Below are 128012 nucleotides of genomic sequence, written 5' to 3' on the forward strand. Positions count from 1 at the left end.
GACCGACCCACATGAGGGAGGCAATCTGAACCGAGCCAGCCCATGCCACCTCGTGTTTGGCCCAGGAATGTCCTGTCACTAGTGGTGAGACGGGTCGGGTTGGGTTAGCCCGCACTTTGGTCCACCTCTAGTCCCAGTCCCACATGACAAGCTGGGCTAAAGTATGGTGGCTCCATCTCAATCCGTTAAGTAAAGTGGGCCGTGAGATAAACAGAACTCACTCGATGGTGGGCAGTATTTTTAAGACCCTCCAATTGAGCCGGTTCAGTCGAACTGGCCTAACCTACCCTTTTTGTACGTACAATTCATCATAATACAATTGTATGATGCCAAATTACCCCTTTCATTTCAAGAATATGACATGAAGTATTAAGATTAATTAACGTTTACGTCTTGCTTAATATTGTATGTAGTATAATTAAGCCGTGGTACCACTAAAATAGCCAAACAAACAACACAATTCCTCACGTGGTAGGTCCGTTGTAATTTCCCTTCACTTTGACGGTCCAATTCATCCAAACCACGAAATTTCCAACCCTCCCCAACAAAATTAACAATTAAATCTACTCAAAAACAAAACATTACCCAACAAAATCTCCTCAACAACAAACAATAAATAAAGAAATTTCCCCTTAAAAACATAAGAAATGACATTATGTAAGTACAAAAATACCCTTGTCAAACAACTCAAAAGTCCAAAAACGTAAAACATGACATATGAATGTACGAAAATACCCGTGTCATAAAAGGTCTAAAGTTCTATTCATGAGCACTTAGGTTAATTGGTAGGTGAATCTAACTGAATCAGAGATTTTGGGTTTGAGCTCGGAAATACAGCCTTGTTAAAATTCATGAGAGAGAATTTTACCACCTTGTTCGGCTGAAAATCAGATTAAATCGAATGGTTTTTTTAATAAAAAAAAGTCCAAATCTCCTTAATTAGAATCAAAACAATAAATAAAGAATTTTACCTCAACAGATCTTCACTTATAAGATCGTCTTATCCTAACAATTATATACTAGTATAGTTCCCGTGCTACAGCACGGTATTTTTTAGATTTGTTTTATGAAGAATTTTTCTTATTAAATTAATTGTATAAATTAACTATACTTGGAGTTTAATGTTATAATGTACGGAGTACTAAATATAATCTCAGTAAGAGATAGAAAACGAAAGTTTACTACCATCAAAAGACACTTTATAAGTTATTTTTGTCTGAAACTGTTTTTACTTTAATGTTAAAATAACACTATAATGTTATATCGTTATATGATATGACATGAAATAAAATTAAGTGATGTAAGATCTAATTAAAATGCGTAATTACCTTATAACGAAAAAAGGTAAAAACAGTATACTACGCATTTAAAAAGACAATTTATAAATAATTAACTAATTTTTTTTATTTTTATTTTTTATTTACATAAAAATTTGTTACGTCATAGAAAACCATATTTTGAGTCTAACTGATGAAGGATAATACTATAAAAAGAAGATTTGCGTAACTTTAGAGTATAACTGATGAAGGATAACATTTATGGAAATGATTGTATACTAATAAATTAGGGATAATAATTGTTTTTTTGTAAAAGAGGTAAATATAAATGTAATATTGTTTCCAAATATAGTTTTGAGAGTTATTTTCTTAGGCGGGAAAACTACTAAGAGTTTTTATTCTCTTAGTAGTAGGGGGGATTGAACATTTAAACCTACAAAATACAATTAGTAAACCCACTTGGTCACTTGAATGAAATTTAGTTGCAATACTTTAAAAGTTCCGTTTTACAAACCCCTTGTAAAATCACCTTGCTAAAAAATTTGTATTAACCTACAACTTTAAAAAATGACATTGTGAAATTACGAAAATACCCATGACAATCAACTCCAAAGTTCCAAGTACTAGGCTGCTAAGCTTACTTGAGTAGTATAAATAGTAGTTGGACCGTAAGCAATTATATCATCTAAAACACAAAACTTAAGTGTAATACCTACTCCTTCCTAATCTACTCCTTCACTTCCTTCATTCTTCCTCCTCTTTTTTTTTGGCATAATGGCACCAAATGGTACAACCAATGGTGCAACGAACGGGTCGTACACAAACATTGTCGGTCGTAAGACAACAATGCTGTGCTGATTGTGTGCAACGTCTATGTTGCTGGCTCACAACGGCTCTTTGTAGCTTAGGTAGGAGATAATACCCCCCCGCAAGTTGGAGAGTGGATAGTAGACACACCCAACTTGGAGAGTAGGTCATCGAATGAAGCACGGCCTAGAGCTTTCGTTAGAATGTCTGCCAGTTGAGCCTTAGTATGAATATAGCTAGGAGCGATAACTCCTTTTTGTATTTCATCACGAATGAAGTGACAATCAACTTCGATATGCTTTGTTCGTTCGTGAAAAACTGGATTTCGAGCAATGTGGAGTGCCGACTGGTTATCACATCGAAGAGGAATAGCGTGTTGTTGATGAATACCGAGTGTCTCAAGGAGGCCTTTTAACCATTTTAATTCACACACTGTAAATGCCATAGCTCGATATTCCGATTCCGATGAGGAGAGTGACACGGTAGCTTGTTTCTTGGTTTTCCAAGAAATTGGTGAAGAACCCAAAAAAACGATATATGCCGAAAGAGAGCGACGGCTAGTGGGACACGCTGCATAGTCCGCATCACAATAAGCATTGAGACTTAAATTGCTATCGGAACGAAGAAGTATACCTTGTCCTGGAGAATTCTTTAAGTAGCGAACAACTGTAAGTGCTGCGTTCCAATGGTCGGTAGTGGGAGCATGCATAAACTGAGCTAGAGTGTGGACGGAATAAGTGAGTTCAGGTCGGGTAATAGTTAGATAAACGAGCCGACCCACAATTCGACGGAATGGCTGCGGGTCCTTCAGAACTTCGGCTTTTGATGTAGCGAGTTTATGATTTTGTTCCATAGGAGTCGAGGCTGGTTTGGAACCGAGGAGACCTGTTTCCGTTAAGATGTCAAGTGCGTATTTTCGTTGAGAGATGAAAATACCAGAGTCATTTCTTGCAATTTCGAGTCCAAGGAAGTATTTAAGTACCCCAAGGTTCTTCATGTAAAAGCATTTGCTTAGGTATTCCTTGAATTGAGTAATAAATTGTATGTTGTTCCCGCAAATAACCAAGTCATCAACGTAAACTAGCACATGCACTTCGGTTCCTCCTTTTGATATGGAAAATAGAGAGTGATCGAGAGGGCATTGTTGGAAGCCATAATTGCGAAGGGCGGAAGCGAGTTTGGCATACCAACAACGAGGTGCTTGGCGAAGACCGTATAAAGACTTTCTTAGACGACAAACTTTCCCGTTATTAGAAGGATGAAAACCCGGGGGAGGTCTCATATATACTTCTTCATGGAGATCACCATGAAGAAAGGCGTTGTGGACGTCCATTTGATGGATGACCCAACGTTTTGCTGCGGCGATTGCGAGAAGGGTCCGAACTGTAACCAATTTAATTGTTGGGGCAAATGTTTCATTATAGTCGACCCCTTCGATTTGACGATTGCCCATCACCACCAAGCGGGCTTTGTAACGTTCGACGGATCCATCGGCATTATATTTGATTTTATAGACCCATTTCGAGCCAATGGCTTTCTTGTCGGATGGAAGCGTTTCTAGAGTCCATGTCTTGTTTTTCTCGAGAGCGGCAATTTCTTTTCTCATAGCCTCTTGCCATTCAGGTATCTGTACTGCATCTTTATAAAAAATAGGCTCGTGGTGTTTGGTCACGGCCGATAAGAATGCTTTATGGTTAGGAGAAAATTTGTCACAAGTAAGATAATGAGAAATAGGATAGGTGATACCTGAAGACGGAGATGTGGTGAGGAGTGAATTTATCGAGGGGCGAGGTTTGGAGAGGACAAAGTCTTTGAAATTTGAATTGGGTATTTTGGTGCGATGCCCTCGTCCCATAATCGTAGGATTGGTCGATGGTAAGGGCCCCTGATCAGGAGGGAGAACTGTGTCCTGGTCAGTGGGCGTGTTTGGGGTCTGCTCATGGCGTGACTCTACGGTAGGCTGGTCAGTTGGGGAAGTCGATGGAGGGTCCGGTGGAGGTGCGGAAGAGGCATTAGGTACCGGTGTATGTGAAATGATAACTGGTGACAAGGTGTCTAGAGCGAAGGAAGAAGGGTCATTAGTGTGGTCGTGTATATTTAAGTGTTGATATGGAAACTCACGATTAATCACGATGCCAGAATCCGCGTTCGTCATGATAAACGAGACGGAGAGTAGGAGGCAAAAGAAATAGAGAGAACGATGTATAGGAAAGAAAAAAAAAAATTAGATGAAAAGACCTAGCTGCTTTGATACCATATTAGAAGCTTATAATCAGAAACATTTGGAAGATTAATGTCTGTTATTCAATTCACAAATTGTGTGTAATTACATAAAGGAATAGCTATTTATACACAATAAAGAATAACCTAATTACAGAAACAAATAATTACATAAACACATAAGGAAATAGGATAAATGTGTTGGCTCCAAAGATGGAGTGTGCTGATTGTGTGCAACGTCTATGTTGCTGGCTCACAACGGCTCTTTGTAGCTTAGGTAGGAGATAATAAATGCATAGGTTGATTGAGGAGCATGGCTCAGTCCTTATGCCCGGTGTCCAAGACGCTCTCTCGGCTGCTGTTGTAGAGAAAACCGGCTTCCATGCCGCCTTTGTCTCGGGTTACAGTGTCTCTGCTGCCATGCTTGGACTCCCTGACTTTGGCTTGCTCACGTATAATTACTTATCTAGCCTCTATTTATACATTTATGTTTAGCATTGACGAAACCCATTAAAACATCGGTTTAATTTCCTAAAATTATAGAAATAGATTACCCTAATTACGGTATTAGTTAGTTTACATCGTCTTAAATAATTAACATGTCGACTAAAATGTATTAATTAATTAATAATATAAATAATTGAATAAGATCATTGTAGGATGTACAAATATATAACGGGTATATTTCATATCTATGGAAAAATTTACGAAAATTGTTTAATACAGGACAACGGAAGTTGTAGAAGCTACCCGTAGAATTACAAAGGCTGCTCCAAATGTGTGTGTCATTGTCGATGGAGGTGAGTTTTTCTTATGTACACTTTGACCAAGCTATGCTAAGAACCCCAATTCTTATTTCAGACCAAGGTATCCGTCTTATTAATAAGACGGATACCATATTCTCTCACAAAATACCCATTTAGGGTTAGTGGAGAAGCACATGGGGGGTCCCACCTTTGTCCCCTCTACCCATTTCCTCTCACACAACGACCCGTCTTAAAATCCGACCCGTTTTAAGCAAGACTTACTCTGCTAAGAAAGGAAGGGCAGTTTGCCAACTACATTAATTTGTGTTCTTTTACATGTGTTGTATTCTTAAATTTATCTTTGTTTTATGATAGACACCGGCGGAGGTGGTCCACTTAACGTCCAAAGATTTATACGGGAATTAATCGCAGCGGGTGCTAAAGGAGTCTTCCTTGAGGTACATAAATTTTATGCACATATGACAAAATTTATTTAAAGGGAGGTTGTTTATTGTAAGTAAAAACTATTCAATTATAGAGTATTTAATTGCTTAGATATTTCACAATTTCTAAGTAGTAAAATCTATGAATCTGTAACGAAAATATAATTGGTGAATCTAGATTTAATAGTTAAGAAACAACAAACTTGTGTAATGGTCGTTATATCAAGTTAACTTCTAATTAATTATTATTTTTGAACAGGATCAAGTATGGCCTAAGAAATGTGGTAAGTTATCATTTCATTATTTAAGCACTTTTTCTATGCTTTATTTTTTTTTATTTTTTAGTTCTATAATGTTGATTTTAAATTAATTCGACTTTTGTGTATTTCAGGACATATGCGTGGCAAAGTCGACTGTTGAGGAACACGACTCAAGATAGCAAACGCAAGGGAAGCCATTGGTGACTCGATTTTTCCTTGTGGCAAGAATCGATGCACGTGCTCCCCACGGCCTCGAAGAAGGAATTAGGCGTGCTAACCTTTACAAAGAGGTATTTAAAATTTTAACTTACAGTAATCATATAATTTTATTTGTCTATTTTTTTTAGGTATCTTAAACATTTATTATCAATAATTAACAACCATCAATTTACACAAATGAATTACCAAAATTGATAATGTAATTGAATCATATTTACAGTGGAGTCGATGCTACCTTTGTCAAGCACCAAGCAAACATTGATGAGTTGAAAGAAGTATCTTCAAAAACAAACGGTTTGAGGATTGCAAACATGATTGAGGGAGGAAAGACTCCTTTGCATACTCCAGAGGAGTTTAAAGAATTAGGTTTTCACTTGATTGCTCATTCACTAAGCAGCAGTACGTACGCCACACCGCGCCTTAGTTAACATCATGAAGATCTTGAAAGAAAAGGGAACCACTAGGGATGACTTGGACCAAATGGCTACCTTTTTCGAATTCAACGAGCTTATCGGTTTGAGTCTTGGTATGAGATGGAATCCAAGTTTAAGAGCTTTACCCCTAAAACTACCTGATTATCATATTTGATTAGTTTGTCCTATTTTGGCAAAATCATTAATATTGATGTAAGTTTATATTAGTCATTTATGATTTATATTATGTGTAAGCAATTATTGTTATCCCTGAATAAATGTTTCGTAACCATTTGAGTATGACATGTATGATCATGGGTATTGTTATGTTTTATTGATTAAATCATAACCACATCTCCTTCAATTTCATTTTATTATTGTTGTGTTACAACTGAATCTCATATTAGTTTATAGTTACAATGTTGTTTAAATTTGCTTGAATAAATGGTCTGCTTATCCCAACTAGACTTAAACCTATTTGGATTTTAAAACCTGTAATATTATTAAGATTTATTAGAAATTTATAATTGTTAATAGGAGATATACGAAGTAAGGTAGATTTATAAAGATATCACATTCTCAAGAAGACCTATGCCCCATATATTGGTTCTTAACTAACATGTAACACTACTTGAATTTCATTTTATCAGTTTCATATTCTTGAAACATTAACCCGTAAATATATTTATTTATTGTCTTTATTAGTCAAGTTAGCACTCAATCTCCCAACCTTGTTACCCTGGCATCAACATACAGTAATTATTTTTTTTTCTTCATACTCGTCTAATTTTATGCATGTCTCTCGATCTTACAACTGATATGATCTCTCTGTTCTTAGCATCGTCATCTAACCATAAACACCTATACTTACACTTGTCAATGGTGGTTTAAGTTCAACATTCCAAAAAGATGTTTCATAAAGAGCCTTTCATGCCTCCTATCTTTCACTCATAATTAAGGCACAAAACTCAATTTACATATTACATGATATAATTAATTAAAGTCAATTGTGATATATTAACTCTAGTTTTCAAAAGCAAACAATATCTTATTTACATTGAGGGTTTTGGAAAAAAAAATAAACTAATTAAAGCAAAATATTTGCGTAAAATTGTGTGAACTTTAAAGATTTTGGTTCACAATCCTTAAAACTAATAATTCTCTTAATGCACATTCTTATAAAGTGTTTATTTAAGAGTTTTGGAAGAATATGACCGGAACATAGGCCAAGCCAACTCTTCATATTCAAAATGAATAGAATTGGAAGAATGAAATGCAATCGATTTTGTTTTCTAAGACAAATACTTCAACATTTGTAGCATTTTTGGGGATTATTTTTATTTTGTTCCCTATCCCCTTGTTAGCCCTCCCTTACTCCATCCCACACCCTCTCATAAATCTATGCTAATTTCTTGCAATCTCCCTCTTAAGTTGAATATCTCCATATTTAAATCGTGACACCCCGGTCCAAATTTTGGATCGGGAGTGGTCACTCACGGTAACTCGTCAGACTGTGTACATGGTCCACAAATCAACACAGGTCTTTTTCAGCGCATTTTGGCCTCACTCATGTGCATCTCGGGAACCTTCCCAGGAGGTCACCCGTCCTAACACTACTCTCTGCCAAACACGCTTAATTGTGGAGTTCTTTCGCATGGATAACCAGAAAAGAAATTGCACTTTGTTGATATGAATAGTATTTTCAATCCTTTTAAGCACTAGTCAGATTTTAAACCTATCAATAGACCTCTTTAAAGGGGTACTCCACCCGATAACGTATTCGGTTTAGTGGAGTATTACATAAACTACTATAAGATCATTAACATTACCAAACATTCCAATTGTCTTACACGAATTATTCTATCAATCACACCAACATAACAATCAAAGCAACATTTGCTACTTGAATCATTAAAGTCTCATCAAGAGTCACATATATCAAATAACTAACTATATGAAATATCCGATCCTTATTACTCATTTTGACTCTAGGGAAAATAACAACCACTGTGAATCAAATATATAAAGTGTACAATGTAAATGACATCAGAATATTAGCCAAATCTTATCTATATTAATACAAAAGACAATACTCAATCCTCAGCGCGCCATGTCACTAATGCAGCCTCTTTTTTTTTTTTAGGAAATTCATGTTATGGTGGGACCCGTTAGTGTGCAATGTATTTATTTCTTCAGATTTCCGTCTTTTCAAACATGCGATAAATTCCGTCTTGCAACAAATTCTATGAAAAAATTCTATGAATTAATATTATGAAATAATTTTATACATTCCGTGTAAATAAGATTAATAACATATACGCAGAATGAATTACAAATGGGAGTAAATAAAATTGAATTACATAATTTTTAAAACAAAATTAAATAATAATAAAATTAAATAATTACGAGAAGGAATTACATTTATATACGGGATAGAACATAAAACGCAAATGAATTACATACATAATTTTTTAAAACTACATGCTACAATAATTTTTGTTTAAAAAATAAATCTTGACGGAGTATTTACTTGGAGTATAAAATATTCATGTATTTTGGTTAATATTATTGTACCATGCAGCAACAACATCACAACATAATTTTTTAAAACTACATGGTACAAAAACGTTTGTTTAAAAAATCAATCATGACGGAGTATTTACTTGGGATAAAAACTAAGAACTTAACTATCATCGCCACAGACACCGAAAATGGTAGGCGACAATGATAGGCAACCGAGTTAATTTAGTCTTCAACTAGCATTTAAAGCAAATTTTAATTTATTTTTTTACTCTAAAAAACAAATAAATTTTAATTTAATTTACAAGTCATTATGCACTACTAATGTAGTGTATTATGAAATTTTTCAATTTTTAGAATAACTTGCATATGTTAAACTTGATTATTAGGTTATATTTCTTTTATCCGGATGTAAAGTTTTTTATGTATGCAATTTTTATTTGCAAGAGTAGATTACGTTATTTTCTCATAAACCAGTGCATGTCAACACGTGTTTGTAACAAATTTAAACGTTAATTATGTAGATCGTTGATTTAGTACAACTAGATAAATACAATAGAAATGCAAAAACAAATATACATCCAAAAACATTAATACCGGCCCAAATACATACCCGTGCAATTTTGCACGGGTTTAAAACTAGTTAGTTCATATTTATCCATCTTTATAGATGGAGTCGTTGAGAGAGCTCAACACATTTTTCTACCTTTAACCTAGACTCACACTTATCATAATTCACTAAGCTATTCCATCCTTATTTATGTTACAAGAGTAATTCATTGATTAACAACACTAAGATCCGTGAATTCAGTTAAAACTCTTGTTAAAAATAATTTTTTCAATATAGTTTTGAGTCTATTAATCGCTTATCTATTCAACAAAACAAGAATAAAGTCATTGAGCAATTCAACAACCTCTTCACCCTCACCACTAGACCGACAAATGGGTCTTTCGAGCCTGGTCACGGATCGTCATTTTGGTCAACATGTTCTCGGGTCACTTTTGGATCGGATCACTTTTGATCGGATCACTTCGAATCGGGTCAGTTTGGGCCGGGTCGTTTCATGTCATGATGTTGCATTAATAAAGTCATTTTTAGTCATTGGACCTAGCAAAACGGATCGGGCCATTTCGAGTCAGGTCAGTTCGGGTCTTTTATTGATTTCGGTCGGACGGTCATTTCGGTTTTAGTCCTGTTTCGGGTTTGTTGGTCGGGGTGCTTTGTGTCAAGCGGGTCGATTGTTTCGGGACGGGTCATTTTGAGTCATACGACAATGTGATATTGCAAAAAATGTGAGTTTTGAGACCCTATTGTACCAACCCCCCTAACAACGTCAATGTCGATCTTAACCTCGATCAACAAAAGTATGAGAAATTATTTTTAATTTGGAGAACAAACAAGAAAGGTCGGTTTTGGGAAAGTATATATAAATATCAACCTAAACTAAAAATTTGACAGTTTCTGTTGTGAGAAAGTGTTGATCGATACTTCTTGTTCAGCCTCTACCTGCTGCGTCAATATCCACAGTTCACGATAGTACGATATTGTTTGTTTTGGGATCAGCCTTCACTGACGAATTTACTCTTGACCTCCTTAGCTTCTCAAAAGACCTAACACTATTAGAGTTGGCGTTGACATTTACAAAGATGTTCTTCCATCTTTACATCTCTCTGATATGAGATATGAGTTTGCACCTTAACAGTTTCAAATTGCAATAAAAATATTGTAACTTTGTAAGACTTTATCAAGTTAATATGTATATTAAATTATTAATCGTATTTTACGTAATTACATTTATTTCACGACGATCAAATCAAGGCAAACTAGTATAATCGATTATCATGGTACATAAGAGGTACAACATTATATGTTAATTAATTCTTCCTTTTCAGTTAATAATTTATATTTGTTTTATTTCCCCTCACAAAATAAAATAAGCGTAAACTATTCACTGATGGAGTACTACGTTCAAGTGTTCAAAAAGCATTGTTTAGCCACCACAATTGAAAGAGTTGTGTTGGGTCTTACTACTAATCTTGCGTATGATGATAAGAGGTAGAGCTTATCAGAAACGAAGGATCAATTATGGGGCTATTATTTTATGCTTTGGCTTCACTTTGTACGTAACTTTAGCCATCATATAAATTTGCATACGCCTCTCAAATATATTCACACTTTTTTTTTGATTGAAAAAAAATATATTCACACTTTAGTTGACCAATAAAAAGCTAAAATAAATTATATTAAAATTAAAATAATTAATTGTAGTACAACTCCAGGCTGGTGATAAAGACTATGAATCTGTACACATGAATACAACCATTTTGTGATGTGGCTAAGATCGAATATTCATTTGTCAATAATGCAATAATGCAAGTATTCCGTATATTATTGGTCCCAATTGTTGTGGACTATCTTAAACTTGGTACATAGTAGAAGAAATATAGTAGGATAGAAATACAATATATTATATGCATAATAATTGAGCTTATTATTTTAAAACTTCGATGATGTAAATATCGAAGGTAAATCTAAGTTATTACTGATAATTTTATAAAGATTTTTTTGATAATTACTCTCAGGCATAAACCGCATAACCATCACTTTTGTATTTGTTTCTTACTTGCAATTTTTTTTTAAAAACTGCTACCTTAATTTTTACTTAGGTTAGAAATTGCTTGAAATGTCAATTCTCAAGTGCTTGAGACATGAAGAGCCTAATATACCCTCATTTTATTAAATTACTAAGAGTAGATTCACCAAAATATAGATGATTTAGGGTTAGTGAGCTTGAACGAGGAAGAAAAACAAAGAATTGACTTTTGAAACAATTTATAACCGTGAGTAAAGATTAAGGTATCGATTTTTAAATAAAAGTTCTTTAAGTAGAAATAATTATAAAAGTAATGGTTATACTCGGAGTAGTTATCAAAAACCCTTTTAAAAACGACCTTAAGTTGTTAACATATTTTGAATCTAAAAAAGACAAAATCTAATTAAAACTTACATATATATTACAACTTTATCTGAGAAAACATTGGCAAGTTGAAAACATGATCAATAACGGAGTCATAATAACAATAAGATAAGTTAGTATAGAATTTTACAAAGTCTTATCATAAGCACATCATTATATTTAGACATTAGGTAAACTCTAATATCATCCCCTAATCCCTTATATCCCTACTTGAATTGACAAATACATGAGTATGGTAAGACGTATGAAGTACATGGAGAAACTTTACAAAACCAAATTTCCTAACAATCCTGAATTTTTCATCAAATAAAATTCAAGCATCCAAGATACCTTCTTCAACAATAATTCAACAACCAACATCAAATGATGCTCAAGATTCCAATATATGAACGTAAATTTAAGAACATTTTAGTAACACAAACATGGTAGGACAAGTGGACAACATTATTTATTTATTTGTAATGAATTTTAAATAGGGTTGGACATCAGGTCGGGTTAGTGCGAGTGAGGTTAGGATGGCCATGAGTTGGGCCTGGCCACTCTAGCCCAAGATTGGCCCATGTGGGAGTCGGGCCAAGTCGAGCACCCTTCAAGATAGACAAAATCTCCAATTTTTATAGCTTTTGACAGTCACGACTATAGCGGGATAGGAGACCGAGTTGGACTAGTAAGGGGTCGAGCCTCGGTCACGCCTAAGACAAGACAAGACCGACCCACATGAGGAGAGAGACGGGATGGGCCAAGCCAACCCCACGTTATCTCGTGTTTGGCAGGAACTGTCTACTCGTCACTAGTAGTGAGACGGGTCGGGCTGGGTCAGCCCGCACTTATATCCACTTCTAGTCCCAGATGACAAGCTGGGCTAATATAATGAAGTATGATGGCTCCATCTCCATCCGTTAAGTAGAGCGGGCCGTGAGATGAACAAGACTCACTCAATGGTGGGCAATGTTTTTAAGACCCTCCAATTGAGCCGGTTCGATCGGATTGGCCTAACCTACCCTTATGTTCAACTCTAGTTTAATATACGTGATGATAATAGCATACTAGCATACTTATTGTATACCTTTTTTTTGTACGTACAATTGATCATAATACAATAGTATGATGCCAAATTGCTCCTTTCATTTCAAGAATATGACATGAAGACATGAAGTATTAAGATTAATTAACGTTTAATGTATAAAAAAAAAAAAAAATTAATTAACGTTTACGTCATGCTTAATATTGTATGTAGTACAATTAAGCCGTGGTACCACTAAAATAGCCAAACAAACAACACAATTTCTCACGTGGTGGGTCCGTTGTAATTTCCCTTCACATTGACGCTCCAATTAATCAAAACCACGAAATTTCCAAACCCCTCTAATATTAACAATTAAATCTACTCAAAAACGAAACATTACCCAACAAAATCTTCTCAAAAACAAACAATAACATTAAAGAAATTTCCCCTTAACTAAAAAACGTAAAACATGACATTATGAATGTACAAAAATACCCGTCTCAATCAAGTTTAAAGTTCTACTCTCGAACACTTAGGTCAATTGATAAGTTATTCTAAATTAACTAGAGATTTTGGGTTCAAATTTGAGAATACAATGAGTTAAAACTCATGAGATTGAGGGAGTTTTACCATCTTGGTACTACCGGCTAAAACCCGGATTAAATCGACTCAAAAACAAAACATTACACAACAAAATCACCTAAAAAACAATACATAAATAAAGAAATTTCCCCTTAACTTAAAAACATAAAATGCCATTCTGAAAGTACAAAAATACCCTTATTATACAATTCCAAGTCCAAAATCTCCTTGAAAAATACTAACGGTTCTTTTTCTTGTCGAAATTCTTTATACAACAATTTTGTAAAACGGGTTATAAAATACAAATAATAACATAAGTTAACGAAAAATTAGTTACTTACAAGATCCGTTTTACAAACTCCATGCATATGTAAGGCTGTCTTACACGAAAATCTGTATTAACCTAAATGTAAAATCAGTAAGTGGATTATACATCTGATGTAGTACATCAGATGATATAATTTTTGAGTATTAAGATAAAGTTTTTGAGTTTTATTTTAAAAATTTTGAGTTTATTTACTTAAATTTTATTCTCAAAAAATTACATTATAACTCAAAAAAATTACATATAAGCTCAAAAAAAATTTGATTTTTAACATCATAAAACTAAAATATAATTTATATACTCTATAGTACTCGAAAAAAACACACAAAAACTCAAAAAATCATTAAGTATGATGTGAAGACATCCGATGACAATCCTTTTCTTATGTAAAATACTCCGTATGACATTACGAAAGTACGAAAATATCCTTGACAAGCAACTCCAAAGCTCCAACTTAGGCTGCTAAGCTTACTTGAGTAGTATAAATACTAGTTAGACCCTAAGCTAATATATCATCTAAAACACAAAACTTAAGTATAACACCCTTACTCCTTCCTAACCTACTCCATCCTTCACTTCCTTCTTCCTCTTTTTTCCCATAATGGCACCAAATGGTACAACCAATGGTGCAACAAACGGGTCATACACAAACATTGTCGGTCGAAAGACAACAATGCATAAGTTGATTGAGGAGCATGGGTCAATCCTTATGCCTGGTGTCCAAGACGCTCTCTCGGCTGCTGTTGTTGAGAAAACCGGCTTCCATGCCGCCTTTGTCTCAGGTTACAGTGTCTCTGCTGCCATGCTTGGACTCCCTGACTTTGGCTTGCTCACGTATAATTACTTATCTTGCCTCTATATATACATTTATGTTTAGCATTATAGAAATAGGTGACCCTAATTACGATATTAGTTAATTTACATTGACTTACATAATTAACAAGTCGGCTTAAATGTATTAATATATATAAAGGGTATATTTAATATCCATGAAAGAAATTCACGAGATTGTTTTAAAACAGGACAACCGAAGTTGTAGAAGCTACCCGTAGAATTACAAAGGCTGCTCCAAATTTGTGTGTCATTGTCGATGGAGGTGAGTTTTTCTTATGTACTTAATGAAGGAAGGGCAGTTTGCCAACTACATTCATTTTTCTTTTATATGTGTTATATTCTTAAATTTATATTTGTTTTATGATAGACACCGGCGGAGGTGGTCCACTTAACGTCCAAAGATTTATCCGGGAATTAATCGCAGCTGGTGCTAAAGGAGTCTTCCTCGAGGTACATAAATTTTATGCACATATGACAAAATTTATTTAAAGGGAGGTTGTTTATTGTAAGTAAAAACTATTCAATTATAGCGTATTTAATTGCTTAGATATTTCACAATTTCTAAGTAGTAAAATCTATGAATCTGTAAAGAAAATATAAATGGTGAATCTAGATTTAATAGTTAAGAAACAACAAACTTGTGTAATGGTCGTTATATCAAGTTAACTTCTAATTAATTACTATATTATTTTTCAACAGGATCAAGTATGGCCTAAGAAATGTGGTAAGTTATCATTTCATTATTTAAGCACTTTTTCTATGCTTTTTCTTTTTATTTTTTAGTTCTATGATGTTGATTTTAAATTAATTCGATATTTGTGTATTTCAGGTCATATGCGTGGCAAAGCTGTCGTACCTGCTGAGGAACACGCACTCAAGATAGCAGCGGCAAGGGAAGCCATTGGTGACTCTGATTTTTTCCTTGTGGCAAGAACTGATGCACGTGCTCCCCACGGCCTCGAAGAAGGAATTAGGCGTGCTAACCTTTACAAAGAGGTATTTAAAATTTTAACTTACAGTAATCATATAATTTTATTTGTCTATTTTTTTTAGGTATCTTAAACATTTATTATCAATAATTAACAACCATCAATTTACACAAATGAATTACCAAAATTGATAATGTAATTGAATCATATTTACAGGCTGGAGCTGATGCTACCTTTGTCGAAGCACCAGCAAACATTGATGAGTTGAAAGAAGTATCTTCAAAAACAAACGGTTTGAGGATTGCAAACATGATTGAGGGAGGAAAGACTCCTTTGCATACTCCAGAGGAGTTTAAAGAATTAGGTTTTCACTTGATTGCTCATTCACTAACTGCAGTGTACGCCACAGCTCGCGCCTTAGTTAACATCATGAAGATCTTGAAAGAAAAGGGAACCACTAGGGATGACTTGGACCAAATGGCTACCTTTTCTGAATTCAACGAGCTTATCAGTTTGGAGTCTTGGTATGAGATGGAATCCAAGTTTAAGAGCTTTACCCCTAAAACTACCTGATTATCATATTTGATTAGTTTGTCCTATTTTGGCAAAATCATTAATATTGATGTAAGTTTATATTAGTCATTTATGATTTATATTATGTGTAAGCAATTATTGTTATCCCTGAATAAATGTTTCGTAACCATTTGAGTATGACATGTATGATCATGGGTATTGTTATGTTTTATTGATTAAATCATAACCACATCTCCTTCAATTTCATTTTATTATTGTTGTGTTACAACTGCATCTCATATTAGTTTATAGTTACAATGTTGTTTAAATTTGCTTGAATAAATGGTCTGCTTATCCCAACTAGACTTAAACCTATTTGGATTTTAAAACCTGTAATATTATTAAGATTTATTAGAAATTTATAATTGTTAATAGGAGATATACGAAGTAAGGTAGATTTATAAAGATATCACATTCTCAAGAAGACCTATGCCCCATATATTGGTTCTTAACTAACATGTAACACTACTTGAATTTCATTTTATCAGTTTCATATTCTTGAAACATTAACCCGTAAATATATTTATTTATTGTCTTTATTAGTCAAGTTAGCACTCAATCTCCCAACCTTGTTACCCTGGCATCAACATACAGTAATTATTTGTTTTTCTTCATACTCGTCTAATTTTATGCATGTCTCTCGATCTTACAATTGATATGATCTCTCTGTTCTTAGCATCGTCATCTAACCATAAACACCTATACTTACACTTGTCAATGGTGGTTTAAGTTCAACATTCCAAAAAGATGTTTCATAAAGAGCCTTTCATGCCTCCTATCTTTCACTCATAATTAAGGCACAAAACTCAATTTACATATTACATGATATAATTAATTAAAGTCAATTGTGATATATTAACTCTAGTTTTCAAAAGCAAACAATATCTTATTTACATTGAGGGTTTTGGAAAAAAAAATAAACTAATTAAAGCAAAATATTTGCAGAAAATTGTGTGAACTTTAAAGATTTTGGTTCACAATCCTTAAAACTAATAATTCTCTTAATGCACATTCTTATAAAGTGTTTATTTAAGAGTTTTGGAAGAATATGACCGGAACATAGGCCAAGCCAACTCTTCATATTCAAAATGAATAGAATTGGAAGAATGAAATGCAATCGATTTTGTTTTCTAAGACAAATACTTCAACATTTGTAGCATTTTTGGGGATTATTTTTATTTTGTTCCCTATCCCCTTGTTAGCCCTCCCTTACTCCATCCCACACCCTCTCATAAATCTATGCTAATTTCTTGCAATCTCCCTCTTAAGTTGAATATCTCCATATTTAAATCGTGACACCCCGGTCCAAATTTTGGATCGGGAGTGGTCACTCACGGTAACTCGTCAGACTGTGTACATGGTCCACAAATCAACACAAGTCTTTTTCAGCGCATTTTGGCCTCACTCATGTGCATCTCGGGAACCTTCCCAGGAGGTCACCCGTCCTAACACTACTCTCTGCCAAACACGCTTAATTGTGGAGTTCTTTCGCATGGATAACCAGAAAAGAAATTGCACTTTGTTGATATGAATAGTATTTTCAATCCTTTTAAGCACTAGTGATTTTAAACCTATCAATAGACCTCTTTAAAGGGGTACTCCACCCGATAACGTATTCGGTTTAGTGGAGTATTACATAAACTACTATAAGATCATTAACATTACCAAACATTCCAATTGTCTTACACGAATTATTCTATCAATCACACCAACATAACAATCAAAGCAACATTTGCTACTTGAATCATTAAAGTCTCATCAAGAGTCACATATATCAAATAACTAACTATATGAAATATCCGATCCTTATTACTCATTTTGACTCTAGGGAAAATAACAACCACTGTGAATCAAATATATAAAGTGTACAATGTAAATGACATCAGAATATTAGCCAAATCTTATCTATATTAATACAAAAGACAATACTCAATCCTCAGCGCGCCATGTCACTAATGCAGCCTCTTTTTTTTTTTAGGAAATTCATGTTATGGTGGGACCCGTTAGTGTGCAATGTATTTATTTCTTCAGATTTCCGTCTTTTCAAACATGCGATAAATTCCGTCTTGCAACAAATTCTATGAAAAAATTCTATGAATTAATATTATGAAATAATTTTATACATTCCGTGTAAATAAAATTAATAACATATACGCAGAATGAATTACAAATGGGAGTAAATAAAATTGAATTACATAATTTTTAAAACAAAATTAAATAATAATAAAATTAAATAATTACGAGAAGGAATTACATTTATATACGGGATAGAACATAAAACGCAAATGAATTACATACATAATTTTTTAAAACTACATGCTACAATAATTTTTGTTTAAAAAATAAATCTTGACGGAGTATTTACTTGGAGTATAAAATATTCATGTATTTTGGTTAATATTATTGTACCATGCAGCAACAACATCACAACATAATTTTTTAAAACTACATGGTACAAAAACGTTTGTTTAAAAAATCAATCATGACGGAGTATTTACTTGGGATAAAAAACTCGGCAACTTAACTATCAGCCGCGCACACCGAAAATGGTAGGCGACAATGATAGGCAACCGAGTTAATTTAGTCTTCAACTAGCATTTAAAGCAAATTTTAATTTTTTTTTTTACTCTAAAAAACAAATAAATTTTAATTTAATTTACAAGTCATTATGCACTACTAATGTAGTGTATTATGAAATTTTTCAATTTTTAGAATAACTTGCATATGTTAAACTTGATTATTAGGTTATATTTCTTTTATCCGGATGTAAAGTTTTTTATGTATGCAATTTTTATTTACAAGAGTAGATTACGTTATTTTCTCATAAACCAGTGCATGTCAACACGTGTTTGTAACAAATTTAAACGTTAATTATGTAGATCGTTGATTTAGTACAACTAGATAAATACAATAGAAATGCAAAAACAAATATACATCCAAAAACATTAATACCGGCCCAAATACATACCCGTGCAATTTTGCACGGGTTTAAAACTAGTTAGTTCATATTTATCCATCTTTATAGATGGAGTCGTTGAGAGAGCTCAACACATTTTTCTACCTTTAACCTAGACTCACACTTATCATAATTCACTAAGCTATTCCATCCTTATTTATGTTACAAGAGTAATTCATTGATTAACAACACTAAGATCCGTGAATTCAGTTAAAACTCTTGTTAAAAATAATTTTTTCAATATAGTTTTGAGTCTATTAATCGCTTATCTATTCAACAAAACAAGAATAAAGTCATTGAGCAATTCAACAACCTCTTCACCCTCACCACTAGACCGACAAATGGGTCTTTCGAGCCTGGTCACTTCGGATCAGGTCATTTTCGGGTCAACATGTTCTCGGGTCACTTTTGGATCGGATCACTTTTGATCGGATCACTTCGAATCGGGTCAGTTTGGGCCGGGTCGTTTCATGTTATGATGTTGCATTAATAAAGTCATTTTTAGTCATTGGACCTAGCAAAACGGATCGGGCCATTTAGAGTCAGGTCAGTTCGGGTCTTTTATTGATTTCGGGTCGGGACGGGTCATTTCGGTTTCGAAGTCTGTTTTCGGGTTTTTGTTGGTCTGTTTTTTGTGTCAAGCGGTCGATTGTTTCGGGACGGGTCATTTTGAGTCATACGACAATGTGATATTGCAAAAAATGTGAGTTTTGAGACCCTATTGTACCAACCCCCCTAACAACGTCAATGTCGATCTTAACCTCGATCAACAAAAGTATGAGAAATTATTTTTAATTTGGAGAACAAACAAGAAAGGTCGGTTTTGGGAAAGTATATATAAATATCAACCTAAACTAAAAATTTGACAGTTTCTGTTGTGAGAAAGTGTTGATCGATACTTCTTGTTCAGCCTCTACCTGCTGCGTCAATATCCACAGTTCACGATAGTACGATATTGTTTGTTTTGGGATCAGCCTTCACTGACGAATTTACTCTTGACCTCCTTAGCTTCTCAAAAGACCTAACACTATTAGAGTTGGCGTTGACATTTACAAAGATGTTCTTCCATCTTTACATCTCTCTGATATGAGATATGAGTTTGCACTTAATGAGTTTCAAATTGCAATAAAAATATTGTAACTTTGTAAGACTTTATCAAGTTAATATGTATATTAAATTATTAATCGTATTTTACGTAATTACATTTATTTCACGACGATCAAATCAAGGCAAACTAGTATAATCGATTATCATGGTACATAAGAGGTACAACATTATATGTTAATTAATTCTTCCTTTTCAGTTAATAATTTATATTTGTTTTATTTCCCCTCACAAAATAAAATAAGCGTAAACTATTCACTGATGGAGTACTACGTTCAAGTGTTCAAAAAGCATTGTTTAGCCACCACAATTGAAAGAGTTGTGTTGGGTCTTACTACTAATCTTGCGTATGATGATAAGAGGTAGAGCTTATCAGAAACGAAGGATCAATTATGGGGCTATTATTTTATGCTTTGGCTTCACTTTGTACGTAACTTTAGCCATCATATAAATTTGCATACGCCTCTCAAATATATTCACACTTTTTTTTTGATTGAAAAAAAATATATTCACACTTTAGTTGACCAATAAAAAGCTAAAATAAATTATATTAAAATTAAAATAATTAATTGTAGTACAACTCCAGGCTGGTGATAAAGACTATGAATCTGTACACATGAATACAACCATTTTGTGATGTGGCTAAGATCGAATATTCATTTGTCAATAATGCAATAATGCAAGTATTCCGTATATTATTGGTCCCAATTGTTGTGGACTATCTTAAACTTGGTACATAGTAGAAGAAATATAGTAGGATAGAAATACAATATATTATATGCATAATAATTGAGCTTATTATTTTAAAACTTCGATGATGTAAATATCGAAGGTAAATCTAAGTTATTACTGATAATTTTATAAAGATTTTTTTGATAATTACTCTCAGGCATAAACCGCATAACCATCACTTTTGTATTTGTTTCTTACTTGCAATTTTTTTTTAAAAACTGCTACCTTAATTTTTACTTAGGTTAGAAATTGCTTGAAATGTCAATTCTCAAGTGCTTGAGACATGAAGAGCCTAATATACCCTCATTTTATTAAATTACTAAGAGTAGATTCACCAAAATATAGATGATTTAGGGTTAGTGAGCTTGAACGAGGAAGAAAAACAAAGAATTGACTTTTGAAACAATTTATAACCGTGAGTAAAGATTAAGGTATCAGTTTTTAAATAAAAGTTCTTTAAGTAGAAATAATTATAAAAGTAATGGTTATACCTTGGAGTAGTTATCAAAAAACCCTTTTAAAAACGGCCTTAAGTTGTTAACATATTTTGAATCTAAAAAGACAAAATCGGAATTAAAACTTACATATATATTACAACTTTATCTGAGAAAACATTGGCAAGTTGAAAACATGATCAATAACGGAGTCATAATAACAATAAGATAAGTTAGTATAGAATTTTACAAAGTCTTATCATAAGCACATCATTATATTTAGACATTAGGTAAACTCTAATATCATCCCCTAATCCCTTATATCCCTACTTGAATTGACAAATACATGAGTATGGTAAGACGTATGAAGTACATGGAGAAACTTTACAAAACCAAATTTCCTAACAATCCTGAATTTTTCATCAAATAAAATTCAAGCATCCAAGATACCTTCTTCAACAATAATTCAACAACCAACATCAAATGATGCTCAAGATTCCAATATATGAACGTAAATTTAAGAACATTTTAGTAACACAAACATGGTAGGACAAGTGGACAACATTATTTATTTATTTGTAATGAATTTTAAATAGGGTTGGACATCAGGTCGGGTTAGTGCGAGTGAGGTTAGGATGGCCATGAGTTGGGCCTGGCCACTCTAGCCCAAGATTGGCCCATGTGGGAGTCGGGCCAAGTCGAGCACCCTTCAAGATAGACAAAATCTCCAATTTTTATAGCTTTTGACAGTCACGACTATAGCGGGATAGGAGACCGAGTTGGACTAGTAAGGGGTCGAGCCTGGTCTGCCCTAGCACAGTACAAGACCGACCCACATGAGGGAGACGGGATGGACCGGGCCAACCCATGTTATCTCGTGTTTGGCCCAGAACTGTCCTGTCACTAGTAGTGAGACGGGTCGGGCTGGGTCAGCCCGCACTTATATCCACTTCTAGTCCCAGATGACAAGCTGGGCTAATATAATGAAGTATGATGGCTCCATCTCCATCCGTTAAGTAGAGCGGGCCGTGAGATGAACAAGACTCACTCAATGGTGGGCAATGTTTTTAAGACCCTCCAATTGAGCCGGTTCGATCGGATTGGCCTAACCTACCCTTATGTTCAACTCTAGTTTAATATACGTGATGATAATAGCATACTAGCATACTTATTGTATACCTTTTTTTTGTACGTACAATTGATCATAATACAATAGTATGATGCCAAATTGCTCCTTTCATTTCAAGAATATGACATGAAGACATGAAGTATTAAGATTAATTAACGTTTAATGTACCAAAAAAAAAAAAATTAATTAACGTTTACGTCATGCTTAATATTGTATGTAGTACAATTAAGCCGTGGTACCACTAAAATAGCCAAACAAACAACACAATTTCTCACGTGGTGGGTCCGTTGTAATTTCCCTTCACATTGACGCTCCAATTAATCAAAACCACGAAATTTCCAAACCCCTCTAATATTAACAATTAAATCTACTCAAAAACGAAACATTACCCAACAAAATCTTCTCAAAAACAAACAATAACATTAAAGAAATTTCCCCTTAACTAAAAAACGTAAAACATGACATTATGAATGTACAAAAATACCCGTCTCAATCAAGTTTAAAGTTCTACTCTCGAACACTTAGGTCAATTGATAAGTTATTCTAAATTAACTAGAGATTTTGGGTTCAAATTTGAGAATACAGTCGAGTTAAAACTCATGAGATTGAGGGAGTTTTACCATCTTACCGGTACTACCCGGCTAAAACCCGGATTAAATCGACTCAAAAACAAAACATTACACAACAAAATCACCTAAAAAACAATACATAAATAAAGAAATTTCCCCTTAACTTAAAAACATAAAATGCCATTCTGAAAGTACAAAAATACCCTTATTATACAATTCCAAGTCCAAAATCTCCTTGAAAAATACTAACGGTTCTTTTCTTGTCAGACAGCCTTATACAACAATTTTGTAAAACGGGTTATAAAATACAAATAATAACATAAGTTAACGAAAAATTAGTTACTTACAAGATCCGTTTTACAAACTCCATGCATATGTAAGGCTGTCTTACACGAAAATCTGTATTAACCTAAATGTAAAATCAGTAAGTGGATTATACATCTGATGTAGTACATCAGATGATATAATTTTTGAGTATTAAGATAAAGTTTTTGAGTTTTATTTTAAAAATTTTGAGTTTATTTACTTAAATTTTATTCTCAAAAAATTACATTATAACTCAAAAAAATTACATATAAGCTCAAAAAAAATTTGATTTTTAACATCATAAAACTAAAATATAATTTATATACTCTATAGTACTCGAAAAAAACACACAAAAACTCAAAAAATCATTAAGTATGATGTAGTACATCCGATGTACAATCCTTTTTCTTATGTAAAATACTCCGTATGACATTACGAAAGTACGAAAATATCCTTGACAAGCAACTCCAAAGCTCCAACTTAGGCTGCTAAGCTTACTTGAGTAGTATAAATACTAGTTAGACCCTAAGCTAATATATCATCTAAAACACAAAACTTAAGTATAACACCCTTACTCCTTCCTAACCTACTCCATCCTTCACTTCCTTCTTCCTCTTTTTTCCCATAATGGCACCAAATGGTACAACCAATGGTGCAACAAACGGGTCATACACAAACATTGTCGGTCGAAAGACAACAATGCATAAGTTGATTGAGGAGCATGGGTCAATCCTTATGCCTGGTGTCCAAGACGCTCTCTCGGCTGCTGTTGTTGAGAAAACCGGCTTCCATGCCGCCTTTGTCTCAGGTTACAGTGTCTCTGCTGCCATGCTTGGACTCCCTGACTTTGGCTTGCTCACGTATAATTACTTATCTTGCCTCTATATATACATTTATGTTTAGCATTATAGAAATAGGTGACCCTAATTACGATATTAGTTAATTTACATTGACTTACATAATTAACAAGTCGGCTTAAATGTATTAATATATATAAAGGGTATATTTAATATCCATGAAAGAAATTCACGAGATTGTTTTAAAACAGGACAACCGAAGTTGTAGAAGCTACCCGTAGAATTACAAAGGCTGCTCCAAATTTGTGTGTCATTGTCGATGGAGGTGAGTTTTTCTTATGTACTTAATGAAGGAAGGGCAGTTTGCCAACTACATTCATTTTTCTTTTATATGTGTTATATTCTTAAATTTATATTTGTTTTATGATAGACACCGGCGGAGGTGGTCCACTTAACGTCCAAAGATTTATCCGGGAATTAATCGCAGCTGGTGCTAAAGGAGTCTTCCTCGAGGTACATAAATTTTATGCACATATGACAAAATTTATTTAAAGGGAGGTTGTTTATTGTAAGTAAAAACTATTCAATTATAGCGTATTTAATTGCTTAGATATTTCACAATTTCTAAGTAGTAAAATCTATGAATCTGTAAAGAAAATATAAATGGTGAATCTAGATTTAATAGTTAAGAAACAACAAACTTGTGTAATGGTCGTTATATCAAGTTAACTTCTAATTAATTACTATATTATTTTTCAACAGGATCAAGTATGGCCTAAGAAATGTGGTAAGTTATCATTTCATTATTTAAGCACTTTTTCTATGCTTTTTCTTTTTATTTTTTAGTTCTATGATGTTGATTTTAAATTAATTCGATATTTGTGTATTTCAGGTCATATGCGTGGCAAAGCTGTCGTACCTGCTGAGGAACACGCACTCAAGATAGCAGCGGCAAGGGAAGCCATTGGTGACTCTGATTTTTTCCTTGTGGCAAGAACTGATGCACGTGCTCCCCACGGCCTCGAAGAAGGAATTAGGCGTGCTAACCTTTACAAAGAGGTATTTAAAATTTTAACTTACAGTAATCATATAATTTTATTTGTCTATTTTTTTTAGGTATCTTAAACATTTATTATCAATAATTAACAACCATCAATTTACACAAATGAATTACCAAAATTGATAATGTAATTGAATCATATTTACAGGCTGGAGCTGATGCTACCTTTGTCGAAGCACCAGCAAACATTGATGAGTTGAAAGAAGTATCTTCAAAAACAAACGGTTTGAGGATTGCAAACATGATTGAGGGAGGAAAGACTCCTTTGCATACTCCAGAGGAGTTTAAAGAATTAGGTTTTCACTTGATTGCTCATTCACTAACTGCAGTGTACGCCACAGCTCGCGCCTTAGTTAACATCATGAAGATCTTGAAAGAAAAGGGAACCACTAGGGATGACTTGGACCAAATGGCTACCTTTTCTGAATTCAACGAGCTTATCAGTTTGGAGTCTTGGTATGAGATGGAATCCAAGTTTAAGAGCTTTACCCCTAAAACTACCTGATTATCATATTTGATTAGTTTGTCCTATTTTGGCAAAATCATTAATATTGATGTAAGTTTATATTAGTCATTTATGATTTATATTATGTGTAAGCAATTATTGTTATCCCTGAATAAATGTTTCGTAACCATTTGAGTATGACATGTATGATCATGGGTATTGTTATGTTTTATTGATTAAATCATAACCACATCTCCTTCAATTTCATTTTATTATTGTTGTGTTACAACTGCATCTCATATTAGTTTATAGTTACAATGTTGTTTAAATTTGCTTGAATAAATGGTCTGCTTATCCCAACTAGACTTAAACCTATTTGGATTTTAAAACCTGTAATATTATTAAGATTTATTAGAAATTTATAATTGTTAATAGGAGATATACGAAGTAAGGTAGATTTATAAAGATATCACATTCTCAAGAAGACCTATGCCCCATATATTGGTTCTTAACTAACATGTAACACTACTTGAATTTCATTTTATCAGTTTCATATTCTTGAAACATTAACCCGTAAATATATTTATTTATTGTCTTTATTAGTCAAGTTAGCACTCAATCTCCCAACCTTGTTACCCTGGCATCAACATACAGTAATTATTTGTTTTTCTTCATACTCGTCTAATTTTATGCATGTCTCTCGATCTTACAATTGATATGATCTCTCTGTTCTTAGCATCGTCATCTAACCATAAACACCTATACTTACACTTGTCAATGGTGGTTTAAGTTCAACATTCCAAAAAGATGTTTCATAAAGAGCCTTTCATGCCTCCTATCTTTCACTCATAATTAAGGCACAAAACTCAATTTACATATTACATGATATAATTAATTAAAGTCAATTGTGATATATTAACTCTAGTTTTCAAAAGCAAACAATATCTTATTTACATTGAGGGTTTTGGAAAAAAAAATAAACTAATTAAAGCAAAATATTTGCAGAAAATTGTGTGAACTTTAAAGATTTTGGTTCACAATCCTTAAAACTAATAATTCTCTTAATGCACATTCTTATAAAGTGTTTATTTAAGAGTTTTGGAAGAATATGACCGGAACATAGGCCAAGCCAACTCTTCATATTCAAAATGAATAGAATTGGAAGAATGAAATGCAATCGATTTTGTTTTCTAAGACAAATACTTCAACATTTGTAGCATTTTTGGGGATTATTTTTATTTTGTTCCCTATCCCCTTGTTAGCCCTCCCTTACTCCATCCCACACCCTCTCATAAATCTATGCTAATTTCTTGCAATCTCCCTCTTAAGTTGAATATCTCCATATTTAAATCGTGACACCCCGGTCCAAATTTTGGATCGGGAGTGGTCACTCACGGTAACTCGTCAGACTGTGTACATGGTCCACAAATCAACACAAGTCTTTTTCGGTAGCATTTTGGCCTCACTCATGTGCATCTCTTAACCTTCCCGGAGGTCACCCGTCCTAACACTACCGCCAAACACGCTTAATTGTGGAGTTCTTTCGCATGGATAACCAGAAAAGAAATTGCACTTTGTTGATATGAATAGTATTTTCAATCCTTTTAAGCACTAAGTGATTTTAAACCTATCAATAGACCTCTTTAAAGGGGTACTCCACCCGATAACGTATTCGGTTTAGTGGAGTATTACATAAACTACTATAAGATCATTAACATTACCAAACATTCCAATTGTCTTACACGAATTATTCTATCAATCACACCAACATAACAATCAAAGCAACATTTGCTACTTGAATCATTAAAGTCTCATCAAGAGTCACATATATCAAATAACTAACTATATGAAATATCCGATCCTTATTACTCATTTTGACTCTAGGGAAAATAACAACCACTGTGAATCAAATATATAAAGTGTACAATGTAAATGACATCAGAATATTAGCCAAATCTTATCTATATTAATACAAAAGACAATACTCAATCCTCAGCGCGCCATGTCACTAATGCAGCCTCTTTTTTTTTTTAGGAAATTCATGTTATGGTGGGACCCGTTAGTGTGCAATGTATTTATTTCTTCAGATTTCCGTCTTTTCAAACATGCGATAAATTCCGTCTTGCAACAAATTCTATGAAAAAATTCTATGAATTAATATTATGAAATAATTTTATACATTCCGTGTAAATAAAATTAATAACATATACGCAGAATGAATTACAAATGGGAGTAAATAAAATTGAATTACATAATTTTTAAAACAAAATTAAATAATAATAAAATTAAATAATTACGAGAAGGAATTACATTTATATACGGGATAGAACATAAAACGCAAATGAATTACATACATAATTTTTTAAAACTACATGCTACAATAATTTTTGTTTAAAAAATAAATCTTGACGGAGTATTTACTTGGAGTATAAAATATTCATGTATTTTGGTTAATATTATTGTACCATGCAAAAAGAACAACATCACAACATAATTTTTTAAAACTACATGGTACAAAAACGTTTGTTTAAAAAATCAATCATGACGGAGTATTTACTTGGGATAAAAAACTCGGCAACTTAACTATCACCCAAGCACACCGAAAATGGTAGGCGACAATGATAGGCAACCGAGTTAATTTAGTCTTCAACTAGCATTTAAAGCAAATTTTAATTTTTTTTTACTCTAAAAAACAAATAAATTTTAATTTAATTTACAAGTCATTATGCACTACTAATGTAGTGTATTATGAAATTTTTCAATTTTTAGAATAACTTGCATATGTTAAACTTGATTATTAGGTTATATTTCTTTTATCCGGATGTAAAGTTTTTTATGTATGCAATTTTTATTTGCAAGAGTAGATTACGTTATTTTCTCATAAACCAAAGATTGCATGTCAACACGTGTTTGTAACAAATTTAAACGTTAATTATGTAGATCGTTGATTTAGTACAACTAGATAAATACAATAGAAATGCAAAAACAAATATACATCCAAAAACATTAATACCGGCCCAAATACATACCCGTGCAATTTTGCACGGGTTTAAAACTAGTTAGTTCATATTTATCCATCTTTATAGATGGAGTCGTTGAGAGAGCTCAACACATTTTTCTACCTTTAACCTAGACTCACACTTATCATAATTCACTAAGCTATTCCATCCTTATTTATGTTACAAGAGTAATTCATTGATTAACAACACTAAGATCCGTGAATTCAGTTAAAACTCTTGTTAAAAATAATTTTTTCAATATAGTTTTGAGTCTATTAATCGCTTATCTATTCAACAAAACAAGAATAAAGTCATTGAGCAATTCAACAACCTCTTCACCCTCACCACTAGACCGACAAATGGGTCTTTCGAGCCTGGTCACTTCGGATCAGGTCATTTTCGGGTCAACATGTTCTCGGGTCACTTTTGGATCGGATCACTTTTGATCGGATCACTTCGAATCGGGTCAGTTTGGGCCGGGTCGTTTCATGTTATGATGTTGCATTAATAAAGTCATTTTTAGTCATTGGACCTAGCAAAACGGATCGGGCCATTTAGAGTCAGGTCAGTTCGGGTCTTTTATTGATTTCGGGTCGGGACGGGTCATTTCGGGTTTCGAGTCTGTTTCGGGTTTGTTGGTCGGGTCTGTTTCAGGTCAAGCGGGTCGATTGTTTCGGGACGGGTCATTTTGAGTCATACGACAATGTGATATTGCAAAAAATGTGAGTTTTGAGACCCTATTGTACCAACCCCCCTAACAACGTCAATGTCGATCTTAACCTCGATCAACAAAAGTATGAGAAATTATTTTTAATTTGGAGAACAAACAAGAAAGGTCGGTTTTGGGAAAGTATATATAAATATCAACCTAAACTAAAAATTTGACAGTTTCTGTTGTGAGAAAGTGTTGATCGATACTTCTTGTTCAGCCTCTACCTGCTGCGTCAATATCCACAGTTCACGATAGTACGATATTGTTTGTTTTGGGATCAGCCTTCACTGACGAATTTACTCTTGACCTCCTTAGCTTCTCAAAAGACCTAACACTATTAGAGTTGGCGTTGACATTTACAAAGATGTTCTTCCATCTTTACATCTCTCTGATATGAGATATGAGTTTGCACCTTAACAGTTTCAAATTGCAATAAAAATATTGTAACTTTGTAAGACTTTATCAAGTTAATATGTATATTAAATTATTAATCGTATTTTACGTAATTACATTTATTTCACGACGATCAAATCAAGGCAAACTAGTATAATCGATTATCATGGTACATAAGAGGTACAACATTATATGTTAATTAATTCTTCCTTTTCAGTTAATAATTTATATTTGTTTTATTTCCCCTCACAAAATAAAATAAGCGTAAACTATTCACTGATGGAGTACTACGTTCAAGTGTTCAAAAAGCATTGTTTAGCCACCACAATTGAAAGAGTTGTGTTGGGTCTTACTACTAATCTTGCGTATGATGATAAGAGGTAGAGCTTATCAGAAACGAAGGATCAATTATGGGGCTATTATTTTATGCTTTGGCTTCACTTTGTACGTAACTTTAGCCATCATATAAATTTGCATACGCCTCTCAAATATATTCACACTTTTTTTTTGATTGAAAAAAAATATATTCACACTTTAGTTGACCAATAAAAAGCTAAAATAAATTATACTCCCTCCTATTTCCTATGTTGTTCCCTTTTCTTTTTTTCCTCAAGAATTAAGACAATCAATTTGGACCACACATTACACATGACCCCACATGTAGTTGATTTTTGACCACACAAACTTGTCAAAAAAAGGAAATAGGGAACAACATTGAAATCGATTGGAAAAGGAAATGGGAACATCACAGGAAATAGGAGGGAGTATTAAAATTAAAATAATTAATTGTAGTACAACTCCAGGCTGGTGATAAAGACTATGAATCTGTACACATGAATACAACCATTTTGTGATGTGGCTAAGATCGAATATTCATTTGTCAATAATGCAATAATTCAAGTATTCCGTATATTATTGGTCCCAATTGTTGTGGACTATCTTAAACTTGGTACATAGTAGAAGAAATATAGTAGGATAGAAATACAATATATTATATGCATAATAATTGAGCTTATTATTTTAAAACTTCGATGATGTAAATATCGAAGGTAAATCTAAGTTATTACTGATAATTTTATAAAGATTTTTTTGATAATTACTCTCAGGCATAAACCGCATAACCATCACTTTTGTATTTGTTTCTTACTTGCAATTTTTTTTTTTTAAAAGCGCTACCTTAATTTTTACTTAGGTTAGAAATTGCTTGAAATGTCAATTCTCAAGTGCTTGAGACATGAAGAGCCTAATATACCCTCATTTTATTAAATTACTAAGAGTAGATTCACCAAAATATAGATGATTTAGGGTTAGTGAGCTTGAACGAGGAAGAAAAACAAAGAATTGACTTTTGAAACAATTTATAACCGTGAGTAAAGATTAAGGTATCAGTTTTTAAATAAAAGTTCTTTAAGTAGAAATAATTATAAAAGTAATGGTTATACCTTGGAGTAGTTATCAAAAAACCCTTTTAAAAACGACCTTAAGTTGTTAACATATTTTGAAACTAAAAAGACAAAATCGGAATTAAAACTTACATATATATTACAACTTTATCTGAGAAAACATTGGCAAGTTGAAAACATGATCAATAACGGAGTCATAATAACAATAAGATAAGTTAGTATAGAATTTTACAAAGTCTTATCATAAGCACATCATTATATTTAGACATTAGGTAAACTCTAATATCATCCCCTAATCCCTTATATCCCTACTTGAATTGACAAATACATGAGTATGGTAAGACGTATGAAGTACATGGAGAAACTTTACAAAACCAAATTTCCTAACAATCCTGAATTTTTCATCAAATAAAATTCAAGCATCCAAGATACCTTCTTCAACAATAATTCAACAACCAACATCAAATGATGCTCAAGATTCCAATATATGAACGTAAATTTAAGAACATTTTAGTAACACAAACATGGTAGGACAAGTGGACAACATTATTTATTTATTTGTAATGAATTTTAAATAGGGTTGGACATCAGGTCGGGTTAGTGCGAGTGAGGTTAGGATGGCCATGAGTTGGGCCTGGCCACTCTAGCCCAAGATTGGCCCATGTGGGAGTCGGGCCAAGTCGAGCACCCTTCAAGATAGACAAAATCTCCAATTTTTATAGCTTTTGACAGTCACGACTATAGCGGGATAGGAGACCGAGTTGGACTAGTAAGGGGTCGAGCCTGGTCTGCCCTAGCACAGTACAAGACCGACCCACATGAGGGAGACGGGATGGACCGGGCCAACCCATGTTATCTCGTGTTTGGCCCAGAACTGTCCTGTCACTAGTAGTGAGACGGGTCGGGCTGGGTCAGCCCGCACTTATATCCACTTCTAGTCCCAGATGACAAGCTGGGCTAATATAATGAAGTATGATGGCTCCATCTCCATCCGTTAAGTAGAGCGGGCCGTGAGATGAACAAGACTCACTCAATGGTGGGCAATGTTTTTAAGACCCTCCAATTGAGCCGGTTCGATCGGATTGGCCTAACCTACCCTTATGTTCAACTCTAGTTTAATATACGTGATGATAATAGCATACTAGCATACTTATTGTATACCTTTTTTTTGTACGTACAATTGATCATAATACAATAGTATGATGCCAAATTGCTCCTTTCATTTCAAGAATATGACATGAAGACATGAAGTATTAAGATTAATTAACGTTTAATGTACCAAAAAAAAAAAATTAATTAACGTTTACGTCATGCTTAATATTGTATGTAGTACAATTAAGCCGTGGTAGCACTAAAATAGCCAAACAAACAACACAATTCCTCACGTGGTGGGTCCGTTGTAATTTCCCTTCACATTGACGCTCCAATTAATCCAAACCACGAAATTTTCAAACCCCTCTAATAACATTAACAATTAAATCTACTCAAAAACGAAACATTACCCAACAAAATCTCCTCAAAAACAAACAATAACACTAAAGAAATTTCCCCTTAACTAAAAAACGTAAAACATGACATTATGAATGTACAAAAATACCCGTCTCAATCAAGTTTAAAGTTCTACTCTCGAGCACAATGAGCACTTAGGTCAATTGATAAGTTATTCTAAATTAACTAGAGATTTTGGGTTCAAGTTTGGGAATAAAGCCGTGTTAAAACTCATGAGAGGGAGTTTTACGTCTTACTGGTACTAGTTGTACTACCTGGCTGAAACCCGGATTAAATCGACTCAAAAACAAAACATTACACAACAAAATCACCTCTAAAACAAAATATAAATAAAGATATTTCCTCTTAACTTAAAAACATAAAATGCCATTCTGAAAGTACAAAAATACCCTTGTTAAACAAATCCAAAAGTCTAAAATCTGATTAAAAATCACTTAGGAATTCTTTTCTATAAGACATCCTTACACAATAATTTTGTAAAATGGGCTATAAAATACAAATAATAACATAAGTTAACGAAAAAATAGTTACTAATTAGGGTCTTTTGCCTAACTAGCCATTTACTCCAAATTATTTACCAAAATAACCAATATGACATTATATTTTCCAAAATAACCTTATTAAATGGTTAACCAAATCAAACCACATAATTAACAAAAAAAACCATAAAAAAACCCAACCTTTTTGTAAACCAACCGGTTTCCTAGGGTAAAAAGTGATGGGGCATATTCTGCACCGCTGACCAAGTCAACATATTGAGCAAGGTCAAAGATATCCACAGCAAGTCAACGACTTAGATAGCCTAGCCGATGCGACCCCATCACGGTCACTGGTCTCGGATGACAACTGCCCGGTAGGGACATACCCGCGTACTCACATCCAAGACCCTCGGCGGTGGGTCAACAAGGCCCGCCGGCCGCCATAGGTCCCTCGGTAGGGGGTAGATCGATCTTTCCACCGCTAGCCACTTGGCCACTTGGCACTACGTGACAAAAGGTGAAAGCCTATAAATACTCCTCAACCTTCATTGAGGAAGGGATCCATCAAATACACAACTAAACCTAATACACTATTCATCTGGTAATATCTTCCTTATCTCTCTACAATATACATTCAGCCAAGTAACAACTTATCCTTTAATTTTACTGACTTGAGCGTCGGAGTGAGTACGCTTGGCACAAAGCCAAGCCCTCAGTTCGTTCATTGTTGCAGGAGAGGCCGAGAGGAACGATTAAGACCAAAGGAGAATCCAACTCAAGACATCATTCAACAAGCCACGGGTGGTAACTATACATGCTCGGAATTACACCCCGGAACAATTGGCGCCGTCGTGGGGGAAGACACTAGAAGCTAGTCACATTCATTCCCAAACAACAAAAAAAAAAAAAAAAAAAAAACAACAAAAACCCACCCAAAAAGCTAAGATGTCAAAACAACAAAGAAGACGCGATCGTGACCGACGAAACCGCATTCTACCACGATGATACTTTCAACAATTCTGGAGTCGTGCGGCCCTCCACCGGCGGAGTAATCCAACCGGAGTTCGGGATGCCAATAATGCCGGACACGCGCCGCCGACCAACCAGGTCACCATCATGGGACACGTGGTTGACATAGCAAAAGCGAAAATGGTCCTGGACCTAATTAGTAATACGCCCGCTCACCGCATCACGCCGACAAGAGCGGCGGAAAACGCCCAGGAGACCAGGGCCCAAAACGTGACTCCGAGAAATTTGAACGGAGCACTTTGGGGAGAAGCGACCCGGCCAAGTCGCGGGGAGCCCAAAGTGGGCGTGGTAGACCTAAGTCCTTCCCGCACTCATGGGAGGACAGCGTCCCCGCAACACAAACGAGGCTTACCCCAAAGGAACCAGAGGAGTCCAACTCAGCAGAGTTGGAGAAGAAGTCCGAGTCGAAGAAGAAGTCCTTCCCGCTACGAGGAGAGGAGCCGGATTAGGAATGCGAGGAGCCGATCGCCGCGTGTCGTTCGACACGTGGTCAGACAGCCCCTCAACGCCTACGTCCTAGAAGTCCAGGTGTCAACTAAGCTCAAGTTGCCACCCCTATCATACAAAGGAGACAGTGATCCAGCCGACCACGCTGAGGCTTTCGAGTCTTACATGTCGGTATGGGAGCAGCCCGATGAGGTCTGGTGTCGAGTCTTCCCAACAACTTTGCATGGGATGGCTCAAAGTTGGTACAAAGGGCTTCCCGACGGCTCGGTATACTACTACGCCGACCTAAGAGACGCCTTTCTAGCCCAGTACTCTTGCAACAAGAGAAGGGCCGTGGAGACATCGGACCTCCTAACTATCAAACAGGAGGGGGGCGAGTCTCTACGAAGCTATGTGAAGAGGTTCGACGGAAAGGTCCAGCAGATTCGAGAAATTAATCCCGAATTGGCGGCCTTCGCGCTGATGAAGGGCCTCCCAAGGGGAGACTTAAAAAATGAGCTCATCAAGTGCGGGGGCCTGAGCTTGGATGCCGCCAGGAGGATGGCCGATCAGGCCATCAAGGTAGAAGACTACCACAAGACCTGGGTAGGTCCCAGCGAGGCCGAGCCCTCCGAAAAGAAGAGTCACCGGGAGGACAACCCGGATGAGAGACGCCGTGACAACAACGGGTCACGGGCCGATGAAAGACGCCGAGAGAATAATAGGTCACGGTCGGACAAACTGCCGGGAGACAGGACTCGACAGCGCCGGGTGGAGTTCGGGAACGTACCACCAGAGGCGGTATAGTGATAAAACCCCTCTCGTCGTATCAACCGCCGAGGTATTTGCCCTGAGCAAAAGCGAGGGCCAGAAGTGGGAGAGACCCCCCAAGCCAAAAAGTGACGGTGACACGAATCAGTACTGTGAGTACCACGGCCACACCGGCCACTTAACCAACGACTGCCGGCATCTAAAGAATGCCATTGAAGAGCTGATCCGGAAGGGGAGCCTCGGCAAGTACGTTGCCAAAAGCCAAAAGTCCGACGCGCGATTCGGGTAAGAAATCCGTCTTGAACGGATAGGAGTGATCCATGTTGTCATCGGGGCAACGAGAACGGAGGGTCCGCCCATGGGCACAAACGGCACCTGAACGAGCTATATCAGGCCATCAACTTTGTGCCCAACACAGCGATCCCCGCTTCCAACATCCCCGATATAACCATCGGAAGGAAGGACTACGAAGAAGTCATCGCTCCTCACAGCGACCCACTTGTAGTCAATTTGGACATATCCAACCACTTGGTCAAGAGGTGCACGATTGACACAAAGCGCGTACACGAACATCATGTTCGGGGAGTGCTTCCTCGGCCTCGGCACCGAAAGTCAAGGACTTGAGCCCCTGCACCAACCCACTATACGACTTCTCCGGGGCCGGCCTGGTACCACCGGGGTCGATCGGACTCCGGTGACGTTCGGCGAAAAGAATGCGGCTAAGAATGTCTGGCCGAGTTCGTGGTCATCGACGGCTCGTCCGCCTACAACGTTCTCATAGGCCGAGTCACCCTGAGCGAGGCCGACGCGGTGATGTCCATCCGGGCCCTAACACTGATGTATGTCTCGGACCGGGGGAAGCGCATAAGCTCGTCTCCAAAGACGAGAATGACGAGGTGGTCAACGTCCAGATAGCCGCCAGAGGATGCAACATGCAATCCCTCAAAGTGGCAAAGAAATCAGAGAAAGGGAAAAGTCTATCCTTACAACAGGAGGGCGACCTCATGGATGTAACTAGCGGTGACTAGGACGTTGTGCCTTTGATAGGCCATTGGGGACGCCGGTAATCTCGGGGAACAATCTATGTAGCGGCGGAGGTGTCCAAAACAGCTGTGGGCACCCCGACGCATGTTTTTACCTAAATGAAAACCATCCAAGTCTTCCATCAAAATGTTCATTCTTCCCATAGTCACTAGGAAGCGTGACGCCGACTCACACTTTGTCATACCGACAAGAGCGGCGGTCTTTATCAATAAGCGGATGTCGGTTCACACTTTGTCATACCGACAAGAGAGCGATCTCCATGAAGAAATAGGCGCCGTCGCAGTCACCCCAAGTAGTAGACGCCACGGCAGTCACCCCAAGAGGTTGGACGCCGTCGCAGTCACTCCAAGTGGTAGACGCCACGGCAGTCTCCATGAAGAAATGGGCCAAGAGGTTGGACGCCGTCGCAGTCACTCCAAGTGGTAGACGCCACGGCAGTCTCCATGAAGAAATAGGCGCCGTCGCAGTCACCCCAAGTAGTAGACGCCACGGCAGTCACCCCAAGAGGTTGGACGCCGTCGCAGTCACTCCAAGTGGTAGACGCCACGGCAGTCTCCATGAAGAAGTAGGCGCCGTCGCAGTCACCCCAAGTAGTAGACGCCACGGCAGTCACCCCAAGAGGTTGGACGCCGTCGCAGTCACTCCAAGTGGTAGACGCCACGGCAGTCTCATGAAGAAATAGGCGCCGTCGCAGTCACCCCAAGTGGTAGACGCCACGGCGATCGAATAAGAAGCGAATCTTTGGCTCACACTTTGTCACACCGACAAGAGCGGTAATCACGACCGGCAGATTGATACTCGCAAAGCAATCAAAATGCCTTAGAAGCGTTAACACAATTGAGATACGCGCTCTAGACTGCCTCGGCCAAGCCGAGGCGGAAACAAAAGAGACACTCAATTAATAACGTAAGGAGACAACCCAGACGAGGACAAAGACGCTAAAAGTACAGTTGAGGCTCAAATACTAGCGCAAGAAAAGGAAGTGAGGTAAAAACCTCGGCCAGGCCGGAGGCAGAAGAAACGAGCTCTTATTAAAAATGTTCAACGAATTACAAGAAATTACAAGGACAAACCAAAAAACAAGGCTACAGATACCATCTCCCTATGTCTGTTGTTGCTCGCCATCAGCAGCGGTAGCAGCACCTTCTTCGAGGGGCAACCCAGCAGCTCCCTTAGCAGCCCCAGCCTTAGCCTCGGCAGCCTCAATTGCCCTTGCCCAATCGGCTTCCTCCTTGGCCTTCTCTTGCTCTATAATGCGAGCACCGGCCAGCTCGTTCCACCTCGCCAGCTCCTCGACCAACCTCGCACCTCCCGCCACGAGCCGGGAGGGGGAAACCTTCTGGGATGAAGAGTCAGCAGTGACATTTCGATCACTAGTCTGCGGTCGGGAAAGGGAAACCTTCTGGGATGAAGACCCAATGGCGACGTCATGATCATCACCGCGGGTTTCTCTTCCACTTTCGCTCAATAAGAGCGGCGATCGACGGGTGATCTACAAAATTTAAAGAAAGCATCGTATCAACATACATCGACATGCCGAAGAGCTGTCATCGGCAGCGCGCCGATGAACCGAAGCTAAATCGAGCCACCGGATAGATCGATCGTGCTTAGCCTTCTTGGCCGAAGGGCGCATCTCCTCGTCGCCAGCAGAAGCAACGGCGGCGGTAAAAGGCTGTCTGCCGCTTTCTCTTACGGACAAGGGGAGACCCCTCCTCCTCGTCGGAGTCATCCCCATTAGAGATGTAAACGATCTCCACCGTCTCCTTCGAAGGGGGGGATGGAAGGTGGAGCCGATGTCGACGCCATCACCGCCGAAGGCTTTGTTTTTCGAGTATGGCGCGGCATGTTACTAACAACCTTCGCCTGGGCCTCCACCGCATTCAAGCTTTTCAGCCGCTGGTCCATAAGATCATTCGGCGACGTCCTACGGTCATGGGCCAGAGCCTTGGGGTGCAGGTTAGCAACGGTTTTGTCTTTGTGCAGCCCCATTCTCCGGAGGATATCCTCAGACAAGTCCCGTCCAAAGTGGTCTGCGAAGAAAATAAAAGCAAGAATTAAGTAGAAGAAATAAATCGAAGTTCGAGAAACAGGAACATTAAGAGCGGTGATGGGCCTCACACCGACCCCACTCACCCCGTGCTAGGGCGTAGGTATGAGGCCGACATGGCGAGCGGCTCATCCGAAGAATGATCTGCGTTGGGGGAATCCATTTTTTCGACACCCCACCCTTGTCCGCCTCAAAAAGCCTCATCGCCAGCTTCTCATCCTCTTTAAGAAGGACCTTGCTGGCATCCATCTTGAGCTTCTTCCGGCTGACCCATCTGTCATGCTCCGCCTTAGTCTCACACCGCAAATTCACTTGGTCCGAAAGGAGAGGGCGGCGGATAGTCATCCCGCACCTTAACATACACCCACCGATCTCTCGGTCTTTACAAGAAGTAAGTTTGTCAACGAAACATAACCTTTCTCCGTGTGCACACTGTACCAACCAACGCGCCGCCGATTGACGGCTGGAGATAATGAAGCCGGCGGAATAAATTCACCGTCGGGGCCTCCCCCTTGAAGAGACAAAGCCACACAAAGCCGACTATCGTCCTCATGGCCAACGGATGCAGTTGGGCCACAGCGACGTTCATAGCTTTAATGATGGCCATGATGTACTCATTCAGCGGGAACCGGAGCCCGAACTCCAAGTGTCGCATGTATACGCCGGTATGGCCCGGCGGAGGGCAACAGACGGCCTGACCCTCCTCAGGGATAACAATCTTGTACCCCCTGCCGAAAAAGAAATGGCCCTCGAAAAATTTCTCACCAGAACAACTGGCCAACTTATGGGTCCAAGTTCGGTCAACGCGTACCTTGCAGACGTCACCATGATCCATAACGTACTGCCTCACCTCTTTGGGACGAGCCTCTTCAGCATCATCACCAAAATCGTCTGCGTCATCATCAACATCAGAGTCATCCTCCCATTCCTCCAAAATTCGAGGATCGACTTCAGGAGAAGGAGACCTGGGGCCCCCAGGCCTTATCAGGAGGGCGTCCAACTTCCCCTCCTCATCAAGACGCGACGGGGAACCCCCAGGCGCCGGCTTACTAGGACCGGCATCAGCAGAAGACATGTTTACCAAAAAGACTTACAAAATTAAGAAATGGGAAAGTTTGTTTGTTTACCTTAAAGAAAACACTCGCCGGAGTAACAACTCTGAGAATTAGAAGACAAAGAAAACCCTTGAAAGTTTAGAAGAAGATTTTAGAGAATGAAATTGGTAGCCAATTTCACGGGATAACTGCCCTATTTATAGGGAAAAGCCCATAAAGAAGGACCAATCAGCGAACAGCCCATGAGGCGTCAACCAATCAGCATGCAGACACGTGTCGGGCATGCAATTACGGAATGTCAATCGTTGCAACAGTTAGACGTCAATCAAGGCAACAGTAACCAAGCGTCTTCAACACGCCTATTCATATCTCCTTGCCTATTCACCTTCCTCAACAAATTCTCAAGCATCTGTTCTCCGCCGGCATCATGGTCAACCAAGCTAAGTAGCGCCGGCCGGGGGCAATCAAAAACAACCGGCACACTCAATCCTGGTCTCGGCCAGCGTCACTTTCTTTTCCACATCGGATGCCCTTTACACATCCATGTGGAGGGGGGATATGGTACGACCTAAGAAATACCAGGCCGAGGTAAAAGAAGCCGCTGCAGAAGAAGCCGATGCAGAAATTTTCCGCAAAATACTTACGCAGAATATACGCTCAAACGTACATCGGAGCCCATACCACGGCATAGACTACGCTGGGGGCAAATTGATGGGGCATATTCGCACCACCGACCAAGTCAACATATTGAGCAAGGTCAAAGATATCCACAAGAAGTCAACGACTTAGATAGCCTAGCCGTGCTGACCCATCGGCGGTCACCGGGTCTCGGCATGACAACCGCCGGTAGGGACACATACCCGCGTACTCACATCCAAGACCCCTCGGCGGTGGGTCAACAAGGCCCGCCGGCCTGCCATAGGTCCCTCGGCCGAGGGGTAGATCAGTCTTTCCACCTGCTAGCCACTTGGCCACTTGGCCACTACGTGACAAAAGGTGAAAGCCTATAAATACTCCTCAACCTTCATTGAGGAAGGGATCCATCAAATACACAACTAAACCTAATACACTATTCATCTGGTAATATCTTCCTTATCTCTCTACAATATACATTCAGCCAAGTAACAACTTATCCTTTAAGTTTACTGACTTGAGCGTCGGAGTGAGTACGCTTGGCACAAAGCCAAGCCCTCAGTTCGTTCATTGTTGCAGGAGAGGCCGAGAGGAACGATTAAGACCAAAGGAGAATCCAACTCAAGACATCATTCAACAAGCCACGGGTGGTAACTATACATGCTCTGGAATTACACCCGGAACAAAAAGAATTAAAAAAAGCTTTGAGGCTTCCACTCTAATTTTTGCCGCTATTTTGGTTGATTGGATTCAAGGCCATCACTGTGTCTTCATTTTAATTATCTTCTGCCATTTCAACAAGGTATCCTACTCAACTTATTAATCATATTCGATTCTTTTCGGTACATTTTTCTTATTTACCTACATATAGTATAATCTACAATCACTAATTGTATCGTTTTTTATAATTCTGTTTAATGTTCTTGTTATTATGTTGATTACGTGTTGGTAATGTTAATTACGAAGTAGTCTTTTAGGAAAATATGTTTACATCAAAAGAGCAAGCGTTTAGTAATTTAATGTTTGAAAAGTATTGCTCGTACAATAGGTTTCATTATTGTGTATGTATGTGTATGTAAATATATGATTTTGCAGCACTCTTCATAGAAAAGAATTGATTGTTGATCGACCTAGTTAGCTAACTGAGGACTTTTTTCTATTCTAGTAGCAGGCTATAGCTAGTTGTTATTTACAAGTAGAAAATATCCTTCTTGTTTGGAAAAATTCATCATTTGGCAGAACGATTATGCAGTCTCAGATCATTTTTTTTTTTGGATTTTGAATGCTGGATGAACTATCACCATTTTTATTAAGAGTTGGTTCAAGTTTGTTATTGTTAATTCTCTATTGTGCACTATAGATGTCTATTGTTAATTCTCAAGTTTGGATTTTGGAGTATGGTGCTATGTACTGTACCACAAAAAAAAAATGGGAAAATTGATAGTAAGTCTTGCATAAGACGCGCACTTATGCTTAAGACGGGTCAAATATTAAGATAAATTTTTTGCAATTTCCTAGGCAATAGGTGAGTAGATTTGGTATGAATTTGTCTCGTCTTAAACTTAAGACGGATAGAGACCATCTTAAATAAGAAGTTGTGAAAATTGACGGATGAGCTTTTGAGCCTTCTTATGTATGTCATGTCATTGAGCTTTGAAAATGATTGACAGCTTCCGACAATGATTGACATAGGTCTTGGTTAATTAATTTTGATTTTGGTTTTTGGTTCACTAAACTAAACCGGACCATTGTTAAAAGAAAAAGAATTGTTTGAACCAGCCATAAGTATTTATATTGGTTCATAGCTTTATTTGGCAACTTTGTTAATTGAATAGCCATTCTTGTAAATAAAATTGCTATTTGGTTATTTTGGTAAATAGTTTGGAGCAAATGGCTAGTTTAGCAAAAGACCCTTACTAATTACAAGATCCGTTTTACAAACATCATGCATATGTAAGCTGGTCTTACACGAAAATCTATATTAACCTAAATGTAAAATATGATGCTACGAAAGTACGAAAATACCCTTGACAAGCAATTCCGAAGGTCCAACTTATTAGTGAGTGTTAGGCTGCTAAAGCTTACTTGAGTAGCATAAATACTAGTTAGACCATAAGCTAATATATCATCTTAAACACAAAACTTAAGTATAACACCCTTACTCCTTCCTAACCTACTCCTTCACTTCCTTCTTCCTCTTTTTTCCCATAATGGCACCAAATGGTACAACCAATGGTGCAACAAACGGGTCGTACACAAACATTGTCGGTCGTAAGACAACAATGCATAGGTTGATTGAGGAGCATGGGTCAGTCCTTATGCCTGGTGTCCAAGACGCTCTCTCTGCTGCTGTTGTTGAGAAGACCGGCTTCCATGCCGCTATTGTCTCGGGTTACAGTGTCTCTGCTGCCATGCTTGGACTCCCTGACTTTGGCTTGCTCACGTATAATTACTTATCTTGCCTCTATATATACATTTATGTTTAGCATTGACGAAACTTATTAAAATTTAAAATATCGGTTTTCCTAACATTATAGAAATAATAGGTGACCCTAATTGCGATATTAGTTAGTTTACATGTCTTAGGCCCTGTTTTTTTGGAGTTAAAGTCACTTAATTTCAGTTCACTTCAGATTCTATAAGTTGATTCGATTGATTCAGATCCTATAAGTTGATTCGAGATCCTATAAGTTGATTCGATTCGAGATCCTATAAGTTCGATTCGAGATCCTATAAGTTGAGTTCGATTCAGATCCTATAAGTTCAGATCGATTCGAGATCCTATAAGTTCGATTCTATAAGTTCGATTGATTCGATTCGAGATCCTATAAGTTGATTCAATTCGGATCGATTCGTTTGATTCGAAAAAAAATGCGCCTTACATAATTAACAAGTCGACTAGTCGACTTAAATTGTATTACTATAAACAATAGAATAAGATTGTTTTATAATGTACAAATATATAACGGGTATATTTCATATCTATGGAAAAATTTACGAAAATTGTTTAATACAGGACAACGGAAGTTGTAGAAGCTACCCGTAGAATTACAAAGGCTGCTCCAAATGTGTGTGTCATTGTTGATGGAGGTGACTTTTTCTTATGTACACTTTGACCAAGCTATGCTAAGAAAGGAAGGGCAGTTTGCCAACTACATTAATTTGTGTTCTTTTATACTCCCTTCGCACCACATCAAAGGTAACGTAGGGAAAATTGGAGTATTTAAGAAAAAGTGGAAAAATTAAAGGTAAAGAGGGAAAAAATAGGTGGGGTATGTAATTGTGGGTTTAATTGTGGGTTGGTAGGTGGGTATGTAATGACATTTTGTGTAAATATCAAATGTGGTATAAGGATAACTTGGTAATGTTATGGGCCAAATAAAGAATGTTACCTTTGGTGTGGTACGTTCGTTTATAGTAAGTGTTACCTTTGGTCTGGTACGAAGGAAGTATGTGTTGTATTCTTAAATTTATATTTGTTTTATGATAGACACCGGCGGAGGTGGTCCACTTAACGTCCAAAGATTTATCCGGGAATTAATCGCAGCTGGTGCTAAAGGAGTCTTCCTTGAGGTACATAAATTTTATGCACATATGACAAAATTTATTTAAAGGGAGGTTGTTTATTGTAAGTTAAAACTACTCCCTCCTATTCTAGATAAGTGTCTTATTGTGAATATGGCACAAGAATTAAGAAAGTGAGTTTAGACCACACAAAATGGACAATGGGACAGTTATGTGAATAGACGGAAATGAAATTGAATTTGGACCACACAACATTTACCAAAAATGGACAATGGGACATTATTGTGAATAGACGGAAATGGACAATGGGACTGTTATTTAGAGTAGGAGGGAGTATTCAATTATAGAGTATTTAATTGCTTAGATATTTCACAATTTCTAATTAAGTAGTAAAATCTATGAATCTGTAACGAAAATATAATAGGTGAATCTAGATTTAATAGTTAAGAAACAACAAACTTGTGTAATGGTCGTTATATCAAGTTAACTTCTAATTAATTACTATATTATTTTTCAACAGGATCAAGTATGGCCTAAGAAATGTGGTAAGTTATCATTTCATTATTTAAGCACTTTTTCTATGCTTTTTATTTTTATTTTTTAGTTCTATGATGTTGATTTTAAATTAATTCGACTTTTGTGTATTTCAGGTCATATGCGTGGCAAAGCTGTCGTACCTGCTGAGGAACACGCACTCAAGATAGCAGCGGCAAGGGAAGCCATTGGTGACTCTGATTTTTTCCTTGTGGCAAGAACTGATGCACGTGCTCCCCACGGCCTCGAAGAAGGAATTAGGCGTGCTAACCTTTACAAAGAGGTATTTAAAATTTTAATTTACAGTAATCATATAATTTTATTTGTCTATTTTTTTAGGTATATTAAACATTTAATATCAATAATTAACAACCATCAATTTACACAAATGAATTACCAAAATTGATAATGTAATTGAATCACATTTACAGGCTGGAGCTGATGCTACCTTTGTCGAAGCACCGGCAAACATTGATGAGTTGAAAGAAGTATCTTCAAAAACAAATGGTTTGAGGATTGCAAACATGATTGAGGGAGGAAAGACTCCTTTGCATACTCCAGAGGAGTTTAAAGAATTAGGTTTTCACTTGATTGCTCATTCACTAACTGCAGTGTACGCCACAGCTCGCGCCTTAGTTAACATCATGAAGATCTTGAAAGAAAAGGGAACCACTAGGGATGACTTGGACCAAATGGCTACCTTTTCTGAATTCAACGAGCTTATCAGTTTGGAGCCTTGGTATGAGATGGAATCCAAGTTTAAGAGCTTTACCCCTAAAACTACCTGATTATCATATTCGATTAGTTTGTCCTATTTTGGCAAAATCATTAATATTTATGTAAGTTTATATTAGTCATTTATGATTTATATTATGTGTAAGCAATTATTGTTATCCCTGAATAAATGTTTCGTAACCATTTGAGTATGACATGTATGATCATGGGTATTGTTATGTTTTATTGATTAAATCATAACCACATATTCTTCAATTTCCTTTTATTATTGTTGTGTTACAACTGAATCTCATATTAGTTTATAGTTACAATGTTGTTTAAATTTGCTTGAATAAATAGTCTGCTTATCCCAACTAGACTTAAACCTATTTGGATTATAAAACCTGTAATAAGATTTATTAGAAATTTATAATTGTTAATAGGAGATATACGATCGCGAAGTAAGGTAGATTTACAAAGATATCACATTCTCAAGAAGACCTATGCCCCATATATTGGTTCTTAACTAACATGTAACACTACTTGAATTTCATTTTATCAGTTTCATATTCTTGAAACATTAACCCGTAAATATATTTATTTATGTCTTTATTAGTCAAGTTAGCACTCAATCTCCCAACCTTGTTACCCTGGCATCAACATACAGTAATTATTTGTTTTTCTTCATACTCGTCTAATTTTATGCATGTCTCTCGATCTTACAATTGATCTGATCTCTCTGTTCTTAGCATCGTCATCTAACCATAAACACCTATACTTACACTTGTCAATGGCGGTTTAAGTTCAACATTCCAAAAAGATGTTTCATAAAGAGCCTTTCATGCCTCCTATCTTTCACTCATAATTAAGGCACAAAACTCAATTTACATATTACATGATATAATTAATTAAAGTCAATTGTGATATATTAACTCTAGTTTTCAAAAGCAAACAATATCTTATTTACATTGAGGATTTTGGAAAAAAAATAAACTAATTAAAGCAAAATATTTGCAGAAAATTGTGTGAACTTTAAAAATTTTAGTTCACAATCCTTAAAACTAATAATTCTCTTAATGCACATTCTTATAAAGGGTTTATTTAAGAGTTCTGGAAGAATATGACCGGAACATAGGCCAAGCCAACTCTTCATATTCAAATTTCAAAATGAGTAGAATTGGAAGAAATGCAATCGATTTTGTTTTCTAAGACAAATACAAATACTTCAACATTTGTAGCATTTTTGGGGATTATTTTTATTGGGTCCTGATTTTTGCAGTACATATTTTACTCAACGCAGTACACGGTTGACAATTTTACCCCTCTCATTTCCCCTTCTATTTTCTCTCACTGACCTCTCTCTAATGTTTTCTCAAAATATCAATTCATGCCAAATTGTTCTCAAATTTAAAATCTCAAATCCTATTTCCCCTCCCGTATCAATTCATCTCGAAATTTACGATAGCGTGTATAGGGTAGATGCCGTTCGTCGGCCGCCGACTTGGTCGCCGCCAGTAGTGGTGTGTCGGAAGAGGGGAGATGCGCCGGTGGTGATGACGTCGTCGTGGCAGTGCGTCGATGGTTATGACGTAGGTGTGGTGATGATGCGGCTGTGGTGATGGCAGGTGTTGCCGACGGTTAGTGCCTTAGTGGCCGGCCGTTGATGTACTACATTGATACAATTTTGTTTGTTTCTTGCAGTAGTACCACTCCTGTACTACATTGAGTAATTTTTTTTATTGTTTTTAGTTTGTGATTTACAAGCAGTAATCGTATTATGTGTTTGTACCGCGTCATCTAACAATTAACTACCTATTCGTCATTTGAATAATTGATTATAATTGAATAATTTTAATGTGGTTGAAGATGGAGGCTTTCAACAGTAGATAGAAGGGGAGAGAATTAAGTTTGAATGTTTTTTAAGTGAAGGGCAACAAATGGAAAATTTGGTGCAAAAAGTACTATATTGAGTAAAAAACGTACTACGAAAATAAATTACGTTTTTATTTTGTTCCCTATCCCCTTGTTAGCCCTCCCTTACTCCATCCCACACCCTCTCATAAATCTATGCTAATTTCTTGCAATCCCCCTCTTAAGTTGAATATCTCCATATTTAAATTGTAACACCCCGGTCCAAACTTTGGATCGGGAGTGGTCACTCACGGTAACTCGTCATACTGTGTACATGGCCCACAAATTAACACAGGTCATTTTCAACGCATTTTGGCCTCACTCATGTGCATCCCGGGAACCTTCTCGGAAGGTCACCCGTCCTAACACTACTCTCAGCCAAACACGCTTAATTGTGGAGTTCTTTCGCATGGATAACCAGAAAAGAAATTGCACTTTGTTGATATGAATAGTATTTTCAATCTTTTTAAGCACTAGTCAGATTTTGAACCTATCAATGGACCTCTTTAAAGGGGTACTCCACCCGATAACGTATTCGGTTTAGTGGAGTATTACATAAACTACTACTCCCTCCATTCAACTCCACTTTGCAACATTGCTTTTTGCGCGGGTATTAAGAAACGGATTAAAAAAACTATTAAAAGTACATAGGGAAAGGGAATGGTGGGGTTAAAGATATTAAAAAAATATAAAGGTGAGTTTTATGGTGGATTTGTGTGGGGTATGAATGACATTTTTTGTAAATATAGATTTTCAATAAGGATAGAAAGGTCTTTTACATGTCCAAATAAGGAAACCTGTAAAGTGGAGTTGAATGGACGGAAATAGAATACTTGTAAAGTGGAGTTGAATGGAGGGAGTATAAGATCATTAACATTACCAAACATTCCAATTGTCTTACACGAATTATTCTATCAATCACACCAACATAACAATCAAAGCAACATTTGCTACTTGAATCATTAAAGTCTCATCAAGAGTCACATATATCAAATAACTAACTATATGAAATATCCGATCCTTATTACTCATTTTGACTCTAGGGAAAAAAACAACCACTGTCAATCAAATATATAAAGTGTACAATGTAAATGACATCAGAATATTAGCCAAATTAGTTCCTATTTATCCATCTTTATAGATGGAGTCGTTGAACCAATCGTTGGTTGGCGCAATGGTAGCATGAGACTGCGCTTGGTAGGGAGGTCTGCGGATCGATCCCCCACAACTGCGATTGAGAGGGGTTTAAATACCGTAATCCTTGGACACGCCCCGAAATCCGGATTAGTCGGCCCAATGTAGTTCGGATTATCGGATGGTTTAGACCAAAAATAGATGGAGTCGTTGAGAGATCTCAACACATTTTTCTACCTTTAACCTAGACTCACACTTATCATAATCACAATATTATCATGAATATAAGGATATTGAAGGAAAAAGATCTCAGCATTCTCATGTTATCTCAATATGAAACTAAACTCCAAAATTCACTAAGCTATTCCATCCTTATTTATGTTACAGGAGTAATTCATTGATTAACAACACTAAGATCCGTGAATTCAGTTAAAACTCTTGTTAAAAATAATTTTTTCAATATAGTTTTGAGTCTATTAATCGCTTATCTATTCAACAAAACAAGAATAAAGTCATTGAGCAATAACAACCTCTTCACCCTCACCACTAGACCGACAAATGGGTCTTTCGAGCCTGGTCACTTCGGATCAGGTCATTTTCGGGTCAACATATTCTCGGGTCACTTTTGGATCGGATCACTTTTGATCGGGTCACTTCGAATCGGGTCAGTTTGGGCCGGGTTGTTTCATGTCATGATGTTGCATTAATAAAGTCATTTTGAGTAATTGGACCTAGCAAAACGGGTCGGGTTCGGGTCGGGCCATTTCGAGTCAGGTCAGTTCGGGTCTCTCATTGATTTCGGGTCGGGACAGGTCATTTCGGGTTTTGGGTCTGTTTCGGGTTTGTTAGTCGGGTTTGTTTCGAGTCTAGCGGGTCGATTGTTTCGGGTCGGGTCATTTTTGGGTCAATGAATAATAAAGAAATAGCCATTTCAAATCTTTTCGGTTCAATTAGAGTTATATTTTGTCGGGTCATTTTTGGGTTTGTGGTTCCGATCTGGGTCATGTTTGGGTCGGGTCAAGTATGGGTCAAGAAAGCTCGGGTCATGTTCGGGTCGGGTGGCTTAATTCGGGTTTTCGGATCACATTCAGGTGATGTAGTTCGATCATTTTGGGTCTCGGGTCAGCCTTTTCAGGTCGGGTCAATCGGGTCGGATTGCTTTTGCCAGGTATACGAGCCATTTTGATACAATCGGGTGATATCAGGTCACTCAAGTTGGGTCGCTTCGGAGCTGGTCACTTTCGAGTCGGGTCTCTTTGAGTCTATCGGGTCACTTTCGGGTCATATATTTGAGATTATTTTCGAATCTCAAGTCAACCTATCGAATTGGGTCAGTTTTATCAGATCTACTCAAAACTCAAAATATATCAAACCGTTTTTTCAAGCCACAATTCATTTGTTAGCTCTATGCGCTCTAAAAAATAAAATGCCTCAATTATACAGTGTGTTCCCAAAATACCCCTACACTCCCCACCCTTTCCCCTCACTCTCTCAACGCAAGACATCCTTCCGACGACCAATTTTACCCAATTTTCCAGCTGGTTAGTAATTAGGGTTTTTATTCTTTCAATTTACTCTAATTTACCGTAATTGTCGCGTTTGTGTTTGATTTTATTTTTATTAGTTATAATTTGGTACTCCCTAGTTGTTGTTTGATGTGTTCAAAATTGAATTGCACAAGATTTAATTAGGTTTTTAGGGAATTTTTGATCAATGTTTGATTGTTTTTGTTGTTTAAGTAATTGGTGATTGATTGTAATCGTTGCAATGATACTTGAATTTTTCATTAACTTGGTGCTGAGATTAAAGTATTTAGGAGTTTCGTCTTGCTTAGAACCGTCTTAAGTTTGCAACCTGTGTCCGAGTCGGACACCTGGACTGACATCTCAGTTTAAGCCAAAATATGCGTATTTTTCATTACAATATCCGAGTCGGATACTTGGACATGCACCCTTGTCGTATAGTTTTAAATGAGCCCGAGACTCTGAGTAACATAGATTACAGGTAGCAGAAAAAGGTCGTAAGCTTAAGACAGTCTCAAATGAGATTTCTGTTTCTCTCTTGATAGGTTTTCTACCCTAATGTCTTGCATTCGTATTTTCTGCCCACTCTCAGGATTTTCGTGCTGAAAGATACGGAGTATTTTCTAGCTGGGTTATATGGTTTCTGGTAATCTCTTTATGTCATTTTCCGTTTCCCTTACCCTTCTATTTATAGTCATTTTGTTTATTTGCTGGGTGGATTTGATTATAAGTTTTATGAGTAGGGTTTTTCTCTATGTTAATTTTGCAGGAGATTGATTGGTTGCAATGTTTGAGGGGTTAGTTAGGCAACTGCTCCTGGGTTATTTGGGACGATACATTAAAGATTTTCAGAAGGAGCAGCTTAAAATTACATTTTGGAATGGTATGCTCTTGTAGAATTAGCGATTAACTCTATTAGTTGGTTTATGGTGTCATATACTCCTTTCGTCCTAATCATTTGTTTACTTTTGATAATCATTTGTTTACTTTTGATTAAAATGCCCCTCGCAAAGATTTAAGAACGTCGACAAATGATTGGGACAGAGGGAGTATGTGACTATTAGGTTAATGATTGAGTTGTTATGACGAGTTAATTTTATATTGCAGAGGAAGTCTTGCTGGAGAACGTGGAGCTTATTCTTGAAGCATTCGACTATCTTCAGTTGCCAGTTGCTCTCAAGAGAGGTAAGCATGATCTTGCCTGCTTGTATTGTGTGTTTTACACCTTTTACTACTCTCTGGAGGCATGTTTGTTGTTCCATTTAGGAGCAAGATTTGCTCTTGATGTACACAGCTCATATGATAATGAATTTTGAGTGTATCCTATAAGATAAAAAATGCACTTTCAGGGTTAGCAGGCTCTGGTCATGTGATGATGTCTTCTCCATGTATGAGTGGTTATGAAAATCGTCAAAACAGTGGTTATGAAAATGGTCAAAACTCTTGTGAAATAAAATGAAAATGTTCAAATTGAAATAATGTATTTCAGTGGAGAGGTAACAGTCTCACTGCTTTTATTAAATGTACAGTTCTCAAGACGTGTTGATGATAATGAATTTTGAGTGTATCCTATAAGATAAAAAATGCACTTTCAGGGTTAGCAGGCTCTGGTCATGTGATGATGTCTTCTCCATGTATGAGTGGTTATGAAAATCGTCAAAACAGTGGTTATGAAAATGGTCAAAACTCTTGTGAAATAAAACGAAAATGTTCAAATTGAATAATGTATTTCAGTGGAGAGGTAACAGTCTCACTGCTTTTATTAAATGTTCAATGTTGTACTCAAAAGAAATGTATTTGGAAGCGATTTATTGACTTGACTTAGCCGTAATCCTTCCTCCACTCAATCTTCCCACCCAATGAGCCACCCCTACCCACCAGAGTTAGCTCCATCCCCTGCAATTCTGCAAACCCACCTTTCCCTAACCGAAACAACCTCCCAGGGCTCCCACCCACTCATACCTTGCATGGATTTTTCCTGGGGCGGGGGATGGTTTTGTGGAATTGGGGGGGGGGGGTTCAAGAGGTGGGGCAGATTTCGATGGTTGAGGATGGTTTTGGGCGTCTTGTGGTATGGTTAGGAGGTAGAGGTGGTTGGTGGTGAAGTCAGGGATGGTTGGTAGTGGGGTACGGGTTGTTGGTGGTGGGTTAGGGTCATGGCGGAGTTGGTTTGCTGTTTGTGGTGGTATAGTTTGGTTGGATTAAATGAGGGTGGATGGGGGGGGTTAGGGTGGTGGCGGAGTTGGTTTGCTGTTTGTGGTGGTATAGTTCGGTTGGATTAAATGAGGGTGGATGGTGGGTTAGGGTAGTGAATAGTGATTGATGAGGGGTGGTGAGATAAGGGTTGGTTGGTAGTTGTGATTGTGTAAAAGTTTCTTAAAAAGGAAATGTAAAGAATCACACATACCAAAAAAGGAATACGAAAAGAAAGAGTTGAATGAGGAATTACTCTGTATTGTGAAGAGTTTGGTCCTTATTAATTGTTATCTTCGTTTTATGAAATAAATTTTGGCTATGCAGTCCATTGCTTTTGTAACACTGTTACTACTACTACTACTACTGCTACTACTAGCGTCATGCAGTTTTTACTGTTTTCATTATTGTTTTTGCTTGTTCTGACAGAATACTATTCTGCTTGTATGTTCCTTAGCTTGGGCATCTTTTGATATACCATCTACACTGTTTGACAGGTCATATTGGGAGGCTAAGTATTAGGATTCCTTGGATGAAGCTAGGCTGGGACCCTATCATAATACTTGTAGAAGATGTCTTCTTTTCTGCTGGTCCAAGAGATGATGATGAGGTATCCCTTCGTTTTCTCCACCAAGTTGTTTTCTTCTTTGCACTTTCCAAACCATGTACATTGTGGGTTAGGCTCTAATGTATGGTCCATGTTACCTTTCTTGCGGGAGTCACATATTTGCAATAAATACCTTGCAGTCCTTGCTTACTGTGATTTCATGTCTATATGGAGCTTGTTTTTACCTTTACTATTGTAGTGGAGTGCAGATGCTGTTGAAACAAGAGAACTGGCTGCCAAAAAGGCAAAGCTTGCTGCTGCAGAGTTAGCAAAACTGTCCAGACGTGTTTCTGGTGAGTCATGTTCAGCTATCAGTCTCACTACCACTTGGTCTATGTATCATGTAGTTCGATGTTTATTCACTCTGTCACTTGACATTGTGATCTATGAGCGTAGTAACTTATTAGGACTTTTAGAATAGAGCCATGGTTAAACTGTTCCAAGATAATTAATCAAGTTACAAGAGATGTCTTATTTATGAAAGTAATACATATGTGCAGCAAAAAGACTTCATAGTGGTTAAAAGCATGGTGATTATATCACTGCAACTCTAAATATACTGGTGTCACTGATGATAATTCTAAAGGAAAACCACCAAATTGCTGGATTCAGTACCTCTTGAGGTTTGACTCTAAGCACACACCACATCCCAATTGTTTTGGCGATGGCTGTTTAGCATGTCTGAGACAACACACTTAACAAGTTAACGTGCTCTGATATTTGCTGCTATATGGAATTTTTTATCTAGCTAGAAGAAATTTTCTAGTAAAGGGAAAAACACTTCGGGAAAAAGGAAATAATTGGGGAGGTGAACCATCTTCCATAGCTCCAGACCCACAAGATTATGATTCTAAGCTGATAGTTAACATCTTCTGCCAGGCTTAGGCTTTATCCAAGCAGTAGAACCTTGGATGAACATCCCCTAGCCTGAAACATCATGCTTGATGCAAGTCAATGCTTAAAGGTATTGGACTATTGGTAAAATTAGAGTTAATCAAGAATCAGATTGACAGTTCACTGAACAGGCAAAACATAGAAAATGTTGGCACTCTGTCTGCTTTTCCTTCTCATGCTCTTGCATTGCCACTTTTGATTCCTTCTTGTTCCTATCTTCTTTGTTTGCAGACAACCAAGCGGGACAATCATTGTTATCACATGTGACTGGAAGGGTGATAATTCATATTGTTATTTATAAAGTTGGAATTAAAGGTAGTCCATGAAATGTCCTTGCTTGATGACTGCTAACCCGCAGTAATTTATTATGCACAGATCCTTGATAGCGTCCAAGTGTCCATGAGGAATGTCCATATATTATACTCTGAAACACAGCCTCATCCGGTACCCTTTTTTTCCTTTCATTTATAGTTTACCTGTATATAAGTTTTTTAATTTGAAGGCTGCTTTAAATATTCAAAATATTTATTCCAGTGTAATTATTCGCTTTGGGTTTTCTTCCTTTTTTTTTTCCTTGTAATGACATTATGCAGGACATAACCTGATGTTTTTGGTCTTTGTGCTTCTTTTGTGAATAAAGTCGGGATTTGGCTGTTGCTTTAATCATTTTATGTTTGATTATAAGTGTCTCTGAACTTTGAATCTTTTTTCAGCTCCGCTTCTTCATCTTTATTGATATTTTTAAACATGTTGTGACTATTCCTGTAGGTGATTGTTCTTGTTCAGTTTTATCTGTGAAATTGTGAAATTATGGCTTGAGAATCTGAGATAGTGTTAAATAGAATTTGATGCTTTAGAGACACCATTTTCATTATCAGTCATCCTAAACTGTCTGTATGTGTTTATAACACATGGATAAAGTTGCATGTAGCCAATTTTTTTTTTACCTCGTCCTAGGCAGAACCCTCTTTTGCTTTCTCTCCCCCAAACTCTGTATACATGAAATGAAAATAGGCAGTTGTTTCAAGACTTGGAGTTTGGGCCTTTGGAGGGAAAGTACAGGTATTTTTGGTTTAGGCTTATATTGTAACTTCAACATATTGTATCTTAGAAAGATGTGTTTACTAGGCCCTCTTTTTGGCATATAATTTTATGATCCGGAACTCCGGAAGTATGGTCGAATCTGTCCTGAGGTTTGAGAAAGGATACAAAAGGCTTGTATCGCTAAAGTGATTGTGTCCTGCAAGCGGGTGGTGGCACCTGGTTCTTTGGCCAAATTTCTTAATATCAATATTGTAGCTTCAACATATTGTATCTTAGAGAGATGTGTTTACTAGGCCTTCTTTTTGGCACATACTTTGATGTGCCGGTAGTATGGTCAAATCTGTTCTGGGGTTTGAGGAAGGATACAAGAGGCTTGTATTGCTGAAGTGGTTGTGTCCTGGTTCGTTGGCCAAGTTTCTTAAAACAATGTTGTAGGTTTGTCTTGTAGCAAAGACAGTAGCCTGCTTTTAAATGTGCAGCGCCAGCTGTTTCTCTTGTGAGCACTGAGCAGTATCCTTGGATCTTTTGAGGGTTTAGACTTGTTTGGATTGCTAAAGTGTTAAAGCTGGTTTTGTAATTCTGGTGGCTGCTCTTTTGATGGATTATTGATTTAGGTAAATGTCAATGCTGAAGAAATTCTTATGTACCACAGAATTAGTGGTTCTATAGTTGAGATGGTTGTCTTATGTGTTAGGCAAGCATCAAGTCTAGAACTCCTTTGTTTCTTCGTTGTGAGGCAGCTTTGTCACTGAAGCTATGCATAGGCAAGTGGGCGTGTCCTGGTTCTTTGGCTAAATTTCTTAATAAAAATAATGTAGGGTCGTCTTGAAGCAAATACTGTAGCCTGCTGTTGAAATGTGCAGTGCTAACTGTTTCTCTTGTGAGCAAAATTCTTGTATCTATTGGGCCTTTAGTCTTGTTTGGAATATGTTTGAGGATAGGGTGGCTGTATCACCTTCTTTTGTTGGCCAAGTCGCCAAGAGGCAAAGACAGCTGGTGCTTTGAAGGGATTTTGCACCTTGGTTGTAAGGAGTTTGTGAGAAGTTTCTAACTTTGATAATGGGTGAATATCTTTTCATTTGCAACTCCAACGCTTTTATGTAATGATATTTACTTCTTTTTTTCTATCTTCAAATTTGATGGAAAACCGTTCTGCATGTTGGTTGACTTATGTATATTCCTTTTCCAGAAGTGTCAAAAGACTCCCATACTTTGGGTTTGGTGCATGATTAAAGCAAAATCTCTCTTAAATTATGTCCACGTCTTCTGTTATGATGTGCTCCTTAGTCCTTCCATTGCTTTAGGTTCCTTACTCTCGGTCTGATTGGGTCTGATTAGGTAATCCGGAAACAGTCTATTTGTGCTTTTAACACAGTTGTAAGTCTGAGGGCACCGATTCCTCCTTACCTTTCCATGTTGGTAGCCTTTGTGTCTCGGAGGGAAAGGGTAGTGTTATATGTGGATTTTGCAATGTATATTCTGCCAGTTTGCTTCCTAAAAGAGTATCTTGGGCGATGAATAGTAGCCTAGTAAGTATTGTCCTGAAGTTGGCGTTTGTTTGCCTTGGCAAGTTTCATCCGAAGCTCAGGAAATCTGAAGCCTAGTTATCCTTCTTACTCTATTTTATATATTTGCTTTACAAAGTTGGGCATTCCGTAGTTCTTACAGCTATCATTGAATGAGTCACTATGGGGTCGACTCACATTTGTGTCACCATTAGTATTTTTCCTTATTTTTTTATTAATATATATCTTCGTTCCTCTTTTTTTGCTGTTGATGTTGCTTTGGCCTCTGAGTGAAGTGTCTTGCACTTAGTATTCAATATGGCACAGTTAACAGCCACTTTGATTTCTGGACTTATATATAGACAAATCAATGGCCCTTGGTTTGCATGCAAGGAAAATGCATTTAATGTCTGACTTTTTCCTTGCAAAACAAAGAGAATGAGATAATGCTGAAGGTGAAGCAATCCTTCGGAGAATATTAGTACATCATTGTGTTTCTACAATTTGATTTATTCTCAATTCTATTAGGACATGGTATATCGTTTTGGTTGTTTGCGTATGCGTCACCATCTTTTATGCGTTACTCCCTCTTATTCTTTGGATTCGTATCACTTCCATTTTCAGCCCATTTAGTGGATTCATACCATTACCTTAAAATGCATAAATAAACCTACCAAAACCTTATTCCCTCAGCCTCTCATTTCACCCTTCAACTACCACGCTCCACCATACAAAAAACTACCACAGTGCTCCACCACTCAAACCCCACATCTGGCTCCGACCATTGTTAAGCACTCCCACGATGGAGCTGTTTAAAGGCCGACCACCACCACCTCACAGGTCAGATTGCATATTGGTTAGTAAATTTGGGATTAGAATGTAGGTAGACGCTAGAAATTGCGAATCAACCCAAAATCAATTTTGCAAACATGGTTAAACAGTGATTAATTGCTCACCACTTTTTACCTCAGATGAGATACGCAATCTTCAGGGTACTGCTAAATTGGAAGGATATCAGACTAATCTTATGTAATCAAGAGATGTGTATGGGTTTCACAAGGGGCGAGGGAATCAGATCCATGGCGAGGAGAGTTCCGTAGAGCCGTAGAGGCAGGTCGAGTGATGGGTGAGAATGATTCGGGTGGCTGTGATGTTGAGCGAAGGGATGGTACAAAGGCCCACATTTGAGAGGCATTGCTGATGCAATTTGAGACCCTAATTTGGTGGAGGGGGCCAAAAGGCGCTGTGGTGGTGAGGAATCGACACCGGCGGTCGGCAGAGGGAGTGGTGACTGATGAGGTTGTTATGGGATGGGGCAGGGTGATGGTGGTGGTGGCAGGGCTGTGTTTTGTGGTGATGGAGAAGTGAGGGGTTAGACAAGAAAAGGTAAGGGTAAAAAAGTCAATTATTATGATCTTTTCTTAAAATTTGGCAGAAGTAAATATTGTATGAATTGAAAGAATGGGAGGGAGTAGTATTTATTTATTTACTTTGTCGTGCGCTTTTCATGTTTTTATTTCTATTTTTATATTTGCGATGATATATGCAGTTGGAAGCTATTCTTCTGGTGGGCCATGCAATCTAATTCAAATCTTCCCAACTCTTTCTTTGACACAGATGCTATTTGGGTTAACATTTTCAAGCCTGACAGTACCAAAGCCAGATTCAATCGGGTAACCAGCTAGTCCTTTCATAAATTTTGAATCGTGATGTAGAGTGCATGTCACTTTCAATTGCTAAGTGGGCAGTGTAATTTTTCCGCTTCGTCGTATTGCTTTTTAAGTCATAATTTTACAAAAATTTAGGATCGAACTCGTGAGTGGAAGTATAAAATCATTGCCAAACCCATCCGGCTACTATTGACTTGCCTCTTACATTACCATAAAATTTGTTTTATTATTTGTTTATTGCCAAACCTTTGGTGTCTTTTTGTACATGGGCGTCGCCCCCTTGATGCCTTAATTAGTATTATTGTTAGCTGCACGGTGCTAGTATGAAAGTTCTGTTTTAATCTTTGACTGGATTTTCAAATTGGTGCGTTTTTTTGGTATTTTTATAGCTGAAAGGCTAGACCACAGCATGCTACTCGGCATGATAAAATTAATACCTTGTCCTCAAGAATATACAACTGTCAGTAGTAATTTGGCCTTTGGGAACTTAGAATCACCTTTCTGCCTTAGTTATTTGTGAACCTTGAACAAATGTGGCCTAGTCTTGTATGTGAGCGTGATACTCTCGCTGGGTGCTGTCCCATTCTTCTACTTGTTCTATGTATATAGTTTATATCCAGTTTTCACGAGTGTATTCGTGCACTTCATCACAGAGGGAGTTTTTTTAAAAGGCTTGGTTTTCATATTTTCGTGGGGCTAAGGATTCAACTTTGAAGGACATTCCTACGTGTGATCATTATTATGTAAGAAGGCGGGGGGGGGGCTTCTGTTCAGCTTATTGACAGATTTTTTTACTCTTCTGTATATTACTCCTTAGTCATGCATCTACGTCTCATTTTAAAGTAAATATTAATGCATGGTTCTCTAACTCTTGCGTTTTTCAGATCTTCAATTTCGAAGGGCAAAGGTTGCCAGGTAAACAAATCTGTGGAGATCAAAGGTCTGGGTATATACTGTAACACCTTTCAAGAATCTTCAGACTTGATGGGAACCTTTGCTGATGGAAAGCGTCAATCCTGGCTCGATGCACAAAATGACGTGGATAAATTTGACTATATGGTGGCGCCATTTGATATGTGTCTGCTGGTAGGCAAGCATTGCAAATTTTTGCTGTCATCTTTTATTTACATCTACGTTCTCTTATTTTAGCTCATATGCTTAAATTAAAAAGTCGTTCCCTAAACCGAAATATATATGATTTAGGGATGGGTTTTGTTATGTTGTTTTCCATGCTTGTTTTCTGGAATGCATGTCTAATCTACCCAATGAGTAATTGAGGAGACCCCACGATTTTCAATTTCCCTTCCGGCTGATGCTGTCTTAAGAGGTTAATTTTTAGCAGGACTCAACCATCTATGTTCAACTTGAATATGAAGGTATTATAAACTAGAATAACGATGTTTATGGGCCGTTGGATAGGAACATGGACCATTTGGTGGATGAGTTTGTGAGTGGACTGAGAAAGAGCAACTCCAAGCTCTGCCACATGTAGATGGAGTTAAATTTGGAGACAGAATTTCTTCAGTACTTACAAGATTGATTGATATTTTTTAGAAACTAAGAGCTAAACAACAATAGTTGATGCTAAGTTTTTCATCGGTTGGCAAGTAATAGGACGAAGTTTCATAAGTCTGGTCCATCGTAGTGAATGGACAAGTTTCATCCATCTTTTCTGAGAGGAGACAATTACTAAATTCTATCATAACATGTATTTGGAAGAGATCTTCCTTAGACCACATTTCAGTGCCTATTTGCTTGGATGATGCTACTACCTTAGAAGCTCCTTTTTCTGAAGAAGTTTGTCAGTTTGACAAATACAAGTCCCCGAGGCTGAGGGTTTCGACAATGTCTTTTTCCACCATTGTTGAGAAGTTGTTAAAGGAGAGAGTATGGGCCCTTTTCTCGATTTCCATGAATATGGTGTGTTTGAGAGGAATTTAAATAAGACTTTCTTTAGCTTGATTCCGTAGGTTATGGGCGCCGAGGCTAATTAAAAATTTCAGATCTATAAGTTTACTTTGTAGCACCTACAAATTTTTTGTCCTGGAGTGTCTCTATTCGTCTTGAGTTGGGTTCACCCTAATAATCCTAAAAAAGTTCTCTCGACTAGGAAAGAAGAATGTGAAAGTGTTGGATAAGCGAAACCTGGAAGATGGTTCCTTCAGGCTTCAACTATTTGGTGGTGTATTTGGATTGAAATGAATCATTTTATTTTTGATGATGTTGCCTCTATGTGCCAGGAATTCAAATTCTACCTTTTAAAGGCTTTTGTGTAGTTGGACTCTTGTGCTTCACTCTCAAGAATTTGAATTTTGTTCTTTGTAGTCTTGTAGATAAGATCACTCATGAGAGCTTAAGAGTTTTGCATTTTGCACTCCTTTTGTATCGGGGTGTTTCTTTCTCTTGTGAAGTAGCGGTCTTTCGATGCAGTTCTGGACGCAATTTTCATCTTGGGTTACTGGGAAGCAGCCTCTTTGTGTTTCTAACACAAGGGTAAGGCTGCGTACATCCGATCCCCCCTTACTCGGCAATTTGCGGGAGCCATTGAGGCAATGTTGCTGTTGTTTTTGTATTGGTGTTACCCCTTTGGTGTCTTTTCGTACTTACACTATGGTATTTTTCAACGTGTATAAGGTCTGTTAGATGCCTAGGTAATTGTTTGATGAAACTGTCAGGAATGCGCGATAGATTGTTGAGTGATGATGAGGCGTTGAAAGAGTTTATGGAGCCCTAGTATTGTCTTGTGCGATTCTGCTTATGGAGCTAGAATGTTTACACTGTTGGATTGGTATTTGGGACTCATTTAAAATGGTTTTAATATGCAAGTTCTTGATGGATGTTAGCTGAAGAATAGGTTCCGGCCATGCAGGCTGTCTCATTTCAGTGATCATGACAGTTGCAATGTAACTTGCGATATCAAACGTTGACAAGCCATATCGTCATCCCTATGATTTTTTTTTTCAAAAATGCTACATGGTGTCTAACTGTCTATTAGGATTTGCTAATGCAACCAAATTTCAACAAAATGTCGAAATATCCGATGAGTGAACTCTGCAGAGATGCTAGATGGTGTCTACTAGAAAATGCTATCCCAACCAACTTTTGACACATTTTCTGTTGATAGAAAATTTGCTTCCATGATGGAGGTTTATATATTGTCTTGGTGGAATGGAATGTTTTCTGAACTTTGCTGCTGCGACCTCTCAATGAAAAAAGAAATGTTATTTGTTTTTGGCTGTTGTTTCCAATTCATAGTTTTTTGTTTTTATTTGGAAAGAAAACTCATTTGCTCTTAAGCAGGTCTTGTTTTGTTATTTTTGTTTGCTTCCATGCTATCCGTCTATTGCCTTTTTTGTTTGTGTTTCGTTTTCTACCTTTATTGGAAAGGGTGTCACGTTTCATTTTATTTGCCTTGAAGTAAAAGCTGAAAAATTATTCCTGACACTAACTGAGTTTTGTTGTCCGTCCTAGGTAACAAAAACTGAAAAGGTTGAGCATGATGCTCCAAAGTATTCTGTAACTGCTGAGCTCACAAAACTGGTTGGTTGAGCATTCTATATACAATTTGTTGCTTAGTCTTTTCAGGTCGAGTTGTGCAATGAAATTGTCCTTATTTTATCAGGCCATGACCATTAATCCAGATCAACTGGAGCATGTCTTGAAGTTTTCTGATTATATCACCACCTGCCAGCTGAGGGAAAAGTATGTTCCATATACCTTGAGTATGGTTCTGCTTCTGATTCGGATGGGATGATAATTTTACCAAACTGTGTCATTTACCCCCTTCTTGTACTCTTCAGTTTGCTGATTTTGCTCCCTGTTAAGTGTTATGTGCCTCTGCGTGATTTAAGTATTTTCAGCTTCTGAAAAATTGAAACTGATACTCCAAAGAGTGTTTGATGTTGTTTCTGATCCTTGATGAGGTTTTCTTTGGCATGTGCAGTAATCTTCTTAGTTTTTTGCAACAACTAAACCTTAATGGGTACACTATTTAACTGTAATGTAACTGACTTGCACAGAATAGATAGAACAGATTGAAGTGTACATAACCCCAACTCAATGCTCTTTTGCTTGCTATACCTTACTTGCCTTTAGAAGTGTCTGACACTATACATATGATCAATGACTTCTCTTCAAAACCCAAATATTTTTAGTTTCCACATATTCGGATGAGCCTTGTCTATCTTCCACAAGTTGTTACACTCTTTCACTTATACATTTGCTTAAGATGGGGTTTGACCTTGACAAGACGGATACTAGTATGAAATGAAGGGAAAAAAATGTAGGAAAAAGGTCTCTCTGCCCATGGTAGTAAAATGCTTCTGTTACGGTATGTAACACACAGGCAATGTAACGGAATTTCATGCCACAGTTGCCCTATTTCCCGTTATATTACACCGCATAGAAAAATGCTGATTTTCAAGGCCCAAATCAATATATCAAAATATCGCAGTTCTTTACCCGTATTTGCGCATGTCTTGGTATGTTCTATCCGCTATTTTGTGAGAAAAAATATAGGGATGCTGCGTTTTTGTAATGATGTATTGAATATTTACTAAAATCATAGATATCAACTCAAATTTCATTTTTTTAGGAGGGAAAATCTATTGCCTTTGGTAACCGTTTTTTGAAATTCCGGTTACATTGGGCGCTATCTGTGTTACATCCGCAATATCTGATACTGATATTTTGCGACCTTTGCCAAATCCACGATTAATACTGCAATTCAATAACATGTTTATGCCTATTTTTCTACAAGGTTGAAAAATGATATTAATTGTAGCGATACGACAACTACCCTAATGCCTTGAGAGGCTCCTTCATAGTTCATACAGAAGGCATTGGGGTTTGGATGTACATGCCTTACCTTGTCAAGGCACAGGTTATTTCTGGCAGACGCTTAATTAGCAGTGAATGACAATCAGCCACAATGAATAACATGTGCATCAGTGCATGAAGTTATTGAGCCATTGTAATTGCCCCGCTTATGCTTCATATCCAGAGAATGTTCAATCTATGGCCCCATCAGAGAGGGAAATAGATGTACTGGTAGTGATAATCCAAGTAAAAAAGTGATAATCTACGTTTCGGGAATGACGCAAATTGCCTCTTCATGTACTTTCGGTTGTATCATTTGTATGGTGTGTGATTGGGAGTATTCAAGATTTAAATGGGAAATCAGAAATTGAAACTTGTATTACAACCCCCATATTAATGTGATTGAATTTTATTTCAGTCCTTTCTCTAGTTTGCAAGTGGAAAATCTCCTCATCATTTCCCTATTTGCTACATGATATTTGAAATACCTGCTTTTAATCACTCAAACCCCAGCATCTTTATAAAGGGAATGTGAGAAAGGTTTCATATGATCTAGTGCACACAGTCCATATTTTTACGTTGTTACAAACCAATATACATGAGTTTTATAGTATCAGCGTTTCTCTCTGGATTTCTGTGAACTTTATGGCCATGAGTTTCTAGTGTTTACGTAATTGTAGTTGATTCATATTTGCTCATTAATGTAGGTATGGTCGCTACCGCCCTTGTGGTGGGCCATTATCAAGGAAAGCAAATGGTTGGCAGAAGCTCTGGTGGCGTTATGCTCAAGAATCCATTCTTTATGATGTCCGAAAGACGCTGAAGAAGACTTCATGGAAATACTTTGGGCAACGATTGTATGTCTGCATTGTGATGTGTTTCTATCCTCCTATGCGTAGTCATATCTTGCATTTGGTTTGTTTTTCTCTGCTAGAAGTCTTCCCTTGCGTAAAGTAGGTTAAAGTTGGTAAATTTTTAATTTATAAAACTTAAAGTTGTCGGCCAACCTTTCCACATGTTAATTGGGTAATGTGCTTTCGGGGAAAATTTGATGGTGGGGAGCGATTTCTCCTTCCATTAAAAATCAATTGGCTTCCTCATTTGTTCAATCATTGCCGGCCTGACATTAACGCCAGATCACAGAACTGCTGCTGGCAGGCTCACTGCCACATCTCAGCGGAGCTATTCTCCACCCCTTCCCTTCCCAGCCCAGCAATGTCCTGCCCTATCCTTCTCAGCCAAGCAATGTCCTGCCCTATTCTTCTCAGCCTAGCACAGCCACAGCAGGCTACCTAATATTCATGAACTTGAATCAATGGCATGTTGTAAAATCATAATAGAAGGTATATTTTGGAAAACTATGTTTGCCTAAATTTGAATGGATACAAAGGAATTAGTGGCACATGGATCTGAGTGGATGGAGTGTATGTTTTTCAATGGATTATATCATTATGTTTTGAGTTCATTTGCATATTCTCTGTTTTTGTCTTGGGTTAGTTCATTTCTATTCTGTTGGCAGGGGAAAAAGTAACTTTGCTTTTGTTTCTCTGTCAAAATCAAATTGTCATACTGGAAAAAACACTTTCCATAGTAATGTCAGTAGCTGCTAGTGCCATCTGGCAACTTTTCAAGAGCAGATGTCTGATGCCTACACTTTATCTGACTAGCTGTAGTGTACTGGTCAAGATATCTTTTTTTTTTTTCGAACTGAAAAGTGCAAATGTCTGATCCACTGTGAGAATTGTTTACCCTTCAGTTGCACCCAATTTAATGGGATTCAATCTACATCAGTAGGTTAGGTATGCCCGACTATTTTATCCATGTAACTTCAACTGTCTCTTCATTGTTTTCATGTTATGGTGGTGTGATTTTGAAAGTAAGACATTTGTTTGTGCATAGCCATTCAACTATAGCTTAATGAAATTATTTGTACTGAGCCTACTTTTTGAATCTCAGAGACTGTCGTCGCAAATATGTGAATCTATACAAGGTTAAATTGAATTTCCTCCAAAGTGACCAGGTGATATTATTTCCCATCTTTTTGCGTTGATGCTTCTCTAGCTGTTCTTCATAGTCTTTCTTCTTTCCTGGCTTCGCTGCAGTATTTTTTCTTATTTCAAGAATCCTATGCATTCTTAATGAAAGGCTTTTCGTAGATGGTCAACGTGTAACAATCACAAGCATGATTGTATATACTGGGTTGAGACTTGGCCTCAGAACGGATAATTGTAGCCTGATCTTGGTTATTGTACAATAAATGCTGTTGATATCGTCTCATAATGCTGTCTGACTAATTCCATAACCTTTGTAACTCGATTGTAGTGCGGAGTCAATGCCGATACCTTTGTAACAATCACAAGCATGATTGTATATACTGGGTTGAGACTTGGCCTCAGAACGGATAATTGTAGCCTGATCTTGGTTATTGTACGATAAATGCTGTTGATATCGTCTCATAATGCTGTCTGACTAATTCCATAACCTTTGTAACTCGATTGTAGTGCGGTGTCAATGCCGATATCTACTATTCCTTCCAAAATGGAGTGATTTTCCCACTTCTTTTTTGAGTTTGATTTAGGTGGTAACATTATATGAGAAACCAAGGACAAATGGGGGAATCAATTAAACTATAGCTAACTTAAAGTAAGTATTGTAATCCTACTCCTTAACAAATTACTCACCAACCCACCTACTCACAGGCCACAACTCACAGCTTACCAGAGTCACCACTCCAACTTAACAAACCTACTCTTGTAGTCAGGGAATCTGGGATGGAGTTCGGCTCTAGGCGTTGTGTTGGGAAATCTGAAATGGGAGGAAGCTAAAGCTCGTGATCAACGAAGGAGGAGATTTAGGAAGGCTCATTCTGCAAAAGAGATTTGAGAGATTGTCGCATAGTTTGTGTGAAGGAGAAGGTTGCACTGGGTAAGGACATCACAAAGGTTATGCAGTTGGAGGGAGGTGCAGCTGAGGAGGCGCAACTGGCGGAGACGCAGTTTTTGGGAGATTTACTCGAGGGAGACGCAAATGGAGGTTGTTGTGGAAGAGAGGTGGTAAGTGGGGACTGGGGAGGAAAAAAGGTTGTAGGAAGGGAGGCAAAAGAAGATGGTGGGTGGAGAAAAGATAGTAGGTGGCTATTTGTTGGAGGGGAGAGAGAGAGAGAGAGAAAGAGAATTATGTTTCATAAAGGTTCAGTTTCTTATTTGGATATTTTTATGATCAATGACTAGGTTAGTAGATTCTAAGGTTATTTTAACAATGACATTGTTTTAATTGGTTTAATGTTAATTACAGTAATTTCGTTAAAAAAATGCCAATATGGAAAGAAAATAAAGTGGGAAGGAGAAAGAGATTATGTCCCAAAAAGGAATATAGAAGATCATGACATTACAGAGGGAGTATCATATTTAGAAAATGATTTCTTTCTTTTCAAACTAGATCATAATGGTTTTCTTAAGCCAACTTTCGGTTGAACTGATTCAGATATAAAAGAAGTCCTCCAATCTATACTCTTGAAGCTTAGAAATTGGGATTTGAATATTCCTTAGAAAGTCCAGTTAGGTAATTTGTTTTAAGGTGCTGACTGCCGATGTAGTGGCAGGTATACTGGCTTCTTGTTACAGTTGGAGTGGTGTGAGAAGAAAAACATAATTCCACAGGAATGGTGGCTGAGTATATATATGATAGCATAGATCTAATGTATTCTCATTTAGTTAGGGTGCTGGAGGAGGTAGGTCGAGGGCAGTTGGCGGCATCACAATGAGTACTGAAGGATTGTGGACCTGATACTAAGCTACAAAGATGTAGCAAGTTTTTAAAAGTGCCAGAAATGTGGGGATTTACAGAAGCTATACTATAAAGTATTTTGTCTAGCTGAAACGGTTGTGCTGATGAGCACATTAGAAGATTGAGGCTCTGTGACTGCATCCGTAGGCCTGTGTGATATCACACTTCATGTGTGTGAAATTCTAGAATGGGAAATGGGGCGATGCATGATGATCACGGACATATATTTGGGTTTAGCCTCATTAATTTGCATTGAGAATTATATGGACTGCCTAGTACTTCACAATATAAGAAGCACAAATGCAAATTATTTAGTGATCTATTTATTTGACAATATTCCAAAGCTAAAAAATATTGATCCCTTGGCAGCTGGCTGACTGGCTCCATTAAAAATGGAAAGTTTTACTCATCAAGCGATGTAGAAAAATTAATAACAGATTTAGTTCTCTGTGCTTTGGTATAAGGTACTAAGCATGTCAGTATCTCTCGACTCTGGTTAAATATAATGTTGTCCAATCATCCCCCTTACTACTAAGAATAAAAATTCTCTTAGTTTTCCCTCCAAAAGGCATCTAGCTAAATAAGGTTACAAGTAAAAAAAAAAATCATTACATTATTATCTTTTCAATTAATATATTCTTATAATTAAACTCTAATCTTCTAATTAAAATTCATATTTATGACCTTTTCATTAAAATCCATACTTTATTATGCAATCATTTCCATTTCCATTTCTATAGATATTATTCTCATCAGTTACACTCTAAAATTGCAAACCTCTTCTTATGCAGTCTTTAACATAATTATTGGCATCACTTACACCTTAAAATTATGTAAATCTGTTTCTTATATTATCCTTCATCAGTTACACTCTAAATATGGTGTATATTTTAAATGACGTAACAACTTTTATGTATTTTTTTAATTAAAAAAAATATTAGTCTAATTATTCGTAAATCGTCTTTTTAAGTGCGTGGTATACTGTTTTTACCTGTTTTTATTATAAGATTATACGCGTTTTAATTAGATTTTACATTTTTACATCACTTAATTATAACTTAATGTCATAAATTAGGTTTATGCAATGATATAGCATTATAGAGTTAATTTTATAGTAAAGTAAAAATGGTTTAAGACAAAAATAACCTAACTTAAAGTGTCTTTTGATGGTAATAAACTTTCATTTACTACCTCTTACTAAGATTTATTAATATATTATAACATTAAAGGTACAATTAATTTAATGAGAATGTCTCTATATAAAACAAAACTAAAAAATACCGTGCTGTAGCACGGGGATCTACACTAGTTAGCCCAGTAAAACAGAAAGGAATCAAAGTAGAACTGATAAAACGGTGTCTGAGGGACCATGTTGAACAAAAAATGTTATCTGGTAATCGGATTTTCCCAAGTCAATACATTTTGATTACTTTTAGTTGTCATCTTATCTCTTTTAAACTAAATATTTGATCGATGATCGCATAATATATGGAGAAGGGTTATTTTAAATTGAATGTTCATGTCTCATGTATCCATGCTAGCAAGTAGATCAAGATGTTTTGCTCGAGCTTGAGAATATGGAGAAGGATTCCGATATTGATGATATCCTACAATTTCGATTTATAGCTGAACAAGAATTGGAGGTAATACAACTGTTGCTTAAGGATCTTTGTTATGTGACCATAGGTGATCATAAATGTTAGCTAGGGATCATCTTTGAATAGGAATATAATGAAGTATACATTTTACTTATTCGTTGTAAGATATAGTGGTATTGCTTTCTGTTTTGTTCCTTGTGAGGTTCATCGTCGTCCCTTCATTTTTTTTGCCCTGGTTATTTTTAGGTTTCCATAAAACCTATATCACGTGAGGTGGTAGAATTTGGCTCTGCTACTAGTGAGAAATTAGCAAATGATGAGGCTACTTCAGGTAAAGCACGTGGATGGCTAAACTGGCTCTCTCGTGGTGTTCTGGGTGCTGGAGGAACAGATGACTCTAGTCAATTTTCTGGAGTGGTCTCTGATGAAGTGATAAAGGTACATATTCATCTTCTTTTTATGATTTAAAATTTGATTTGCTGATATCTGTGAATGGTGGCTCCAAAACTTTTGAAATTGTTTTTTCCTTCTCGTGAAGGATATTTGTGAAGCTACAAAGTTTCAGCCTGTGCCCTCTGTCGGTGTTGCTGCTAACAGTACGACACTAATATTTGCAGTGAACTTCCAAATCTTTCAGATGTCATTATTAATGCAGAATGGGTATGGAAGTTAATTATCCTTTACATGCTTGAGGTGCTTGCATTCTCTTTATGATATATTTGCTCTGTAGCTTATTGCAATAGCAGAATAAAAAATTGTGTTGTGATCAATACTAAAATACCCTGAAAGAGGTAGCAGAGAGAGAAATATATGTCGATTCGTGAATCTTCTCTCTAGTCAAACGACTCTGACTATATCCTGGTGTGCTTAAAGTTGTCATATGGTGGCCCTAAATATTTTTGTAATGTTAGAATTAAACTATTTGATTTCCGTAATTTATTTTCGCACCACAGAAAACTCCCCACAGAGTATTTTTCCCCCTAAACATTTCCATTTACTATTTTGCATACCCTTGGCTTAGAAAAAAAAAAACTAAAAACTTGATTCCTTCAAAATCCTAAGTTTATATCTGGCATTCAGCATTCCTACTTTTGTCGGATTTCTATGTGTCAATGGGTTGATTTCTCGATTGATATCTTTCTTGCGCATGGTAAAGAAGGAACACAAAAGCGTAACAAGTTTATAGATGCATGTAAACATCACTTCTAATAAGCCACACATGGTAGAATGTGGGGAAGGACCATCTAAGCCAAAAGTTCAGTTTAACCTGATGGCTAGGGCCTAAACAATACAAACATTCTAGGTGAGGTCTATCTCAGGCATGGACTTATTTTCTGATGAAGTGAAATTGATAAGTGTCATTGGAAATTTACTCATCTCTTACTGTTTTAAACTGGTTTTGATTGGTGCTATGGTGTCATTGAACTATTGAAGTCTAATTGCTAATGGAGCATTTAATCTGAAACTTCGAGTAGTAAATTTCTTTTTAATCCAATCCTACTTTTTTTTTTTTTTTTTTTGACAAACCCTTATGATGTAAAGTTCTTGAATCAGGAATCGGGGTCAAGAGATAGCTGAATTAAATTGCAGTTCTGTTGAATTCAAGTGCAATGTATGGGAGGAGTCAACTTCTATCGCTGTCAAGGTGGGCTATGCTGAAGTAGTTCATTCGTCTAAGCAGATAGCAATCTTGCGTACTAAAAAGGTTTGTGTATTCTTGTTTACTATAGTCCAATAAAGGATATGTTTTTTATACGAGTAGTTTTTACACAGTGCAGCTGGTTCTGGTTGTTTGTGTTTTCTATGCTAAATTCTCAATAAGATGGGTGCTTGAAAATTTATAGAACACATTGTTTAATTCTTTTGTTATCCCCTTGGTATCCCTGCAATGTACTTCTCTAGTACTTGTCAAAAAAAGAAGGGAAAAAACTAAAGTTCTGCTCGAAGAATCTCTAGTGCTGAATGTAATAAACATGAGCAGCCTTTTCAAATTTTTGTCTCTGTTAAACTGGTAAAAATCTATCTTCAGATCAAATGTTCATCTCCCAATCTCTTCATAGTTGCATTGAGATCCCTTTGTGAATATGCAGGAACTCGGTAACGAAGATGTATTAATGAGTGAAAAACCTTCAGCAAACATTGACATTGATCTTTCTACGAAGAGTGATGTTGCTGACCTGGTACTCAAGGTATTTGAGTAGTGTTATCATTGTATCTAAAATGCGTAAACCCCAAATAGTCTTGGTGACTGGTGATTGTGTACTTGAATTGAGCAGGTTACAGTTCAGCCTACTGAAATTTACTTTGATCTGGAGTTTCTCCTTCAATTAATGGAGTTTTACACTGTCCTGACGTCTCACAAATCTCTCCATGAGAGGGTACACAATTCGATTTTCATTAATATTTTCTTACCATGCTAGGTGTTCCAGCATCTTCACTGTAAAGTGTTCCGGAGCTGAATAATGATGTTGCTACTTACTTTTTGGCAGGTCCTTTTTTCATTGAACGGTATTAGAGATGACAAGTCTCGACTACTATGTAAAACAGAGTGAGTGCAAATGACTAAATGACTGACTCTGAGACTTTATTATTTGTGCATTTTGTACTTGTAATTGCTTTAGAATATTCAGTATGACTGTATGAGGTGACTGAAACTCTCAAGACAGCTAGAGATCTGATACAGAACACAATTACATGAAATGGGTTTGTTTCCTTATGATGATGCTATAATACGTGAATGATGTTTGTAAGTTCGAACAAAGTTCATTTGACTGTAGTATGATTCCTCTATGGACGACATAGTTTAGATAAGACTACCCATGATAGTTTGAGAGCCTAATTATCTCTCATTGTGTACATGGAGGTCACATTTAGGGTGTCTTTTTGTATATATGGCCGTCACCTCCATTGTTTGTTTTTGTAGATGGGCGCCACATCTATGATATCTTTCGTACATGGGCGTCATCCCCTTGGTGTCCGTTAATTAATATTATATCTTACTTGCAAAAAAGAACAACATAGTTTAGTTTTAGTGAGGAATCCTTTGAAGCATTTGCTATGATGAGTGATTTGGGAAGTTTGAACCAAGTCCATCTGACTGTATGAGGATCCTCTATGGACAACATATTTCAATTTTCAGGACTTCTTGTAAGCATTTGCAGCACAAGGGAACAAACAAAAATCCAAGTTGTAGGCAAATTGACATATGTAATATGTTTGCTTGATTGTTTTTTTGAAAGCAGAAGGGAGGATGGACATATGCAACCTTTCTATTGTAATAAGTAGTCTATTATTTGTTGACCCTGATGAAATACGGGATGCCATCACCTACGTCGTGGAATAAGTGTACATAGGTTTCGGACTGATTTGGTTTGGGTTCAATTTTTTTTTTTTCCACGGAGGGATAGGGATTGGAGCATAGTATTAAATGTCAGTCAGGACATTTCATAGTTTCCGAGTTATCACTGTTCAAGGTCATGAAGGTTACTGCTATCACATACTGATCAGGTCAAGACTACTGATTCCTTGATCCTGCCTTGCACCAAAGTTTAATATGATTAATTCTGGCGTGTTTCATTCATCGTGATGATAGTAAAGATAGAACAATAAAATACATACATGGTGCACACAAAGCTAATGGTCTATTATTGGTATCATGCTAGTATGCTGTTTAGTGGTGACCTTTATTTTCTGCATCTTTTTCGTCATCGTTGGGATTTTATTTGTAGACATAGTTGCATATTGTTTGGTGATGCTGAATGACATATTTTAGATGAAAATCTCTATTGATGTTATGTGTTTGATACTTTCTTGGTGTTTTGCTACAGGTGTCTTTTATCAGGGAAGCAGAGAATAATTTGGACGGTTACTTTTATCGACATCTCAATTCATCTTCCTTGGATTAACAAGAATTCTGAAAAATGCAGTATGGTAATTCTAATACACTTGTACCTTTAATTAAATAAACGTTAGTAATTGCTTTAAGTCATGCCATGCTAGTACAAGGTCTGAGCAATGTATCTGATTATTCTCAACATCTATCCAAAATTTTGAATTTCCGTTCAGAAATTAATTTCGGATTTGGTATTCATTCAACCTATCTTTTTTGTATATTTGGATAGGCTATGGATATTAATCAAGAAATTTTTGTATATCCGATCCAAAAATAGGTTTATTGCAATTGTAACATAGTTCCTTATTACCTTACAATTTGTCTTATGGTAAAGGATGTGTTTGGATACAAGAATCGGAGGGAAAGGGAGGGGAGGGCCTCCATTTCTCTCATATCCTATTTGTTAACCAAACAAGGAATTTTGTATCCTTCCCTCTCCCTCCCCTCCCTTTTTTTTAAAGTTTTGCGCTGAACAAAGTTGTTGAATTTAATGATTGATTTATAAGAGCCAAAAACCTAAGAATGAGTTAAAATTTAAGAACAATACAATATGAATGGAAGTTGGTCTAAAATTTTTAGTGGTACTCAATAGAGGATGGTGGTAAAATAATTGTCATACAAGAGGATGTAGATGAGGACTTTTCATCTTATTTAGTCAATAAAATGCTGAAATAAGAATATCCAATTATACCCGTTCCTAATCTGAAATTTGTTTGGATAACTGAAATATTGGATTGGAGATTATATATCGGACATTGGATATCAGATCTGAACCGGCATCTTTGATATGGTCGAACAATTTTTGTTTTTTTTCCTCAGTAATTTTTATCCTTTCGTTTCAGCGTCTCCTATTTTTCCTTTCTGTGAGTTTTTCTTATAATTATTCTCATCATTTTTCTTCACATTCCCTTCTTCTATCTCCACTTTTCTCCCTTTTTTCTTTTTGTTTTGGGGCTATATTTTTTTTTTTTTCATTATTCCTATATTTTATCTGCTTTTACCACCTGAAATTGATGGTTTCATATGACAATTTATATTTGCGTACTGCCGTACTTCAAATCTTTGTGGGACGAAGGGTTTGGTATTGGTGGTGTGGAGTTTTGTCTGACTTTTGCAACCTTGTGTCCTTTCACATCTGGCTGGCCTTTCTTAGTTGCTCTCTTTTGCTTTTTTTGTTTACAAAATATTTTCCTAGTCTCTAAATTTCTTCTCTCCTGTGCTGATAATGCAATTAAGGCCATTTGTTTGCATTCTCACTTGATTGAAAATGTTTAATCCAAGTTCAGTTCACATCTGTCCAAACAGTCTCACAAGATAGTAACAAGCGCAGCGTAAGACACGTGAAACGAGTATGGCCTAAGAATATTTCCCATTTCTAACAATTTATATTAAAGTGCTATATATCAAGAAAATGTCCTGGAGTCCTTTTTCCTTTTTCCAAATACTAGAGTATACTCTGTCCGATTCGTTGAAATTGTAAATATTAAGGAATGTAATTAGGTGTGAGTGGATGTTGGGTCTCACCATCACACTGTTGAATTTTGCCACTAACTTGGTCAAAATAGAATAGGAGCAATTCTAAGAATCGGCCGAAAATAGAAATGGGGCAATTTTAAGAATTAGAGGGAGTATTGTTTAAAGATCACCAAGGGGGTGTGCCCATATACAAAAGGGGAGAGAAGATTAAGCTCTTAAGCAATTTTGAGTTATCTTGTCTATAAAGAGAGCAAAAGTTAGTTGCAGGTTAGGATTTCGCACTTGACTACCAACCATATTATAAACTGAACTCAAGTATTGGACTTGGCATTGTTGACGCGTAGAAGCAACTCCCTCTGAGTTTTGGACAGCTTGGTGGTCATTTTAATTATTATTTCCAATTAGCTAAGAAGTTACACTAGCATGAGTCTACACGGTTGACAGGATATAGGGGTTTTTGGAGCAAATGTTTTCAGGCATTCCACTGACATCAATCATACTAAGACAAATTACTTAAATAACCCTTTTTAAATGAACCTTAATGTTAAATGATTAATCTTTTTTGGGTAGAGACAATAATTAGTTGGAGTCATAAAATCTGAAATGAAACTCAGAAAATGCGAGTCATTGAATTTTCCCTGACGAAGAGTAAGTCGAAGTAAATAAGGTCAGGGGAGTCACTGAAGTATTGAACTTTCCGTGTTCCTGAACTTTTAGTGACAATAAGGTTGTGCGAGTCATTGAACTTTCCATAGTCCTGATCTTCTAGTAATAGTGTGATACTAACAAGATGTTAAGTAATTAAGTACTACTGTGTATTACTTTGTTTCATTTGTGGTTTCCTGGGGTTTAGAAGTAGAAGTTATTTGTATTACTTTTCACACTTCGATCTTGTTATGTAGTATAATGTCCACACTCATTTTTGTTGTAGCAGCCAAAAGTCAGTTTATAATTTATCCTTTGATGTTTCTCTTGGCTCTGTATATGTGTTTTTATCTCAAAGGCCCTGTAATATTGATTGGGATTTGTGTTGTGTCTTGCGGAAGAAGGGTGAAAAATTCATGGGTTAATCAGCTGGAGAATAATTCCTCTCATAATTTGGTGGTATTCTCCCAGAGCATGACACTTTCTTTTGTAGCCTTCCTTTGGAAATGGGCTACTGCCTTCTCATGTAAATGCGAGTTGCTGCCTTGCTGTCCTATATACCCTCTTTATGCGTTATAAAACACTACTATTTCTTCCTTGAGCGTTATGGTTGAGTAGAAGCTTAGATGGTTATCTTCCTGCTTTGTTATCAAAATATAGCCAGCCATGCACCCTTGAACAAATTTTTTTCTTTCTCATGGTATGTGAGATACAGGTTATGCAGACGAGCTATCTACGACTGTCTTCTAACTTGGATATGACTTCGTTTGCATCTGATAGAGAAGATTTTAGTGATTTGCTATATTTGGATAATGCTGGTGATATTCTGGATGCACTGCAGTTCAGCGATCTATATGATCAGTATGAAGCAAGCATGACTGATTTTCAGGTCAGCTTTTCTGTTGTTCAGTACTTCATTCTTTCCATGCATGTTGGTTAATGCTTGACTGGTTGAGGACTAAACCTGATGTGCAGATAACCTTGTTGCTACCCAATATACCTCATGGATTATCAGTTGTTGAGAAATTTTCGACTTCTGTGGCATTTGCCTGTTGCCTCATCCCAGATGAACTGATATTAAAGCAACTAGAGGTAACTATTATATCATTGCACCATCTTGCATAATTGAAGTATTGTGAGTATGTTTCTTTTCACTTTACTTTTATTCTCCCTGAAGTGCCTGAAATGGCTTGGTTTTTTCTGAGGTCTTTCATTGATCTTTAGATGAGTGCTAAGTTAGATGAGTGTCAGAAATGGTGCAAAATTGTGGTTGGGATTGTTGAAGTTAGAAGCCGATTATGAGTTGGTGGTGTAGTTGGATCTAAAGTACCCATCTTATATCACATGTCAATATTCAAACCTCACTTTTTGAAGTTGGATATTTGAACTTATGTTCTGTATTTAGCTCAGCGTTTGAGCTTTCTTTGTTTTATAGATGGATAAAGTTGCAGTAGCCTCATTTTGTATGTTGGTGTCGCCCCCTAACGTCTTTCTATTCTGGGCGCCACCCTGTTGGCGCTGTTTAATGAAATATTATCTCTTATTGAATAAAATATCAACATGGTGAAGAAGTTAGAAGTTGGTTCAGGCACATTTGTAAGTGGCACCTATCAGTACCTGACAAAAATAAGTCTGTGAGAGCAGATGACTCCATAGATAGTTGGACCAAATTGTCACACCTGCATATCTTGTGGAGAGATTAACTATTTGATGGCCCTTGCTTGAAAGTTATGCTGTTGTAGCATTTGTGTGCCTAATCTCTTATGGAGTTCTCTCTTTCTATCGATTCTGATAATTATATTTTCACCTCTATTATTGCGTAATGCTTCTCTCAGAGCATATTAGATAGGGGGATCTGTATCTCTTGAAATCACCAGTGTGGCATGAACTTATAGTTTGTCGTATAGAAAAATCCAAATTTGGTATGTTACCTTATTGTCTTGGAACTTTTCTTGATTCCTAGTTCTAACTTTTCACGTACTCTAATGTATATAAAACACTGAAGACTATTGTTCCTTTGTATTTAAAATTCGGTAAAAATACTGTGCCATTTCATTTCATGCGTGTGTTCCTTTGTTTTAAGTTCAGTTCAGACTCGTGTGTGTAAGGATTTTTGAGGGATGAAGAGCAGCTGCTCCGTAATTGAAATAGCTTTTTGTGGTAGTAGGAGTGGAGTCGGTAATACGTTCAACGGCCTATTTGTCTTCTATTATTATTTAAGTGCAAGATTCATGTCAGTAAATCAAATTGTTGTTTGTTTTTTCCCCTTTTCTGCGTGGAGGGCTAACCCAAAAAATCTGGACAATTCTGTTTCTTCTTCTTCTTCAAGAGTTCAATTTTCTCTGCTCATATGTATAATTGCTTTACAAGGGAATGTGCTCTAAGAAATTGTATTTGTTATTGACTGATGTAGCTAGGCTGCACTGGTGGTTTGAAGTTATGTTCTGACTTTACGTTTTTTACTTTTACTGCAGGCTTCTTTATTGGTTTCGTCCCTTCATGTACACTTTTCAATCTCCATTGTAGGTGCTCTGGTGAGCCTAGCAGAATATATGGACCGCTTATATTTTGACTACGAGCAGGGCAGGGAACTGAAGGTTGTATCACCCGTAGTGTCAAGTTATCCGAGTGTGCCATGGTGCTTTTCAGTAGCTTCAAATTTTGACTTGTTCAAACTTGGCATTAACCTTGAAGATGATGGAGACAATAGCTCCATCTTGTTAATCAATCTACAGCAGTTACATCTTAAGTAAGCATGTCCACGTGTTAACTTGTATGTCAATTTCAAGCATTGTCATTTAACCTATGGTGTAATGAAGTTCTCTTATTATATGCCCCGTTGAATCTCCACCTGTAACATTATTTTCATCTTGTCATACTTATTGCTGGCATTATGAGTGCATACCTCATCCTTTTTCACACTGTCAATCACAAACATTTCTTTCCGACAAGCTCTGTTTCCAGTCCAACTGTCATCGATGGCATTGACAAAATATTGCGACTTGGCTGCATGCCGTGTCAGCCATTGCAAGGCAGTCCCAATGTGTCTATCAAATTCCAGAAATTGATTGTTTTATGTGGGCAGAAATCATTTTGTTGACTTCTATTTTCCATTAATTATGTGCATTGCTTGAGTGATGATTCTGGCTACGCTCTTGTTTATATTGATGCTCCATTATATTTCTGATTTCAGGTTTGCTTGTAATGAAGTTGAAGATTGCCAGATATCCATGGGTGCCCTCAAGATAAGCAGTTATAGACAGTCTTGTGAGGATATGAGTAACACTATATGTTTATCCACGTTGCCCAGTGAGCAGAATAAATCGTTAGATGGGTGTTTTGTTCTGAACTGTGTCGGTCAGAAAAGTCAGCACATTATACGTCACATGTTTACTGTACAATTGAGGAACTTCGAATTTCACTGCTACCCTAAAATCATGGGGTTGTTGATTAGGTTTTCTGAAAAATTGATGGATTTTAAGGGTGATGGTGCAGATGACAAGCCTTTCAGCCAAATGGAGTTGAAACCTACAGATGTTCCTACTTTCACTTTCGAGAGGTTTGGGTTGTCGAACTTCTCTAAGAATGAATTAACTGAGTGGGCCGCACTCCCTTTGGATCAGTTCCCGTTTGTAAGAATACATAACTCTGGCCAGCTCCGTAGTGTCGAGAGTGCCATCATTGTCCCTGACTCGAGAAATTTTGGCATAAATGATAAGAATTGTGTGGCTCCAACCAGTGATAAGGTTCTGAAATCACCTTTACAACGCTCAAAGGGTAATCTGAGTTTTTGGGAAATAGATTTAAACATTGCTAACGTTGACTTACATTTTCATGATTCTTCATGTACTGTCGGTATCATGAATCTTCCAGTTGGTAAAGCTTCTGTTCTCGGTCATGGAGACTCTTTTGATGTATTGTGCTCTATGAAGGAGCTGACCCTCTTCTCTGCTCAGTGGACTTATAACTTACGGGAGTTTCTTTGGGGTCCTTCACAACCCAGTCAATCTCCTGTTTTAAATATACGTGTAAGGAAAGGACTTGCTTACCTATTGAATTCTGATTTAGAGATAAGCTTTGGTGTTCACCATGTCTGCTGTGTTCTACCACCAGATTACTTGGCATTGCTAATTGGGTACTTTTCTTCGCCTGATTGGAGTTTAGGAAACAGTATCCATACTTCTAATACAAATGGTGGCCGTGTTGATTCTAATAAGCTTGAATCTGTTATCTACAAGTTTGAAATTTTGGATTCTGTCATTATGTCGCCGGTCATATGCAATGATAATCAGTTCTTGAAGCTTGATCTTCAACAGCTTTATGGCAGTTTTATAGTCAGTGATACATTAGATGAGGCATTAGCAGGAATACTATCTGATTTTTCAGTTACAGAGGATAAAGTAGCTAACAATGCTGATTCTTTGAATATATTTGGGCGTGATATGTGTCTGTCATTATTGATTTTGAAGGATTGTGCCTCTACTACTTCGAGTTTTGATCAAGAAACAGGGTATGAAAGTCATAGATTAATTCAATCCAACAGTTTTGATCTGTGGCTTAGATTTCAAGATGAAAGCCAGTCATCTCCATTAGGCTGTGCATCTCCATTGTGTTTGATGATAAAGGTTGCGAGTTGTGAACTTACTGCTGAAGGTTGAAATCCTTCTGAATTTTGTTTACGGTGGCTAGTTATTGATAACGAACTTGTACATAATATGACCTATAACTTATCGTCAGTCTACTACGTCTTAACAAAAAGATAGATTCTTTACTTGATATGTGTTGATTTTGAAGGTGATGAGGTCAATTCTGTGAGAATCTGTTAGTTTCTACTCCTAGGGTACAATACTTAGGGTCTCTTCTCCATACCATACTATTACCAGCTTATTTCAGCTAAACTTTTAGTTTATAACTTCTCTGCACTTGAGGTGTATAGATAACTTTCTGAAAGAAAAAAAAAACTTGCTGAAATTTCTGAATATTTCCAGAAAAAAAAGTCAGTTGATTTGAACAAACCCTTGTAAGTTATCTTTTGCGCTTTATACTTTATTGGTATTGACGTTTTTATTTGTCACTTTTCTCAGATAACTACTATCTGCCTGGGTTTGAAGCAGTATCTGAGGTAGTTGATGAATATTCTTTGGTTGAAATGAAATCAAGATGCTTTACTGGCGATACTCCTGTATTCCTTCAGTTGGTGAAGTCTCTGTCAGCCAAAACTGATACAATCCCTAATGAATCAAGCAGTGGAATTACTGAAATTAGATGTTTTGTCAATCATATGTCTATTAGATTAATCTGCTTAGAAGGAGCCTCAAGTTCTCAGGCCTTGGCTGCAATAGTTAATACGGGTTTCGAACTGTCAGCTACTATGGAAAACGATGTGAATTTAAGGTTGAGTACCCAGTTCCTTTCCATAATGCTCTCTTCGTCGGTTAAATCGACTTGCTTAGCCAAGTTCTTGTCTGAAAATTCATCATCTTCGGTCCTTGACATTTATCTTTCCATAACTCAGCGGAATAAAATTGAGCTTCTCATTGCTGTTCCATCCTTGGAGATATGGTTTCATATGTTGGATTGGGTCATCTTTGTAGATCATATAAATTCTTTTATTCTACAATTCCCTAGAGATTCACCTTTTGAAGTTCCCAGTTCAACTATTGATCCATTTGATATATCAGCTCAGAAGCATGGACTGCCTATAGCAATGCCTTCGAAGTCAGATAAGACGGGGCCAAATGATATGGCTATAATTGTCACATCCAAAAATATCAATGTATTATGTCATATACCTATATGGATTAGTGAAGAGGCAGTCCCTCAATTTGAGAACTGCAATGGTCGAGGTGGCTTGGATACAGAAGATGTTAATTGTGTTGGTGGAGGGAAGGACAGCAAGTTTGTAACAATTTCTTTGCATAGTCGAAGCAGTAAACTGTATTTTCGTGGCAATAATCTGGATGTTAAAATTAGTTTTGAAAAAGCTACTGGATTAGTAGGGATATGTGAAAGTGGTGTTGTACAGTCATGGCCTTTCTTTCACATACATCAGCTGGCTGCAGAAATTCGACTTTGTGACCTTGGGAAAGTTGGCATGGGCGTCAATGTTGATATCAGCTGTCAAGCATTTGATGTCAAGTTATCACACCAGGTTTTTTACTTTTGTAACGGCATTCAGTTTTCAGCTGCTGAACCGGGCACTTCTGAAGTCTCATTTGGAAATGTGGACTTGAAGATACATATAGATAAGCTCTCCCTGTTGCTGACGGATGGAAGGGTATGATTCCTCGTCTTTTTGCCACGTACTTAATAATCTCTCCGCCAAGAGCAAAAACAACTTTACACCTAAGTACAAAGACCACAATAGCAAAGCTCTAGTGCCTGATCTCCATCTTGGTCCCACCTCTTTTAATTTTACATTTGAAAAAAAAAAATTGCTTTTGCTTTTCCACTTGGTATGGTCCTTTTTATTTGGAGAGCTTGTTCTCCAAGTGCCCTTGGGGGAGAGGATATAGAGAGGTGTTCTCCATCTTAGTCCATGTTGATGACATGGAGAGCATAAGAGAGCGAGCTATTGTGGGCAAAAGACACAATTTGATTATGAAGAACCCAATGCAGGTACTTGGCTTGGAACACAGACTTTGAGCAGTGTTGCTGAATAGTAAATTCATCCAAAAATAGCCACTTAGCTTCCCATTCCTGATCATATGCATAAATCATTTTAAGCAGTATTGAACTTTTCATTCTGATTTCCGCTTTATTTATGTTACCTTGATTATTGCTTCATGCTTCATGCAGTGGAGCTTCAATGGGCCTTTGATAGAGCTACTCATGAAAAATTTATGCATTGAAACTAGTCTCACTGAGAACTCTATAAGGTTTGTCTCTGACGGAGACCTCCTTATCAACTACAATAACATCCTTAAGGTGCGTGAGTTCACCGTCATAGCAACTGTGTTGCGGGCATTAGTAACATTTTGGTTTATGATTGTAATTTTTTTATTTCTTTTTGGATTAACAGGTCTTCTGGGAGCCCTTTATAGAACCTTGGACCTTTAGGGTTCATGTCATCAGACAGTGGGACAAGAGTGCTCTGTTTGACTCTGGCATTGTCACAGATGTGCAGCTTGAATCGATCACAGAATTGAATGTGAACATAACAAAATCATTTTGTGAGGTATTTATGTTTCTTTTAATTGCAGTTACGGTGGATCGTAATGTATTAATCGGGAGTTGTTTTAGGTATAGATAGATATAGATGCATGCATAGTTCCTGAATGCTTAGTTATCTACGTATAGGTTATTTCAAGATCCCTCAATATGATCAAGGAAGCTAGAGGGCTCATGCAAATAAATGAGGTTCCTAGATGCCAAAGATTTCAGAACTATCAGTTTGTTGAAAGTTTCTGCGCGAGAAGATTTGCATCGTATGTCATTTACAATAAAACCTCGTTGCCTTTCCTATTCCAAGTCTATCAAGGACTTGGGAATGCCGAAACTATTGATACATCATCAGCAGCATATGAGAATACCATTCCACCTGGATCGTCTCTTCCAATTTACATTGATGGAACGCCAGAGGAGCAATCATTATATTCTAGACCTTCTTCAGAAAGTTTTACCAAAAAACTATCGAACAAGGCAGAGCATTATTTCATGACCATTCAATTTGAAGGAACATATGATAAATCAGAACCAGTCTCCATGGATCTTGTTGGTCTCACTTACTTTGAGGTGAATTTTTCAAGAGATAACAAAGGGTCGTGCTCAGATACCGGGCTTCTTGTACCTGTAGTCTTCGATGTATCTTTGCAGCAATACAGCAAGCTTATACAACTGTATTCAACTGTGAGTAAAAGAACTATGTTATTTTGTTCAAGTGTATGCAATGACTGTTTAGTCATACTTCTCATTGTAACAGGTGATATTCCACAATTCAACATCAACTCCTTTGGAGCTACGAGTCGACATTCCTTTTAGCATGTCTTCAAAGGTATGTGGAACTATGAACTAATATAACTGGTTCAGATGCGCAGATTCTGTGTAACTTTGTCTGCTACTCCTCCTATCATGAATAAACTTTCTGTGCATTTTTTTGGAGCGCCCGTCAAAAAACTTTATACTTTAATGCTTACCTTTTTCTTTTATACGTTATTTTTGGTCATTAGGGTTTGTGATCCCGTACTTTCAGCAACTTAGATTTTTATCCACATATTTTCATTTTCCTCGAACTCTGCACGAAAAAGGAAGTTTATTGGACGGAGGTTGTACTTGTTTCTGTTGATTATAAAGTTTCGATGCAATTTCTTATTTTTGTTAAAAATTAGATTGTAGATCTGATTTTACCCGGCAAGGAGTTTCCTCTGCCTCTACATCTGGCTGAAGCAGGTCACGTGAGCTGGCGTCCTCGTGGTAACAATTATTTATGGAGTGAAGTACATAACCTTTCGAAGATCCTCTCATCTGAAAGCCGGAGTGGGTTTTTAAGATCACTTGTTTGTTATCCGTCAAATCCAAAGGACAGTTATGTCTTTCGCTGTTGTTTGTCCGTTCAGGATACAATCTTGCCTTTATCTGGTAGACTGAAACGGAGATGGTCCCATATAAATGATGCGTTAACACAAACAGTCGAAGCTGGTCGTCAGCTATGTAATAACAAGTTGAAAACCAGGTTCATTCATCACGTCGCACTGACGACACCATTTACCGTGAAAAACTATCTTCCAGAAGCAGTGTCTGTGGCTATAGAAGGTGGCGGAGTAACTCACAATGCATCCCTCACTGAGGTTACTAAGAGTTCCATATCGATTTTCCATTTGTTAGTCTCTTATGAGTCCTAACTTAATGTATGCTTCTTCTCGCAGGAAGAGGTTTCCTTTTTCCATATTGATTCTTATCATGATTTATCCGTGACATTTTGTATGGCTGGATTTAGACCACAAACTGTCAAGTTTCCTCGTGCGGAAGCATTCACATCAACAGCTAAGCCTTGCGGAACTGTTTTGTCACTCACTGAAACAATAACCTTTAGTTCTGATTCACCAGATGGTAATATTTTTATCTTGGTAGTTGTATGCATGTCTTGTTTCCTCAAGTTGTGCATGCATTTTTTAAATTTAGATGGGGCCGAGGACTCACTATTCGTCGGCTTTTGGTCTACGATGGATTGATGGAATAAAGCAAAATAACTCACTAAACTATCAGTGGTTCTTGTATAATAAAATAACCGAGGCCCGAGTGTCTGCAGATTCCGGTGCGATTATGGGTTATTTGAAAACAACGTACTTTTTGTTCTTAACGCAGGGCGTACATATGACCCCCTTACCCTGTTACTCGTATGAGGCGGCGAGGTAATTTTGTTGCTGTTTTAGTCTGTCTAACAATATCCCTCTGCATAATTTGGTAGGCCCCGTATATGTTACTGTGGAGAAGACTATGGATTCGTCGTCTGGTGCTCGAGAGCTCTGTATTTTCGTTCCTTTTTTGTTATACAACTGCACAGGTTTTGTGCTTACTATCTCAAGATCAGACCATGAGCTAAAAGGAAACTATCGCATTCTTCCGACCTGCTATAGTTCAACTGAGGATGTGGTTATTTTAAATCAAAAAGATGGCCTTCATCTCATAACAATGGAGGAGAAATCAAATTCAAAAGCCGTAAATTTTGGCAGTGAAAGTTACTTGTGTAAAAATCATATTATCTCTTCAAAGAAAATTGGCAGCCCCCCTGTAGGGATATTTATAACACAATCATCACTTTCACAGAGCGGTTCTACAGGTTGTCATCAATCTGTAAACCAGGTGGATATGGCTAAGCAAGAAAGCAGGCAAGACTCTAATCATCAATCAGATTTTGAGGTCTCTAATATTTTCAGAAGCAAGAGTGGAAAAGTTAAGCCCTTTATGTATTCTCCTGATCCAAATGCGGCTGCTAGTGAGGTCATGGTTCGTGTGAGCAGGTGTCATACTGAATATTCTTCAGATAATATGTCCAGTTCTGCATGGTCAAGCCCATTTTTTCTCATCTCTCCGAGTGGGTCAAATGCTCTATTGGTCCCACATCCATCTAATAACAATTCTGCTGCCGTCTTATCTGTGACATCACATCTTCTAGGTGATCCGCTCACAGGACGAACAAGAGCAGTAACTTTCCAGCCAAGGCGAGATTTGTTTTCAACTTTTAACTATGATTATTTACTTCATTACAAGCCAATTGAATGTGAAGAATATGGCATACTTATGGTGCCTACCAGTATACGCCATCTGAACCTAAAATTAGCTCACTAAATTGTTTGCGCTTCTGCCCATGTGGAGTAGCATTCGTCACTAAATATTTCTTTTATGATAAAGAAAAAAGATTGAGCTCGCTAAATTGTTAGCACTTTTGGTTGAGTTTATCAATTTCGTTTGCTATTTCTGGGTTGAGCTTAATTGACGATGTTTCATTGATAAATAAGTTGATTAGATCTTACCAAACAAAACTCTTTCGACGGCCCTCTAAACTTACTCTATTGCTGTGTTTTGGAGGCTAACTTGTTTCTTGCTAAACAAGACTAATCTTCTAATATACTGTGTCCTGAGCCTTTAATGCGTTCAGGTTGCATGTATATGACTGCTTGCATACGTAGCAAAAGATAGTGACCTGGAAATGGAATCTCTCCTGTACTGATTATATTTTTTTCATTTGCCTTTACTTAACTTCTGGCAGATATGTGATTAGCAATGCATGCAGCAAAGCTCTGTGTTATAAGCAAAAGGGTACAGATCTTTTGTACCGTCTGGGTGCCGGACAACATTCTCATCTTCATTGGATTGATACAACAAGGTAAATTACCACTACTTTTGCGAACTATAAATACAGCTAATATTGAGTGGTAAAAATTTACCAGGTTTGAACGACCATAAAAATAGTATGGAGTAAAACGCAAAGTTTAGCTGTGTTTGGTCTGAAGACTTGTCAAACTTTCTCCAGGGAATTACTTATCGCCGTCCGTTTTGATGAACCTGGATGGCAGTGGTCTGGTAGTTTCCTTCCTGATCATGTTGGCGATACACAAGTAAAAATGCGGAATTATGTGTCTGGTACGTTGAATATGATACGGGTTGAAGTGCAGAATGCCGATGTCATTCAGGATGAAAAGATAATCGGGGACACTGAGAGGAAATCCGGAACAATTTTCATCCTTCTATCAGATGATGACACAGGATTTGTTCCATACAGAATTGATAACTTCTCTAAAGAGGTTAGGATTACTTAATGCTGTCCTTTGCTGTTTGCTTCAATTTAACCGGCGATAAGCATACTATTATACAGCTTTCGTTCTATAAAAGGAAAATAAAATATTAGTATGTACTGCTTTCTGTTGTCAAAGTGGGACATCTGAGTTATCTTCTTGTGTGTTTGTCATGCCTACAATCCTCCATCATTATCTCTACTGTAGGAGATTGTTCTTACCTATTTGTTTCTTTTGTTGTTAACCTATAATTTTTATTGCGGGAACGTTACCTGTTCTTCTCTAATGGTTTTGGAGACAATTTTTTTTATTCTTTTTTCTTTACTGGAATTGATTTTTGAGAATTTTTTTCAAAGTTGAATCTTTCCTTTTGTGTGTGTGCGCGCGCACGCTCTGGGATTGCTTTGTTTTGATACTATGGGGAAACGTTTGTAATGGCTCCCTGTGCTTACCGTTTGACCTTTAGCTCTATCTGTCCTGCGAATATGTCACATTTTTTTAGTTGGTTATTGTGATATATAGGACATGGTATCCAATACAGTGTCCTTCCACCATACCTGGGGCGGGTGCTTTTACTCTCTTTTTATACATGAGCGTAGTACTTTTACACAATATACTTGTTTTTGATGATGTAGTCTTTGGCATGCTCTTGCTGTACATTGCTCTTGTTTTACACTTATATTCTACTGATGTACGAATGTATGATTGTATTCTATGAATTTGCTTAGACATTAATGTGTCAAATTATATAATGGAAAATAACATATATAATATGTTGTTTTCCGCCTGTAGACGTTGCGAATTTATCAGCAGAAGTGTGAAACTCTTGAAACTATAGTCCACCCTTACACTTCTTGCTCGTATGCTTGGGATGAGCCTTTCTACCCACATCGGCTAGTTGTTGAGGTGTGTAACTTTTTTCTTCACATTCTTTTATATTGTCCATGCTACCTATTCTACACATGTATCACTACTTGTGAATTTATATGAAGTGAAAGACTCATTATTCTTTGACATTAAGATATTGATGGAAGATATCAAAATAGCTTGCTAAAAAAATTGGGTTTCTTATATGAAGTACCTCTCTATGTTATGGGTAAGGATGTGGGCTTTCAAACCCCTTACTTTGCCATAGGCTGGGAACCCAGCCTTTGAGGCAGAGGACTAATGTTGATGATGTATGTATTACTGCTCACATACGTGTATGTTGCCTAAGGTTCCGGGTGAGCGCATCATAGGATCATATACTCTTGATGATACAAAAGAATATGCTCCTGTTCGCTTGTCATCGTCTTCTATGTCATTCGAGGTACTTTCTACGGCTCAACTGTCTGCGCATCAATATTAATGATCCTACCTCATAAGGAAGTTTATTCAAATCTTAACAGCTGGAGACTGGAGTATTTTCACCTGCTTAGAACTTCTGTTTTCTCAATTTATGAAATTCCTTTTTTTTTTTTTTTGTTGGAGCAGAAACACGAAAGGACATTACTTCCATCAGTCCACGCAGAGGGAGCCATGAAGGTTACATCTGAGTATGTAGTTGAATAATGTGTCCTGCACCCATTTCCTGGTCTTCATGGTAGGACATTTACTTATTGCAGGTGCTCAGCATAATTGACTCAAGCTGTCATTCTTTGGGAGAGGTGAAAAATTCAAGCTCTATTTTATTTGGGAGGAAAATGGAAGCTAGAGAAGGGAACTACAATATCTTCAAATACAAGGATAAAATATCCATCAGGTTATCTTGTGTTGGGATCTCCATAATGGACTCATCTCCCCAGGAGTTGCTGTACCTTTCTGCGCAGGGTATAAAAATTGATTGTCTGCAAGATATGGAGCAACAAAGATTTTCCTTTCAAATCTCATGCTTACAGATTGATAATCAACTGTGTGGTACGCCATACCCGGTTGTCTTATCATTTGATGATGACTATAAAAGCAGTCTTGTGAGCCACGTGAAAATTAAGGAAGGAGGAACAAAGAATGAAAACTTCTTGTCTCAAGCTTCTGGGAGCTCTTCTGACCCTGTAATTTGTTTGGAGGCTTCGAAATGGAGGGACAAGGATATGATGTTAATTTCATTTGAATATATCAGCTTAAGGTGTGTGAAGTAGCTCTTAATTTGGTGTGGGTTTTTCGGCAACTCACCTATCAAATGCGTCCTTGATTTTAGTTGCTTTCAAATCAGTTAAGTTTTGGTGTCACATTTTTTGTTGCACTTGTAGATAACTGCAGAGAACTCGCTGAATTCCTAGAATTATTCTAAAATGAAGTAAATTAAAAAAGGAGATCAACTAATGTTTCATAACTAAAATATGTTGGTAACATGTATCAGGCTGCAACACATGTTAGTCTTAGAGATGATTGCTTTCAGACATTTGTCCAGAAAATGTACTTGTTGCATACTTGCATGGATGTATCTTTAGATTTCATTTGAGTAAGTTCTTGATGTGGATTTGCTTTTTAAGGAGATTTGAATCGTGGTATACGCTAGTAGTAAATGGTGAATGAGCTGTGAAGTATTTCCTTAAACTGTCCCTGTTGTGTAGGCTCCTGCCAAGCACTCTAGAATTGTTTTCGTGCGCTTTTTCTTACATGTGCGCTAATTTCCCAACATGTTTCGGAACATTCACATGCATGCAGGTTTAAAGATTCACTACTAGCAATTGATTTGGAGATGCTTTTAAAATTAGTTGACTTTTACAAGTCAAATCCTTTGTTGAACCCGGAGATAGCAACTTCAGTATGCAAGATGGATGATTTGCAGAGGCCAAGTGCAGTTGACAAGTCTCCTGCACATTCTGATTTTGTCCGAGCCAATGGATCCTCCAAGCTAGATTATTCTCCTTCTGATCAAACCACTAGGAGTACATCATTGCCGGAGATAATTCCAGTTGGTGCACCTTGGCAGAAAATTTTCCTACTGGCTAGAAGACAAAAGAAGATATACATGGAAGCATTGTATGTGTCTTCTTTTAAGGTGACATTGAGGTAATGTACAAAGTTAGTGAATCACCCTGTTTGTATTCAGCTTATAGATGCTTTCTATTTTCTATGTTTGCTTTCTAATATTATATTGGTTGCCGTGCAGCTTTTCTAGCAGTCCATTGATACTCAAACATGGGGGTTTATCATCTTCAGATTCTTTTATCAATGTAAGTGTCAAGGTATTGTAAGCAAATGTATTGTGTGGGGGTATATGGGGTCGTCTTGTTCTCTAATCCCTTGTTGTCCTTTCGCCTTGGGGTATTTTATTATGTTATTAATAAATCGTTCAAATGCCATTGAACTCCTGAGACCCTGTTCTAATGAATAGGTTATGAGAACATCTTATCTTCTTGAGGCCCTGTTCTAAAGAATGCTGCTTTATAATGTATATTATATCTACTTGTTCTCTTCTATTTGTAGAGGCGTATTATGGCTTTTGCTGATGTTGAGGGGGCACAGATCTGCCTCAAGGAATTGACCATTACACATCATATGGCTAGCTGGGAATCCGTTGAAGAGATCCTATCCAAGCATTATACCAGACGGTTTCTTCATGAATTGTACAAGGTACAGAATCATGTGCACCAAATATGGGGTTTTGATTTGAACAGATAAGGAGTATTTTGTGTATGTTTTGTTATATTTTTGTTACTTGTTCTCTGAAAAATGTTTAATGAAGTTCATACAAAGCACGTCATTGGGGTATGTGGTATGTTCTACACACTGGTAGAAAATTGACATTTTCAGGACATTCTTTATTTTGTTTTGTATCAAGGAAAGGAGTGTGTTGGAGGGAGGATGAAGAAAGGTGGTGGTGGGAGCTAATATTCCCAACTAGGGCTAGCTTGGATTGGGGATAATTGGTATAACAACATTCCCCCAGTGAGGCAGTGACTCAAGGACTTCCCGAATTGGATGTACGCAACCTTACTTGGGAGTGAGGGGTAATTTTACTGGTTAATTTGAAGGAGCATAAAAGGTAGTCGTGGTGGTCGGCAGATGAAGGAGATGAAGGGAGGGCAGTTGTTAATCCATAAACGGGTTAACTGTTGCTCCTCCTCTCTCCACCACCACCACCACCTTCTCCTCTTCCTCCACTATTAGGGTGTGTTTGGATGGAAGGATTTGGAGGGAAAGGAAAGGGAGGGAGAGTAGGGGATTTAAAATCCCTTGTTTGAATAGCAAATAAGGGTGGGAGGGTAATGGAGGGGGAGGGATTTGGAGGGATCTGTTTTCCCTCCTCCAAGGCAAATCAAAATCTTTGGACAATAGGAAAGATTTGGAGGGAAATTGTATCCAAATACCCATACCCTTATTCCACCTCCTTTTCCCTTCCCTCCTTCCCCCTCCCCTCCCCTCCCCTCCCTTCCCCTCCAATTTGTGTATCCAAACAAGGCCTTATGTTTTTTCTCCATTCCCTCTCTAACCTTGATATTCTATCAAAGCTTTGTTTACAATGTACTATTCTTTTTGTATTGTTCTGCTCACTGCTGAAGGAAACGTTGCCTGGATAAGTGCTTGTCTAGCAACTACGTGTACATTACAATCATATTGCATATAATAATATATTCACAATGAAAGCTGGCAGCGTGACAGTTGATAGTGCATGATTCAGGTGTTTGGTTCTGCTGGTGTAATTGGAAATCCAATAGGCTTTGCTAGAAGCATTGGGCTAGGCTTCAAAGACTTTCTCTCAGTTCCAGCAAAAGGAGTTCTGCAGGTGTAGTAGAAAGGAGACTGTTTAATTCCCATTTGGGTTCAGTTGATATGAGGTCATCTTACATGTCAGACCAACCTATCAACCATATAAATAAATGATTTCATATACTTCGTATAAATTAGTTGGGTTGGTCTCACATATGAGACTGTTTCATACAAGACACATTGTGTGTGACTTGTGGCAACACTTCATACGGTACGACACTCCAACGCATGCAGCCTAGTCAGAGTAACATGCGGGGAAATTTATGGTGTTTTTCTAATCTGAGTGTGTTACTTTCTGGCAGAGTCCCTCGGGATTATTCACTGGAATGGCTAAAGGAACTAGTAGTCTGCTTAGCAACACAATGTATGCTATAAGTGACACGGCTACACAATTCAGCAAAGCTGCGCATAAGGTATAGTATTATTCTAAAACATTTGCAGGATATTTGAAGGTTTGTGATGGTGGTTCAGTAATTAGCAGCTGTGATACTTGTAGGGAGTTCTTGCTTTTACATTTGATGACCATTCTAGTACAAAGCCGGAAAACCAGAGAGCAGTAGCATATTCTCAGAGTAAAGGTGTAATCAATGAACTGCTTGAGGTATGCTAAAGCCAGCGGGTTTTTTCTTTTCAGTTTTCACGCCTACGTAATTGATATATTCAGCAGAGTCAAGTTTGCAGTTGACTTGTTTGTTTTCTTTCTATAGGGACTAACTGGTCTCCTCCAGTCACCAATTAGAGGTGCAGAGAAACATGGACTTCCTGGGGTTTTGTCAGGTATATCTAGGATTTGTTTGTACTATATCACTCTCCTTAAGACCATTTTATAAAGTAAATGCATTCATCATATTGATGAGAATAAAAGGGGGTGAAGCTTACTAATGTAATAATGTATTTCAATACTTCATCGACTTTAGGGTTGCAACACGGGCAATGCCCTTCAATGCTGGTTCACTGGCATATATTTCCCACCTAATCTGCTTCATGAAAGATAATGTGAATTTTAGGCGAATTATTTTCAATAAAATACCATTCTCTTTTTCTTCTCCGTCAGCTTAAGCAGATGTCTGGTTGGTAAAGTCATTGAGTGATAGTCCTTCCTACGTGGGTCAAAAGTAGACCTGTCAAACGGGTCGGGTGGGTTGGGTCCCGGGTCGGGTCAGAATACGGGTCAGATATGGGTCACGGGTCGGGTTAGGGTCAGAATACGGGTCAAGAAATAATCTCTAACGTCTTTTTTAAACGATTTTTTTAATTAAAAAAATATTTTTTTAAAATGTAAATCATATTTAAAATTAATATTTTAATCATATTCAACGTTTACATTAATTATATTGACATAGTTATTAAAATAAAGTTTTTTTAATAATTATTTTATTATTAAATATTATAAAAGTTATATAAAATTAACTTTTTAGTTGTTTTTGTAATTTTAAGTAATAAAAAAAATATTTTTTTAACTAATTTTTCAAATATAATATATAAATATTAATATTTTAATAAAATTTTTGATTTACCTTTGACCCAACGGGTCGACCCGTTCGGGTCGGGTCTCGACCCTAAAATAATGGGTCATTTTGGGTTCGAGTCAAACGGGTCGCGGGTCGAAAAAACCGGGTTTGTAACCCTAAAAAATGGGTCGGGTCGGGTTTTCGGGTTGGGCCGGATTTTGACAGGTCTAGTTAAAAGCCTTCCGCATAAAAAACTCTCATTGTGCACGCCTTGACTCCCTTTCCACAAAAAATAACACTTATTAAGAGGATAGCTAAACTTTGCTACCTTCCAAATGCAGGAATTGATTTTAAATCATAATGTGATATTAACGTTTTCTTCCGTCAATTGCAGGGTTTGCCTTGGGTGTTACTGGACTAGTGGCTAAACCTGCTGCGAGTGTTCTTGAAGCCACGGGAAAGACTGCCCAAAGCATAAGAAATCGGAGTAGAGTTCATAAAATGAGAACCCGAAATTTACGAGTTCGCCTTCCAAGGTCTCTTAGCTCAGAATTACCCCTCAGACCTTATTCTTGGGAGGAAGCAATCGGAACAGCTGTATTATCCGAGGTTGAAGATGGTTCTAAATACGGAGATGAGGTCCTGGTAATGTGCAAATCACTCAAGGATGCTGGGAAGTTTGTCATCCTCACAGAGAAGCTCATCATGATAGTTGAATGTTCAAGTCTAATAGATTTAGGGCAGCCCGACTTTCGAGGCATTGTTGCTGAGCCCGAATGGATAGTGGGTGTTGAAATTGCCTTGGAGAGCGTGATACATGCTGATGTCGACGACAGTATTGTGCACATTGTCGGAAGCAGCTCGGAGATTCCTCTTGGTCAAAGTCAACATCACTCGAGAAGAAGTGGAGTTAGGACGAAGCGATGGCGTGAAACTCCTACAACACTCCCGCTCTTTCAGACAAGCTTGGAGTTGCTTACGGTGGAAGAAGCGGATTACTTTTTGAAAGTTTTGTTATCTACAATCGAGATGGGAAAGGAGATAGGTTGGGGAAATGTGCACCTTCTTCACCAAAGTAAATTAAAATAGATAAAGCAATAGTTTTTCATGGCTATGTAAATTTGTAAATGTGCCCTTTTGTAAAGATTGATCATTTATAATATAGTTGGATTCTGTGGTATGTGCAAAGCTATCTATTCTTTTTGCCCAGTGAAGAGAGTTTCTTACCCCACTCGTTTTATTTTTTGGTGACGAGTGAACCCACAACCGCTACTTTCGGTGTGCACGGGCTAAACCCTTGGATATACGCGATAGTCTGCAAACCGCGTATACCAACTAAGTCGGATACGGTTCGAGTCGGGTCTACTTCAGTTCAGTTGAGTTTCAGGTCATAATTTTCTTAAGATGAAGGTAGAAAAATTAGCTTAAATGTACCTTATACTCTTCAATTTTAATTTAACAATTCATAATATTATTAATAAATAGAAAATCAATGAAAAGAAAAACTAAATATGAGTTTATTTATGAGAAATTAGATATTTCTCATCCAGGTCAATCTGTTTTATCGGTTCAGATATATTCAGGATCGGGTATCATTCAGTTATTATTAAGTTTGATCCAGTTTCGATTCGATTCAGATTGAGTCGAATTTCAGGTTTATTTAGATTACTCATATCGGGTTTTCGATCGGTTAACAATTCAGATGTTTTCGATTAGTTTTTTGGGTTCGGTTTTATTTTGTCAGGTCTAATTTTGTGTGGGTAAAAGCAGGTCCTATTTATTGTTGTTGAGATTTTTGATAGCTCTGAGTGATAAAGTGGAAGAAATAAAAAAAGTCTGAGTTGAATCTTTAGGATAAAATAATACTCCCTCTCTACCAGACCAATGGTAACACTTACCTAATACGGCCATACCACACTAATGGTAGCATTCCTTATTTGGTCCACAACATTACCAAATTATTCTTATACCCATTTGATATTTACATAAAATGTCACTACATACCCAACCTACCAACTCACAATTAAACCCACAATTACATACCCCATCTATTTTCTTCCCTCTTTACCCCTTCTTTTACCCTCTTTTCTTAAAAACCCCATTTTTTACCACGTTACCATTTATATGGTACGGAGGGAGTAATATTTTACTGTTGTTAAGACTCGTAGAGTCTATGGATAAACATAGTCTAGTCTTAGTTGTATTAAGTATTAACTTTCAACTCTTTTTTTTTTTTAGGGAGGGTTAACTTTCAACTCTTGGTATTTCAATTTAGCTTCATTTTCGGCCAAAAAGAGCAGGAGCTTGCCCAATCGAAAAAATAATTAACAAGAATATCCGTGGCGCTCTCCTCGACAAATCAAATTAAATGTTTTTTGATAATTTATATTAATCGAAAAACTATCAACATTTTTGCAGTTGAGACATAGGCATTAAGCTACCACTTCTTCAAAATTTGACCATTTATCAGAAAGTAAATTATATAAATAAAATACACACAAAAAAAAAACATTAAATAAGTATTGTGTTAGAAATATTTATACTAGGTACATTTGTAAGAAATGTATGGCTCCTCTTTATCCTAATTTAAAACGTGGTTTTAAATTACTTTTCATTTTTCCATTGGATCACCTAAATATTAAATTAGGTTAACTCCAAATCTAAACCTCGAATAATTAGCATGCATTTCGGCCTTGTTACTTTATTAGTAATAATAGCATACCGTTAATTTATCAAAAAAACCGAGAATTATGTCAATATATATACCTTTCGACCCTTCAAATACAATTACGATATTATTCAACTTAATTTCCACTCGGATTAACCTTCCCAAATCTCTAGATCTGTCCCTTAATGACTCCCAAAGAACAATCAATCAAGCAAACAAATTATTTTTTACTGTAATAAAAAAGAAAAAAAAAAGACAAAACACAGAAAATTCAAAAATATTGACCTTGAAAAATTTAAAATAAAAATAAAAATGAATCAATCAAACCAAAACATGATCAACAACAACAGCAGCAGCAGCAGCAGCAGCAACTTCCCCAATTCTTCTGATTCTTTCTGTACTTCCTCTTCTTCTTCAACTGTCTCATTACCCACCAGTACGACGTCGTCTAACCCATCATCATCATCATCTTCATCTTCATCACTAAATAGTCCTGCAACTTCTTCAATGACTAGTCGTGATCCCGATTTGCCCTTCAGTGGAGGTGGTATAAGGTATATTTTATTTTTTTGTTCAAGGGTATTTTCGTCATTTTTATCATTTGTTAAAGCAAGGTTTTTTTGGTGGATGTGTTTTACTGATCAAGTTTTCGTTCATGGGTTTTGTTCTATTTAGTTTTTTGGGAAATGGGTTGGTTTTGGATCATGTAATTATGTAAAAAAATTAGTATTTTATAGGTTTTTGATGTTTAGGGTCAGTGGCGGAACTAGGGGGGGCTAGCACGGGTGGTCGCCCAAAAAAATTGGAATCTTTTAGTTTAAGTCTCCGCTGCCAAACTATAAATCCTGGTTCCGCCACTGTTTCTATTTAGGGTACCATGATATGTTTAGTGTATACAGTATAGACTGTTAAATGCTAGTGTGATTAGTTTGCAAATTGTCATGTGAATTGGTAGTTCATGTAAGTTTATTTGGAAGCATTTACTGTGATTGCGAAAAAGCGAGAAGATTTAGTTAGCAAATGCAGTTTGGTTTGCTGTTGTGCATTGCTGATTGCACTGTAGAGTATGAATGAGGATACAAGGAAGAGGGCACAAGTGCATAACCATTATTCCATTAACCAATTCATCTATTGAAGAAAGGTTTAGGGGCTTAGGACGGAGACCTGGGAAAGATATCGAATGTGATGTGTATTCGTACTAACTACAAGTGCCAATTGGTAATGCTTGTTGATAGAACTCTGTGTTCTATGGTTTGATGGATGGGAGAGTATTCTGTAGAAATTTGAGGACGTGAATGCTGAAGTAGCTTCAACAAGGCTGCCTCATTGGTGATGAATACGTCACATCCGATATGTGATACGCTCTTATAGGTATAGAATGTCTGCTTTATAGATTTTAAGAAGCGCCAATGATAGAACATGCTTTAATAGATTTGTGATTCTCTGGGGGTTGAGTGAAGTCTGCACAAGATAGTTCTTATAGGGCTTGCTTACAGTGAGCTTGAATAGTGGGTGCGTTTGATTGTCTAAAACTCCTTGGAAAATGGTACTGACTTGGACTGGTCAACTTAAACTACTAATTGTTTTTTTTTGTTGAGAAGGATTTGTGGATTTATAGTATTAGAATGTGTTCATTATTGATTAAACAGATCTGTCGGGACTGGAGCTTCGACCTTTAGGTTACGTGTTGTAGAACTATTGATATGGTTTAACTTCCAACTCCAGTAGTTCTGCAAATGATTTTGACTTTTATTTCTGCTATGCTGTCTTGGGCTCCATCGGAGTACCTAAGAAGGGTAGTTTTGTGAAAAAGTTCCTGTTAAGTGTTTTGTCTTGTCCGTGCCCTCGAGTATCAGATACACAACATATGACTAAAGTGCAGTATTGAAATAACATAGGCCTCATTTTACTGTGATTTGTACACACAGCTTCGTAGCTGTATTGTAGTAGTCATTTTTTATGCTTATGTCAGCATGTCAAAATATTGCCAATAGGCTGTGTATAATTGTTGTTTATAAGTGTTATTGAGAGCTCGGAATGATGTGTTCATTCTGATTGGGTAACCTCCACAATCAATTCTAATTGTCAAGAGAGCGTTGAGCTTTCGTTTCTAATTGTTTCCTCGTCGTGTTGTGTTTACTGGACAGCTAATTGATTCTCTCTTTTTCCCTTTTTTTTTTTTTTTTTTTTTTTTTGTGGTGTGTAAATAGCTTTCTCACTGGAAAACAGCAAATGAGGTTCAGTTACGGATATTCTACTTTCAAAGGGAAAAGAGCTTCAATGGAAGATTATTTTGAGACCAAAATATCAGAGATTGATGGTCAGATGGTTGCATTTTTTGGTGTTTTTGATGGTATGTAGGCATTGCTTTCTCACATATTATAGCGTAAAATGTCATATTGTTAATGCACCTTTCTCTTTCTATGTGTTGCTCTACAACAGGTCATGGGGGTTCCAGAACTGCTGAATATCTTAAGAACAATCTATTTGATAATTTGTGCAGCCATCCCGACTTTATAAGAGACACAAAAACGGCTATAGGTATGAATATCTAATATGTACTTTAATATCTTTCTCTACAAAGGTGTGCAATCTATTTACCTTTAATGCTTTATTTTAATGCATACTTTTTCCTTTTTGGTTACACTTCGTATCAGTGGAAGCATTTAAACAGACAGATGTAAATTATCTCAGTGAGGAGAAAGACCAGCTAAGAGGAGCAGGGTCAACTGCATCAACTGCCTTATTGGTTGGTGGACGCTTGCTTGTTGCCAACGTAGGTGATTCCAGAGTAGTTGCCAGCAGAGATGGATCTGGTAAGTTGATTAGTGACCAAGATATATATTTATATGCTCACTATCACATTCTCGGTATTTCTTTTGTTGCATATTATTTAAACAAATTGAACGACACATATACTACCACTTGAGTTTTTCTTGAATGTGTGTATGTTTAAATGTTTCTTCTTTGTATTAGGGGGTGGGATGGAGAATTTCAGGTCTAGCAGAAATTATAGAGGAATGTTAGTTAGGAATAACACGTGAGAAATAATCATCAATTTTTCTTTTAGATATTTAATTCGTGACACTTCGCATTGAATTTAATAGGGATTGGTAGAGAACAAGTTTACTGATTTTCATTGTGTTTTACTGCAGCTGTTCCTTTGTCAGTGGACCATAAGCCTGATAGATCGGATGAACGTCAAAGAATTGAAAATGCTGGAGGCTTTGTTATTTGGGCTGGTAAGCTTTGTTTTCAAGTTTTCATTCTTGTACCAGCATGGCAATATTTAAACTTAAAAGTTTCAAGGATAGGATACAAAATTTTAAAACCTTCGATTGAGGTTGGTGGACTTGGTTTGTTAACTTGTTATTGACGGAGTATATACCTTTTAAGATGATAAGCATTAAAGCTGAAATTTCACAAAGCACGGTTTTTACTCAACTCTATGTATGTGGATAGATTCCTAAGAAGCACATGTACATAGATTTCCGAAGAGCTTTTTTCTCTTGAAGTACACTGAACTTCTGCCCCCGGTGTGGAAACATTCATTTTTTGTTTTATTTTTATAAGATATATAATATTAATTAAGGGACACCAAGGGAGAAGCTTAAGTCCTAGACAGACTTGCATCTGTTTATTGACAAGCAAACACATATGTTCCTTTTGTTGTTCTCGTATTTTTTGTGGTTTTGGGGTTCTTACGAATACAATTAATTTAATTAGATACTTTCAGTCTCACAGAAGGGTTTCTTGAAAAAAAAATCGAAAATTTGCTGTAGAGAATCATTTAGTTTTATCACGTGATTCCCTTTTCAGTTATCTTATGTTTCGTGGTTTAGGTGTTCTTACTCAATCACTTTGATTATTCGGCTGTGTATGTTGATCTTTATGAAATAGTTGCCTCTCTATAAACGAATGTAATGGCTGTTTGAGCCCTGTTTGTAATCATGGTTACCTGATTAGTAGTATGCCAGATACAAATGCGTACTACTTTTACACAACATACTTAATAGAGTTATCCCTTACATTGAAGGAGTACTATTAACTAAAAGCGTGTCATACAAATACTTGATAGAGGATTCGATAGCTATGACACTTACATTTTAACTATCCGATTCATTCCTAGGGACGTGGAGAGTTGGAGGAGTACTTGCAGTTTCTCGAGCATTTGGAGACAAATTACTCAAAGAGTATGTGACAGCTGAACCAGAAATTCAGGTAATTTATTCTAGCCGAGCATTATACTCCCTCCGTCCTGGTCATTTGTTGTCCTATTCCATTTTGGGGTGTCTCAGTCAATTGTTGTCCTTTCTATTCTAGGAATGCATTTGATGAACAATTTGGTCATTCACACTCAATTTGATCCACATGTCATTTAGTAATTGACCCTCTCCTCTTTCCTTGGTCTTTGTGCCAAAACCAAAGGATAACAAATGACCGGGACGGAGGGAGTATTAAGCTTCACTTCGAATTAGCAGGAGGTTGCAATCTGCAAGCCTTATTTTGTTGGTGGGCTCTCTAGTAGTCTAGTGAGATATACATGGGAACTCGCTGACTACTTACTAATTTTTTAATCTTTATTCTCGATTTAAATTTTAAGTTTTTATAAATGAATCCGGAATTCGATTTTAAAACCTATAAGTTTACCTTGACTTTGTAGTTTGTATTATGTTTCGCTCCTTTTTTTCGCATTTTGAGGTGTGTGCTCACCCATGGACAGTTCTAAAGGATGATTCATGTCAGCCGACCCCAAATCATTTTGGGATTAAGGCTCTGATGTTGTTATTGTTGTTGTTGTTGTTGTTGTTGTTGTTGTTGTTGTTGTTGTTGTTGTTGTAATGGGCGTAATTTTTTGGATTGACATACTCTTGTGTATACCCGAGTAGCTGACCCTTATTTGCTATTTATTACTCTATATATTTCTCAGGAGCAAGAGATTGCTGGGGTAGATTTTATCATCATTGCAAGTGATGGACTATGGAATGTTATCTCGAACAAGGTATGCTTGTCTCAATTCTACAGTTCAACAATAAAAAAATCCCAGCTCTCCGCTCAGTTCGGTAGTATGATACCGAGTTTTCTATGCATATATGGGTTTTACCTGAAACAGCCCCTTTTGTAGTTGTACTGATAATTCAATAATTTTAGACTATCTAAGCTACTCCCGCTCCGATCCCTTGCTATAATTATGCTTGTACTAATGTAAACCCAAATTGGTCCTGCAGGATGCTGTCTCTATTGTGCAAGACATAAAAGACGCTGAACAAGCATCAAGAAAACTTACTGCAGAAGCTTTTGCACGAGGGAGCGCCGACAATATTACTTGTCTTGTTGTTAGGTTCGAGAAGGAGCAACAAAACTGCGATTGAGCTACCCAGAATTAGAATCTTCAACTTTCTTTCGTGTACATGATGATCTTCCTTGCATTTCTTGATCGATAATGTTGCCAGATTTTAGAGACGGCAAACCTCAAGTCAAGAACCTCGTTTAGATGCAGCCATTTATTCTTTATTTATACATCAAATACCGTATTGTTTCATAACTTTGTAAGTTATCGACGCTTCACAAATAACTGTATTAATTAGAATCAGCTCCCCAGTTTAGGATTTAAATGCTGCTGCTTGTGATACGTCTAATTTTTGACGGAGACACTTGAATATGGAATAGAAATACTCAAATCGATAAAATAACTAAAACTTGTCGTTGGATTTATTGTACGATTACGTGATACATCCAAGCAATCTATTGGGGACATCCAGGGCCACCATAGGAGGCATATTGATCATATCTGTCATCAGACTCACCACCACCACCTACTTCGCCTACACCATAACAAGTTCCATATGTTTCGAGAATTTTAAGAGCATCCGCGTCTGGAGAAACTACAGGAGCGTCTTCATCATCAGCATAGTACTTCATTTCGTGCACATGACTTCCATTTGCTGAAATATCACGACCGTTTCCCATATGTGTCGGATTCTTGTAGACGACCCTGTCGACTACTTCACCGCCCCATCCGATAACATCAGCATTTTGCGACATTTTTGTGAAGAGTTCTGCTGGCCAATATCCTTGTGGTTGTCCATTAATTGTTAACCACCAAACGTTTGAGTTCGGATCCTACATAAGTATATATTATTCATGGGTTGTATCTCTGAATTTTAACGCAGAATTTTAAAACGTAGAATTACAACTTAGAAAACCAAAAAATTCGTAAATTACAATTTTTCAAAGAAACTAACACAAATCATTAAGAATTTTACCTTTTGGATATTATATTCGGTTTCAAATATTTCTCCACCATAAGTAGAAATTTTGGCCAATTTCGCACCGATTGCAAACCTAAGGTTAGTTTGTAGGAACCCAGGACAGTCTAAATTATAGCAACCCGTTTTATTGTAGTTATCATTCTGGAAGAAAAATACGGTACTTTGTTAAATTAAATCGGAGTAATATAAGCATATTAAAACATTTGGAGAATCCGTTTTTGATAAATATTTAAAAAAAAAATTGAAAATTAAGAAGTCTTACTGTCCAATAAATAAACAATTTTGGATCACTAGAACCAGTTGATGGAGCCACCTAAAATTGTTTCAAACAAAAAAATCAATACATATATATTGTTAGTACCAAATTTTACACAATTTGTATGCGCCACGTGTCGAACAAGGATTGGCTATGACGATGTGACATGGGTCGGTGACATAGCATAAAGGTCAACAAGTCAACTAACAATATCCTATTCATAAGTAACGACTGCTACAAATCAGGAGGAGAATGTGGTGGAGGTTACAACCATTAAACCCTACAACATCTATATTTGAAATAATTAAGATGAGCATCTAATGGGGCATTGAGTGCATTAAGTGGGGGAGAAAAGTCTATAACGGCTATCGAAAAAGGAGGAGAGTCAAGGGGGACTGTTAGAGTAAAAATAGGAAAGTAGGTGACTGAGTAAGAGAAGGGCAACACACCTATAAAAGGAGGTGGAAAGCAGCATAAGAGGGACCAACTTTTCATGGAGGGAGAGGGATAAAATAATAGAAACATACAAGTAACATCTCATCATATTATACCACCATCGGCATCATTGATCCATATCTACACAACAACAACACTCTTGAATCCAGAAATTACACTCAGGCTCCAGCAGCAGTTCCAGCAGAAACTCCGGCAGAGGCTCCAGCTTAAACTCCGACAGAGGATCCAGCAGGAAGCATTCCTAAAGAGCCTTATTTCCTAGCCTTTATCTTGTACTTCCATTAAAATATCTCCTAAAGAATTATAGTGCATACTTGGTGGGATTCCGACTCCCCCCGCGGTTGTTCCCACACCGGGTTTTCCGCGTCACCAAAAACTCTTTGCGTCGATCTTTCTTTCATTGTCTTTTACTTTATTTTGCGCCGTGATTCTTTAATTCGCTCGTAGTTATAGACGGTCACTTTGACTCACTAATCAAAACAACTAACCGGTAAATTTTACCCAAAACAATTTGGCGCCCACCGTGGGGCATAGTGATCATTCTCTATAACCTAATTTCGCAAGCGCAATTTTATTCATCTCTATGTCTGGAGCCAGTTCGAATCCGTCCAGCACCCAGGGAGCACCCTCAACCTTCTCGGTGGAAGGCCTCTTCCAAAGATCCACGGGACCGCCATCAACTGCGTCACAACAACCACCGGATGGTCCCCATCAAGCGTGTCTCCCAAAGCCATGCTACCACCTTTCATGCCACCGCAGGTACCTAAAGCATCGCAGCACCCGGTGTGTGACTGGAATCTAGCAGGAGAGCGGCCCCCAACAGAGTGAAGTCCTTACTAGGACCCGAGATCCAGGAGGCGATTAGGAGGAATTCCCAAGAAATCGGGAGCCTCGCCACCGATCCAATGCAAGTGGTGCTAGAAGGAATGGATACCGCAGGGCCATTGAAAGCTTGAGGAAGGACAATCGGGATCTCAGAACCGGATCGCAACAAGAATTAGGACCTCTTCAGCAGTCACGCTCCACCCTCCGAGGTCCCGATTTGCCGCCAACGCGGGCCCCAGCACAGATTCCATCGTAGCCGATCACCGATGGATCTTGAAGGAGTACCACCCGGAGGAGCCATCGAGCCCCGGATTGGGATTCTGTCTTTTGATCGACCGCTCACTGCAGCCCAACCCCAGGTAGTGTTTTGTCTAGTAGTCACCAGGAACTAACTTGCAATCTTTTGCAGAACCCCATCCAAAGTGGGGGATGGAATCCGGACCAAAGAGCAGTATAATGAATCCAAACGGATATTTCTCTGGGAGGAACTGGATGGGAGGAGCCTCTTCTCGGCAGGCACGGAATGGCAACCGGGGACCATCGTCCATGCAACACCCTGGCAAGTCACCAGGGCGGTCAATTCCCGGAGGAGCCCTGGCTGGGAGGTACATCTAGTGGCTCTTATCTGCCTGTCTCTAACCCTCTTGCAGGAACAGGTAGCTTGCTGGAACAGCAATACCAGGAGTTGAGGGACCTGATGTACAGGATTCCTGGTGTAGCAAGGCCCCTGGAAAAGGTAACACGAGATAGCTACGCGGATTCCCCTTTCGTGGATGACATAGCCCTTGTAGGTGTCCCGAAAGGATGCGTGCCGCCAGCCATGACGCTTTACGACGGAACCACGGACCCTCTTGACCATATCAACCACTACAAGCAAAAGATGATGGTGACCACTGCGACAGGCTCCTTGAAAGAGGCCTGTATGTGTAAAGGGTTTGGATCCACCCTATCCGGAGCTGCCTTGCAATGGTTCGTCAGCCTGCCCAACAGGAGCATAACCTGCTTTGCCGACCTAGTCAATGCCTTTCACCAGCAGTTTGCCAGCAGCCGCAGACCAGAAAAACAAACCAGCGACCTATACCGAATAGTGCAGGGACCTGAAGAGGCTACCAGAGATTTTCTAAACAGGTTCAACAGGGAGAAGGTGGCAATCCCCCGGTGCGACATAGCCACCGCCATACAAGCTTTCCGCCAAGGGCTCCACCAGGACTCGGACTTATATAAAGATCTGACCAAATACCCATGCACTACCTTCGAGGAAGTACAAACAAAGGCAATCGCTGTTATGCGGCTGGAGGAAGACTCAGGGCCCAGGAGGGCTACCTATGGTGCTGACCATACATCTAGAGAGGCTCTTGTGGCAAACCTGACTCGGGAGAAGCACTGTTCCTATATCTACCAGTAACTGAGGTGGAAGTCAGTGAAGTAGTGGTACGACAGCAGGAAGAAGTTCAACATACATTATACTATGTCAGTAAGTCTCTGGTACCTGCAGGGACCAGGGTACCAGGAGGGGACTTGATCGTCCAAGCTTGAGTAGTCCCTGAAAGTCAAGCACCTGAAACCGTCCAAAACCAGACAGATCCCCGATTGCGGACCGGAATGCGGGGCGTACGCTCTCATTACTCAGGGGGGCAACATCCAAGCCAGGACCAAGTATTTCTACGGATCCAATAGATAACCATGCTACCGGAAGATCCATCGACGACTCGCTTCCGAATAACATTCAGAGAGAACAATTTCTGGAGGATCAACAAGGAGGTGAGGTATTCAGTGGTTGGTTGTTCGTTATCTTACATTGTGATCCTTGGCAGGGTAGAGATCCATGGTCTGGGGGCAGTGCATGTCGTTGAACCATCAATGAGTCCGAACGACCGAGGATCCGGAGATATGCAGCAACCGAATCTTTGAAACACCAAATTCTCAGAGATAAAATGAAATAATCGGAAGAAAAAACTTGCAAAACAAAGAGCTGCAGGAACCAGGGGCATTCTCGCAACCCGCTTGGAACATAACTAGTAATTGCTCAAAGAAGAGAAAGGTGATCAGAGCAGTGTTTTGCATGCCCTCCACAAAAAATGGCGTGCAAGACATGCGCAGGGGCAAGAGCCTCTCCAACAATTCGCCGATGAGACCGCATATTTTGGTATATAGTCTATCGATACAACTCCACCAGATTCCAGTTTCAGCTTTATCGTCATCACCTCTCAATTTTTAAAGACGACATATGTTGGTACACATCTACCGAGATACAACTCGCTGTGTCTCGGGTTTTGCTAAGTGTTCCTATCTTTCTAAGAGCCCTGATTTCTGATTAAACTTTAAAAAAAAAAAAAAAAAAAAAAAAATCTTTTTAGGTTCCTTCTCAAATCTTTTGACTTTTAACTTCCATTGGCATGCTCAAACTTTTGAACTATAAATAATTTTTAGCATGTTTTAAGCATTATGAATCTTAAACCCTAGCTTATCTATAGTACATTCTCAAGACCTACTTTTAAAGCATTTCTGAAATCATGTGTTTTGGAGAAAGGAGCTTGCAAAAACTAATCTGATGGAGTTTGTATGTCTATACAGTGAAGCGTGGGCCTATGGCTGAGTACCCATAGATCGGACGAACGAGGCTCCTGTAGTACTCAGCACCCACGCAAGCGGGGCCCCTCTGAACAGAGTAGGCAATTGAATCCTAGAGCCTCCAATCAACGAAGGCCGGCAATAAAACAACGAAAAAGGGTGCACGCACGATAAAACAAAAGTACGCCAGAAACGGCAGAATACAAAACAAACGGTAGAACACTCGCGACTTTATAACACACGCTCAAACGTGATCGTTATCACGACACATTGATAGACATTGCATTCACAAAGATATAAAGGTCACAACGGTGTCTAGCCACCATATAGAGTAAATAATACATTAGTAAATCGTCGTTGCATCACTGACATTTTTCAGGTACCAGCTGCATACTAATTGCAGGAGCAAGTTCTGCTCGAGGTTCTCACCACCAGAATTACCCCTGACACTCAGAGGCAGAACGGTAAAGTTAGGAGGAGGCTGGTCCCACTGGACTCGCATCCACGGTTCCATCCGCTGGACCCAAAGAATCTCCATCGGGACCCGAATCCATCAAAGATCTACTAGCTCGACCCAACATCCATAAGCTTTCATGAGCGGGACCTGTGGTCCATCACTTCCATCAAGATCCTTCAAAGATCTACTAGCTCGGCCAACATCCATGAGCTTTCATGAGCAGGACCAGCGTCCATCAAAGCATCCACCAAATTTGAAATCCATGTGTCGATATCCGGAAAACATCTATTTGCCGCTATTTCAGTAGGAGAACCGTAGAGAGCCCGAAAGAAGATCCGGAGGAGGCAACTTTGCCTATCTGTCAACCTCACTCCAATGAGCATCTACCAGCAGGGCTCCGCCTGGATACCTCCACGGCCTTACTTCACATGAGCAAAAAAAAAAAAAAAAAAAAAAGAGACCGAGAATCGTCACGGGGAGCCATATACTATGTTCCAGCAAGAGCAAGCAGATTAGACTACCAGGAGCCTGGAGTAAAAATCTGGAAGTACAAGTCTAGGTGCAGAGAAGAGGTTCAGAACTATGTCCGAGGTATAAGCAGTGTGCGCTTGTTCTAGCAGGAATAACAACGGCGTCAAATCCTAGAAGACTAATTTCCCTCCTCATTGGAAACCGAGAAGGAAAATTGGGGGCAATTGTTAGTACCAAATTTTACACAATTTGTATGCGCCACGTGTCGAACAAGGATTGGCTATGACGATGTGACATGGGTCGGTGACATAGCATAAAGGTCAACAAGTCAACTAACAATATCCTATTCATAAGTAACGACTGCTACAAATCAGGAGGAGAATGTGGTGGAGGTTACAACCATTAAACCCTACAACATCTATATTTGAAATAATTAAGATGAGCATCTAATGGGGCATTGAGTGCATTAAGTGGGGGAGAAAAGTCTATAACGGCTATCGAAAAAGGAGGAGAGTCAAGGGGGACTGTTAGAGTAAAAATAGGAAAGTAGGTGACTGAGTAAGAGAAGGGCAACACACCTATAAAAGGAGGTGGAAAGCAAAGATAAGAGGGACCAACTTTTCATGGAGGGAGAGGGATAAAATAATAGAAACATACAAGTAACATCTCATCATATTATACCACCATCGGCATCATTGATCCATATCTACACAACAACAACACTCTTGAATCCAGAAATTACACTCAGGCTCCAGCAGCAGTTCCAGCAGAAACTCCGGCAGAGGCTCCAGCTTAAACTCCGACAGAGGATCCAGCAGGAAGCATTCCTAAAGAGCCTTATTTCCTAGCCTTTATCTTGTACTTCCATTAAAATATCTCCTAAAGAATTATAGTGCATACTTGGTGGGATTCCGACTCCCCCCGCGGTTGTTCCCACACCGGGTTTTCCGCGTCACCAAAAACTCTTTGCGTCGATCTTTCTTTCATTGTCTTTTACTTTATTTTGCGCCGTGATTCTTTAATTCGCTCGTAGTTATAGACGGTCACTTTGACTCACTAATCAAAACAACTAACCGGTAAATTTTACCCAAAACATATATAAAGCAGAAACTTTTCGAGCGATATTAGAGAGTCCAACTTTTTTAGAAATTCTAACAAAAGTAGATTTCGAAAAAAGTTAAATAAATAATAAATAAAATTATCCTAATAAAAGTATATTTCTTAGTATTTAAAACAAATTTTAATAAAATTATCCTAATATAAGTAGATCAAATATATTTTAATAAAATTATCTTAATATAAGTAGATCAAATATATTTTAATAAAATTATCCTAATATAAGTAGATTAAAATTATCAAATAGATAATAGAAATTCATAATAGTTCAAGTTATCGTATTTATTTTCCCCAACTTATGGTCTCATACATTTTTAGTTTGTATTCTCACATCAAAATTCAAGAAGCTGACGGATAAAAGATGAATTTATTTATTAAAGTGTTATGTTAAGATGATGTAGTGTAATCTTACGTAATTACACGAAGTATAAATTACAATTTCATCAAAATGTAATCACTAAATAATCATTGGAGTGTGTGTATAGAAATCATAAACATAAATGCCTCCGTGTACATTCAAGGTATCAATACATAAAACATTTCACTAATCTAAATATGTTACTATTTTTTTTTAACTAATTTACTTTCTATAAGAATGTGGAGACCATTAGATGGAGGAATGAAACCGAGAAAACCTGAAATAGAATTTGGGGGTTTAAACAACTCAAAGCTTTTGTGTAACCATGGAACAATTCACAGTGTTATTCATATGATGAATTGATGATCGATTGTAGACTCACGCATTAGTAGTATCACCTAATTTCATCTACTACAAAATTTCATATAAACCCCCAGCATATATCCAAGTAATTTAACCATTACGAAATAGTAAGTGCTACATACTCAAAATACACTATGTAACTAATTATATGGTATATTAATGTCATACACATTATTCATATACTATATCTTATATTTCATTATAAAAATTAACTGAAACCTAAAAAACGAGCTTAAAAGATAACTGAAAATTCGGAACCGATCAGTTAACCGATTAAATAACAATTGCTTTTTAAACTAACCGAAAGAAAGCTTTTTTTTTTTATAATATGGCATAAAAGGACATTGTAAGTACTTCATATTTGATATTATAAATTGAAGTATTAAAAAAAAAACAGGTAGCTTATTTCTCATATGCTTCGCTTATTTTGGTAAATAATTTATTCACTAAATACTTACAACAAAAAAATGAAAGTTTTATTTTTTTCGAAACAGAGCCTAAATATGAGATTTTTAATTTCATGATCTCTTGACCTTTATAATATCAAATTAATTTCTTTTTGATATTTTTTTTGACTCATGTTTACTTACTTTTGAACCTATTGTTAGGAGTTAATCTCATGTTCCATTTTTAATTTTATAAACTTGAATAATAAAATAAATAGCTATGTGTTCAGAATAAATATTAGCAATGAGACATTGTAACACAAAGTACGTATATATCATAATCATGAGAAATAGAATAAATAAGCAATTGGTTCAAAATAAATAGCGTTCCATATAAGAAAATTGTTAACTCTACAATAAAAAAAAAAACAAACTTGATCAAAAGGAAAATCTATCACAATTGTCCAATTATATCTCTTTTGTCTTGGATGCGCGAATAATATAAAGAAAGTTTCGGACTCAAACCGAATTTTAAATCATGTCAACCATGGGACATGGGTAAATAAAATATCAGAAATATTTGAAAACTATAGAATAAGCGAGAATATAACATTTATATGGAACGAACTATTTTAAGATCTACACAAGTTCATCTATGGCTTTGAAATTTTTTACTTGTGACAACTAAGGGCATGTAATTTTTCTAACTAATAATATGGGTATGAGAAAGCCTACATTCGTCCTGTCCCCTCGCCCGTATGACATCCTTGCTTTTAGGAGTCGTTTTTTCCCCTATTATTCGAGACTTTGTAGAGTATTTTAGTCCCGTTAGACTTTGGGAGCAAAATTCATTATCTTTTAGGAATTTTACACTAAATGTCCATCATCCTCTTCCCAATGATCCTATGTATTGTTTTTGCAGAGTCGTCAATACATTAGTTTGACCATGATTTTTGACATATTAATGGTCAAAGTTATAAACGACGTTTGACCCTTGAGAAGTAATGAGAAAGATGTTTATTAAGAAGTGAAGGGAGTATAGATGATGAATTTTTTAACATAACTCATAATGGTATGTTCTACCAAGTGTGGTATGTCGGTTATGTTGGTTAGGAACATCAACTCCGTAAGAGGACTATCTAAAGAGACATTGTCTTATTATCAATCGCCTTGGAAAATTCGAAATAGAAAGGAAGATAATTACGGGTTCCAAAGTTGGCAAAAGGTACTGAACCGAGCATAGGAATGACTTCCTCAGATACAAAGATTCCTTTCGTTCTTAAGCGGAGACAATATACATTGAGGTTATGCTTCGCTAGACAATAAACAAGAGCCAGGGACAATCACTTAATCATGTTGGAATTTATGTGCTGAAACCAGTTTTTAGTAATGACCACCTTTACGTAGAAGCGTCAAGAGCAAAGTCATCCAAGGGGATTAAGGTTCTCATCGTGATAGAGACCAAATGTATCAAGGCCAAACGAAAGACATTATTTACAAAGAAATTTTCACAAATTTATCAAATTATGTATCGTATTATATATTTTGCATGAAACTTTTAAGGACAAGTAATCTTAATTGTAAATAGTCAAAGACTATTTCTATTAAAAATCAATGACGCGTGAGATTATAAGAATAATAACTCTTCAATCCAATTATATCTGTGAATGTTATACAACTGATGATATAGTCAATACCAAATGCCAACATTTTTGTTGCGTTTTTGTGAGGGGAACTGATGATTAATCTCTCCTCATCTAAATCAACTCCCGAATTTTTGTTGCTCTCATTTTGAGCATGGTTTGACTTTTTATTAAATTTAATAGTTTTCTATTACCAGACCATGGTAACTTAAATCAACGTTTCAGCGTTGCCATAAAATACTAACTTTGTAACTCAACGATTTTAAATGATGTCATAAAACTAATAAATGATGTTGCCCCATGCATTCTATGCAATAGAATCACATATATTTATGATTGTTATTTAGAGACTAATCAGTTTGGATTTGATGTTGCGAGAAGTTTATAAGCAGCAAATACTCTAAATTGTAAATATATATAATCAAGGTAAAATTATGTTTAAGAGATTTAACATTTTCTTTGAACACACTATATATAATTATGATAATTGTTGTTTTACGTAACAACATTCAGTTTTACGTAGTTGTTGTAGGTTAAAATAATTTACAAGACTCATAAAGGTCTGTCTTCGTTATTAAGGATTCATTTTGGTGAGCTGCACCATATTTACTAAGAAAGCGTTTTTTATTGAATTAAAAACCAATTTGTGTTTGCAACAATGAAAAAGAAAAGTACATATTATAAATAAATCACTTGATGTTATAAGTACTATTAAATGTCAAATTTTTACGGTAAAAGCACTAATAATTCTTCAATCAACTATACCAACCATGAATTTTTTTCATCAATGATTCAACATAGTTAGACTTTTTTTGTTAACTTAAGAATATATATTTTTACAGATAATTCTAATAGGAGCCCCGTGCATCACACGGGCTTTCCAACTAGTTGGATAATAAAGTAGGATATAAGATGAAACACGAGACAATAGTCCAAGACTAAAGGTCGTCTAAGTCGAGTCGGGTCGGGTAAATTACTTACCATCCAGCCAACCTCAATAGTTTCACGATGTGTTTCACTACTTGATGCTGCAATCCATATTTGTGACATACTTCCACCTTCTTCATTAGCGAAAGGCCTCCAATTATTAATTTTTGCATGTCCTCCTTGTATTTGTCCATCTTGTTCAATAAACACTAGGGCCCACTTTCATACCATCACAACAATAAAATTACAAAAAATAAAAAATATAAATCATAGGCACTGCCTGCCGCACTGGTCAATTGTTATCATTTGATTTTTTAGATACTAGTATATAATTATATACTAGTTTTAATCCCGTGCAAAAAATGCAGAGGTCAATTTTTGGATTATAACATACGAAATCTGTTAGTTAATACAATAGTTAGAGGTATTTAAAACTTTATTACAACTTTTAATTTCTTTTAGTATTGATTGTGTATTTGTTAACATACAATACAAAAGTAAGTCTACAATTATTATTTTCCATATTTATTTAACACAAATTAGTACTATTTCAATCTTATTTATTTATTTACCTTTTTTCATAATATGAGAAATATTTTAATAAAAAATAAATAGATAAATGAGACGGAAGGAGCATGAAGCCTAGTAGCTATTCTAATAACGGCTATTAATCAATAAAATACAACCATCATGGCCTCATACATCCAATAAGTTATAGAAAATTTACTTAAAAAAAAAAAGAAAAGAAAAAAGAATAGTTGAAATAAACTCTAGATATTTCTCTTACTCTCACCCATCCCATCAATTTGTGTACTTTGCCGCACATACATCAAAATTCAAACCCTTCGTTTCTCTCTCTCTTTATCAGCTATCTTTTTATGATTCATCTACTTGATCTCTTTATTCATCTACCCGATCTCATGCAAATTTAAAGTATTTGACTTTAATAATGAGGTCGATTAAAGAGAATAATCGGAAAAATTTCATGTAAGTATGATACAAAGCTTATACTCCGTATTTGGTTCTTGTTATATTCCGTTTCATTTATTTTAAAATTTATATTTTTTCGATTTGAAAAAAAAGTCTTATTTTTATATTATTTTGCGAAAATTTTCAAATCTACTTGTACTATATTGGTTATGTTATATTTGTTTGTATTTATTTTAAAGTTTATATTCTTTCGATTTGAAAAAAAAATCTCTTATTTTTTTTTTACGAAAAATTTCAGATCTTCTTGTAATAGGTTATGTTTACGAAAATTTATAAAATATCATGTCAGTAATTGTATAATGTATAATTTTGTGTAAATTTTTAATTGGTAATTGAATAATAAGAGTAACAAAAGAATAGAAGTGCAATTAATTCTACTAAGATAGCGGCGGTCCCTACATAAAAAAATGGCTTTTTTCATCCCTAAAAAGCAGGAGCCAATGATAGTCCTTTAAAGAATTCGGCTTTTATACTAGGTAGATTTGAGTATAAAAGAGCAAAATCTTTTAAATAATTTCCAATACATAACATAAAACATAGTCATGAGTTAGATTTTGTTTGATTTGTCGAGTACATTATTAAAAATATCAAAATTTTATAATTTTCAAAATGAAATAAGCATCGACAAACGTGTAAAAGACAAATGATAATAATTAACTGAAACAGAGAGAGTATTAGATATGTGGACGGATTTAAAAAAATAACGTGAAGAATTACTCGAGTCATGTATCTATTCAAATTTATGTATAGCCTATAGGCCGGCGGAATGTTGTCAAACTTGTTACGTTTTTTATTTATAAATGAGGTATTTACATGATATTGAAACTCCGTATCATCTTTAATTATAACTAGAGAAAAATAATATATATTTATACAAGAAAAAAAATACCTGATGTACATAATCTGAGTCGTCATTATTCTTTGTCATTAGAGCATCCGAAAAAGGTGGAAATTTTTTATTGAAAGTAGGGCTACCATTTCTTACAATAGGAATGGAACCTTGTGGACATTGGCCATTCTTATGCCATGATTGTGTTATGTCACCTTGTGATTTCAAGCTGCTAGTTGTACCGAAACTGGGTTCAAGCTGCCAAATCACAACAATTAATAATTAAATATATTATCATATGTGTGCCTGCACACAGTACAATGTAGAATGAACTCATGACAGAAACCCAATTATTTTATTTATGCATGCAAGTATTTTGTAATTTAGTAGTTCTACATAACCGTAATATGGATCTCAATCGAGTAATTAAATATATTATACGTGTGCCTGCACACTATACAATGTAGAATGAACTCATAACAGAAATCCAATTGTTTTATTTATGCATGCGAGTATTCTGTAATTTAGTAGTTCTACATAACCGTAATATGGATCTCTGATCGAGTAATTAAATATATTATACGTGTGCCCGCACACTATACAATGTAGAATGAACTCATGACAGAAATCCAATTGTTTTATTTATGCATGCGAGTATTTTATAAGTTAGTAGTTTTACATAACCGTAATATGGATCTCTGATCGAGTAATAGTCACGTTACGAGTAGTATTTATAGAAAGACAAACCTGAATAGTATGATTAAGTAGAAGTGGATGTGAAAAAGCGGGCTACTTATATATGTCCACACAATCTATCACCTCACCATCTTCTGTCAGCAATAGAAATTAGATTAAAACTAGAAATAACGAGACATATCTATAATTAAAATTTTCGGTTGACAATCTTTAGAGAGTTGGTAAATTTTAAATAATGTTGCAAAATTTTCGCCCTAAAAATTACAATGTCTCCCTTATGACAAAAGTAACAATTGTGATTATTTGTGAACTTGTGACTTGTTTTTGAGGTAGGTGGTTCAATCTCTATCATATTTGTCGTCAATTGTCTCGGTTTTTCTAACATATGTACAATTATTTAATTGAAGCTATCATTCGGTGAAAAACTACGAAAATAAACTACGTTTTGATATTACTTAAAAGGTGTATGTACCTTTATTGTTTTTAAAATACCCTTGGAACCTCCATGTATCCTTCTTCCATCACCTAACAAAACGTTAGAAAATAATAATACAGCTATTACAGCAACTAAATACATGCAAACATTGTTTGTCATGACTTAATTTGCTATAATTATAATTTCTTGAAAATGTTAAGAGAACTTTTGTTTGAGTGTAATATAACGATCTTTGCTGAACAAATCGAGGATTTTATATAATACTTTAAAACCTAAGAAAAATTATGGTAATATGATCAACGGTTTTTTAGTATGTAATTAATGAAATAAAATTATATACATTGAACGAAACTATGCAACTATGGTAGTTAATCATATAACATTGAACCTAAAACCTAATATTTGTAAAGGAAAGTAGTATAGTATTTGATATCACAATATCTTCACGATATTATATACTATTTTCGTCCCAGTTAATAGTTTACACTTGCTTTATTTCTCCCTCACGGAATAAAGTAGATGTAAACTATTTACGAAAACAGAGGGAACAATCTCTTTATAAGTAGGTTTATGATTGGGGAAGATTTTACCAAATTTTGTTTGTTAATGTTGTAAACAAGAGTTTGTGTTCATAGTAACTAGTAAGATTGTTGAGGTCTCTTCCCATATGTGTGTGAGGGGCATTGTCCCACATCGGTAGAATAATAGTGAAGAGGCTAGCTTATAAGTTACTGGGCTACTCCTCCTATCACCAATTGGTTTTAGGATAGAACCTCACTTGCTTGTGGGCCGGTTTCATGCACCCAATTCTATAAGCCCGCTGCGGAGGACTCAACAAAGATCACTTTAACACACAAATTATTTATTTAGGTTATTTGGTAATTTTCCAAAACATTGGATCATCAGTTCCTTTTTCCTAATTATTTATTTACCGTTAACTAAAATAATTTATACAAAATAATTAAATTAAAAGAGTACTGTATCTTTTAGCATGTCTCTTCCCATATTTACGTAGAGCCTTTGGAAGCGCTATTGTAGATTTGTAGTGCTCTGGTCTAGATTTTCTTAACTCGGTATTATCTATCTGTTTCATCCATCCATCCAAATTATTTGTTTACCTTTGATTAAAATACCCCTTATAATCAATATAAAAGGTTTGAAACAACCTTATTCCATTTCTTCCCATGAGACACTGGAATATGGAATCGGTATTATCTATCTGTTTCATCCATCCATCCAAATTATTTGTTTACCTTTGATTAAAATACCCCTTATAATCAATATAAAAGGTTTGAAACAACCTTATTCCATTTCTTCCCATGAGACACTGGAATATGGAATCGGTATTATCTATCTGTTTCATCCATCCATCCAAATTATTTGTTTACCTTTGATTAAAATACCCCTTATAATCAATATAAAAGGTTTGAAACAACCTTATTCCATTTCTTCCCATGAGACACTGGAATATGGAATCGGTATTATCTATCTGTTTCATCCATCCATCCAAATTATTTGTTTACCTTTGATTAAAATACCCCTTATAATCAATATAAAAGGTTTGAAACAACCTTATTCCATTTCTTCCCATGAGACACTGGAATATGGAATTGAAATACTCGACCGATAAAAAAAAAAGCAACAATTCACAATGGATATCGGCGAAAATCAATATCCTAGAATTCTTTTACTTTTACAATAAAGTAGAATCCAAATTCAAACAGAACAATAATAATCAAAACTTGTTATTAGATAACCATACTACTAGTAAGTCTTAAGTCTTGATTAAGACAGATATTATCCGTAATATCTATCTTAAGTTCAAGACAGAGTCAAATATTACCACATAAGAGTAATAAAGACAAAAAAATTGGCATTTTTTAGACAACTTGTCATTCCGTTAAATGAAAACATGCTGCCATAATACTTAAGACAACTTTTTTCTATATTGAATCTAAATGAATAAATTATTTAAAACTTCTCGTTAGATATAATGTAAAATTACGTGATACATCCAATGATCCAAGCGATCTATTCGGGACATCCAGGGCCACCATAGAAGACGACTAGCTCATCGCCATCGTTTTCAGATACAGCATAACAATTCCCTTGAGTTTCGAGAATGCTAAGATCATCTGCAGCCGGAGTAACTTCAGGAGCGTCTTCATCATCGACGTAGAACTTTAGTTGTTTCACATAACTAGGATTTTCTTCAGTTGTTCGACCATTTCCCATATGTGTAGGATTCTTGTAGTCGACGCTGTCGACTACTTCACCACCCCATGCTATAACATCGGCATTTTTCGACATCTTTTTGAACAGTTTTGCTGGCCAATATCCTTGTGTTTGTCCATTTATTGTTAACCACCAATTCTTTGACTTCGGATCCTGCACATGCATTCATGGTTCAGGCCAGGACTGTTAAAAACAATACGTAAATTTGCTGAAATTTAAGTATTTGAGAAATTCTACGTTGCAGTCCTTGCAAGCTAGAGGTCAAAGTTACAAGTAGAGCTGGCCATCAGCACAGCCTGACCCGATCCGGCCCGGATCCGACCCGTATTGGCCCGTTATTTATGCAACCCGGTCTGACTCGGCCCAGCCCGGCTTTGGCCCGCCGCTGGCTCTGGCCTGGCCCGGGTCCTAAAATTCCAGACCGGCCAGCCCTTGGCCCGCCATTTTAGCAAAAATAATAAAAATAATAAATAAATTGATAAGGCCCGCTAGCCGGCCCGCCCCTGACCCGCATCGAGCCCTAGCCCGGGTCAAGCATATCCCAGCCCAACCAAGCCCGCCCCTCCCCGGCCCGGCCCGGTCGAAAGAGAAGAACCCGACCCGCCCTTTGGCGCCCGCCCCGAGTACAGGTCTAGTTACAAGTTACAACATAAATTTTAAAAACGCAAGGGTATAGCTTAGAAGACACAAAAAAAAAAAAAAAAAAAAAAAAAAAAAAAAAAAAAAAAAAAAACAAACTCGAGATTAAGAACTTTACCTTTCGCACATCGTATTCGATATCAAATTGAGCTCCACCATAAGTAGAAATATTTGCCAATTTTGCACCAATTGCTAACGTATTGCTAGTTTGTACGAACCCAGGACAATCTAAATTATAGCAACCCGTGCTTTGGTAATTATCATTCTGAAAAATAAAATAAAAAAATATTGTTTTATTTTGAGAATGCATTTCTTTTTTTTTTTTTTTTTTTTGGTGACGAGGGGTTGAATCCCCCCGGGCACATGCAATACCCTGCAAACCACGTGTGCCATGTAAGACATCCTTTAGGATGACAGTGAATCAGAAGACTCCAGAAGGAGTCGAACCCGGGACCTCTCAATTCGTTGCCATTGCAACGCTTTGAGGCACACACACTCCACTACACTCAAGCCACATTTCTAACAATTAGTTTTTTTTAAAAAAAAAAAATTGAAAAATATTCTTACCGTCCAATAAATAAAGATTTTCGAATCACTAGAACCAGTAGATGGAGCCACCTGAAATTGTTTCAAACAAAATTCGTAAAATGATTTCGTAAACAATAGTATACAAGATGAAACACGAGATGAGGGCGATGATCGTCTTAATTACTTACCATCCAGCCAACCTCAATCGTTTCACGATCATTATCGCCGCTTGATGCTGCAATCCATATTTGTGACATACTTCCTCCTTCCTGATTAACGAAAGGCCTCCAATTGTTAATTTTTGCATGTCCTCCTTGTATTTGTCCGTCTCGATCCGCGCTCACTAGAGCCCACTTCAGTTCATCACATTATATTCACAAGAGTGCACAATTGTCATAATTCTGAATACGATTTTTCTAACGTATACCAATTAAACAAATACAAGAAAAAAATATATACCTGATGTTGATAATTTGCATCATTATTATTTTGTAGCATATCAGCAGATGAAAAAGGTGGAAATTGTTTAGGGAAAATAGGCCTATTATTATTTCCCTGCATGAGTTTTCTTACAATAGGAATTGAACCATCTGGACATTGCCCATACTTATGCCAAGACTGTATTAGTAAGTCACCTCGTGATCTAAAACAATTTGTAATTGCATTGAAACTGGGTTCAAGCTGCCAAATCACAACAATAAATATATTATTAACAATCGTATGTCTATGTTTTATCGGGATTTTTTAACATGTGCTTGAGTCCTGACTGAATCTAGGGCACATAATGTAGATCATAAGTAGACCTAGGAAAACTGACCCGCCCCGATAAGGCTGACCCAAGACCCGCAAATGACCCAACCCAAAGTGATCCGATTTAAGTGACCCAAAATGACCTGATTACCCAAATGACACGAAAGGACTTAATTAAGGCAAAATCATGACCCGAAATGACCCAAACGACCCAGATTGACCTGACCCAAAATAACCCGACCTGAACCCGACCCGAATGATCCATTTGCCAGCCCTAATATTATTCATAAGTTAATAATTTACTTTCCTTTTTTTTTCGGATGTAAAGAAATAGTACTACATAGCCAATTTAGACCTGTCAAAATTACTTTTGATGACCCGATCTGCCCGACCCGTTTGATAGATCTAATAGCCATGGTATAAATCTCTGAACGAGAAATGGTTACGCGTTATGAGGAGTATTTATAAAAAGACATACCTGAATAGTATGATTGAGAAGAAGTGGATGTGAAAAAGCAGGCTGCTTAAGTATGTTGACACAATCAATCACCTCACCATCTTCGGTCTGCAATATAACAAATCATTCTTCATAATGTTACTAGTGTCGATCTCACACAATGTGTCCGTCTACAATGAGACGGATTGTTGTTCTAATTACTTTAAGATGTACGTACCTTTATTGTTTTAAGAATAGTCTTCAAACCTCCAAATTGCCTCCCATCACCTAACAAAGCGCTCGAAAATAATATAGCTACTACTACTAATAAACACATGCAAACATTGTTAATCATGACTTAATTTGTTAATTAATATAATTATAATTTGTTTTGCGTTTAATGATCTTTGTTGAACAATAACTGAGCTTTTATTTATAATACTCTGAAACCTAAAAATTTTTATTTTTATGGTAGTCAAATAAAATTATAAATAAACATTGAACGAAATCTATGTAGCTATGGTAGTTAATCATAGAAACTTTGAACCAAAAATTAACCTAATATTTGTAATAAAGGAAAAAATAGTACAATATTATGTAAATAAATCTCTCTTTTAGTAAGTTTATTATTATTTATTATTTTGTATATTTTGTACTATTATTGTAAACTATGCAATGTTTTGGGAAAATTTACCAAATATTTTTGTGGGTTTAATAGTAAGGTGAGGTCCCGCTTTAACCCACAAAATATTCATTTAGCGTATTTGGTAAATTTTCCAAAATATACGAGTACCTCGTTTACTTTAATTTTCTGGTCTCAATCATTTATTTATCTGGTCTCAATCATTTATTTATCTTTAATCATTTATTTGGTAAATTATCCAAAATATTCATCTGTATAATGGAAGATAATCCATCTAATTAATTATGACATGTAATTTATTAACTTGGTAAAATAAACTAGTTTAGAACTTTAGATGATGGATGATGAGGGGCAACACACAAGGGCAGCGTAGTCATTTTGGGACTTAAAAGTTTACTAAATTAGGAAATGTATAGAATTGATTGAAATTTCCAAAACAGAAATATGTATAGAAACGAATGAAATGCATGCAGTTAATGTATTATACAACTTCTTGTATATACAACTTATTTAATGTAGTTGAGCTTTATTATAAAGTTGTCGAGTTCTATTAATAAAATTATAGAGGTATGGTATAAAGTTATTGAGCTTAACAGAATAATTATTAAACTCAATAACTTAGTAAAATAGCTCAATACCTTGAAAAATAGCTCAACAACTTTGTGTAAGAGCTCAACAAATTTGAGCCGGTTGTACAATACTACTATACAACTGGTTATAGAATAATATTTGTGAAATGCATGCAGGAAGTAAACAATAGAGTAAAATCCAAATCCAAAACAAAACAATAATAATCAAAATTTATTATTCAATATGTTGTGTATGATTATGTGATACACCGACGACCATACATAATTAGTAACCATGGTAGTTTAAGCTCATTTGCGACATCCAGGGCCGCCATAGAAGACGACTAGCTCATCGCCATCATTTTCGGACACAGAATAGCAATTTCCTTGAGTTTCGAGAATATCAAGATCATCCGCGGCTGGAGTAATTACAGGAGTTTCATCATCATCAACGTAGAACTTAATTTGTTTCACGTAACTTGCACCAGTACTTGTACGTCCGTTCCCCATTTGTGTAGGAGTCTTGTAGTCCGCGGTGTCGACTACTTCACCTCCCCATCCGATAACATCAGCATTTTTCGACATTTTTTTGAACAATTTTGCTGGCCAATATCCTTGTGATTTTCCATTTATTGTTAATCACCAATTCTTTGAGTTACGGTCCTACACATGTAAAACCCATAACCATCGATCACTCATTTGGAAATTTTTCAGCTCCATTCAATTCAATTCAGACAGTTTCAGTTCAAAAAAACAGGGTTTTAGCTCTTTTAAAACACAATGTACCGTGGTGAATAACATTCGGAAAATAATTTAAGAATTTTACCTTTCGCACATTGTACTCGATATCAAATTGTGCACCATGATAAGTAGAAATTTTCCCCAATTTCGCGCCGAGTGCCAAGGAACGGCTAGTTTGTACGAACCCTGGACAATCTAAATTATAGCATCCCGTACGGTTGTAATTGTCATTCTGAAAAAGAAAATACTCGTTAAATCAAATAGGAGGAGATACCTTAGACTTTATCTGTTTTTATTTGTTTTTGAGTATATGTTTAATTTTTTTGAGCTTATTAAATTTTATAAGTTATATTTTAATTTTTTCCATCAAAAATCAAATTTAACTGAACTTATATGTAATGTTGAGTTATATTGTAATTTTTTGAGCTTATTAATGTTTAAATAAATGAACTCGGAAATTTTATAATAAAACTCATAATTTTTAAAACAAAACTCAAAAACTTTATTTTAATGCTCAAAAATTATACAACTGGTGGTAGTATATCTGATTTTTGATAACTATCCCGACCATATTTTCTTAATATTATTGTTAAGTCATTAAGAAATTCAAGAAAACTTACGGTCCAGTAAATAAATATTTTTGGATCACTTGAAGCAGTAGATGGAGCCACCTGAAATTATTCCAAACAAAAGCAATTTTAATATACGAGAGGTCGTGGGTAAATTATCGCACCACCGTTGTCTTTCGAAGAGAGATTACTCTGTTTTATTTTTCGTGTTCCATCTTAAATCCAATTGTTTATACTTTATGTCTTGTATTCCATATCATTTATTTATTGTACATTTAGATAATGTTGGTCGTGTCAGAAGGATAACCAATAGAATGAATTGAAGATCGTCTAAGTCGGGTCAAGTAATACGCTACTTAATTACTTACCATCCAGCCAGCCTCAATAGTTTCACGATCAGTAGCACACCACTTTCTGCTGCAATCCATATTTGTGACATACTTCCACCCTTCGCATTGACGAAAGGTTTCCAATTATTAATTTTTGCATGTCCTCCTTGTATTTGTCCATCTCGATTGGCACTCACTAGAGCCCACTTCATTCCATCACATTATAATCACAAAAATTTAAAAATTAAGTTATGTATACGAGACACCTTTCAATCCGCTATAACATAACTAATTCATTAATTTGAACTCTTTATAAGGACAAATTTGAAAAAAAAAATGTAAATAATCACTCGAGTCGTCAATGGGTTAGTACGTTTAAATTGTCACGCTTGATTTATTAAACTCATTATTTTCACGTTAAAATAATTTGTAGTTATTTTATATTGTGAGAAAATAGCAGTCGATATGGATGACATGAAATTGAAACTTAGGATCATCCTGTATCGTACGTAACTAGAAAAAAATACCTACCTGATGTTGAAAATTTAGATTTTCATCGTCGTTTTGTTGCGCATGTGCAGATGAAAAAGGTGGAAATTTTTTTGGGAAAACAGGCCTACTATTTGCCTGTAGATTTCTTACAATAGGAATTGAACCTTGTGGACATTCACCATTGTTATGCCATGATTGTATTATGACATCTTGTGATCTCAAACTACTTGTACTGAAACTTGGTTCAAGCTGCAAAATCACAACAATAAATATATTATTAATAATCGTATGTTGATGTTTTATCGGGATTTTTTAACGTGTGCCTTACTGTCCTGACCTAGGGCACACAAATTTATAGAATGAACTCATAAAGGAAATCCAATCGTTTTAATTACGCATACGACTATTTTATAAGTTAGTAGTTCTACATAACCGTGGTATGAATCTCATATCGAGTAATTGTCACGTTACGAGTAGTATTTATAGAAAGGCAAACCTGAATGGTATGATTAAGAAGAAGTGGATGTGAAAAAGCAGGCTGCTTATATATGTCCACACAATCTATCACTTCACCATCTTCAGTCTGCAATATATAGATTATAGATCATTCTTCATATTGTTATTTGTAATATATTCGCTCGTCGTCTCTAAATATATATGTTCTATATACTTCATAATGTTACTAGTCTAGATTCCGCGCAATATATGAATGGTATATACAAAATTTTAGTTTTATTTTAATTACTTCAAGGTGATACCTTTATTGTTTTAAGAATACCCTTCAAACCTCCAAATTGCCTCCCATCACCTAACAAAACGTTCGAAAATAATATAGCTACTACAAGTAAGTAGATGCAAACATCGTTCGTCATGATTTTGTTGTAATCTTTGGATATTGGTAATTGAGAGAAAAATATTAAGAGAAAAAACTTTGTTCAAGTGTAAACGAACGTTCATGTAACTTTACTAGCTTGATGATCTTTGCTGAATAAACTGAGGCTTTTATAATACTTCAAAACCTAATTAAGAATATTTGTAGCATCATGATAATCAAAAGACTTTTAGTATGTAATCGAATAAATTTGTAAAATCATTGAACGAGGTTCATTTAAGTATGCTAATTAATCATATTATTCCTCTATCTTAATTATTTGTTTGCTATTTCAAGATGATCAAATAACTTTTAGTATGTAATCAAATAAAATTATAAAACATTGAACGGAATCCATGTAATCAAATAAAGTATGTTAATTAATCATACAATCTTTCTATATCCTGATTATTTATTTACTAGTATAGATAAAGTATGTTAATTAGTCAAATTGAAAATAATTAGGGTTCTTCAATTTAATTCGATTAATTAGTGAGAGGGAGAAAAATGGTGAAGAGAAAATGGAGTAAGCTACTAAATAGTTTAGTCATTAAATTTCGACCCATTACTTTTGAACATCCAAAAGTTAATTCTTTGTCGTTTCTTTCATTAATTCTTGGTATTATATATTAACTTAACTAGTTTTAAACCCGTGCAAAATTGCACGGGTATGTATTTGGGCCAGAATTAATGTTTTTTTATGTATATTTGTTTTTGCATTTGTATTATATCTATCTAATTGGTCTAAATCAACGATGTACATAATTAATGTTTAAATTTGTTACAAACATGTGTTCACATGCACTGGTTTATAAGTAAATAACGTAATCTACTCTTGTAAATAAAAATTGCATACATAAAAAACTTTACATTCGGATAAAAGAAATATAATCTAATAATCAACTTTAACATATGTAATTCATTTTTGTAATTCATTTCCGTTGTATGTTCGAACCCGTATATAACTGTAATTCTTCTGTAATTTTATTGTGTAATTTTGTTTCAAAAATTATGTAATTTAATCACATTACTCGCATTTGTAATTAATTCTGCGTAAATGTTATGCATTTTATTTACACGGATTGTATAGAATTTTATCATAATATTAATTCGAAGAAGTATTCCATAAGATTATTTTATATAATTTGTTGCGACACGGAATTTAGCGCATGTTCGAAAAGACGGATATCTGAATAATTAAATATGTTGCACACTCATGGGTCCCACCATAACCTGGATTTTCCAAAAAAAAAATGAAAAGAAAATGCATTTATGACGTGACGCGCTGTACAATGAGTATTGTCTTATGAATTTATATAGATAAGATTTGTGTTTTGATTAGTTAAGTATTATGGGTTTTTGTTTCATGGGTGATTTGTTGGTGTTTAATATGGGTTGTATACTTGTATGATGAAATTACCCAGAAAAGAAAGAAAGTTTCTTTTTTTTTTTACCTATTTATGTTATTGTTTTTGTGTCATTGCTTAATTGTGATAAAAAAGTGAAAATTTTGATGATGTTTTGATGTTCTTTGGGGTGATTAATTGGTTTGTGTTCAGGAGAGGTAAGAAATCTGGGTAAGTAGGCTCTCAAATAATAAAGGGTATATCGGTCAGATTTTGTCAAAATTCACCTGAATCCTCAAGTTAGTGCAATTTTAGAAGAAAAGTAATATTCTGCATGTAATTTACAACAAAAAATTATACAAGGCTGTAATTTTTTAAAAGGGTTTTTTGTCAAACACAATCTTTAAAAAACTTTTTTTTTTCCAAACACCACCTTTAATAAAAAAGTTTGTAAAACACAACCTTTAACAATTTTTTTTTTTTTTGTAAAACACGACATTTTGGCCATATTTTAATCATTTGCAATAGGGTGACTTTAAGTCGGTATTTGAGGTAGCAAACGAGGTCGATTTGAGGTGTTCTTAAACTCTTTGGAAAGGTGGGAGTACAAGCTTTATAGGGGCTGCCAATACGGTGGTGATAGATGGTCTTATATGGGATCTATAGGTATATACAATAAGGCTGATCAAGGAGTGAATTGAAGGTAAAAACAAATCAGAAAAACATCAATTCACTCCTTGACCAGCCTTACTTTACACACCAATAGACCCCGCATAAGGCCACTTATCACCGCCGTATTGATAACGCCTAAAAAGCTTGTACTCTCACCTTTCCAACGAGTCTAAAAACACCTCAAACCGACTTTATTTGCTATCTCAAACATCGACTGAAAGTCACCCCATTGCAAGTGTTCAAACTCTAGCCAAAATGTCGTGTTCAGGGGCGAAACTACGTGGTAGCAAGGGGTAGCAGTTGCTACCCCAAGAATAAAAAAATTGGTTGAAACGACGCACTTTTGCAACCCCAAACAGATCTGAACATCCGTCAAAAATAAATTAAACAAGCGAAGCTTATTGACTAAATAAAGTCGGTAGTTCAGTGGTAAAAATTTTATATCCCACATGGTTGACAGAGGTTCGATTCCTATATGAAGCAATATTTTTTTTATTTTTTCCATTGTATGTCAACATGCTATAAATAGCCAATAATTTTTATTTTCTTCCATAAATAAGCTCATTAAGATTCTTAATAAGATCAAATCCATCGTTCTATTGGGGGAAACAATTCATTTTTTTTGGGAAGATATCTATTAATTTTGTAATATCCATTAATTTTGGTTATTAGAGATCTAATAGTATTTTTTCATAGTTCTGGGTTTTTTTATAATTGTGCACATCTTTGCAAAATTTTTTAAAAAAAAAATTACAAATATATCTAAAATACCAAGGAAATAATTTCGTACTTGATGTGAATAATAATACAAAATCGCATTATTGTTGCTAATTATATAAGAAAAGTACGTTCTTGAAGGGTAATACGTAAAAATAATTCTAATTTGAATTAAAAGCGAAAACAAAATATCGATAACTGTCGAATAATTTGATTATCGTAAAAATAATTTTAATTTGTAAATATATGTGATAAGTAAAAAAGTATATTGCAAAATTTAATTGTAATTTACTAATTTACCAAATTCTTAGCATTGTTATTGTCTATGTAAAAAAATGCTCGGTATTATCATGCAATTTGCTTCCTTTATAAAAACCCTATTTATAATTTTTAATCTCGATTGTTTTGTAACTTGAATATATATGTTATGTATTGATGTTTACATCTCGTAAAATATTTTGCGATAATCAAATTATTCGACAGTTATCGATATTTTGTTTCCGCTACCCCTTATTTTAAATCCTGGCTTCGCCCCTGATCGTGTTTAACAAAAAAAAAATTATTAAAGGTTGTGTTTTAAAAACTTTTTTATTAAAGGTGGTGTTTGGAAAAAAAAGGTTTTTTAAAGGTTGTGTTTGACAAAAAAACCCTTTTAAAAAATGGTTTTTAAAAGGCCGTAATCAACAATTTTCTCTTTATTTTCTTGTTTTATAGAGTGTAAGTATGCATCAAGAAATTTTTCAAGAAAAAATAGCAATTTTGTATTTTATAATTTTATAACCTTTTTATTTTATATTTTGATTAAAACATTATAATTGTAATTTAGAATTTAATGAAAAATATCATTTTTTTTTAAAAAAAAGGATAATAGTTTAATGAGAAAATCTCATTTCTTTCCTTTTATAAGTAGATGATGTTTGGAGGAATTTCGAGAATTTTTATTCTCTTGCTAGTAAGGGGGATTCTTTTTATTATTTTTGAGCTGCGAATTCAGAGGACCTAGGACTCTAGGAGGGCAAGTACTATATCCTGAGATCAAAGAAAAACTTGGTACTAGCTAAGACATGATCAATACTAAGTTTGTTCAATTGTCTTGAAGTTTTGGCAAAAATACCCAAGTTCAATCCTTGTGGCATCTTTTTTTTTTTTCTTTTTTTTTTTAAAAAAATCAATGTAAAGTGATTTAAATGAAAAGAGAGAAAAATTTGATAGCATAAGGTGGTAATAAACTTATTTATTGCCCAATATCTTATATCTCTGCGTAAGCAACTTTTTCTTCTTCTTTTTTTATCATAAATATAGAATTTGTAATATTTCATCGTAATATATGTGCATTAATAATTTTGAAATATACAAATTTTTATGTAAGGTCGCATTACGCAAAGTATTTATATAAGGTCGCATTATGGTTTTTATTCATTTACACAATCTTTAGTTAAAACTAATCACCTCGCACAAGACTAATTGTCTTTTTTTTTTTACCTAATCAAGACAAATTGTCTTAAATATTATCCAATAATTTACATTTTAATTAATGGTTTTTTTCTCATCTACCTAGCATGTGCCGCTGTGATTTTCACTTTTTCCAACTGTACCCCTACGTATGGCATAATACTAATTATACTCCTAAGTTCAATTAGTTATTGATCATCTGTGACTAATCTACCATAAACCGTCAATTCTTGGCGTTAAATACCAACATGGCCGTATGGAATTGCCAACATGGCTTTTTTTTTTTCTTTTTCTTTTTTTTCCTCTAAACTTTCCCCCTATTTTTTCAATGTTTTCCTCCATAACTTTCCTCCATTATTTCCCCCATATATCCACTCATCCCTCGATCTTATTTCATTAATCCTCCAGTATTCTTCACCCACTTTATTTTTCTCTTATTTTCCTTTAATTATTCATCTCAACATTATAATGTTTTCTTCATCTAGTTATTGGAGATGGAATGGCCTAATTGAAGAGTTTGAATTTAGAAACCAAAGATGCAATTTATGCGGAAGGAATGTGGTTTTAAAGATATCGGGTTCAACATTGAATCTCCGAAAAGCGTATTTCAAAGTCTTGAATGCAACAATTTTGTTATGTGGTTAGGTGATAAACATGTTATTAAGAAAAAAGCTTTGGGAAGGATTATTGATTATGAAGATGAAAAATGTTTGGGGTTAAAGATGAAGAACTAATTAAAACAGACGGATTAGGCAAATTTAATCACGGATGGGAATCACTAATTAAGTTTAAGGATCCAATTGGTATTATGTCATATGTAGGGGTACAGTTGAGAAAAGTGAAAACCATAAGGCACATATAGGAAAAACCCTTAATTAATTATTAAAATTTTCAAATACTAATTCAACACCTAATGTAAAACTAGATTTAATATCAGCATAGTTAAATGTAAGATTCTAAAGTTTGTGTTAGTATTAAACTATAGGATTCTATAACAACCCGACCCACCACGGTCGTAACACAACCCAATAAGATGGGATACGTACCTTTGGGCCCATTACTTGTCCTCACTTAAGCCCAAAAGCACAAAGCCTTGTTACTAAGTGGTGGGTGAAATCCCTTGTAAACATATCACAACCTCCTCAATTCCCCGATGTGGGACAACCTTACTCTCAATAACTGGGGTGTTACAGATCATTTGTCCCACTTTTGTGTCCCATTATGTGTGCATTCCACTCAGGACATTAGCAATAGACAAACTCCAAATGATGTTTGTCTAATGCCACATCACTCCATGCACACACAAACCTCTCTAACAACAAACCTCGATACAACAATAGACAAACCTTTTAAATATAGACAAACCTCATAAAAGTATACTACATGGGGTCCACTATCACTCACAACCCAAAACACAAACTTGTATACCAAATTGTAACCATTCTCATGTATGTACCCCAACCCTCATTCCCAACAATAGAGAGGTTTGTTAAAAAGTACACAAATCTTTGTTGACAAACCTCTATTGTTGATGCCCTCTCCTTTTGACACAACACTTGTTGCAAAATAAAATATTACAATAATTATATTAATTTGTTAATCTGTTAGGAGGTGATTGGAGTGACACACGCATTGAGACACCAAATGGGACAGAGGATCTCCACTCATTAAACTAGTCTAAATCACGCGCAATGTATGTGCGGTATATATAGAGCCTAACAATTTAATGTATTGTTCTAAATTTTAAATTGACACCTTAATAATTTTTATATTTCGCCTCATTTTATTTTATTTTGAGGAAAAAAATTGTCTTGAAACTAATCAAGAGAAAATGTCATAAAATAATATAGGAGTATATTTTTTTACTTCAAAACTAATGATTTCATTTTATAAATTTTCTCAAATTATTATATTGATTTTGTTTTTGCCAAGGTAATAATAACATTTTATAGTTTTGTTCTATACAAATATAAGGTAATATGAGGGAAAAGTTGAATTCATGTTACCTTTAGATTGGAGGGAGGGAGTATATATATGACAGCTTCAGTAACACTTACTATGAATTCAGTTCAATTTATAAATAAATTTATTTCAGTTTATAATGGGTTTACTGTTTGATACTCATATATGTTTCACCACAATCTAAAACTCTACCTCATAATCGCACCAAGTAAAACCGACGTAATGTAAGATCTAACCTTTCACATTAACTTCTCTAATTTAATTCTCAATTATAAAATCTTGGAGGTTTTGTACTTTTGTACACATGTGATATACTTACTTGTAAGAA

The 128012-nt window shown here is 36.3% G+C and overlaps 8 protein-coding genes and 1 pseudogene across 10 annotated transcripts; 7 read left to right on the plus strand and 2 right to left on the minus strand.

The window, feature by feature from the left end:
- The first annotated feature begins 1950 nt into the window (after positions 1 to 1950).
- Positions 1951 to 6688, plus strand: LOC141594635 (petal death protein-like; annotated as a pseudogene).
- A 7578-nt stretch (positions 6689 to 14266) lies between these two features.
- LOC141596342 (petal death protein-like) lies at positions 14267 to 16339 on the plus strand. Its single transcript, XM_074416468.1, has 6 exons — positions 14267 to 14630; positions 14819 to 14892; positions 14998 to 15080; positions 15330 to 15354; positions 15460 to 15626; positions 15776 to 16339. The coding sequence occupies exons 1-6, from the start codon at positions 14398 to 14400 to the stop codon at positions 16130 to 16132; spliced, it is 939 nt and encodes a 312-aa protein (XP_074272569.1). The 5' UTR covers positions 14267 to 14397; the 3' UTR covers positions 16133 to 16339.
- Positions 16340 to 23858: 7519 nt separating this feature from the next.
- On the plus strand, positions 23859 to 25931 carry LOC141596343 (petal death protein-like). The gene is made up of 6 exons (XM_074416469.1): positions 23859 to 24222; positions 24411 to 24484; positions 24590 to 24672; positions 24922 to 24946; positions 25052 to 25218; positions 25368 to 25931. Exons 1-6 carry the CDS (start codon positions 23990 to 23992, stop codon positions 25722 to 25724), a joined length of 939 nt encoding a protein of 312 aa, XP_074272570.1. The 5' UTR covers positions 23859 to 23989; the 3' UTR covers positions 25725 to 25931.
- A 16316-nt stretch (positions 25932 to 42247) lies between these two features.
- On the plus strand, positions 42248 to 45152 carry LOC141596344 (petal death protein-like). Its single transcript, XM_074416470.1, has 6 exons — positions 42248 to 42607; positions 43181 to 43254; positions 43655 to 43737; positions 44210 to 44234; positions 44340 to 44506; positions 44655 to 45152. Exons 1-6 carry the CDS (start codon positions 42375 to 42377, stop codon positions 45009 to 45011), a joined length of 939 nt encoding a protein of 312 aa, XP_074272571.1. The 5' UTR covers positions 42248 to 42374; the 3' UTR covers positions 45012 to 45152.
- A 4228-nt stretch (positions 45153 to 49380) lies between these two features.
- Positions 49381 to 92193, plus strand: LOC141596345 (intermembrane lipid transfer protein VPS13-like). Of its 3 annotated transcripts, none has more exons than XM_074416471.1 (48): positions 49381 to 49523; positions 50098 to 50151; positions 50275 to 50388; positions 50613 to 50690; positions 52196 to 52308; positions 52505 to 52598; positions 53431 to 53474; positions 53575 to 53643; positions 57366 to 57421; positions 58303 to 58504; positions 60890 to 60958; positions 61041 to 61120; positions 62944 to 63093; positions 64193 to 64256; positions 67564 to 67665; positions 67867 to 68058; positions 68159 to 68280; positions 69175 to 69325; positions 69711 to 69809; positions 69897 to 69998; positions 70110 to 70168; positions 71448 to 71550; positions 74349 to 74522; positions 74609 to 74725; positions 76108 to 76382; positions 76827 to 78286; positions 78718 to 79910; positions 80432 to 80560; positions 80655 to 80810; positions 80933 to 81481; positions 81555 to 81626; positions 81961 to 82419; positions 82498 to 82681; positions 83040 to 83793; positions 84342 to 84458; positions 84606 to 84876; positions 85660 to 85773; positions 86084 to 86176; positions 86341 to 86391; positions 86472 to 86971; positions 87514 to 87861; positions 87962 to 88025; positions 88279 to 88425; positions 89474 to 89578; positions 89865 to 89975; positions 90059 to 90163; positions 90270 to 90339; positions 91408 to 92193. In XM_074416471.1, the coding sequence occupies exons 3-48, from the start codon at positions 50292 to 50294 to the stop codon at positions 92100 to 92102; spliced, it is 10359 nt and encodes a 3452-aa protein (XP_074272572.1). In that variant the 5' UTR covers positions 49381 to 49523; positions 50098 to 50151; positions 50275 to 50291; the 3' UTR covers positions 92103 to 92193. The 3 variants fall into 3 exon arrangements, with proteins under 3 accessions (XP_074272572.1, XP_074272573.1, XP_074272574.1); XM_074416472.1 differs by having other exon boundaries at positions 52515 to 52598; XM_074416473.1 differs by lacking the exons at positions 49381 to 49523; positions 50098 to 50151; positions 50275 to 50388; ... (3 more) ...; positions 53431 to 53474; positions 53575 to 53643 and adding an exon at positions 57057 to 57134.
- Positions 92194 to 93802: 1609 nt separating this feature from the next.
- Positions 93803 to 99371, plus strand: LOC141596346 (putative protein phosphatase 2C 11). The gene is made up of 8 exons (XM_074416474.1): positions 93803 to 94235; positions 95892 to 96034; positions 96124 to 96222; positions 96339 to 96497; positions 96837 to 96923; positions 97811 to 97902; positions 98612 to 98683; positions 98910 to 99371. The coding sequence occupies exons 1-8, from the start codon at positions 93994 to 93996 to the stop codon at positions 99051 to 99053; spliced, it is 1038 nt and encodes a 345-aa protein (XP_074272575.1). The 5' UTR covers positions 93803 to 93993; the 3' UTR covers positions 99054 to 99371.
- Positions 99372 to 102013: 2642 nt separating this feature from the next.
- Positions 102014 to 102895, plus strand: LOC141594636 (uncharacterized). The gene has a single exon (XM_074414641.1). It carries the CDS (start codon positions 102014 to 102016, stop codon positions 102893 to 102895), a length of 882 nt encoding a protein of 293 aa, XP_074270742.1.
- Positions 102896 to 114363: 11468 nt separating this feature from the next.
- On the minus strand, positions 114364 to 119118 carry LOC141594637 (protein neprosin-like). The gene is made up of 8 exons (XM_074414642.1): positions 118854 to 119118; positions 117560 to 117645; positions 117364 to 117450; positions 116595 to 116816; positions 116324 to 116488; positions 116175 to 116225; positions 115726 to 115872; positions 114364 to 115121 (listed from the first exon to the last, which is right to left on the minus strand). Exons 1-8 carry the CDS (start codon positions 119116 to 119118, stop codon positions 114765 to 114767), a joined length of 1380 nt encoding a protein of 459 aa, XP_074270743.1. The 3' UTR covers positions 114364 to 114764.
- A 54-nt stretch (positions 119119 to 119172) lies between these two features.
- Positions 119173 to 121536, minus strand: LOC141594638 (protein neprosin-like). Its single transcript, XM_074414643.1, has 7 exons — positions 121423 to 121536; positions 121161 to 121247; positions 120704 to 120913; positions 120238 to 120378; positions 119895 to 119945; positions 119360 to 119506; positions 119173 to 119196 (listed from the first exon to the last, which is right to left on the minus strand). The coding sequence occupies exons 1-7, from the start codon at positions 121534 to 121536 to the stop codon at positions 119173 to 119175; spliced, it is 774 nt and encodes a 257-aa protein (XP_074270744.1).
- Between the last annotated feature and the right edge of the window lie 6476 nt (positions 121537 to 128012).

The sequence above is a fragment of the Silene latifolia genome, chromosome 8, assembly GCF_048544455.1.
Source record: "Silene latifolia isolate original U9 population chromosome 8, ASM4854445v1, whole genome shotgun sequence".
Taxonomy (NCBI): Eukaryota; Viridiplantae; Streptophyta; class Magnoliopsida; order Caryophyllales; family Caryophyllaceae; genus Silene; species Silene latifolia.

Bases quoted from the DNA above. Each gene is read 5' to 3' on its own strand.
- LOC141596342 (XM_074416468.1), top strand. From the start codon at position 14,398: ATGGCACCAAATGGTACAACCAATGGTGCAACAAACGGGTCATACACA. The intron at 14,631-14,818 runs GTATAATTACTT...GTTTTAAAACAG, and splicing joins CCTGACTTTGGCTTGCTCAC to GACAACCGAAGTTGTAGAAG. The intron at 15,355-15,459 runs GTAAGTTATCAT...TGTGTATTTCAG, and splicing joins AGTATGGCCTAAGAAATGTG to GTCATATGCGTGGCAAAGCT.
- LOC141596343 (XM_074416469.1), top strand. From the start codon at position 23,990: ATGGCACCAAATGGTACAACCAATGGTGCAACAAACGGGTCATACACA. The intron at 24,947-25,051 runs GTAAGTTATCAT...TGTGTATTTCAG, and splicing joins AGTATGGCCTAAGAAATGTG to GTCATATGCGTGGCAAAGCT. The intron at 25,219-25,367 runs GTATTTAAAATT...TCATATTTACAG, and splicing joins GTGCTAACCTTTACAAAGAG to GCTGGAGCTGATGCTACCTT.
- LOC141596344 (XM_074416470.1), top strand. From the start codon at position 42,375: ATGGCACCAAATGGTACAACCAATGGTGCAACAAACGGGTCGTACACA. The intron at 42,608-43,180 runs GTATAATTACTT...TGTTTAATACAG, and splicing joins CCTGACTTTGGCTTGCTCAC to GACAACGGAAGTTGTAGAAG. The intron at 43,255-43,654 runs GTGACTTTTTCT...GTTTTATGATAG, and splicing joins GTGTGTCATTGTTGATGGAG to ACACCGGCGGAGGTGGTCCA.
- LOC141596345 (XM_074416471.1), top strand. From the start codon at position 50,292: ATGTTTGAGGGGTTAGTTAGGCAACTGCTCCTGGGTTATTTGGGACGA. The intron at 88,426-89,473 runs GTACAGAATCAT...TGCATGATTCAG, and splicing joins TTCTTCATGAATTGTACAAG to GTGTTTGGTTCTGCTGGTGT. The intron at 89,579-89,864 runs GTGTAGTAGAAA...ACTTTCTGGCAG, and splicing joins CAGCAAAAGGAGTTCTGCAG to AGTCCCTCGGGATTATTCAC.
- LOC141596346 (XM_074416474.1), top strand. From the start codon at position 93,994: ATGAATCAATCAAACCAAAACATGATCAACAACAACAGCAGCAGCAGC. The intron at 94,236-95,891 runs GTATATTTTATT...GTGTGTAAATAG, and splicing joins TTCAGTGGAGGTGGTATAAG to CTTTCTCACTGGAAAACAGC. The intron at 96,498-96,836 runs GTAAGTTGATTA...GTTTTACTGCAG, and splicing joins TGCCAGCAGAGATGGATCTG to CTGTTCCTTTGTCAGTGGAC.
- LOC141594636 (XM_074414641.1), top strand. From the start codon at position 102,014: ATGGCAACCGGGGACCATCGTCCATGCAACACCCTGGCAAGTCACCAG.
- LOC141594637 (XM_074414642.1), bottom strand. From the start codon at position 119,118: ATGTCGAAAAATGCTGATGTTATCGGATGGGGAGGTGAAGTAGTCGAC. The intron at 117,646-118,853 runs GTCGCAAATGAG...TGTGTTTATTAG, and splicing joins CTTCTATGGCGGCCCTGGAT to TAGTAGTAGCTATATTATTT. The intron at 116,226-116,323 runs GTAAGTAATTAA...AAACAATTTCAG, and splicing joins CGATTGAGGTTGGCTGGATG to GTGGCTCCATCTACTGGTTC.
- LOC141594638 (XM_074414643.1), bottom strand. From the start codon at position 121,536: ATGACGAACGATGTTTGCATCTACTTACTTGTAGTAGCTATATTATTT. The intron at 120,914-121,160 runs GTTTGCCTTTCT...GTGATTTTGCAG, and splicing joins TTCTTAATCATACCATTCAG to CTTGAACCAAGTTTCAGTAC. The intron at 119,197-119,359 runs GTAAAATTCTTA...TTACATGTGTAG, and splicing joins TCGAGTACAATGTGCGAAAG to GACCGTAACTCAAAGAATTG.